This window comes from Scyliorhinus canicula, chromosome 19 (genome assembly GCF_902713615.1).
Source record: "Scyliorhinus canicula chromosome 19, sScyCan1.1, whole genome shotgun sequence".
NCBI lineage: Eukaryota > Metazoa > Chordata > Chondrichthyes > Carcharhiniformes > Scyliorhinidae > Scyliorhinus > Scyliorhinus canicula.
The window spans coordinates 68,306,459-68,431,066 of NC_052164.1; the positions used below are offsets into that span (position 1 = coordinate 68,306,459).

The following is a 124,608-nucleotide window of genomic DNA, read 5'->3' on the forward strand; positions in this document are numbered from 1 at the left end:
TTTAAAAATCGATGGCGTCATCACAGGGGCTGATTTAGCTCACTGGGCTAAATCGCTGGCTTTTAAAGCAGACCAAGCAGGCCAGCAGCATGGTTCAATTCCCGTATCAGGCTCCCCGGACAGGCGCCGGAATGTGGGGACTAAGGGCTTTTCACAGTAACTTCATTGAAGCCTACTCGTGACAATAAGCGATTTTCATTTCATTTCATTTCATTTTCTTCTCTCCAGAAGCATCGGCAGACAGAAGGTCACGCGCCCCACATGTCACGTTCTCTGGGCACGAGAGAGATTCCTCCATTTTGTATCTGCCAACAGTGCTGGTGTAAGCTCCAGGTTCTCTGTGAACAACTCGTTAAGAAGAAGCTGACATCAGGAACAAAGAGGTATAATGGTGATTTCTTGTGATATGGGTTTATTAATTGTGTCAATGCAAATCAGGATGCAAAGCTCATGTGTGTTATATGCAGGGAAGTACTGGCAAAATTTCAAAGATATTTGAAGACTAAGCATGGCGAGGTCGAAGACAAACCTCTTGTTTTTTGTCATTGGATGATAATCTTTATTGTCACAAGTAGGCTTACATTAGGCAATGAAGTTACTGTGAAAATGCAGTGAGAACTTAAATCATCAGTTGAAGTCCTTAGCAGAACTGTAACATTGAATGACAAAGCAAGTGAGGCCATGAGAAGTTCGGGCAGCATGACGTTCGGGCGGCATGGATCACGTGTTTGGGCAGCGGGGGTCACGACGTTCGGCGGCATGAGTTGCGAAGGTCGGCCGGCGTGGGTCGCGAAGGTCGGCTGATATGGGCCCTGAAGGATGGCTGATTGGTAAAAATAGGTCCCAGGCAAAAAGGTTTGAAAAGCACTGCTCTGTGGACTGTTCCCAGCGAACCCCACACCGAGACAAATGTCAACTTTGCTGGAGGATCATCAACTTGTGAAAGACGTTCTTTGGTCTACCCAAAGCTTGTTGGTCTTCCAGTGCAATGATTTACCCCCGACCAAGTGTTGCAGACTGGCATATTCCAAAGCCCCGGATTACTGTGCTGAGGGATGCACTAAAGCTTTGGGCAACCGCTTCGGAGGCACAAAGGGGAATGTCGCAGCCTAAGACCTTTGAGCCACAGTGAACTGTTAAGCATCCCCTTGTGCTTTATGACACACATTGAATGTATACAGTGAATATTACCTGTATCACAATTATATTGAAGCATCTCAGAATGCAACATGATCTGGGTAGACAACTTAAATATCTTTGCATAATTGGTATTGACCATTTTGTAATATTTCTTTGACTGTACTGAAGTACCTCAGAGTGCAACATGGTGTATGTAGAGACTCTGAACATGACTGACCTTTGTGTGATGGCCATTTTGAAATATTTGTAATGTTCTTTCAGATATTTTGCGAATAAAGTATATTTTTACAAAAAACAAATCTCCACTTGCAATCTCACTGCATTGTTCAATCGAGGATAAAGGACTAGACACAATTTGACAACTGAGTTCCTTGTATCGAAGCAAGATATCTACTTGTTGTGTGACTGCAGTTCCCATATATCCAGCATGCTCAGGGTTACTTACAGGTGATTGCACAGGAATTGTTTATTCAGCACTGTGTGACTGTAGAAATTTATTGAACCGGACAAGGATTGATTATTGTGTCGCTGTACATGGTCCCTGTATATTAAGGAGAGAAAGGGTTATTTGAGGTGAAATAACATGGTATTTCTATTTTCCTGCTGCCCATTATGTTGATAATCAAAGGACAGCATGAGATTGTGTTGTGCTGCATTGCACACTCTATTATACAGTAGGTAACGTATTTGTCTCTTTCCAAATATGAATGTCCTGATTGCTAATCCCAATAGGTTCATATAGCAGCTGACTAATTAATAACTCCTGCAGCCGGACTTCCGGTGGCGGCCATGGAGGAGTAGGTCGCACATTTGATAGCTCCTGCCTGTAACGGACTTCTGGACCTTGTTCCCCCGTTTTTTTTTCTCGGATTTTATGGGATAAATCAGTGAAGAGTGAGACAGTAAGGAGAAATCCCCCTCCGGTGTATGGAGAATTGGACCAGAAGTGACTGTGTGAGATGACAAAGTCCTATAAGGAAGACGCAAGCAGAGCTGGTACTGCGAGACAGCATGGCGGAGAGCAAGGGCCGTGGGGAGACGGCACAGTGGTCGACGGAGCAGCTGGTGAAGTTTTTCAAGGATTGCTTCGCAAAACTGAAGAAGGACACACTGGACCCGATAAAGGTTTCGATTGATCAAGTGGTTCAGAATCAGGAAACCCACGGGAGAGCGATACAGGAGGTCGAACAAAAGTTGGCCGAGCACGAGGAGTATATAACCGTGGTGGAGACCAAGGTGGGGATGATGAATGACCGGCAGAAAAGAATGCAGGAGAAGCTGGAGGACCTGGCGAATAGGTCCAGGAGGCAGAATCTTAGCATTATCGGCCTCCCTGAAGGCAGTGAGGGATCGGATGCTAGGGCCTATGTGACGGACATGTTGGAGAAGTTGATAGGGGCTGGGGCGTTCCCTCGGCCCCTGGAATTGGACAGAGCGCACAGAGCCCTCGCGAGGAAGCCCAGAGCGAACGAGCCGCCGAGGTCCATGGTGGGACGTTTTCACCGGTTCACGGACAAGGAACACGTTTTGCGTTGGTTCAAGAAAAAACGGAGCAGCAGGTGGGAGAACTGTGAGTTGCGCATTTATCAGGACCTGGGAGCGGATTTGGCCAAGAGGCGAGCTGGGTTAAATCGGGCAAAAACGACCCTCTTTAAGAAGGGGTGAAGTTCGGGATGCTGTACCCAGCCCATCTGTGGGTCACACATGAGGAACGCCAGACAAAGTATGGACCTTTATTAAAGAAATGAAGCTGGAGGCATATTAAAAGACTTAAGCCTTGGAGAAGTATTGTGGCAGCGATTTGTGGTGCTGGATTGTATAAATTTAAGCAGCTCTATGTGAAATAATGGTCTGTGTGGCTGGTTAAAGGTTGATCTGTCTTGCAGAGACCTTGGGCGGGATTCTCCGAAAACCGGCGCAATGACCGTGACCCGGTGCCAAAAACGGCACGGATCACTCCGCCGTCGGGCCCCTTCAAAGGTCGCGAAGTATCCGGGCCCAATTCGGCTAGCAGCGGCGTGACGCCATTCGCGACGGCGTCATCCGCCGTGGACGCGGCGCGTCACTTGACTCCGCGCAGCGTAATTAATGCCGCTCGGCGTCACAGCACAAAAGACGACCCCCCCCCCGGAAGACCCGCAAAGATGGCTGGCCGCCGCGCAGCCCTGAGGTTCCAGGAGCGCGACATCGAGGCGCTCCTGGTCGCAGCACAAGAGAGGAGGGAGGCCCTGTACCCTGGACATGGCCGCAGGGTCGCCCCACGCCTCAGCCGGCGCCTGTGGAGGGAGGTGGCAGAGGCCGTCAGCGCTGTGGCTGTGACACTGAGGACAGGCACCCAGTGCCACAAGGTCAACGACCTCGTCAGGGCAGCCAGGGTGAGTCACCCCCCCCCCCCCCCCCCACCACCCCTGATGTGCTGCACACCCCCACATGCAACCAACCCTAACCCTCAGCCTCATCCTAATGTGCTGTGACCTCTGCCAATATACGTGCAACCACTGTCTTGCAGTCATATACCTGTCTAACACTTTACCCCTGCCCCCCACCCGCCCGCCCCCCCACAGGAGAAGCACGCACACAACAACAGGGAGCGTCAGAGGACCAGAGGGGGCCCAGCTGATGAGAAGCCATTCACCGTCCATGAGGAAAGGGCCCTGGAACTGGCAGGTGGACCTGAGGACGGGAGGTGGCTGATGCAGAGGTCGGGGGCCTGCCAGCAAGTGAGCCACCCACGGCCCTTCCCCCTCCCCCATATCCCCCGATCACCGCCCACGTGTCCGCATGCTGTATTGTGTATTGCAGGACCAAACGTCGAGGCACCCGTCCCCGCGGATGCCGACCGCCCGCAGGACGCCCCAGGGTGGCCACGCGAGTGGGAGAGACCCGGCCCCTCCGTCTCGTGCAGGTGCGGCGACGCAGGCGTGTGACACCCATTGACGAGGGGAACAGCCAGAGGCCCCCATCGCAGCCGAGCCGGGCAGCCCTACCCAGGACAGCCCTACCCAGGACACCCCTGCCCAGGACAGCCCTACCCAGGACAGCCCTGCCCAGGACAGCCCTGCCCAGGACAGCCCTGCCCAGGACAGCCCTACCCAGGACAGCCCTACCCAGGACAGCCCTACCCAGGACACCACTGCCCAGGACAGCCCTACCCAGGACAGCCCTACCCAGGACAGCCCTGCCCAGGACAGCCCTACCCAGGACAGCCCTGCCCAGGACAGCCCTACCCAGGACAGCCCTGCCCAGGACAGCCGTACCCAGGACACCCCTACCCAGGACAGCCCTACGCAGGCAGCCCTACCCAGGACAGCCCTACCCAGGACAGCCCTGCCCAGGACAGCCCTGCCCAGGACAGCCCTGCCCAGGACACCACTGCCCAGGACAGCCCTACCCAGGACAGCCCTGCCCAGGACACCCCTACCCAGGACACCCCTACCCAGGACAGCCCTACCCAGGACAGCCCTACCCAAGACACCCCTACCCAGGACAGCCCTGCCCAGGACAGCCCTGCCCAGGATAGCCCTACCCAGGACAGCCCTACCCAGGACAGCCCTACCCAGGACAGCCCTACCCAGGACAGCCCTACCCAGGACAGCCCTACCCAGGACAGCCCTACCCAGGACAGCCCTACCCAGGACACCCCTACCCAGGACACCCCTACCCAGGACAGTCCTACCCAGGACACACCTACCCAGGACAGTCCTACCCAGGACACCCCTACCCAGGACAGCCCTACCCAGGACAGCCCTACCCAGGACAGTCCTGCCCAGGACAGTCCTGCCCAGGACAGCCCTACCCAGGACAGCCCTGCCCAGGACACCCCTACCCAGGACACCCCTACCCAGGACACCCCTACCCAGGACACCCCTACCCAGGGCAGCCCTGCCCAGGACACCCCTGCCCAGGACAGCCCTGCCCAGGACAGCCCTGCCCAGGATAGCCCTACCCAGGATAGCCCTACCCAGGATAGCCCTACCCAGGACAGCCCTACCCAGGACAGCCCTACCCAGGACAGCCCTACCCAGGACAGCCCTACCCAGGACACCCCTACCCAGGACACCCCTACCCAGGACAATGCCACACATGAGACTGGAAGACAGGACAGTGACACACAGCGGACGGGTGGAGATGAGGCGCCACCCCAGGGGACCATGGACTCAGAGTCTGACGATGCACACGCCACAAAGCCACTGCTTTCTCCAACACTCTCCACCATCGCAGAGACACCTCGGTTGGGCACTTTAACGATGAGGCATCTGGTACACTCACTGGTGCGCACAACACAGCCGTACTGGTACAGCAGGTGGAGGTAGGAGTAGTAGAGGGGCCAGGAGGTCAGAGGGCATCCAGGTGCAAGCGAACATCTGCCACCCAGATGGGTCCCGGATTCCTGGATTTACCACACCCACTCATAGACCCGATGCAGCCACCAAACCTGGGACGAAGGAAGAGGATGATGGCTGGCTTGCGGAGGCTGCAGGCGCAGGTGGAGGAGTCCACCCGAGTCCAGGAGCTGGGAGTGGTGTCGGTCATGCATGCCATCCAGGCCGAAACCGCACGGGTGGCGTCCGCGGTGGAGGCAATGGGTGTGACGGTGTCAGACATGGGTAGCAGGATGCGAGGACTGGGGTGTTCTGTGAGGGCAGCGTGTGTGGCCCAGGACATGGCTTCCCTCTCACAGGAAGCCATGAGCCAGAGCCAATGGCAGAGGCACTCAAAGCCGTGGCCCAGTCTCAGCAGGCAATTCCCAGTCTCAGCAGGCCATGGCGCATTCCCAGCAGGCAATGGCCCAGTCCCAGCAGGCAATGGCCCAGTCCCAGCAGGCCATGGCCCAGTCTCTGCAGGCCATCGCTGAGGGCATCGGCACCATTGCCCAGGTGCTGGCCAGCGTCGCCCAGACAGACAGGGATGGCCAACTCCCTCAGCTCAATGGCTGCAAATCTGCAGACCCTTGTCGATCCAGCACGGGCCTCCAGGACTGGCAGCGCCAGGTGTCGGGGGGGGCGTGGGATGGCCAGTCCGCTCGCACCCCTGATCCATGGGAACCCTGAAGGAGGAGGAGGTGCTGGGGCCAGTCCCGGGTCACCCTGTAGGGGAGGTCCCGGAACACCGCGGCACCTCGGACTCCCCGCTCCCCCCTTCCGTCCCAGGTGCACCTGGTGGGCAGCGGGCAGGACAGTCTGGCAGCTCGCCATCCCAGTCGCCTGAGCCGCAGCCTGGCCCATCTAGGCTGGGCCGCCCCAGGAAACGGCCGGCATAGGGATCCCGAGGCAGAGGGCAGGAATCGCAGGAGTCCACCTCCAGTTCTGCTGTTCTGTCTGGGGAACCACCTAGGTGTAGTTAAAGGGCCTGTAAGGCCCTTTAAGTTGGCACGGGTGAAGGGCACAGACGAGTTTTAGGGGCTGGAACCGGAGGCCAGAGCGATTTTTTGCTTATCCGGGTAGACAGGGAGAGCGCAGCGTCTTACCGTGGCGGGGTGGACGAAACTCTCTGTGCTCCCGGAGTCCAGCAGGCAGCTTGTCTCGTGGCCGTTGAGCAGAATCTTTGTGGTCGCTGTGGAGAGGGTACGAGGCCCCGCGTGTTTTTCGGGGCGCCCTGCTGTGCTGGCCTGGGGGGGGGTCCGAGTCCATGGGGATGAGAGAGGTCGAGTTCCACGCTGCCCAGGGGGCTGCCACGCGGTCGGGGGCGTACGCGCGAGCGTTACGATTCGCAACGTCTAGGGAGGAGGCGAGGGCCCGTGCCTCCGTGAGGCTTAAAGTTTCTCTCTCCAACAGTTTTGGCGGATCTGCGAGGACTGCATGCCTGCAACGAAGGCGTCTCGGATCAGGAGTTCGGTATGCTCAGCAGCAGACACCTGTGGGCAGCCGCAGTTCCTCCCCAGCACGAGGAGGGCACGGTAAAATTCATCCAGGGACTCACCAGGTATCTGCTGCCTCGTGGCTAGTAAGTGCCGAGCGTAGACTTGGTTCACCGGCCGTATGAAATGTCCTTTGAGTAAGTCCATAGCCACGTCGTAATCTGTCGTGTCCTCTATGAGTGTGTACACGGCGGTGCCGACGCACGAGTGGAGGATGTGCAATTTCTGTTCCTTCGTCGGGATGTTTTCCGCTGTGCTCAGGTAACTATTGAAACAAGCCAGCCAGTGCTTAAATGCGGCTGTTGCATTCGCTGCGTGAGAGCTGAGTCGAAGACACTCCGGCTTGATGCGGAGCTCCATCCTTTAAAATCTTGCTAATTAAATTGATGCACAATCAATGGGCATGAAACGTAGGTGAAGTCCGAAACAAAAGGCTTTAATTAGCAAGAAGTGAGCTCGGCAGCAGACGTACAGGAAAATGGCGAGCTGACGGGGAACACGGGTTCTTATACCCGCCTCGTAGGCGGATCTACCTTCCTCTTAGCCAATAGGGATAAGAGGCACATGATACCTGGGCCAATAGGCAGCGAGTCCTCTGCACAAATGGCAGCTCACCCCTACTACTACCACGGGGGGGGGGGGGGGGGGGGGAACGACAACATGTCAGCATTGTCCGTACCCCCCCCCCCCAACCCGGGCAGCCAGGTGCCATGGGCTGCATGGGCGCGACTGTGGGAGGATGGCACCTGGCCAGGCAGACGACCTCCCTTTCCCCCATCCCCGGCACTCTTCCCCCCCCCCCCCCCCTCGCTGGAACTCTCCCCTCCCCCTCTCCGGAACTCACACTCCAGGGAGATAGGGAAAGTAAAGAGTAGAGACGGTAATATTGTCCTGGACCCAGTGGGGGGCAACAAGGTGTTTAAGGACTTTTACAGTAAATTATATGAGTCGGAACCCCCGAGGGTGGAGGAGGACCTGGTGGAGGGGCTGAGAGCCCCAATTGAGATTGAGGAAATAATCAAGGGGCTGGAGGGCATGCAGTCGGGCAAGGCCCCAGGGCCTGACGGCTACCCGGTGGAATTCTATAAGAAGTTTTCAGAGATGAAAATGAAAATCACTTATTGTCACGAGTAGGCTTCAATGAAGTTACTGTGAAAAGCCCCTAGTCGCCACATTCCGGCGCCTGTTCGGGGAGGCTGTTACAGGAATCGAACCGTGCTGCTGGCCTGCCTTGGTCTGCTTTCAAAGCCAGCGATTTAGCCCAGTGTGCTAAACAGCCCCTATGTTGAGCCCACTGCTAGTGAGGACATTTAATGAAGCAAGAGAGAAGGGAGACCTCCCCCCAACAATGTCGCAGGCCTCAATTTCATTGATTCTGACATGGGAGAAGGATCCGGAGCAATGCGGGTCATGCAGGCCGATTTCTCTACTGAATGTGGATGCCAAACTGCTGGCTAAGATACTGGCCAGAAGGATAGAGGACTGTGTCCCAGGGGTGATATGGGAAGACCAGATGGGATTTGTTAAGGGCAGGCACCTCGAGGCCAATGTTCGAAGGCTTCTAGATGTTATTATGATGCCCTCAGAAGGAGAGGATATTTTGAACTACACCGTGGGGTGAGGCAAGGGTGTCCCCTCTCCCTGTTACTGTTTGCTCTGGCCATAGCGTTAAGAGCCTCTAGGAACTGGAAAGGGCTGGTTCGGGGAGGTGGGTGGAGCACCAGGTCTCGCTCTACGCAGATGACCTGCTCTTGTACATTTCGGACCCGTTAGAGGGAATGGGGAAGTAATGCAAATCTTGGGGGAATTTGGCAATTTTTTGGGGTATAAATTGAACATGGGGAAAAGCGAGAAGTCTGCGGTCCAGGCAAGAGGACAGGACAAGAGACTGGGATAGCTGCCGCTTCGAATGGTAGGGAAGAGCTTTTGATATCTGGAAATGGGAGGTACTACACAAGTTAAAGCTATCCCGGTTGGTAGAACAAATGGAAGGGGACTGTAAGAGAAGGGGCATGCTCCCGTTGTCACTGTCAGGGAGGGTACAGACCGTGAAAATGACGGTCCTCCCTAGATTTCTATTTGTCTTTCAGTGCATCCCCATCTTCATCCCCAAATCCTTTTTTAAGCGGGTACATAAGATTATTTCAGGCTTTGTGTGGGTGAGTAAAACCCCGTGAGTGAAGAAAGTGTTGCTGGAGCGCAGTCGGGGGGAGGGTGGGTTGGCGCTGCCGAACTTCTGCAATTACTACTGGGCGGCTAATATAGCCATGATTAGGAAGTGGGTAATGGGGGAGGGGTCGACATGGGAGCGGATGGAGGCGGCGTCATGTAAAGACACCAGTCAGGGAGCATTGGTAACGGCACCTCTGCCGTTCTCGCCGGCCCGATACCCCACAAGTCCAGATCTGAGGATCTGGGGGCAATGGAGGAGGTATAAGAGAGTGGACGGAGCATCGATTTGGACCCCGATTTATAATAACCACAGGTTAGTACCGGGTAGGCTATTTGGCGGGTTCTGGAGTTGGCAGAGGGCCGGAATTGGGAGGATGGGGGATCTATTTATAGACGGGTGCTTTCCCAGCTTGAAAGCTTTGGATGATAAATTTAAATTGCCAGCAGGGGATGGTTTTAGGTATTTGCAGGTGCGAGACTTCCTGAGAAAAGAGGTGCCGGCCTTTCCGCTGCTGCCACCACGGGGGATATAGGATAGAGTAGTTTCCAGTACCTGGGTGGGAGAGGGGAAGGTATCGGATATTTACCAGGAGCTTTCGGAGGCAGAGGAAACTCCGGTGGAGGAACTTAAGGGCAAGTGGGAGGATGAGCTAGGAGGAGAGATAAAGGCGGGTCTATGGGCGGATGCCTGAAGCAGGGTTAATATCTCCTCATCGTGCACCAGGCTTAGCCTAATACAATTTAAGGTAGCCCACCGAGCACACATGACAGCGGCTAGAATGAGTAAGTTTTTTGGGGTTGAGGACAGGTGTGTGAGGTGCGCGGGAAGCCCAGCAAATCTTGTTCACATGTTTTGGGCATACCCGAAAATTAGAGGGTTTTGCTAAGGCAATGTCCACAGTACTAAAAACACGTGTGGTGCCGAGTTTTTCTGCGACGATTCTCCGGGGACCACCGGATTTCGGCATGAACGCCCATTCTCTGCCCCCCACGCCGATCTCGATTCCAGCACGGAGGTGGCCTCTGGACTAGGGGCCACCTTCACCCCCTGCATCTCGGACATTATGTCCGCGAACCCCAGAATCCCGTCAGCTTTGAACATGCCCAAAACATGTGGACGTGATTCGCAGGCCCCCTGCGCACCGCCCACACCCATCTTCTACCACCTCAAAAAACCTACTCATCCGTGCTACCATCATATGTGCCCAATGGACTACTTTGATCTGACTGAGACTTAACCTCACACACGACGAGGACGCATTCACCCTCCGCAGGGCCTCAGGTCACATCCCAGCCTCCACCTCCCCTCCCAGCTCCGGCAAACACTTACACTTTATATCCCCCACCAGGGCCCCCTCCCAGTCTATCGGCTCCTTGTAGACCTCGGACACCTTCCCCTCCCCTACCTCATCCTTCGACCGTTCCTAATCCTACAACCCTGGGAGGCGGCAGCCCTGGAAAGGACAGCACCTCTTTCTTTACAAAATCCCAGACCTACAGGTACCTGACACCATTCCCCCTGGGCAGTTCATACTCTTCCTCCAGGTCTTCCAACTTCGCAAATTTACCCCCTATGAGCAGATCAGCAAATTGCTCAGTCCCCGTCAGCCGTTATCTTCCCATTCAACACACCCCATCACCCCCTCTCCGGAGCAAACCTATGGTTGTCACAGATCGGTGCCCACACTGAGGCACCCTCCAGTCCCAAATGCCGCCTCCACTGTCTCCATACCCTTAAGGCTGACACCTCCACCAGGCTCAAGGTGTGCCTGGCTGCCAGAAATGGCAGAGGAGCTGACAACAAAGCCGTTAAACTCATTCCCCTACACGATCCATCCGACTCCACGACCCATTTCCGAACCATGGTGATGTTCGTCGCCTAGTAGTAGTTGATCATGTTCGGCAACTCCAGCCCCCTTGCCCACCCTCCAGCCCTCTCGCCCACCCTCCAGCCCTCCTGACCCATAGTGTCTTTCTCACCCACACAAACCCAGAGATCAGTGCACTAAACGTTTTGAAGAACAACTTTGGGGCGAAGATTGGGAGGTTCTGAAACACGAACAGAAAGCTTGGCAGCACCGTCATTTCTACTGTCGCCATCCGCCCTGTCAGCAACAGAGGCAGCACATCCCACCTCTTAAAGTCCCCCTTCATCTGCTCCAGTTAAGTTCAGCTTGTGCAGCTGCACCCAGTCCCATGTCACCTGAATGCCCAAGTATCTAAAACTCACCCCCATTACCTTGAAGAGTAATCTCTCCTAATCTTCTCTCCTCTCAATGGGGGGAATCTACGTGTTGAGCCAGAGGAAATGGGCGAGGTACTAACTGAGTACTTTGCATCAGTGTTAAGGAAAGAAAGGGACTTTGTAGATGATTCTTGGGTAGGGTGTGTGGAGAGTCTGGATCATGTTAACATTGAAAAGGAAGAGGTATTGGATCTTTTAAAAGATATTAAGGTAGATAAGTCTCCTGGGCCAGATGGGATTTATTCCAGAATACTGAGGGAAGCAAGGGAGGAAATTACTGGGGCCTTGACTGATATCTTAATATCCTCATTGGCTACAGGTGAGATCCCAGTGGACTGGAGAATAGCTAATGGGGTACCACTGTTTAAGAAAGGTAGGGATAATCCAGGAAACTATAGGCCGATGAACCTCACATCGGTAGTAGGTAAATTATTGGAGAGAATTCTCAGGGACAGTATTTATACCCATTTGGAAAGAAATGGACTCATAAGTGAAGGGGAGGTCTTGCCTCACTAACCTGATTGAGTTTTGAGGAGGTAATAAAGATGATTGATGAGGGGAGGGCGGTGGATATTGTTTACATGGACTTCTGTAAAGCCTTTCACAAGGTGCCTAATGGCAGACTGGTTCAAAAGGTGAAGTCACACAGGATCAGAGGTGAGGTGGTGAGATGGATACAGAACTGGCTCGGTCACAGAAGGCAAAGGGGAGCGGTAGAAGGATTGTTTTCTGAATGGAAGGTTGTGAATAATGGTGTTCCACAGGGAGCTGTGCTTGGGCCTCTGTTGTTTGTGATGTACATTAACGATTTGGAGGAAAATGTAGCTGGTCTGATTAGTAAATTCGCAGATGACACCAAGGTTGGTGGAGTGGCAGATAATGTTGAGGATTGTCAGAAGATACATAGAACATAGAACTTTACAGTGCAGTACAGGCCCTTTGGCCCTCGATGTTGTGCCGACCTCTGAAACCAATCAAGCCCATCTGCACTATTCCCTTATCATCAATATGTCTATCCAATGACCATTTGAATGCGTTTAGTGTTGGCGAGTCCACTACTGTTACAGGCAGGGCATTTCACGCCCTTACTACTGTCTGAGTAAAGAACCTACCTCTGACATCTGTCTTATATCTATCTCCCCTCAATAAATATTCTTTATTAATTGTTCACACAATGCAATGCAAACAAGTCAGGGGATCGGAGGGAAATACACAGGTACAACCTTGCCAGAAGTACTCCCAGGCAGCACCAAAGGCTCTCCTAGTATGTTCTAATACCGGGAGGCGATGCGCACAACACAGGAATGGCACAGAGGGAGTGGCTGAGATTGGGGGACTCCAAAACCAGGGCCCCCAACAATAATACCTTTACACCTGCTGTTTTGTTCCCCTCCAGGACTTGTACATAAGTATCACATGGGGCGGGATTCTCCAATCCCGTGGCAGAGTGTCCACGCCGTTGTAAATGGCGCCATGTTTTAAGACGGCATGAACGGGCCACTGCCAGGGTGAATTCTGGCTCCTACAGGGGGCCAGCATGGCGCTAGAGCGGTTCGCGATGCTCCAGCTGCCGATCCCACCACGAACTGGGCACCGCGGGATGCACGCATGCGCAGTGGCTTCCTTCAATGCGCCAGCCCCGACGCAACAAGGCGCAGGACTACAGGGGCCGCGCGTAGGAAAGGAGGCCCCCAGCCAGAGAGGCCGGCCAGCCGATCGGTGGGTCCCGATCGCAGGCCAGGCCACATCGGAGGCCCCCTCCTGGGGTTGCGCCCCCCTCACCCCCCACAGGCCGCCTCCCCGACCCTTCCATGCCGAGTTGCCGCCGGCTGAGACCAGGTTAGAACGGCGGCGGCGGGACTCGGGGTTTTTTTCATGGCCGCTGGCTGGGCCGAGAATTGGCGGACCAGCCGCGTAGAGCGGCCCGCAGCCTGCGCCGCACCAACCACGCCGGCACCAAGTGGAGAATTGTGGGCCGGCATCGGGGGCGGTGTGGCCCAGTCACAGGGATTCTCCGCCCGGCCCAGGGCTGGGAGAATCCTGGCCCACATTCTCTTCCTGTGTATATATATATATATATATACACAGTTTGTAAAGACTTCTGTGTTACTGATTTAATGCCCACTACAATGTCACCAGAAAATACAACCCAATAAAAATAGTTGAAATTTTAAAAGAGTTTGAGAGAGACAAAATATGCAGGAAAATGTGAAATAAATGGTTGAACTTGCAGGAAACTTTTTTCACACGACTGGACTGTTCCTCATTGGGTTGTACATCGTTCCTCATATTATACCAGAAAAATCACATACACCACTATCAACTGGCACAGCGGTACAGTGGTTAGCACTGCTGCCTCACAGCACCAGGGACCCGGGTTCAATTCCAGCCTTGGGTGATCGTGTGAAAATTGCACTTTCTGCCCATGTCTGAGTGGGTTTCCTCCCGGTACTCCGATTTACTCTCACAGTCCAAATATGTGCAGGTTAGGCAGATTGGCCATGCTAAATTGCCCCTTAGTGTCTAGGGATGTGTATGGGTTTGGTTAAAGGACTATTGGGATAGGGTAGGAGAGTGTGCTTGGTATTGCTCTTTCAGAGGGTCAGTGCAGACTTGATAGGGCGAACGGCCTCCTTCTGCACTGTAGGAATTCTATGAACCGGTGTTCCAAGTTATCCATCTTTAACCCAAGTTATTCATCTTTCATTCCCTTACCCCATAGTATAAATATATCCCACTTTCTATGTCTTTTAGCTTTGACAAAGGGTCATTTGGACTCGAAACGTGAGCCCTTTTCTGTCCCTACAGATGCTGCCAGATCTGCTGAGATTTTCTAGCATTTTCTCTTTTGGTTTCAGATTTCAGCATCCGCAGTAATTTGCTTTTTTCCAAGTTACACATCTGGTTACCCATCCTCGCATTTAACATCAGCATGGTTTGGAACGATAGCAATCCATTGAGAAATGCAATTTATATTGTGGCTCTGAGGCACAGATCAGGAATTCTGGGTTGTAATGAGGATGCTAACTTCAACTGAAACTCAGGACATGACAACGCTCCACCTCTGGCTTTCTGCAAAACAAATATGGCATTTGATGCACTTTATCAAATGAAATAATGCAATTTAATTGTTGTTGCTCAGAACACAAAAGTACAGTCTTTCTGTCCCTTTTTACTTTTATTATCTCATTGTCTGGCTCTTCTTTAATCTGTCTATATTTCACTTGTTCTTCATCATGTTCTATCTTGTTCTCTCACTTATACAAGATTCCATAGGTACACAACACAGGAACAAGCCATCAAGTCTAACAAGTCTATGTTGGAGTTTATGCTCCATTTGAGCCTCCTTCTATCTTTCTGCATCAAAATCTACCATCACAACCATCTGTTCTCTTCTCCCTCAATGCTTGTCTAGTTTCCCCTTCAATGCATCAATACTATTTTCTTCAATCATTCCCTGTGGTAGTGAGTTCCACATTCTTACCACTCTTTGGAAAATAGATTTCTTATTTATATCTTTTTTCTCTTTATGCCTCTCACTTTTGCCTGGCACCTCCCCCCGATGTACTTCACTCCCTCAGTGCACTTCTTGCTGTTTACCCTTCTCCAATTTATCACTTAGTCTGTTTGTGACTCTTCCTTTCTGACACTGTCCAGCTGTTAGTCTATGTTTGTATTTAGGCATTGGATTTTTAGTCCCTGCTGAGCTGGCAACAGTGCAGGGGGGGGGGGGGGGGGGGGGGGGTTGGCGAGTGCAGAATTTCACCCCGTAAGCGGCAGGCAGCCAATCGCATTGCTTGTCTGGAACCTGGCAGGGTTGTTCTAGTTAATGCCCAGGTTCCCAAGTTGGCAGAGAGACAGGGAAACTGCCTCGAGGTGGTCTCCAAGCAGTACACCAAGAAACCAGTGCTCAAGGCAGGTTTAGAAGCTCCCCCGCCACCATGTGTTCAGCAGCACCTGCAGGCCACCTGGTGGAGGGCTCCCCACTCCTGGTCCAAGTTGCGAATACTTTTGTTAAATTTCAACTTTGAAAAGCTAGAGAGAGGGTGTCTCCATTTCTGCCTCCCTCAACTGCCATGGCATCCTGCTGCTTGACCCTCCAAATTTTGTGAGTGCTCCCGCCATCCTTATTTGGACAGTGAGCCAAGGCTATTTATTGACCAATGCAAAACATCACAGCTGAGTGACTGAGCCCCCCTCCCACACACAGTATGAGCTTCTGACCTCCCTGTGCCTGGTGGCCAGGTCCTCAAGCACACAGGAAACCACAGTCCTATATCTCTGCGTCTACATCTGTCCTGTGTCCCTGTCCTTCTGTGCAAGTCTCGTTGTCTCCTGTTTCTGTAACCGTGTTGACAAGAATCAAGTTACCGTTATGACCTGACCCTCCTGCAAATGTCATCCATATTTACCTGCAAATTAAATGTTAATTAGATCAATAAAACAGGAAGCTCTTGAGTCTGCAATCAAAACCAGAACAGAAATTCCCATGAGGTAAAAGGGCATTTAGTTTGGGAAATGTCCTTGGTTCAAGTCCAGACAAGTTAACAGGATGAAAATCTCTTCTGCCTCTCAGGTCCAATGTGTGAAATGAGTTTAAGAAGAATATGACTCAATGGTACAGACCTGTGCTTAGTTAAGCACAAACTGACAATCTCATTAAAGGTGCCGAGGGCAGATTGGATTGGGAAATAGCTTTACATTGCTGCAGATGGGCGTGCCCCAGCTACTACAGCTAGGATATGTTGTTAGCAAGGAGACTGATGGTTTGCTGTGTGCCTTGGATTACTCAGTATCTTAAAATTTCCCATTGTCATAACCCCCACGAGGACCATGGGTAAACCATCATTGATCTCCCCTTGGGACTCATGGAGTGCGAGCTTGCCAGGCAGGGGGCAGAGGTCAACCACCTGGGGCTCGTTATGAGCCAACATAAAAGCAGGCCCAAAACAGGGCCTGGTGTGATTAGTCCTCTCAGCTAGGAGTATAAATACGTCTAGGTTTGTTTACCGCCAACCTCCTCTTTAATAATAACTTTTTTAAATAATCTTTATTATTATCTCAAGTAGGCTTATATTACCACTGCAATGAAGTTACTGTGAAAAGCCCCTAGTCGCCACATTCCAGCGCCTGTTCAGGTACACTGGGGCAGCATGGTAGCACAAGTGGATAGCACTGTGGCTTCACAGTGCCCAAGGGTCCCAGGTTTGATTTCCCCGCTGGGTCAGTGTGCGGAATCTGCACGTTCTCCCCGTGCCTGCGTGGGTTTCCTCCGGGTGCTCCGGTTTCCTCCCACAGTCCAAAGACGTGCAGGTTAGGTGAATTGGCCATGATAAATTGCCCTTAGTGACCAAAAAGGTTAGGCAGGGTTATTGGGTTACGGGGATAGGGTGGAAGTGAGGGCTTAAGTGGGTTGGTGCAGACTCGATGGGCCGAATGGCCTCCTTCTGCACTGTATGTTCTATGTTCTACGTTCACAGAGGGAGAATTCAGAATGTCCAATTCACCTCTTTTGGGACTTGTGGGAGGAATCCGGAGCACCCGGAGGAAGCCCACAAAGACACAGGGAGAACGTGCAGACTCCGCACAGACAGTGACCCAAGCTGGGAACCGAACCCGAGACCCTGCCGCTGTGAAGCAACAGTGCTAACCATTGTGCTACCGTGCCGCCTCTGAGACATTAAACCCGGAAAGAAAATTAAGCACCATGATTAATTATAGAATTAAACAGAGCTGAAGGAGGCCATTCAACCCATCACTGCCTGAGCTGGCTCCTTGAAAGAACTATCCAATTGGTCAGATTGCTTGGCTCTTTCCCCACAGTTCTGCAATTGTTTGTTCCTTTTCCTGTTCTGGTTTTGATTACAGACTCAAGAGCTTCCCGTTTTATTGATCTAATCAACATTTAGTTTACAGGTAATTATGCAATTTATTTCTGGATGTTATTACTGAATCAGCTTCCCTCGCTCTTTCAGACTGTGCGTTCCAGGTCATTAAAACTTGCTGGGAAAAACAGATTCTCCTCATATCCCTATTGGCTCTCCTGGCAGCGATTTTAATTGTGTCCTTTTGTTCCCAACTCCCCTGTCAGTGAAAACAGTGGGTGGGATTTTCCATCCTTTCCCGCCAGCGAGATTTTGTGGTCCCGCCGTGACTGACCCCCCCCCCCCCCCCCCCCACCCCGGCAGGTTCCCGGCTCTGGTGTCTGTAGATCTGACAAGCTCCAGTACAAGGTTGAGAGCTATGTAAAACCACAGTGCAATTAATTGGCTGTGATTGAAAGGCCTCCCAAAACAGAATTAAAAAGTATGTTGATGTAATAACCCTCATGGGACAACCTGATTCATCTCCCCATGGGGTCCATGGAATACAAGCTCCTCCGTTGAGGGGCAGAGGCCTATCAGCTGGGGCTTGTGAAACCAACACTTAAAAGCTGATCTGTATTGGGACAGGCATGCTTGGTGGTCCCAGTTGGGACCTATGTGCTTTATGCCACGTTTCAGCCTTTTCCATTGAATCGAAAACAAAGCCATGTTTGGATCACCTTCTCAGATATCCTGAAGATTTTACACTGTGTAGCCATCCAAGGTGGACACTGGTAACACAAAATGGAAGACTGCAAAGAATGCAGGGAAAAACGGACATAGTAAAGAGCAAACAGCTTGCAGAAGCTTTCAGCATCGAGACACTTGCAAAAACCGGTTTCCCGACAGCTGCAGAGTTCAGGCAGCGCTGTAAATGGGAAAACACTTTACATATTAATGAGGTGATACCGGGACCGTCCCAGATACAACGGATACACTTAGGTATCAATCGATACTTTCAATAGCGAAGCAGACACGATGGAGCCAGCGAAGCCAGGACAATGAGTCCTAAGAACCGCCCCAGCCATCAAGGAACGGCCCTAGGATAGGGGGGTTCAAATCATATCGATTGGGAAAAGGCCCAATCGATCCCCAGCAGGTGAGGAAGCCCGCCCCAAAGGGCACGGACCTCCTGGGACCTATAAAAGAGAGGTTCCGCACATGGTTAAGTCTCCTGTCTCCGGCCTCCGACTCCAGCCTCCTGTCTTTTACACCAGCCGTCGAGCAGCAGCCATCGATAAGTAAGTGCCAAACGACGATCGCTACCTTGACCCAGGCATTACTTATACCCGTGCCGACCAGTAGTAACAAGAAGTTGCAGACGGTAAGACTGCGTGGTTTCATATTAACCAGTTAAAGGCTTATGGAACACAGTCTAACCACACACACCATGTCCTACTGGAAGCAGCAGAACATCTCGCTCCGCCCACAAGAGACACATTTCCACCCTCCCCCTCACAGACCAGTTCCTCATCGGACTCGCCCTCGACTCTGCCCACTGACTCCAGACCACGCCCTGGAACGCCCACAAGCTGCCACAGCAGAGACAGCTACACTGACTGTGACAATGAGGACAGCCACAGCACCCCACCCTACAGCCCCCACTTCTGCGACTACGACCCCGACTCCAGTGACCCCATGGAGGTCACGTACATTAAATATCCACACCCAGACCCACCACCCGACCCCGACGATACCGACTATGCCACTTCAAATTTAGACACCACATTTTGGCACAGGGACAATTCATGGTGACTTGTCCGCAATGACGAGAGTGACCCCCGGTCACATAATGCACAGATTGCATGCCTGATCCATACGAGTATGGGATCCGGGAGAAGAGGAAGACGTGATGTCTGACTCCCGACACGGCAACCCCTTTGTGACCTGTTCACAGAGAAAGAGGAGAAGTGAGGTGTCCAGATGATGTAACAGAGGAACCGCTTGAGGGAAGCGATATCCTTTCTGATGGAACCTGCACGTTTGTTTGTTTCGTTTATATGTTAAGGGTTTGATTGGAGATCAGATCACTGTCTTTTCAGCTGAAAAGCTTGTGACCGCCTCACATACACGATAGCTTGTCCGCAGATATCTCTGAGAACTTCAGTTAGATCTCCTCTGGTGAACCGACAAAGTTCACGACTTGTCTTATGTTTTCAGATGTTGGAGCATGTTGGCTCCTCCCTCGTTTTTTCAGGTGCCCCTCTATTCTGTGAATAGAGACTGCAATTCCACGACGAATACATTCATGCCCGTTCATTTCAGGTCGTTCAGGCAGTGGAGAAACGGCATTGAGGACCCGCCCTGTCTGGTCAGCCAAGCTCGGGTACGGCACAGCACGCCTTACCCGGGGATCCCATACAAATCTTACCCGTAGCGGCCCGTAAGCAACTCATTCGACCTTTTCGTTCAAAATTTGGTTTCATTTTTCTTTAGGTAGCCCTTCGGCAGCCATCCCACATGCTATTTACATCCAGGAACATTCGGATAGTAAATCGCAAAGCCTGCGAGACGGCTCGCAGTGGAAAAGTTGTTAGGTGTATGTCTGCTCCTAAATTCGCATTTGAAAAAAAAAAATGAGGGGAGTGACTTGGCCATTCATTTAAGGGACAATTGGAATGAGAGGACAGATACACTAGCATAACAGATATTAAACTATGTATTGACAGATACTGTGCTTTATCCCATAGCTTTCGAACAGTCGAAGGAGGGTTCACAGCAAGATCAGCCATACAAAAGGAAGAGAAGGAAGAGAAGAAAGAAGACCACGATGGAAGCCTACATATTTTTACTGATTATTGTTGTATTTTTGCACGTAGACGCAAATGTTTCCCCCATGACCCCCGCCGTTAATGTTTCCTACATACCGACTTCTCCATGCTCAGCGATGATCAGCGAGGTTCAGACCTGGTGCACCAAATTCATGACCTGGTACTCGATGTCATACATAATTGAATCACTTTTGGTGATTGCAATTCTCTGCATCATAGTGCAGACCCTCAGGTTGAGGAAATGGAAAAGGAGAGCCTCCCGCTCCTGCCCCTCAAACCATTTACGGAATTCAATCCCCTATTTTCGGTTTTCACCAATCCCCCCAACCCCTTGATGCATAAGAAATTTATTTATAGCGATCTTTAAATAAAAATGATACGGAGGTATTATATGGTTCTGTACTCGACTGCCGAGTCAGAAAGCAAGATGTACTGTGGTATGAATGAGTAAGATTTTAGGATGTAATAGGATGTTTTAAAAGTAAGACAGAGTAGTTATTGTGATAGGTAGAGGTTCCCGTGTATTGGTAGTGCATGTCCCCTTTGACATAGCATCAATTAGAGAAATGTTATCTAAAATTTTTTGCCATAGTTAAGGACAGAGTAGACGCCCTGGAACTCGCTAAGGTCAGGGAACCCAAAGGAACACACAAGAACACAAAGGAACCGTACATAGGTGATCCTTCACAATTTCTCGTGAGGATCACAAGGAGGGAGTGTAGCCATCTAAGATGGACACTGGTAACACAAAATGGAAGACTGCAAAGAATGCAGGGAAAAACGGACATAGTAAAGAGCAAACAGCTTGCAGAAGCTTTCAGCATCGAGACACTTGCAAAAACCGGTTTCCCGACAGCTGCAGAGTTCAGGCAGCACTGTAAATGGGAAAACACTTTACATATTAATGAGGTGATACCGGGACAGTCCCGGGCACAATAGATACACACTCAAGTATCAATCGATACTTTCAATAGCGAAGCAGACACGATGGAGCCAGCGAAGCCAGGACAATGAGTCCTAAGAACCGCCCTAGCTATCAAGGAACGGCCCTAGGATAGGGGGGTTCATATCATATCGATTGGGAAAAGGCGCAATCGATCCCCAGCAGGTGAGGAAGCCCGCCCCAAGGGGCACGGACCTCCTGGGACCTATAAAAGAGAGGTTCCGCACATGGTTAAGTCTCCTGTCTCCGGCCTCCGACTCCAGCCTCCTGTCTTTTACACCAGCCGTCGAGCAGCAGCCATCGATAAGTAAGTGCCAAACGACGATCGCTACCTTGACCCAGGCATTACTTATACCCGTGCTGACCAGTAGTAACAAGAAGTTGCAGACCAGAGCGGAACGAAGGCCTTGTTCCCTGACCTTGCCTGTTCCTTCTTAGATAAGTATTAGTCGTTTAATGGTAGAAGTAAGTTAGTCTTTAGCGTGTGCATGAGTATTTATTATAATTGTTATAATAAACTCTAACTGTTTGGACTTACTAATTGGTGTATAGCTTTATTGTTTTGAACTTGACCTTGATACTTGTGACGGTGTCTCTTACGGCACCTGGCGACTCCAGAGCATAGAAACGAGAAACAGAGCCAAGCGAGTGTTAAGCACACTTCCTCTGCTGGAGGAGTGTTAAACACACTTACTCAGAACGAGCAACAACTGGCGACGAGGAAAACTACATTACGATTCTGGACTTCTGGACTGCATTTCGATTCTTCAGCATGAGTGCCAGTTTGGAGAGATTTAAAAATGACACTTTTTGAAAGGCTTGAGGCCTTCGGTGAAGGTGTGGAAGATTGGGCCTAGTGTACCGAATGAATGTGGTATTTTTTTCCAGGCGAATGCTATTGTAGGAGATGACCAACACAAGATTGTACTCCTGAGCACATGTGGGCTCCCCAACATTCAGTGTTATCAAAAGCCTTACAGACCCGGCCTCCCCAGATTCAAAGACCTATAATGAGCTTGTACCGCATGTTGCAGACCATTGCAACCCCAAATCATCAATGATCGTGCAGAGGCACCGGTTTAACACAGCCAAGTGAACTCTAGAGGATTTGGTCATGGAATTTCTGATGTGCCTTCGCAAGCTTTATGACTATGGACCATCCCTCCCAGAGATGTTGCGAGACCACCTAGTGTGTGGCATTAATAACATGGCGACCTCGTGTAAATTGTTGGCAGAATCTTCCCTGGACCTAGAAAGAACTATCCCTCTCTCATAAAAGCACAGAAAAGGAATTCCAGAAACTCCAGGGCTCCATGGACATGTATGTATATAGCGCTGGCCGCCCCCCCCATTCCACCCCCAAGAGCAGGACCTATGGGACACAGTTGCCACTTGAGAAATGTTGTGGTCAGACCCACTGGCCATGAACCTCCGCAGCCTGACAAGGCTTCTCTCCCGAGGGCTAGGACGAATACCCACAACAATGCGGCACTTGTGGTTGCAGGAATCATGGGGGCTCGGAATGCCTGAAACGACAGCGAATGCCTCGCTCTCGGGTGACAAGGCTGCCCAGAGTCAGGGCAATACACTTAGCCCAGCTCGATGAGGATTATTGCATGCAATTAAATTGCATTACAGCACCAAAACAGCCCCCATCAAGCTAACTATAGAACCATAGAATTACTACAGTGCAGACGGAGGGCATTCGGCACCATTGAGTCTGCACCAACCCTCTGAAAGAGCACCCTACCTCGGCCCACTCCACTGACCTCCATAACCCTTCCTAACCTGCACGTCTTTAGACCGAAGGGGCAACTTAGCGTAGCCAATCCACCCAACCTGCACAGCTTTGTCATCCAAAGCCAGAATTGAACCCGGATCCCCAGCATTGTGAGGTAGCAGTGCTAACTACCGTGCCACTGTTTGCCATCCAGGTGAACGGTCACCGTTGGATATGGAAATGTCTCGGTCATTGGACAAACATACCGGAACATTTGTACAGGGGATCCAGCACCTGGGCCTAAGGGACACTAAGGCATGGCTGGTGAAGAACTACTAACCATTATTGGGACAACCACCACTCTGTTTACCTATGGGCAACAATCAGTTTGACTGCCACTGATAGTAGTTCGGGGCACGGGCCCAGTCTTCTAGGCTGCGACTGGTCACAGAGACTCCGCCTTGATTGGCAACAGAACTTTAGACTGGGTACAGGTGGATTGTATGAGATCTTGGGAAAATACCCAGAAGATTTCCATGATGGTTTCGGGGAAGATAGAGGGCCATTGCCTAAATTTACATGAACCCAGAGGCCCACCCAGTTCCAGACGCTCTGGTGTTGAAGGTGGATGATGAGCTGAGCCAGCTGGAGAATTTGGGGATTCTACCCAGTCCGGTTCGCGGAATGGGCAGCACCATTGGTCCCGATGTTGAAGCCAGAAAGATCGTTCGCTTGGGTGGTGACAAAAAATAATGGTCAACGAGGCCTCCTATTTGGACGGATCCCAATGCCACATGTGGAGGATCTAGGTGCGAAGTTGGCTGGGGGGGTCAATCTTTCTCCAAGTTGGACATGAGCTGTGCATACCTCCAGCTTGAGATGGATGTGGAGTCCAGGAAATATGTGACCACCAATACCCACAGGCTCCCATTTGGAGTATCCACCTGTGCAATTTTCCAACAGGTTATGGAGAGCAACCTTCAAGGGCACCCCAGGTGATCTACTTGGACAACGTATTTATTACAGGAGCCTCCGAGAAGGAACACCTAAATAGCCTAGAGGAAGATCTCTGCTGTTTCTCAGAGACAGGTGTCTGCCTGAAAAGGGGCAAGGGCCTCATCCAAGTGAGAGAGGTCATATACCTGGGGTATTGGGTTGACAAGGACAGTTTGCACCCGTAGGAGAGAAAGTCCGAGCTATTAAACGGGCCCCGGCGCCAGAGAATGCAGAGAGCTAGGACTCATTAACTATTAGTTCATTCCAAATCTGGCAACCATCTGGTGCTGTTACATGTGCTCTTAAAGAAGCACCAGAAATGGACATGGAGGGTGCCACAAGAGGAGGACTTTGACAATGTAAAGCACCAACTGGGGCAGCACGGTAGCATGGTGGTTAGCATAAATGCTTCACAGCTCCAGGGTCCCAGGTTCAATTCCGGCTTGGGTCACTGTCTGTGCGGAGTCTGCACGTCCTCCCCGTGTGTGCGTGGGTTTCCTCCGGGTGCTCCGGTTTCCTCCCACAGTCCAAAGATGTGCGGGTTAGGTAGATTGGCCATGCTAAATTGCCCGTAGTGTCCTAAAAAAAAAGTAAGGTTAAGGGCGGGGGGTTGTTGGGTTACGGGTATAGGGTGGATACATGGGTTTGAGTAGGGTGATCATTGTCCGGCACAACATCGAGGGCCGAAGGGCCTGTTCTGTGCTGTACTGTTCTAACTATTATCCTCTAGGCTACTGAGGCACTATGACCCATCTAAACTCCTCATAATCACATTTGGCTCTGAGGTGGTGTTGTCCATCGCTGGGACAATGGGACAGAAAGGCTGGTAGCCTATGCTTCAACAACCTTGGCTGATGTAGAGTGCCTGTACGCTCAGATTGAAAAGGGAGGACCAGCCATGACCTTCACAGTTAAAAAGTTTCATCCATAGACATCACTTTGCAATTAGCACGGATCATAAGCCCTTACTCGGCATCTTCAATGAAGACAAAGTGATATCACTGATAGCGTCCGCCAGGATCCAACGATAGGCATTGCAATTGGCAGCATGAATATACTTTCAGATATCGACTGGGTGCGCAGATTGCACATGCAGATGCCCTTCGCCGGCTCCCACTACATAAATGCCGCGTCCCTGCCAGTAGCAGACAAAGTTGTTTTGCCGCTAACTTTTATGGACACTTTGCCCATCATGGCCTCGCAAATTTGTGCCTGGATGCAAAAGGACTCTATGTTGTCAAAATTGCACCACATCATTCTACATGGGAGTTTTTAGGGGAAACTTTCCAAAGAACTGCGAGCATTCACAACCAAGCAACAGGAACTTATGTTGAAGATGACATTCTCCTGTGGGAAGCCTTTGTGATAGTCCTGAGTCAAGGCCAAAAAGCTATTTTACAGGACCTGCACAGAGGACACCCTTGGGTGTTCAAAATGAAGATGCTCGCCAGGAGACTAGTGGTGGCCAGGGCTCGATGGTAATACTGAGAGGATGGTGTAGCAGTGTGCAGCGTGCCAAGAGAATCACAAGCTCCTACCATCCGCCTTACTCCATCCCTGGCAATGGCCAGGCGACCTTGGGTGTAGTTACACACTGACTTTGTCGGGCCCTTCCTGGGGTCAATGCTTCTGCTACGAATCAAATTTATCCAGCAGTTTGAGAGGAAGAGTTACGAGGAGAATGGGGATGAGAAAAATATCAGCCATGATTGAATGGCGGAGCAGACTCGATGGGCAGAGTGGCCTAATTCTGCTCCTATGTCTTATGGTAATGAGAAATTCTGCACGTTTAACCTAAAATAGCCCGCTAAACCTGGGAAAAAAACCCTCCATCCTCCTCCAATACCGCCATAATGAACAAAACATGCCAAGCAACAACAACTCGAAGTGCCGAAGTGACGGCAGAGGCAGTAAAACCCGAGAGAGAAAGATTGAGGCAATGGCAAACACACGGAGCGACGAGGTCCCGTCCACACTTGAACGGAATGGACCACCAGAACATATGCCGGGTTACCTCCCGATGAATGAATGGAGGGAATTTCTAACAGACAAACTCCTAGAGCTCAAGGATGCCATCAAACTTCAAATGATGGTGACAGTGAAAGTGGCGGATGCGCAGACGCTGGTCACCCTGCAAACAGTGCCAGAAAAGATGGAGCGGCATCTAGAAACGCGTGGGAAGGTCGAGGACCAAGAAAATCGATTGCGCCATCAAAACCTCTGCATCGTGGGCCTACCGGAGATCACTGAAGACAGCTACCCTACAGAGTATGTGGCCCAAATGTTGGGCAAATTGGTTGGAGGGAAAAGTTTTCCCAAACGCCAGGAGTGGACTCAGCCCACAGATCACTCTGGTCAAAGCCAAAGGCCGGGGAACAGCCATGGGCCACCATTGCGAAACTGCACTGGTACCAAAACTGGGAAAAGCTCCTGGACTGGGCAAGGCATACATGGTTCTGTAAATGGGAAAGACACTCGATCTGGGTGCACCAGGACATTGGGGCAGACCTAGCCAAGCGGCAGGTGGAATTAAAGGGGAAAGCCGAGGGATGGGGGTAGAGGAGTAATAGACTAGCAATGGTGGATCGCACATGGTAGCAAGGAAAACAAAGGCACTGCAAACAACTACTTTGGATGGCCCCCAAACAAAGGGAAACCCCGGAGTATACGGGCACATCCACAAGGTAAGTTTGGTTCATCCCGTAGGAGTAGCAGGGGGGTGGGGGGGGGGACGAAATCCTCCATCAGAATAGTCACCTGGAACATCAGGGAACTTAATGGACCAGTAAAAAGATCTAGAGTCTTTGCCCACCTTAAAAGTCTGAGAGTCAACATAGTCTTCATTATAGGAAGGATGTGGATGCTTTGGAGAGGGTGCAGAGGAGATTTACCAGGATGCTGCCTGGACTGGTGGGCATGTCTTATGAAGAAAGGTTGAGGGAGCTAGGGCTTTTGTCACTGGAGCGAAGAAGGCAGAGAGGTGACTTGAGAGAGGTGTACAAGGTGATGAGAGACATGGATAGAGTGGATAGCCAGAGACTTTTCCCAAGGGCGGAACTGGCTGTCATGAGGGGGACATCATTTTAAGGTGATTGGAGAAGGTATAGGGAAGATGTCAGAGGTCGGTTCTTTACACAGAGAGTGGTGGGTGCATGGAATGCACTGCCAGCGGAGGTGGTGGAGTCAGAGTCATTAGGGACATTTAAGCGACTCTTCGACAGGCACATGGACAGCAGTAAATTGAAGGGGTGTAGGTTAGGTTGATCTTGGGTGAGGATAAATGGCCGGCACAACATCGTGGGCCGAAGGGCCTGTACTATGCTGTACTGTTCTATGTTCTATCTCCAGGAAACCCACCTGGAGATAAGCCGGGCAATGTCCAGGGTTGTGGAGCGAGGATGGAGCCATGCCCGAAGACATGGCTTCATGTCAGAGACACAAACAGGTCAGGATCTCACAACTGAATCTGCTGGAGAGAGCTTCACAGGAGAGTCCACGGCAGGACAAAGCTGTGCTGGTATGAGCTCCTGGACCTCTGATGAACCACCCATACGAAAATGTAACATTGAATAACAAAGGAAGTGAGATTGTGAGGACCAAGCAGGCTCACCTGTCGCATTAAAGAAAATAAATAATGGTGGGTCACAAAGATGAAGTGGTGTGGGTTGGTAAAAATTGTCCCCTGGAAAACATGTTTGAAAAGCACTGCCGTAAAGTGAAACATACAACATGTGAAAACCCAATAAAAACACTTTTTTTTAAAAAGGAAAGGGTATCAAGGGATAACGAGCAAAGGTGAGTAAATAGAGTTAAAATAAACTTCAGCCATGATTTAATTGGTGGAGCAGGCTCCAGGGCTGAAAGGCCCCCTCATGCTTGTAATGTTCAGAATGTAAAAATGTTTTATGATGAAGCAAAATCTTTCACTGATTAAATTCAAACGATGATGAAGGCCTGCACAGCTTGGATGATCAAGGTTAATGTTACTGCCTAATAATCTCCAGGCCGTAATCTCAGGAACATGTAGCCTCTCCATTGGGAATGCACAATAGAACATAGAAAAATACAGCACAGAACAGGCCCTTCGGCCCACGATGTTGTGCCGAACCTTTGTCCTAGATTAATCATAGATTATCATAGAATTTACAGAGCAGAAGGAGGCCATTCAGCTCACTGAGTCTGCACCGGCTCTTGGAAATAGCACCCTACCCAAGGTCAACACCCCCACCCTATCCCCATAACCCAGTAACCCCACCCAACACTAAGGGCAATTTTGGACATTATGGGCAATTTATCATGGCCAATCCACCTAACGTGCACACCTTTGGACTGTGGGAGGAAACCGGAGCACCCGGAGGAAACCCACGCATACACGGGGAGGATGTGCAGAAACTGCACAGTGACCCAAGCCGGAATCTAACCTGGGACCCAAGACCTGTGAAGCAATTGTGCTATCCACAATGCTACTGTGCTGCCCTTAAGAACAAATTAATCTACACTCCCTTATTCTACCATAATCCATGTACCTATCCAATAGACGCTTGAAGGTCCCTAATGTTTCCGACTCAACTACTTCCACAGGCAGTGCATTCCATGACCCCACTACTCTCTGGGTAAAGAACCTCTGTCATCCCACCTATATCTTCCACCATGTCTAACCTTTCCCTGCTGCCCTCTCTTCTAGGTCACCCACTGATGATAATAATGTCCTTTCTCTAAGAGAGGGGTCTAAAACAGCAAACAACACTTTTTATCATTTCCTTGTATGAATCAATCATTCCCTGTTTGGTCTTGCACTGTATTTATAAAACGAAAAAGCTGTATCAATAAGGACTTGGGGAATTCCCACTGAGTAAAAATAAAAATAAAGTTTGATTCACAAACAAGATATGTACACTTCCCATAAACCCCTACCGGATTCCTCTCTGGTTGGTGCGTTACGAACCAACCTTTTAGATAAGGAGTAATTGGGATACCTCTCCCCTAGCGAGGGAGCTCATACTCCACAAGGAACACGGGGTAGACAAGCATTCCCACCCTGTAGCTCCCATGTGGGGTATTACAACTGTGGACCAACTTGTATAGTTTTATTTGTTTGCTCTGCAGTGTGAAGGAATGTTTGAATTGCTACACCTCTCCGCTCTTCCAGCCCCAAACTTTCCATTGAACTTTACATTCAGGGCACCTGGATGTGGTTCTTCAAGTCTGATTTTGAATCCCAGCTTCATCACAATGCTCATGTTGAGCATTTGAAGGGTTGATGAGCGGAGTGGGGGAAGGGAAAGGGGCTGGGTGGGCTGGGTATATGTTTCTGAGTCCATCCAAATTATTATCAGTCGTCACTCATTAAAGCACACCCATCTTCCAGAACCCATCTTCAGGGCAGCATGGTAGCACAGTGGGTAGTACTGTTGCTTCACAGCTCCAGGGTCCCCGGTTCGATTCCCGGCTTGGGTCACTGTCTGTGCAGTGTCTGCACGTTCTCCCCGTGTATGTGTGGGTTTCCTCCGGGTGCTCCGGTTTCCTCCCACAAATCCCAAAAGACGTGCCGTTAGGTAATTTGGACATTCTGAATTCTCCCTCTGTGTACCCAAACAGGCGCCGGAGTGTGCAGACTGGGGGGTTTTCACAGTAACTTCATTGCAATGTTAGTGTAAGCCTACTTGTGACATTATTAATTATTAAATTATTAATTAATTCTCTCAAGCTCACCCTTTTCTTCCAAAAACTTCCTCGAGCCTCTGGCCTCGGAGCCTTTGACTTCCCAGCCCACCCAGCCCCTTTCCCTCAGCTCAAGGTCCACGGTAACCAAAGTCTTCCAACAAATAAGGCGCCTGATTATTAAATGTGGGCTGCTGACATTGATTGTAGCAGAGTGTCAACAGAAAACTGGGGAATTTGACCTGGTTTCAGTCTCCCAATGAGACAGTCGGCCTGTGACCTGGCGGAGAACTGCAACTTACCACGGCTGGAAAACCTGAATCTCCCCATTCCACAACTTCTTGTTCAATCAGCCGTAAACAATAATGTAATGTAGATTTTAATCTTTATTATTGCCACTGGCAGGCTTATATTAACACTGCAATGAAGCTACTGTGAAAATCCCCTAGTCGCCACATTCCGTTTGGGTACACGGAGGGAGAATTCAGAATGTCCAATTCCCCGAACAGGCACGTCTTTTGGGACTTGTGGGAGGAAACCGGAGCACCCGGAGGAAACCCACGCAGTCACGGGGAGAACGTGCCGGGAATCGAACCTGGGACCCAGGAGCTGTGAAGCCTTGGTGCTAACCATTGTGCTACCGGGCTGCCTTAATAAGGAACAAAGCACATTACAGAAATACTGCAAAAGTGGTGGAACTGGATTCAGATGAGCGTTTCAAAGGTTCAGTGCAATTCACGTGTTAATGTGCCAGCTCGGACAGGGTCATTCATCTCAATGACATGGATACCAGCTCCAAAAGTAAACACATGCGAGGGTTGCACAAATTGACTTGAGTGCTGTTTACCTTTAGCTGAATGCTGGGTGGTTGAATCGGTTGAGTGGTTGGCTGGAGTGAGCAAGAGGGTTTTTGCAGAATTGTAAATTCATGGAAATTTCCAGTAGAGGAAGAGGCTGTTTGTTTCATCGTGCCCGTGTTGGTTGAAACAGACCAATCCCTCTTTCCAGCTCTAAGTCTAAAGCTTTCTAGGTTACAACATTTCAAGTGCATATCAAGTACTTCTTAAATGCAACAAGGGATTCCGTCTCCACCCCCCCCCCCCCCCCCCACCCCCCCACACTCTAGCAGTGAATTCCACACCACCATCACCCTCTGGGTGTGTCCAAGAGATTTGTCTTTAATTTCTGGGCCGTCTGGAGCACAGCCGCTGCGCAGTGAGGAGTCACACCCAGGAATAGAGGGTTTGATTTTTTTTTTCCTATCTGCAAATTTTATTTATTCGTACAATCTGTAAAGGCGCATTACAAAACAGTTCAAATTTGGCATTACACACATCACAATAGCGATCAGTTTCTTTCAATACACTTACTATTTTTAAACTCATGGGATATTGGCTTCGCTGGCAAGGCCAGCATTTATTGCCCATCCCTAATTGCCCTTCAGAAGGTGGTGGCGAGCTGCGTTCCATCTGGTGGAGGGACGCCCACAATCCAATTAGGAAGGGAATTCCAGGATTTTGACCCAGCGACAGTTAAGGAACGTTGTCAGGGTGGTGAGTGGCTTGGAGAGGAACCTGAAGGTGGTGGTGCTCCCCTGTATCTGCTGCCCTTGTCCTTCTAGGTGGTGGGGGACAATGGTTTTGAAGGTGCTGTTGAGGTAGCCTTGGTGAGCTGCAGCAATGGATCTTACATATGGCGCACACTGAAGCATCAGAGGTGGAGGGCCTGAATATGGATGAGGTGCAGATCAAACGATTGCTTTGTCCTGGAAGGTGTTGAGCTTCTTGATGAAGGTCACTGTTGAAGCTGGACTTGCAATGTTGTCCCAGGACTGAGACTATTGGTGTATTGGTGTATTCCTTTGTGCTCGGTATGACTTCTACCAATGGGGAGTGTTCACCCGATTCTCATTGACTTCAATTTTGCTAGTCCTCCTTGGTATTATACTCGGTCAAATGCTGCCTTGATGTCAAGAGCACTCACTTTCATTTCACCTCTGGAATCCAGTTCTTTTGTTCATGCTTAGACCAAGGCTGTAATAAGGTCAGGAACTGAATGGTCCTGGTGGAACCCAAACTTTTTTTTTTATAAATTTAGATTACCCAATTATTTTTTCCAATTAAGGGGCAATTTAGCGTGGCCAATCCACCTACTCTGCACATTTTTGGGTTTTGGGGTGAAACCCACGCAGACACGGCGAGAATGTGCAAACTCCACACGGACAGTGACCCAGAGCTGGGATCGAACCTGGGACCTCAGCTCCGTGAGGCAGCTGTGCTAACCACTAGGCCACCGTGCTGCCCTGTGGAACCCAAACTGATGGTCAATGAGAAGGTTATTGCTGACTAAGTGTCGCTTGATGGCACTGTTTTTTTTTAATAAACATTTTATTGAGGTAATTTTGGTATTGTAACAACAACAAAATAAACAATGTATATGAAACTATAAATATAGCGCAAAAGCCGTCTCCCTTCCTTACAGGTCCCACCTTTATTAACCCCCTACTCTAAGCTAAACTAACACCCCTCCCCCTTCTGCTGATGATTAATTTTCCGTGAACAAGTCGACGAACAGTTGCCACCACCGGGTGAACCCGAACAGTGGCCCTCTCAAAGCGAACTTGATTTTCTCTGAACAGAGAAAGTTAGCCATGTCCGATAGCCAGGTCTCCAATTCGGGGGCCTTGAGTCCCTCCAAGCTAATAGTATCCATCTCCGGGCTACCAGGGAAGCAAAGAATGTCTATCTCTTTCTCCTCCTGGATTCCCGGGTCTACCGACACCCCGAAAATCGCCACGTCTGGACTCAGCGCCACCCTTGTTTTTAACACCGTGGACATGACATCTGCAAACCGCTGCCAAAATCCCCTAAGCTTTGGACATGTCCAGAACATGTGGACATGGTTCGCTGGTCCCCCACACATTTTCGCACCTGTCTTCCACCCCCAAAGAATCTGCTCATCCGGGCCACTGTCATATATGTTCAAATTCTCTGGGAATGGCCTGGAGAGCAGAGTCCTGTGTTATGCAGCTCATAATGAACGCAATTAAAAACCACTGCATCTCTCACCAGGCCTGCCTTGCAAAGGCATATTCCAGAAGGATGTGGTGATAGTCTCTTCCCCACCACAGATATCTCCAGGGTAACGTATGGAGCGGGTGAGAGTCTGGCGATGCAGGAACAATCTGACAGGGAGGGTCCTTCATCACCACCAGCCAATCTACATTTAGGTGCTTGTTTGAAGGTTCTGATGATGAGGCAGTCTTCAAAATGTTTTTGGCAGGTTGCTCAAGGAATTATCCCACAGGATCCAGTATCTCCCACTCTCGCAGGGTTTTGAGAATGTTACATGTGTCCCACTGCCTGACGGTCAAAGGTGTTTTCCTGTACAAACACGGGCGAGAGAGGTAATCCGGTACAGTCCAACAGGATGGTTACATGGCCAGACCCATCCTTCAAAACACTGAGAAGGACAGAACCTCAGTATGTAGTGACACTTGGTATTGGAATACTAAGGGTCAGCACAAAGTTTGATGGAGCTGCACGTAAAGGTGGCAATCAGGATGAGGCCGATGTTGGGTATGTCTTTCCCCCACTCCCCCCTCTTTTTCTGAAGATTTGTATTTTGTGTCCATGTTCCATCTCCAGATAGAGTGGAAGATGGCTCACGTGGCCACCAATGGAGGGTTAGATGTTGAGCAGTCAGCTCAACTAATATTTGACAGTGTGGAGGTTGGATCAATTACAGGGAGGAACACCTCGGCCTTTCCCATGTTCAACTTGTACCAGAGAACCGGCCAAAGTCTTCCAAAATCCCCATAATGCCCCCAATACTACCCATTGGGTCCGAAATGCATAATAAGATTGTCTGCGTGCACCAAAACCCTGTGCTTTACGCCGCCCCGCACAATCCCTTTCCAATCCCTCGATGCTCTAAACGCCATTGCCAGTGGTTCTATTGCCAAGGCAAAGAGCAACAGGGCGAGCGGGCATCCCTGCCTCGTCCCCCGATGCAACCCAAAATATGCCAAACTCACCAGTTCGTCCGCACACTGATGACCGGTGCCTTGTACAGAAACTGGACATAGTCCACAAACTTCTGCCCGAATCCAAAGCTCCCAGCACCTCCCACAGATATTCCCACTCCACCTGGTCGAAAGCCTTCTCCGCAGCCATCGCCACTATCGCCTCCATGCCCTGCTCCCTGGAGGGATCATAATTACACCGAGAAGCCTCCTCACATTTTCCGACAGCTGTCCACCTTTCACAAACCCCGTTTGGTCCTTGCCCATCACCTCTGGGATGTAGCCCTCAACTCGTGAAGCCAACATCTTCGCCAGCAATTCATTCAATAGCGGTATTGGGCAGTACAACTGCTCTGGATCCTTGTCCTTTTTCAATTGCAAAGAGATGAAGGCCTGTGATAGTGTGGGCGGGGGGGGGGGGGGGGGGGGCTCTCCCTTGCCTTGTTGTATGCCCTCACCAACAGTGGCCCCAGGTCCCCCACAAACATTTTATTAAACTGTACCGGGAATCCAACTGGGTCCGGGGCCTTCTCTGCCTGCATCTCCCCATACTCTCCATCACCTCCCTCAACCCAATAGGGGGCTTCCAAACCCTGCACCAACTCTTCGCCCACCCTGGGACACTCTGGCCCATCCAAGAATCGCCGTATTCCCCCCGCCCCGTCCCCCTTTCCTCAACTTTGTCTGATCCCCTATCTTTAAGTGCGTCTCCCGAAAAAAAGCCACATCTGCCTTCAGACTCCTCAGGTCCACGAACACATGTGACCGTTTCATTCAGCCCATTCAGCCCCCTCATGTCCCACGTGACCAGCCTAGTGGGGGGGGCTCCCCGACCCCCTCCACAGCCGATCAACCATATCCCTTTTTGGGCCAACCCCCAACCCATGTCACGCGACCCTCCAGGCCCACTCTCGGATGTTCACCGTTATTACCCTCTTTCCTCTTGTGCCACATCAACCGCACCCTTATCAGCAACTCTCTCCCAAACAAAACAACAGCCCCCCCCCTCCCCCCCCGAGTCTATTTCCCGACAACCCCCCACTGCCCTCCCATTAACTAGCCCGCCCAGCCAGCATGATGGTCTCCTGTGTGCTCAGTCGACCTCCAGGGGCTGGTCAAAGGCCCCCTCCCCCATCAGCTGCTCCAACATTTTGGTCACATACGTGCCAGCCTCTGCTACTTCGATGCCTTCCGGCATCCCCAAAATCTGCAAATTTTGCCTTCTGGAGCGGTTCTCCAGATCCTCCAATTTCTACTCCAGCCTCTTTTGGGTCTCCCACATCACCCCCACCTCAGCCACTAACGAGGCGGACAGAGCAACCCCTTTGCCCTCCACCATCTTAACCTGTGGCGCACCACGAACACTCTCCTGTTCTAACAGCTCCTTTCTTCTCGTCCCACTCCTAGTTCATGGATGCATCCACCAGCCATACCAGAGGGGTTACACCTTCTCCACGTACTCCGACACCTATATCCATCAAAAAGCTTTGCCCTTCAGGTGGGGAAAGGACCAAAAAATACCACCTTGAGCAGGAACCACCAAATGTGTGACCGCTCACTCCATGGCCGCCACCAGAAGACCTAATCGTTGTTAACATGTACTAGATACTGTGGTATGAAGAGGCAAGAGTTCAGCTCCTTTTTCACCAACACACCTTTAATGGTTCAAACTCACTCTGCACAGAACTCTACAGATCATCACAAGCTCCAGAGTCCACCTGAAGCCCCTTTACATATCAGTGTCAATCATTGAACACTTAACATAAATGAGACAATCATTGAACACTCAACATAAATGAGACAACTAATTGCAATGTCTCTTAACCCATTACTTAACAATCGTAACCACCTTTACTAAATATTATTGTTTTACAATGATCATCTTCATGGGGCCAAATAATTGGTTCCATTGTTTTAGTCATTGCTTTCCTGTTATGACCCTATTAGGAATAATGGCTGGCTGAGCTATGCCTGCAAATGACAGGTAGCTAACTGAGTTCAATAAAGTCCTAAAAGAGTCTATTGTTAGAGGGTGACTCGAATTTCCTGGTCAGTCTCGTAGACCCCAGAGGCACTGGGGAAGTACGTACCTGGAAGCCACCCGCCTGGTAGCTGTGCTTCAGCCAGCCTCCCTGTCTGCCTGGCTTCTGTTGAAGCCCCTGACCACCTTTTGGAGAGGTAATAGTGGCCTGACTCATAGAACATAGAACAGTACAGCACAGAACAGGCCCTTCGGCCCTCGATGTTGTGCCGAGCAATGATCACCCTACTTAAACCCACGTAACCCGTATACCAACAATCCCCCCATTAACCTTACACTACGGGCAATTTAGAACGGCCAATCCACCTAACCCGCACATCTTTGGACTGTGGGAGGAAACCGGAGCACCCGGAGGAAACCCACGCACACACAGGGAGGACGTGCAGACTCCACACAGACAGTGACCCAGCCGGGAATCGAACCTGGGACCCTGGAGCTGTGAAGCATTGATGCTAACCACCATGCTACCGTGAGGCCTCAAGGGATTTCTTTCTCCTAGTTTATAGTTAGGAGAAGCGCCCCCTCCTACCTGCCTGAAAACACCACCTTGTGCTTCTTCAGCACTGGAGGTCCTCCTATTGGCCCTCTCCTTTCAGAAATCATTTGCCACCCTCAATTGAATGACAAGTCTGTCATCTGGCCAATAATCAGCCAATTCCAGGAAAATAATAGGTGACTGTTCCCCACATGATTTGATGCTGATGGCAATGTCCTGAGCCTGTGAGCAATCCTGCCCTTGCTTGACATATTCATACTCAGAACCTTCATGTTGCTCTGGACTGGAGCATTAATAGGTATAAAGTTCATGATCAAAGACGATAAAATAATAGATCAAATTCCTTAGCCCAATGAAGTTATCAGCATAAAACAATATTATTTTAGATTCAACCGATTAAACAAATGAAGGGACAAGTCAAAGCAGCAGCCCCTTACAGGAATAATGAATCAACAAAGGAAACTTAAAACATCAAACCAAAATGTGATTAATGGGCCAATGAAGCAATCCAGCCCCCGTAGTATCCAGCAAACATGAAAGGCCTCCGTGGTGCTCCCTCGCTCCAGGGACATCCAACTGCAAATATAGCTACAGTAGCGGGGCGGGCAGTCGGTCAGGGAGAAAGATTGTAAGGGAGGGGTGAACCAACCATGGCTAACCAAGGAGGTTAAGGAGGGTATTAAGTTGAAAGAAAGAGCATATAAGGAGGCAAAAGTCAGTGACAGCTCTGAAGACTGGGATAAATTCAGAATCCAGCAAAGGAGGACTAAAAAGATAATAAAGAGAGAGAAAATAAACTTCGAGGGCAAACTAGTGATGAATATAAAAACTGGCAATAAGAGCTTCTTTAAATATATAAAATGGAAGAGAGAGGTCAAAGTGGACATAGGCCACCATAACTATCTGGGAGATAGTTATGGTGAACAAGGAAATGGCAGAGGAGTTAAACAGATATTTTGAATCAGTCTTTACGGTGGAAGATACATAGAACATACAGTGCAGAAGGAGGCCACTCGGCCCATCAAGTCTGCACCAACACACTCAAGCCCTCACTTCCACCCTATCCCCGCAACCCAATAACCCCTCCTAACCTTTTTTGATCACGAAGGGCAATCTATCATGGCCAATCCATCTAACCTGCACGTCTTTGGACTGTGGGAGGCAATCAGAGCACGCAGAGGAAACCCACGCAGACACAGGGAGAATGTGCAGACTTTGCACAGAGTTTGCAGCACAAGCAGGCTGCAACAAGCCACTGTGTATTCTGTCTGCTAAGAGAGCAGACAGCACCGAAACGAACATTCCGCATACTAATGAAGCAATCTCCGGGACAGTTAGCATAGTAATGGAACGATCCCAGGGACAAAGGACACAAATAGGGAAGTGATTGCAACATTGTATGGGAAGCCAGACACCCCGGCACCAGCGGGGTTCGAAGACAAAGCACCTGAAGGCCCGCCCAGTAGTCGAGGGACAGCCTCAGTATTGGGGGGATTCAAACAAATCGATTGGGAAGAGACCCAATCGATCCCCAGCAGATTGAGGGTCCGCCCAAAAGGGCGCGAAGCCCTGGGACCTATAAAAGACAGGTCCCAAACTCAGTTTGTTCTTCTTGACCAGCCCTCCTCTCTTGACCAGCCCTCTCGACCAGCCTTTACCGAAGAAGACCTTGACCGAGAGAGAGGAGAGGTTCGGACAGCAGCCACCAACAAGTAAGTGTCTCACAACGATCGCTACCAGAGATAGACACTCCTGAGCCCTTTTAACCCGTACCAACCTGAAGTCAGGTGCAGACCCAGTGCAGAGCAAGAGGCCATTGTACCCATTGTAGTCATTCCAAGCATCTCAAATCTCGCACGAGGTATCTCACGAGATTTAATGCTTTGTTGCGTCACTACGTTGGGTGCGACGAGGCCGTTTGATCGCGCCCATTATTTCATTGGAGGCGGTTCACAGAATATTCACTCGGATGATCCCCGGTGTGGAGGGGTTATTTAATGAGCAAAGGTTAAACAGGTTGGGATGCTGTTCATTTGAATTTAGGAGAGGTGATCTCATTGAAACATACAGGATTGTTAAGGGGCTTGACAGGGTAAATGCTGAGAAGATGTTTCCCCTCAAGGGAGGCTCTCGGAACAGAGGGCATAGTCTCAGAATAAAAGTGTACCCATTTAAGACTGAGACGAGTAGGAATTTCTTCTCTCAGAGGGTTGAGAGTTTTTGGAACTCCTTGCTGCAGAGAGCTGAGGGGCAGAGACCCTGAGAGCAATTCTGTGGCCGCGTTGTGCTCGAGCGAGAGGCCTCCCGCGGGCCTCCTGGCAGCCTCCACGTCTCGCGGGATTCACCCAAGTCCTGTGAGGCATTGGAATCGGACCTCTGCCCAAAAGAGCCGGGACCAACGGTGCTTGCTGAAGTAGGTCTTAAACCTACAAAGGCCTACCTATCCCTGATACACAGGCCCCCTTCAATTCACTGGCCTCACCTGCGAGGACGAGGTCACAAGAACGAGGTCCAGGCAGAACGGCACCCAGGAGGTCTCCGGGCCATCCCATGTCCCTGGGTGATCAGGGATAGTGCAGGGTGGTCCCCGACCCTCCCCCTTCAATGTAGGCACCTTGGCACTGCCTAGGGGGCATTGCCAAGTTGGCAGGAGAATTTCCAGGGTGCCAGTGCAAGGATGCCATGCCCATGAAATGTGGGTGGAAAGGTGGTTGAAGGGTGGGGGTGTGCAGGGAAGGTAATTAGGGACCTCCGAGGGGTTGGGGGGAGGTGGGGTGAGGGGTGACGGAAAGGGGAAGGATGCGATAAGAGGGCTTGGGGGGGCCAGAAGAGGGGGCCCCCAGGGACTCCATAACATGGTTTCCTCACTTGGGGTGGGGGGGGGGGGTATGGGGTAGTGGCCATGTGTGTGTGGGGGTGGGGGTGACATTTCCCATGGGCGGGGGATGGGAGACCCATGAGCTCACTTTAGAGATCAGGGCTCCCTTTCAAAATGGTGGACTGATCTCGGCGTTCAGCTCCCTAGTGCTGAAAAAAAAAAACAAAGTGTGGGCTGAACGGGTGAGAAACTCCCTCGGGCACAAATCTCCGGCCACACCAACCCATTGACCAGAAATTCCCATTCAAGGTCACTCGATGTTTACATGGTCCGCGTCCCGCCTGTGGCAATGATGCGGCGGGCGGGACGGAAGAATCCAGCCCTAAGTGTCATTGGATAGCGGTGGGGAGTGGCATTGGATAGCGGTGGGGAGTGGCATTGCCACCGGGAAACTCGCTGAAAAACTCACCACAATTAGAAATCCTCCTGTTGAATTGCACCTCTTGTGTATATTTAAGGCTGAGATAGACAGATTCTTGATCAGTCAGGAAATCAAGGGTTACGAGGAAAGGGGATGTGAGGAATGTTGGATCAGCCATGATCCTATCAAATGGTGTAGCAGGCTAAAGGGGCCTATTCCTATTCCAGAACCTATTTCTTATGGTTTTATGGACCCCTCAGTTGGTCGCTGCCTGGACGTGTTTATGGCAAATTTGACCTTCCCTGCCCATCTCGGCACCAGGTGCTCAAAACAATAATATTAGGCCCATATCCTAACTTGCAACCAAATCCTGTTCATTCATCAGCCCTGTGCTGGTTGACCTATAACCTCCAGCATCACTTCAATTTTAAATTCTCCCGTTTAAATCCCTTTTATGTATCCTTCAGCGCATAGTTCTGAGCTTTGGAATGTGTCAGTCTGCAACACCCGGTGAGGGACAACTCTGCGCTGGAAGACCAACAGGTTTCAGGCAGATCAAAGAGCGTCTTTCGCCGAGTTGATGACTCTCCAGCAACAGCTGATGTTTGTCTTGGTGTGCGTCCCTGGGAATGGTCCATAGAGCAGTGTTCTTCAAAGTCGGGGGTGCGACTCGCAGGTGGGTCGCGGGCGGGTGTAGGGAGGGTCGCGGAGCCGTTGTCCGCGGCGCTCCCGATCGCGCAAATTCCCGCGCAGCAGCCGGCTTTTTGTAACGCCGGGTGCGAACATGTTAAAAAAAAAATTTGCCCGCATTTCGCATGCGCGGACGATGATCGGCGCGCATGCGCAGTGCAGCCTTTATTTTTTTAAGCAGTTGCAGCTTTTTGTTTTACAAGTTCTGTAGTGGTTTTTATTCATTTTATTTTTTTTACAAGTTCAGGGGTGTTTTATTCATTTATTTTACACATTTTATTTTTTCTTTTTTTTAACAAGTTTGGGGGGGAGGGGGGGTTTATTTGATAAAATTTTACAGGAAAAAAATTCAGAACTTTGGACAGATGGAGACTCTATGCTTTCCGACACCGGAAGGCTTCACCTTCAACCAACAGGTTCCATTGGAGGAGTGTGTACGAGGGCCAAAGGGATCCAAAACCATTTCCTCCATTTTTGTCAGCAGCAAACAAGGTAAGGGAAAATGGTGGGTCGCACAGGTCGGCCGGGTTGGGTCCCAAAGGTTGGCCGGTTGGTAAAAATGGTTCCCCGGAAAAAAAGTTGAAGAACACTGCCATAGAGCAAAGACGTGAGTGAGGAATGAGCCATCCTGCGCCACACACAGCAACACGGAGTGCCTCGCACCTGACGACCAGGTTCTTACCTGCCATGGAGAGTGAGCATCGCTCCCACAGGCCCAGTTTTTTGTTCATCACACCTACACACTTCTTCCAGTTTCTACTGCCTTGGTCCCTCCAAATATTATCCCCAGCACCTTCAGGACATCTGACCTGTGAAGGGGACGAGGGATCAGTCGGCCCAATTCCCAAAAGAACATGGCCTCATTTACTTGCCACGATCTACCTTGGCACGCGAGGCCTGTTCAATATGGTCGCAGATGTTAACCACCTCCTTTTCTTGAGTCTTGGCTTACTGTGCAAGTCCCCTCCCTATAAACGTCTCCACCTCTCCTTTAAGTTAGTCTGTAAAACACGCCTCTTTGGCCAAGTTTTCTGTCTTAATCTGTGTCACGGTTTGTCTGATTACTTCGCTGTGCCTCACCATGACACCTGAAGGGCGCTATACAAATTAAAGTTGTTCGTTCAGAAGTGCATCGGGAAATTTACATTTTTTTGGGGCGTCCTTCGTGGACCTGGAATGGGGGAAGTTTGTGGCTGGCTCGCTGACGGCTCTGGAGCGTCAGTCAGGCGGATGAGGAAGTAAGGAACTGGGCTGGCTCTTGCCTCGTCTATGAGTGAGTGAGTGTGTGCGTATCCGGCTCCTGCCCGGGGAGAAAGCGGATGGGGTGATTGGGAATTAACCCCCCCTCCCTCACGGCCATGGGAACCAGCAACACTGGGCAAAGCCCCCGGGCGGGGGACCTCCGTCCCTCCGTAGAGGCGTGGAGTTGCGGCTACTGCGGGAAGGATTCCTTCTGCGCTAAGGGTGAGATGATTTTATTTTGGAGGGAGGGGGGCAAATGAAAGATCGGGTGAACAGGAGAGATTAATGAGACAATGTAGGAGTTACAGGCATTAGTTGATGAGAAATTGTTACATGAATTGTATCTGATACATTGTAACATAGTAAGTATCAAGTTATCTGAACACTATCTCAGTAACTGAAAGTGAAAGATTATTTAACCTGCCCTCATTTGCTGGCGTTGATATCCCCTTGTAAAGTTTTTCTGTCAATATCATGCTAGCGTGTCAGTTACCAGACCTGTTGATTTCAGCTGCACATCTCTCCTGCTGCTGTTGTGAAATCCGTTCCATTACATTACAGGGGTGGTTTGGTCTTGCCAAGTTGCCACTGCCTCAACTCGCTCCTCTTGGCCTCCTTTTCGGGGTATGAGCGGCTTTCTCCCGCCGTTCCGAGTTTTTTGGGGGGGTTTAGAAATACCTCCCATGTTTTCTTTCGTTTTTAAAACATTTTTGCTCAGGTTTCTATGTGAACACTCTTGTGTCGCGAGAGTAAAACATCCAGCACAGTCCCTTCAGTCTCTGCAATATATTGGTGTAGATTGATGGAGATTCAACCACTGGTTAAAATGACAATGTTATTTTAAAGCGGTGCCTTTGTATCTTGGACGGATTCCTCTAGTGTTCTTACTTCTTCCATCACTCCACAAGGTTAAGAGCTGCAGCTTTTCCGAGAGCCACTTGGAGTGGGAGCTAAAATACTGCGGATTCTGGAAATCTGAAATGAAAACAGAAAGTGCTGTAAACATTCAGCGGGTCTGGCAGTGTCTGTGGAGAGAGAGAGAGAGAGAGTGGGGTGGGGAACAGAGTTAATGGGCACGATCTAACGGAAAAGGTTCTAAATGTAGTCAGCGAGTGGGAATTGCTTCCTGACGGTGGAGCCGGTGAGACCTTACCCGTATCTGACGCCAATTCGGGCTTCACATCGGGATGATTCTCGCCCATTGATTCACCTGGACCGCGTCTGGCAGCTCCTCGCTAACGCGAGGGAGCCACACTTAAAACCAATCCTGCAGAGCAAACCCCAGAGAGCAAGCTGCCATACGACCAGGAGACCTGCATCACGATTCAGAGGCGCCGTAGAGTCTAGACGGGATACCGTGTTCCCCTGAGGGGGTCGGAGCGTCAACCACAGGGTAACCAGTGCTACCTGGGAGGCAGTGGCAGCAGCCATCAGGGTGGGGATTGTCACAAGGAGGACTGCCACCCAGTGCTGCAAGAAGCTCAATGACCTCCAGTGGGCCGCATGGATGAATTGGCATGGCCCCCTGGTCAGAAAGTCCCACACCTGTAAATATCTGAAGTCGTTCCCTCTTGCCAACCCAAACTCTCCTCCAGTGCCCTCAAGCAAGGGAACCTCCCTTCCAGGAACAGGTCCCCAATCCTCTGAATTTCTGCCCTTTGCCAGACTCGAAACCCCCCCCCCCCCCCCCCCCCATCCAAGCTCCCTGGCAAACCGCTCGTTGTGGAGGCTTTTCTTTTGATAAATATTTTTACTCAATATTTTAACATTTTACACCAACAGGGCACGACGCCCCCCCACCACCCTTGCAGGAACCAGGTCTCCAAAACGTAAAATGGACAACCTCCATCTCTGGTGGAACCCCTCGTCTGCCCCTCTCAGTGCAAATTTCACCTTTCCTAAGAACAGACACTCCAACAGGTCCCCCAGCCACGCCGAGGGATTGGAGGGAGAAGTTGACCTCTACTCCAATAGAACCCACCTCCGAGCGACCAACAAGGTGAAGGCTAAAACATCTGGCCCCGCTCCCATCTGCAACTCTGGCAGATTTGACATCCCGAATATGGTCTCTAGGGGACTCTGCTCCAATTCCATATGCAGAACCTCGGACGTGGTGCTGAAAAACACCCCCAATATCTCTCTAACTTAGCGCAGGACCAGAACATATGGACATGGTTGTTATTCACAACCCAATTATCTAGCTTAACCACCTCCCACACTGCATGCAACTCTCCTCCACCCCCTCAACCAGTTCACTTTAGGTGTCTTGAATAACAAGGAGAACAAACCACAAACACAAATTCAAATTCAACAATATTTATTTAACACACAATTTGCCCGTATACTACCCACAAATATAATCCTGAGATACCCAAGATTGGTTTATACTACCCGAAAGGATGGCTTGGTAGGTCATGGATCTGACCTGTGAGCCCCTCTGGTTCGTAGTCACGAAGGTGGTTCTCGCTGGTAGTCTCTTCCATCTTTGGTCTGGCCTGTTTGGTCAAGGTCACCTCCCACTTCAAGTTTTAAGTCCTGAGGTGTCCTGAGTGCCTATTTTTGTCCCCCTGGGCTTCGCGCCCTTTTGCTTCTTCCATTGGCTCTCTGTTAGGGGTTTCGGTGTCTAATGATCCGATTGACAGGGACTCTGGGTCCGCCCCAGGTGTCCATCTCTCGTGGTGTTGTCCGCAGGTACCCCTTACCAAATAAGGTGATGCCGGGAATTCTAGGCGCCCGAAAGTTTAGCTTGCTCTGGGCATTTAACAATAGATCAGTAGATATCAATCGGGTCGATTATCTCTTGATGGCCTATTGACAGGACAGATCTGGACATGTCTTGGTAGCCTGTCTGGTGTTACTGTATTCAAACTTGGCCAGTTTGAATTCCCATAGTGCTGCGTACAGGAGAGTCTGTGGCTTGATTTAAAATGCCCAATTCTTTAATTTAAAATATTCCGTTTTAAATCGGGCCCAAGAACAAGGCCTTGCAAGGTTACCACATTACTGAACAATATTATGGATTGGGAGGTAACCATAGAGTTTGATTCTTCATTCTAGGAGTAATAATTAAAACCTGTAGCATAGGAATATTGCTACCTGGTGTAGGTGGATTCAGAGTGGTGATATAGGAGAGAGCACCTTGTTCCAATTGATGTGCAATGACCATGTTTTCTGTAAAAAAAATTAAATAAAGTTCTTCTGTACAAACCAGTTTGTTCTAAGCAGGGTACCTTCCAATCTTTTTCTGCAGCAGTATTGAACATGGAACATACCTGCACAGTTCCTTCCAGGCTGCTGTGATGCTGCACATACATACAGATTAGCAGGAATATTGTTCATGACTGCTACCATTCTTAGGTGAGGTTGTGAGATTCCTTTGTCACGAAGGTACACCATCCCAAGGTGCTTCATAGGCACGTCATGAGACAAAAATATTTGTTGCATTTGCTGCAGGGCTCAAGATTCCTGTGCTACTCAGAGGCCAGTACATATATTTTGGCATAGTTCCTGGTCTACTTTAGACTCCCGCTCCAGAGGAAGCCCCATAGACCTTGGGGTCTGCAGAATGCCTCAGTGCTAATGCAAACTCACTTGATGCATGAAGGTGGATCTACTATGGGCCGCAATGAAGAGGAAATGGAATTGAACACTCTTTCTTTAAGGTTGCTTCTCCATGCCCCCTGTGATTTGTATCAGAGGAAGGTGGGTAGATTGGTATGGTTAGGCGTGTGAGTGTGTGTACGCGTGTGTGTACTCCCATCCGCTGGGTTAAGCAATGCGAGGTGTTGGCCAGATAGTCGTGAGCATTCCACAGAACAGGCTCTGTAGGGGGATTTCAAGTAGAAAGTGTTGCTTCATTCCAATTCAAATTAGATGGATTTTATTCAGAAAACAACATTTATATGCATGTGTTGGAGTAATTTGAGACATGAAATGTGATAAGTCTGTTATTATCATTGTGGGTCTTAGATGTGGTAGTCATTGGCCTGGACCTGCAGACAATGCTGGAGGCAAGACTGGTGGTAAACTCAACCTTTTTATGAAACAGTACACTAACTATGTATAATACAGACTCAGCATGAGGCTTTTTCTCCATGGTATGTTAGAAGCATAATTATGGTGCAGAAAGAAACCATTCAGCCCATCGTGCCCACGCCAGCAAAACACAAGATAACTGGCTGCTTTTTTAAATTCCACTTTCCAGCACCTGGTCTGTAGCCTTGCAGATTAAAGCACTTTAGATAAAGATCCAGGTATTGTTTTAAATGAATTGAGTGTTTCAGCTTTGACAACAACTTAGGCAGTGAATTCCCTCTGGGTGAAAAAGACTTCCCTCATGTCCCCTCTAATCCTTCTACCAATCGCCTTGAATCTATGTCCCCCTGGTAATTGACCCCTCAGCTAGGGAAAACTAGTCTTTCCTGTCTACCCTCTCTAGGTAGCTGATAACTTTATACACCTCAATTAGGTCACCCCTGTGCCTCCTCTTTCGAAGGAAAACAACCCCAGCCGATCCAATCCTCTGGGACCTCTCCTGTATCTAGGGAGGATTGCAAAATAATCCCCAGAGTGTCTGCTATTTGCTCCCTGGTTTCCATCCAACAACCTGGGATTATACATAGTTGGTATGCTGTTTAATAAAAAGAATTTGGGTCCTCGGGCATCGATCCATCAATAACTCGGCTGGAGCAACCTTGCTGATAACACGTGGGGTCGTGTTGTATGATGCTTTAAGGGTTTGGACTGCTCTTTCAGCCAACCATTGGAAGTGGGTGGTAGGGGGCCATCCGTATGTGCTGGATCCCCTTTGATTTGATAAAGAGTTGGAACTCTTCCACAGTGTAAGTGGTGCTATTATCCTTCCACTGGAGCAAGATCCTCCGCCAGGCTACTAGGGACGCAAAGGCCAGAACACTGGCCTCTATCGCCTCCTGCACTCCCGGCTCCACTGCAACCCCAAAAATTGCGAGTCCCCAGCCTGGCTCGACCCTGGATCCCACCACCCTCGACACCGTCCTTGCTACCCCCTTCCAAAGCTCCCACAACGCTGGGCACACCCAAAGCATATGGGCGTGGTTCGCTGGGCTCCCCGAACACCTAGTACACCTGTCCTCGCCCCCGAAAAACCTACTCATCCTCGACCCAGTCATGTGGGCCCTATGCAGCACCTTGAACTGTATGAGGCTAAGCCTCGCACAGGAAGAGGAGGAATTCACTCTCTCCAGGGCATCCGCCCACGTTCCCTCCTCAATCTCCTCACCCAGCTCCTCTTCCCATTTGCCCTTCTGTTCCTCCACCGAGGCCTCGTCTACCTCCTGCATCACCCGGTATATGTCCGAAATCCTCCCTCCTCCAACCCACACCCCCGAGAGCACCCTGTCCCGTACCCCACGTGGGGGCAACAAGGGGAACCCTCCATCTGCCGCCTGGCAAACGCCCTAACCTGCATGTACCGAAACATGTTCCCCGGGGGGAGCCCAAACTTCCCCTCTAACTCCCCCAAGCTCGCGAACCTCCCCTCCACAAACAGGTCCCTCAACCTCCTAACCCCTGCCCTGTGCCAGCCCAGAAATCCGCCATCAATGCTCCCTGGGACAAACCGGTGGTTCCCCCATATCGGGGCCTCCATCGAGCCCCCCATTTCTCCCCTGTGCCGTCTCCATTGCCGCCACCACCGGGCTCGTGGTATACCTCGTTGGAGGGAGCGGCAACGACGCCATCACTAGCGCCTCCAAGCTCGTGCCCACACAAGACGCCGCCCCCATCCTCTTCCATGCTGCCCCCTCCTCGTCCATTACCCACTTACGCACCATCGCTGCGTTGGCAGCCCAATAGTACCCACAGAGGTTGGGCAACGCCAGCCCCCCCCCCCCCCCCCCCCCCCCCCCCTATCCCTGCCTCGTTCCAGGAACACTCTTCTAACCCTCGGAGTCCCATGCGCCCACACAAATCCCGTGATACTCCTGTTGACCCTCCTAAAAATGGTCTTCGGGATAAGGATGGGAAGGCACTGGAACAGGAACAAAAACCTCGGGAGCACCGTCATCTTAACGGACTGCACCCTCCCCGTCAGTGACAGTGGTAACATATCCCACCTCTTAAACTCCTCCTCCATCTGCTCCACCAACCTTGTGAGGTTGAGCTTGTGCAGGGCCCCCCAGCTCCCTGCCACCTGGACCCCTAGGTACCTGAAGCTCTTCCCTGCCTGCTTCAATGGGAGCCTACCAATCCCCTCCTCTTGATCCCCCGGATGTACCACAAACACCTCACTCTTGCCCAAGTTCAACTTATACCCCGAGAAACCCCCAAATTCACTGAGAATCCTCATCACCTCCGGCATCCCCCCCACTGGGTCTGCCACATACAGCAACAGGTCATCCGTGTACAGCGACACTCAATGCTCCTCCCCACCCCGCACCAGGCCCCTCCAGTTCCCTGACTCCCTCAATGCCATGGCCAGTGGCTCAATTGCCAACGCGAAGAGCAAGGGGGACAGGGGGCACCCCGTCTCGTCCCCCGGTACATCCGAAGTACTCCGACCTCCTCCTATTTGTGGCCACACTCGCCATCGGGACCTCGTAAAGCAGCCTCACCCACCGGATAAACCCCTCCCCAAACCCAAACCTCTCCAACACCTCCCACAAATACTCCCACTCAACCCTATCAAAGGCCTTCTCCGCATCTAATGCCACCACTATCTCCGCCTCCCCTTCCACAGCCGGCATCATAATAACGTTGAGGAGCCTTCGTACGTTTGCGTTCAGCTGCCTTCCCTTCACAAACCCCATCTGGTCCTCATGAATGACCCCGGGCACGCAATCCTCTATTCTAGTGGCCAGGATCTTTGCCAGCAGCTTAGCATCGGCGTTCAGCAGCGAAATCGGCCTATATGATCCACACTGCAGAGGGTACTTGTCCCGCTTCAGGATCAAGGAAATCAGCGCCTGTGACATAGTTGGGGGCAAAGCCCCCCTCTCCCTTGCCTCGTTAAAGGTCCGGACCAACAGGGGGCCCAACAGGTCCAAATACCTTTTATAAAATTCCGCCGGAAACCCGTCCGGCCCCGGCGCCTTCCCCGACTGCATGCTCCCTATCCCTTTGACCACCTCCTCCAGCTCGATCGGCGCCCCCAGTCCCTCCACTTGCTCCTCCTCCACCCTCGGGAATCGCAGCTTGTCCAAGAAGCGCCCCATTCCACCCCCCTCCACCAGGGGCTCCGACCGGTACAGTTCCCCATAGAAGTCTCTGAAGACCCCATTAACATCTACTCCCCTCCGCACCACCTTCCCAGCTTTATCCGTCACTCCCCCAATCACCCTGGCCGCGTCCCGCTTTCGGAGCTGGTGTGCCAGCATCCTGCTCGCCTTCTCCCCGTATTCATACACCGCCCCCTGTGCTTTCCTCCACTGAGCTTCCACCTTTCTGGTAGTCAATAGGTAAAATCTGGCCTGAAGGCTACGCCTCTCCCCCAGCAATCCCTCCTCTGGGGCCTCTGCATATCTCCTATCCACCAGCACCATCTCCCCTATCAGTTTCTCCCTCTCCCTCTGCTCCCCCCTCTCCCTATGGGTTCGGATGGAGATCAATTACCCCCCCTTCACCGCCTTCAATGCCTCTCAGACCGTCCCCACTCGAACCTCCCCGTTATCATTGGCCTCAAGGTACCTCTCGATACACCCCCGAACCCTCTCGGCCACCTCCTCATCTGCCAACAGCCCCACCTCCATGCGCCAGAGCGGACGTTGGTCCCTCTCTTCCCCAGCCCGAGGTCCATTCAGTGCGGGCCATGATCTGAAATGGCAATGGCGGAGTATTCCACATCCTCCACCCTCGACACCAACCCCCTGCTCAGGACAAAAAAATCAATCCTCGAGTAGGCCTTATAGTACGTGGGAGAAAAACGAGTATTCCCTGGCCCTTGGCCTCGCAAACCTCCAGGGTCCCCCCCCCCCCCCCCCCCCCCCCCCCCCAATCTGGTCCATGAATCCCCTCAGCACCTTAGCCGCCGCCGGCCTCCTACCCATCCGGGACTTGGATCGATCCAATGGGGGATCCAGTACTGTGTTGAAGTACCCCCCCCCCCCCCCCCCCCCCCCATGATCAGGCCCCCACCTCCAGGTCCGGAATGCGGCCCAACATACGCCGCATAAACCCCGCATCGTCCCAATTTGGGGCATAAACATTCACCAACACCACCCGCTCCCCCTGCAGCTTGCCACTCACCATCACGTACCTCCCGCCACTGTCAGCCACCACATTTAACGCCTCAAACGACACCTTCTTCCCCACCAGGATCGCCACCCCCTTACTCTTCTCATCCAGCCCTGAGTGGAATACTTGGCCCACCCATCCCTTCCTCAGCCGAACCTGGTCCACCGCTCTCAGGTGTGTCTCCTGGAGCATGGCCACATCCGCCTTCAGCCCCTTCAAGTGCGCAGACACCTGGGCCCGTTTGACCGGCCCATTCAGTCCCCTCACATTCCAGAATATCAGCCGGATCCGAGGGCTCCCTGCCCCCCTCCCCTGCCGATTAGCCATACCCCATCCCTTGCCCACACCCAGCCAGCGTCCCCCGCTCTGCCAGTTTCCCACAGCGGCAACTCCCCCCCCCCACCCCCCCCCCCCCCGGCACCCCTGCGTCCTCCAGCTCCTTCCTGACCGTTTCAGCAGCAACCCGGTACCCCCCCCCCCTCCCCAGGCTAGGACCCCTTCTAGCCGCGCCCCTCCCTCCACAGCACTCCTGTGAGCCAGCTAACTTCTGCTGATCCCGGCGACTCCCGCCCTACCTTCGGCTCCTCCCCACGTGGGACTGCCCCTCCTCCATTGTGCCCATCAACGGGTCCACCTTCCCCCTGCTCTTGCGCGGGAAAAGAAAACAGCCAGCAACGACCCGTGCTTCTCAGCCCCGGCCCCGCCCCCACCACCTCACAGCGCGGGAAACCCGCAGAAAGCCCACGCTTTCGCCCTGCCGGGCCCCGCCTCCTCCAGGGCCACTCCCATTGTCAGTCCCCCCCACCAGCTCCCCGAACTCCCCGTTTACCCCTCTGCCCGAACCCGTCCACCAGACCCCTGCTTAAAAACCCATATCGAAAAAACAGTACGACATCACCCCACCCACCCTAAGGCCAACCCACTTCTTACACTAAACCAAGCAAATACAAATACAGTATTATACAACATCCCCCATCCTAGACCTCAGTTTGAGTCCAATTTCTCGGCTTGCACAAAGGCCCACGCCTCCTCCGGGGACTCAAAATAATGGTGCCGATCCTTTTAGGTGACCCACAGATGCGCCGGCTGCAACATGCCGAACTTCACACTCCGTCTGTGGAGCACCGCCTTCGTCCGGTTAAACCCGGCCCTCCGCCTCGCCACCTCCGCACTCCAGTCCTGGAAGATCCGCACCTCCATGTTCTCCCACTTGCTGCTCCGCTCCTTCTTGGCCCACCGGAGCACACACTCACGATCCACGAACCGATGAAACCTCACCAACACCGCCCGCGGCGGCTGGTTCGGCTTGGACCCCCTAGCCAGAATTCTGAGGGCCCCCTCTAACTCCAGGGGCCCCTGGAAGGACCCAGCCCCCATCAGTGAGTTTAACATAATCACCACATAGGCCGCTAGGTCCGACCCCTCCAGCCCCTCCGTGAGGCCCAGGATCCGCAAATTCTTCCTCCTCGACCGGTTGTCCAGCTCTTCGAACCGCTCCTGCCATCTTTTATGGAGCGCCTCGTGCATCTCCACCTTCCCCGCCACGGCCACGACCTCGTCCTCCCTTTCGAAGGCCTGCTGCTGCAGCTCCCGGATCGCAGCCCCCTGGGCTGTCTGGGTCTCCATCAGTTCCCTGTTGGTTACCTTGATGGACTCCAGCAGCTCCAACCTCAGCTCCTGGAAGCAGCGCAGCAGAATCGCCTGCTGCTCCTGGGCCCACTTCCTCAGCTCCTCGAGGCCTCCGCCGGCTGCCGTTTTATCTTCCTGCCCCCGTTTTTTCAGAAGTGCTTTCTCTGGTTTTTTCTCTGCCCCACTCCTGGTCCGGACCATGGGACCGTTGGGGTCGACCCCTGTCCTCTTCCCCCGTTGGGATTTTCCGCTACAGCTCCGTTGGGGGCCCTGAAAAAAGCCCCAAAGTCCATTCTCCGCGGGAGCCGCCGAATGTGCGGCTTAACTGCTCATTGCCACCACCGGAAGTCCCATCCAGGGTAACAGTTAACAGTAATGAGGAATGGCTTCCCCTTTAACTCAAAGAGGTCTATTCTGAGATGCCCCCAGGGTTTGAATGGGAATGAGGATGCCATCAGTAGTTCTTTTTTGCCCTTTGTGATGGATTGCACAGATGATCCAGCTCAAAATCATGTCCTGCAGTGATTTTTGCAAATCCTGGCCAGCAAACTGAATTTCACCGCTTCCACATCACCTTTGTAATGCTTGGGAATCTCTAATGCATTCTTAGAAATCATATTTTATCAGATTAATAAGGCGCCCACAATACGGAGATGTCTGCATTGCTCCAAGTATTGTTTGAGATAGTTTGCAACATATTTATGCCATTTTTCTTTTTTGCAGTATTCTCGAATTATTTTCTGTGCTTGTTGTATTTTGTTTAGCCTCGTGTGTTACTGGTAGAATTTAACAGCCAATGAATTGTACAAATAAGAAAAGTGATCTCTGGATTTCAATTATTTGTTAGGGGTTGACATTCTCACCCACGTTATGTTCTGGTCTTCCAACAGGAATGGCATGACAGTGCACGTGTTGTTTGCTATTTTGCCTTGTACATGTTCATCTGGACCCTTCACCTGCTGGTCCAGGGAAATCTTCTGCCTGGTTTCCACAAGATTTTCCAAAGCACCTCCTTCAAAGAGGAGTTGCAAACCTTTGTTGTAAATGGTTTGGTTTGTGGATCGCATTAAAAGGATTCTATGATTCCTCTTCCTTTGTGCTGGAGTTTAGCAGTTAACTGTCCCTTGATTTTCAGTGAATGACCCCTGAGCCGTGCAGCCTTTTGGTCAATGGCTGGAGGGAGTATGGGTTTTCACCACTTGTATCTGAATTCAAACTCCTGCTCCAGTGTCTAATTTTATGCTTACTTATGTCCTTTGACCGGAATATCTGTACTCCAGCAGTTCGCATTTAATGCTGTAATTTCTCCGAATATTGGTACTTCTGTTTCTTTCTCTTCAACTTTTGAATGTTTTCAATTTCCTGAATGGACCTTGTCTGTATCTCCTTTCACTGTTTGGGTAAAAGCTATTTGCTGATTTAATATGATCTCCCTTGCAGGAATGGCACTCTGCATTTTTGCAAGATATTCTTTGCACCAATGCAGCTTTTTCCTGCAATTGCAGAGCACTGAATGACAGTGACTACTGCACCCTGTTCTCTTGTTCTCTGTTTGGTATTGGGTGCACTACAATTTCTTTGTGCTATGAACCGGACTGGATCAGCTAGTTTTTTTTCTTCCACAAGATTTCCTTTTTGCCTTGAATAAAAATGTTGTTTTGCTTTCTCTTCTGCCTGCCTCGTTACAGCTTTAGTTAAGATCAAGTTTTTACTCCACTGAAAAATAATCTGATAGTGTCCCCCCCCCCCCCCCCAACAACAATAGTCCTAAATGAATTAGTCTTTCAGGGCTCAATATGCGCAATTTTTAATTAATCAATGTAACTGGTATATAAAGGAATATATGTTCTATCCTGGTCTTTGGGTGCGTCTATTAAACTGTTTTTCTGAAAAGTAAATTCAAGCTTAGATAGGTTTTGACAACCTCTTCATTGCTGTGTCTTCATTTTTGCCCTGTCATCTGCACTGCCGCCCATGGTGTAGATTAATGTACTGACCTGCTGCTTGCGCCAATCTGCTCTGCTGGTCCCAGGACTGTTCTGTATCTGGAAAACCTGTGATGCCAGCTCTGTCACTTCTTGGTTTGATCCTGGCTTTCCACGTGATCAAAGCACTGGTAAAAGTAGGATTTTTCTTTTGCCATGTTTTCTTTTTATTGTTGCCTTTTCTGGAGTTTGGTTGAAAATTTTCTCTTACTGTCCTTCTCCTGCAGTCTTTTCTCTTGCTGCTTCTATCAATCGTGATTGAGGCTTTTCAATCATCCCTCCTTTCATTGTACTTTTTTGCTGCCACCATGTGTTCTTGTTGCTGTAGTGGTGGGTCATAGATGTGGTAGCTGTAGGTCTGGGGTTACGGACAATGCAGGAGGCAAGACTGTTGGTAAACTGTACTTTTTATTGATCATTGTGCTAGCTAGGTGCAATACAGACTTGAAATGAGGCTCTACATAGAACTCTTTCTCTCTTTCTCTTGCTCATTTTCATGTGATCTTATGCCACTGGTGACGCTGTGTATTTACATATTCCGTGTTTAACTATTTATACTACAATAAGTGTAAAATGATTTGGAGGAACCCAATGCTGTCAACAGTAAGAGTTTTCCTCGCTTCCTCTCTGGGACTCCTGTGAGATTGATTGCTATGTTTAGTCAACGGCTCCATTGTCATTGTATCATGTGGCTGCCTGGTAGGAGAAGGTGAATCTATCTGTAAATTGTGGGTGGAGAGGCCTGATTCAATAGGACGCCACACCTTTTCCTCTCCATTTCAATGGTAGATACAAAAGAGGCAACAAAAAAAGAAAGATGAACTCTGGATTTCAATTATTTGTTTGGGGTTGACATTCTCACCCACATTATGGCCTAGCCCCACTGAGTGCGAATAGATTTTCATTATCCTGGTAGTTTTCTTCCCTCCACTTCATGCAAAAGGGAGTGGGGGGCACGCTCAGGGGGCTGATTAAAGATGCCCTGTGGGGTCGGGAGGTTGGGGCAATCGTGACATTAGGGAGGAGGCCGGGAAGGGGGGGGGGGTAGACCTCCCAGCTCCTGAAGAGGACCAAATCTGAAGGGGCTTTCAGATTGAGGCCCCTCCTCTAGTACAGGCGCCGGTGATGGAGAATAGTTGGAAAACGGATTGCCCGCCTGACCATTCAGCCCATGCGACAACATAAAAAATGCACAGGCAGTCTAATACACTGGGCAACAGGGCAGATAATCCCCTCAATTGGCTCATTAACTGTCGGCGGGGGCACTGCCACCGCGATATCGGGTGAGTGCGAGATGACCTCTGGCTGGGTGGCTGACGTCATCACATGCTATTTTATCCTGCCCGAGACATATAGAATTCTGCCCTTAGTTTGTGTTCTGCCAGAGTCACTCGTCTCAATATAACCTTGGTCCAAATATAGACAAAAGAGCTGAATTGCAGAGGGTAGTGCGAATGCTCTTGACCTCAAGGGATTCATTCAGCAAAGTCCAGCACCAAAGAGTCTCATGAAATTGAAGCCCACGGAAATCGGTAGTGAAGGGGGATGGGGAATGCTCCATGGGGTTGGAGTCATATCCAGGACAAAGGAAGATGTTTGTGCTTGTTGCCAGCCAATCAGCCCCAGGGTATCCGTGCAGAAGTTCCCTCGGGTAGTGTCCTAGGTCCAACCATCTTCAAATGCTTCATCAATGACCTCTCCTCCATCATAAGATCGCATATGTGGATGTTTGCCGACGATTGCACAATGTTCAGTTCCATTTGTGACTCCTCAGATACTGAAGCAGTTTGTATTCACAGGCAACAAGGCCTGGGCAATATTCGGGACAATTAACAGAACAAAATAATCTCTAATAAAAGTGAGCTTAACCTGTGATGCTCAACGGCACTTTGTCAAACCCTGCATCATAGATATCGTGAGGGTCACCACTGACCAGGAATATTACTGAATTTGCCAAACCTATATCATGGCTCCAACAAGTCCAGAGTGTAGGTATTCTGTGTGAGTGAGTCACCTCCTGACTCTTGAAAGCCTTTTCCAACATTTACAAGATAGGTCGGGAGTGTGATGGAATATTTTTTATTTGCCTAAGAAGCTGAACACACCCAGAGCAAAAACAGCCTGCTGGATGAGCAACCCTCCACACCAGCACACTGTGGAATCAGTGCAAACTAACTTGGAGATGCAATGCAGCAACTTGAGATTTCCTCAATGGCACCCTCCAAACTCACTACCTCTGCCATTTAGAAGGGCAGGGGAAGCAGGTGCATGGGAACATCAAACCCCTGTCCAAATCATGCACCATCCTGACTTGGAAGTATATCACTTTTGATCAATCACAATCCTGAAACTCCCTCTAATAACATTTTGGGAGTACCATTACCATCACCACATGGACTGCCACAGTTCCAGCGGGCAGCTCACCATCGCCTATTTGAGGGTAGTTAAGGATGGCCAATAAATATAGGCTTTTCAAATGATGGCCCCATCCCATGAATGAATAAATAAAAACCTGGGGCGGGATTCTCTGATCCTGAGGCTAAGTGTTGACGCCATCGTAAACGGCGTCGCTTTTCACGTCGACATCAAGAGGTCCCCAGGAGCAGCGATTCCGAGCTCCTCAGGAGGCCAGCACGGCACTGGAGTGACCCACGCCGCTCCAGCTGCCTATACCGGCGTCAAATGGGCGCCATGGGTCTGCGCATGCACGCATGCGACTGGGGCGAATGCACACATGCGAGGTGACTTCCTTCTCCATGCCGGCCCCTGCAGCCCTACACCCTGTTGCTTCGGGGCCAGCGCGGAGCAAAAGAGGCCCCCAGCCCGATAGGCCAGCCCACCCAATCGGTAGGCGCCAATCGTGGGCCAGGCCACAGCGGAGCCCCCCCCCCCCCCCGCACCAAGCCGCCCCCGGAAGGATGCGCGCCGAGGTCCCGCCGGTTAAGAGCACACGTGGACGGCGCGGGCGGGACTCGGATTTTTTATTCGGCCCATCCCGGGCGGAGAATCGCTGGGGGGGGGGGGGGGGGGGGGGTGTTGGGGCCATGCAGAGTTGGCGCCGGTTCTCCGCTCTCCTGATTCTCCCGCCTGGCGTGGGCTGAGAGAATCCCACCCCTGATGCTTTCCATCCGTCGAACAAGGCACAGATACATATTTGCGTCCACACATGCACTTGCCGTTGAAGGTCATGGTTGAATGGTTCAAACGCCCAGCTCCAAGCTCTCAGCCTCTGGCCATCAGAGAAGCCCCCATTTTAAATCTGGGCACATTTCGGGCAGTCAGAAATTTCCCCAGGGCGAATTGAGATTGAGGCCCACTTCATTTAACACTGAGGCAGGTCACTGCGTCCTGCCAGGTTTTGTTGGTGGGCTTGGCGATGCAATCTCAAGCCATACTGTGGCTCTGATCACGTCATTGGATGTCCTGTCTGCCTGGGATAGGTGGCCCACCTATGCCGGAAATGTCACTGGTTAAAATGTGTAGCTGCCAGCACATGGTAATGTTTATCTTCCGGGATGTTCCAATATCGTATTTAATACCTTCCTCTGATTCTTCAATACCTCAACCATTGTATTCAATAATGATAACTATGAGCGGAAGAGCATTGTCTTCTGTGCCCACCCCATTATACCACCAATGGGCCCGATTTTAACCCTGAAGGTAAGCGGGAACTGAATGAGTTAAAACCTCACCTAATGTACAAAGGCTTGATTGTTCAAGACCCACTTGCACAAAAATTGAGGCTGACATTTTGAGTACCATACTGAGAGAGTGCTGCACTGTCAGATGTGTCGACAAAGAAGAGCAGCCTGGTCCCCTCACCAATATTTTTCATCAATGAACATAGCAAAAGCAGGTGAACAGGTCACATTCCTGTTGTGGGAGCTTGATGTGCACAAATTGGCTGCTGCATTTCCTGCCTCACGGTAGCACGGTGGTTAGCATCAATGCTTCACAGCTCCAGGGTCCCAGGTTCGATTCCCGGCTGGGTCACTGTCTGTGTGGAGTCTGTACGTCCTCCCCGTGTGTGCGTGGGTTTCCTCCGGGTGCTCCGGTTTCCTCCCACAGTCCAAAGATGTGCGGGTTAGGTGGATTGGCCATGCTAAATTGCCCGTAGTGTAAGGTTAATGGGGGATTATTGGGTTACGGGTTACGTGGGTTTAAGTAGGGTGATCATTGCTCGGCACAACATCGAGGGCCGAAGGGCCTGTTCTGTGCTGTACTGTTCTATGTTCTATGTTCTAATGATTGTTGCGTCATTGGCTGCAAAGCCCTTTGGGCATCCTGTGGTTCCGAAAACCGCTGTTTGGAAGCAAGCCTTTTGTTCTCGGACCATGGGAGCATCCTGCCCCACCCTCGATTGCAGCTGGGAGGGATGGTTTAATGGGTATTTGCCTACAAGGAGGAGGGAAAGTTACTCTAGCAGATTCCTCTGTGGTTCCTAGTTTCTAATTAGAAGTGTGAATGCAAATACACACACACACACACACACAACTAGTTTGTCTTGTTAATTGGTCTTTTGAGATGCTTGTTGAAGGAGGTGAGTTTGTGCAGATACAGAGAAAGAATTGCATCTGCTAGGGGAATCCAGAAGGAAGAGAGACAATTCTTAAAAATTCTTTAAAAATAAAACCAGGTCATTCAGAAATAAAATCAAAAGGCACTCTTGTGTGCTCTCAGCAGTGAAAATCTAGGACACACTCTGCAAAAGACTGTATGTTGGATCAATTGAAAAATTTAAGACTGAAATTATAGCTTGTTTTTAAAAAATATATTTAGAGTGTCCAATTATTTTGTTCCCAATTAAGGGGCAATTTAGCAAGATATAAAAAGATATGGCCAATGTGTGGTGGAGGATTTGGGCCCAGAGGGCGACTGTCCGAAGGCTGTCACTCGCCCAGTGTCAGGAGCAGAGGGTGCACATGAGGCTCTCTGCAGTGGGGTGCAGGGCTCACTCATGCCTGACACTGACTCGTGCCTCACCCCCTCTGGAGGACTCCCGGAATCTGGCACGTTAGAATTGAAGGATCTTTTGTTTTTCCACCTCTGTAGAAGAATAGTTCAGGCAGTGCCCTATTGCCACCCCCCTTCCCCCATCCACTTACACCCTGACTCCCTCCCTCCCCACCACCCTCCTTTCCCCTCTCTCCCCACCTCCCTTACTCTCCCTTCTGTTGGTACAGAGGCCAGGGTTGGTAAAGAGGCCAGGGTATCTGGTCTCTCCAGTGCAATGTTTAGTGCTTGTACCGTCTGTTTTTTTTAGTACAACTGTGTAGTGAACTGTTTTAATAATCAGAGTATTCAGCCCCCCACTCCCCATATGTTGGTACTGAGGGGAGGGTACCCTGTTTCTCCAACACAAAATTAGTGTTTGTACCGATTGGCCTTTCTCTATTTTTTTTTACTGTTTTAATAAATAGATATGGCCAATCCACCTACCCTGCACATCTTTGGGATGTATGGGTGTGATCCATGCAGACACTGGGAGAATGTGCAAACTCCACATAGACAGTAACCCGGGGCTGGGATCGAACCTGGGTTCTTCGCGCTGTGAAGCAGCAGTGCTAACCACTGTGCCGCTGTGCCGCCCTGATAGCTCGTTGTTTGGTAAGAGTGTCAAGAAATGGGGAGAAAATGGAATTAAGGTAGAGTTCAGCCATGATCTAACTGATTGGTAGGACAGACTTGAGAAGGCTGAGTGACTTAGAATCCCTACAGTGCAGAAGGAGGCCATTTGGCCCATTGAGTCTGCACCAACCATCAGAAAGACCACCCCACCTCGGCCCACTCCCGGCAAACCCATAACCCCGCCTAACCTTTGGATACTAAGGGACAATTTAACATGGCCCATCCACCTAACCTGCACATGTGGGGGGAAACTGGAGCACCCAGAGGAAACCCACACAGACACTGGGAGAACGTGCAACCTCCACACAGGCAGTCCCCCAAGGTTGGAATTGAACCTAGGTCCCTGGTGCTGTGAGGCAGTGGTGCCGCCCTTATTCCAACGTTCCTTTTCACCCATGTAGGCATAATGACGAATGCATTCGGGAGGGCTCTTTGCTCCTCTTCAAATAGTGCTTTGGGATCTTTATCAGGACATTGGCAAAGATGTGGAAAGCACCTTGCGGCCACCTTTTGTCCACACTTGCTTGGAATTTATTACAGGAACAAAATTGGACGTGCTATACTTTTTTGTAGGTCAATTAAATGCTCTCATTGCGCAATATTAGATCTAAAATAGCTTTACCCCTATTTAATTCCACATTAAGTGTCTAGAAAATGTACATTTGATTTGTGAAGGTTTTGGCTTTGATGACTATTACAAGGGTTGGTCCATGAGATGTACCTGTAGATGGTGGTGGGGTGACCATGGCTCTTCATGGCTGCCATGTTGATTTGCAGCATACTATATTAGACATTCCCCGCATTCTGAATCATACACTGCAGACATGTCCATAAATGTCTCAGCTACATTGAATGTATGCAGATAACCAACTTCGATGTGGATTATATTTGCCTGGCCCCAGCTGCTTCAGTCAGGTCTAAACTCACTAACCAGCACAAGTTTTTAGAATAACATCCTTTCCAGGAACTTGTATGTATCACACAGCATTAATATTGGCCGATGGTTTGTTCATTGGCAGCTTTCCCCGATTTCAGGGTGGCAATTGCATGTTGTCATAACTTGGGACATTTGATCAGAGGTTTGAGTACTGGTACAGAAGCATGGCAGCCAGTTTCAGGCATTTTGACCAGGTTCTTCAAGAATACTGGGAAGATGTCGTCTAAACATGCAGATTTGCTACATTTGGCAAATGCCAGAGCCGTGACTGAGTTTGGTCCATTTCTCTGGTGAATGGCCTCAATACAATGTATGTCTGCAGTCAGAAAAGGAGCAAAGCAGTTTCTCTTAATACTTTCCTTGAATGCTGATCTGTGTGGGATCTTGGAATTCAGAAATAATAGGATGACAATGCAGTAATTGCTGGATATATTCTCGTGGTGACACAGCACACTGGGATTATAATAATTGGATGGAAATTGAAATCTTGAATTGTACAGAATAAAGATGTTAACCAGACTGAACATTGAATGTCTTATTGGCATCTATAGATGAGCACCCCTAATCTAGAACATGGGGTACAGTCTCAGAATATGGGTTCAATAATTTAGGACAAGGAGGAGGAGAAATTCCTTCACTCAAAAGGGCTGTGAATCTCGGGAATCCTCTTACCACAGCGGGTTGTGGATGATCCAATGTTGAGTACATTTGAGGATGAGATGGAAAAATTCTGTGAAAATCGAGGGATATGGGGAGCAAACGGGAGAGTGGAGTTGAAGCCAAGCCTCAGCCACATTGAATGGCAGAGCAGGCTCGGCGGGCAGTATGACCTACTCCTGCTCCTGTTTCTTAAGTTCTTACTTGAGGACTGTGCTGTGGAAACTCAAATATTGCGAGCGTTTGAGCCATGGGTCTGCGGTACAGAACACTGTTATCGGGACTTCCCAAAATGCCTTGAGGTGGTTTTAGATGGCAGTTTCACATTCCGCCAACATCTGACAAAAAACTGCAGCCTCACTGAGGACCAGGATCAACTTAATTCCCAAATTAGTTGGGAACAGCTGGGAAGCAGATGCTCACACCCTGTGGATGATATTTGTCCTTGGGTTTTCACAGATATGTATTGTTACAACTGGTCCCCGGATGAGATCCCTCAATTTGTTCAATTCTGCGTTCCCCAAAATTGTTATGCCCTTGTGTGAGGAGGGATGAACTGGCTTATCTCCTTTATTCAACCCCCGCGGTGGGTTGCAATAAGGTTGCATGTACATTCACACAGATTAGAAATGAGAATTGAGTTCAAAAAAGATATACGAATCAGTCCTTCACTTGTCTGTAAATAGAAGATGGTGGAATGTTTTAGTCGTTGAGGTTCGTGATTCCAGTAGTGCTGACTTCAGCAGTGGAATAGTTGGCCTCGAGATCTCAGCATCCTGCAGTTTTTAGCTAGAATGTTGTCCAGCTTCTTTTCAGCTGTAGCTTTGCTGACTTGGTTTGCTTCGTCAATCGGAGAGAGAAAGCGAGGCTTGTATTTCATCTGGCATCAGAGCCTCTCGAGGTCTGTGGCAAGACAGGTACGTTTGGAGAAATTCTGCAGAACTGCTTGTCAAACGTCTGATTGGACGAGAATGAACAGCAGAATGATGGGAAGAGAAAGCCTCAGAACGGAACTCCGAGCAGGCACCGGAGCATCGGTGGAAAGGGCTAGTAGGTGGAGGTGGGGCTAGAGGTCACTGGGGGTCCAATGCAGGCCTAAGAGCAGGGGACTGCCCAGTGGAGGCCACAGGCAACGGGATGTCCCAAAGTGCTTCACAGCTAATGAAGTACTTCACAGCTCCAGGGTCCCAGATTCGATTCCAGCTTGGGTCACTGTCTGTGCGGAATCTACACGTTTTCCCCGTGTCTGCGCGGGTTTCCTCCGGATGCTCCGGTTTTCTCTCAGCAGTCCTGAAAAACGTGCTTGCGAGGTGAATTGGACATTCTGAATTATTTCTCTGTGTACCCGAACAGGCGCCGGAATGTGGCGACTAGGGGATTTTCACAGTAACGTCATTGCAGTGTTAATGCAAGCCTACTTGTGACAATAATAAAAATTATTATTATTATTAGTCACTGTTGCCACATCGGAAATGTTGCAGCCAATTTACTCCACGCTCCCACAAACAGCAACAACATGATGATCAGAAATTCTGTTCTTATGATGTTCGTTAAGGGATAAATATTGATCAGGATACCAGCGATAACTTCCCAAATCTTCTTTGAAATATGTGATGTGTAAGCTTATGTCCACCTGATGGGGCAGGTTAGGGCCTTGTTTGAACGGGTAATCAAAAGATGGCACCTCCGCCCGTGCAACACTCCTTCGGTAAGACGCTGGTATGTCAGCCTTGACTTTTGTGTTCCAGTCCTCGAGCTGCCACCTGAACCCACCACCTTCTGATTCAAAGAGGTGAGAAATGTTTGACACATTTGGAAAGTGAAGTGCTGTGGGTGAATCTGAGAACCACTGGTTGCTAAGATCATTCTCTGGGGGAATAGCTGCCATTCGCTCTGTGTCACCTCTGGGAGAGTGTATGTCCAGTTTGAATATCAACATTTAATCCTGTTTCTCAGGATTTCATGTGAAAGACTATTAATGATGACATGTATTTAATGCATTAATGTTCTAATGAATACCAATGAGCTATGTCATTAGAAGGATTAACATCCCTTAAATACTGACTCTAAATAGGACATTACAGCATCAGACTATTCACCCCATCAAATCTGTACCAGAAGTTTAATAGTGGAATCCACTAGTAATTGCCGCTATCCCATCTATAGAATCACTACAGTGCAGAAGGAGGCCATTCATAGAATTCTAGAATCGCTACCGTGCAGAAGGAGGCCATTCAGCCCATTGAGTCTGCACCGACCATCCAAAAGAACACCCTACCTAGGTCCATTCACCCGCCCAGAACTCTCCAAACCCCACCTAACCTTTGGGCATAAGGGGCAATGTATCATGGCCAATCCACCTAACCTGCACATTTTTGGACAGTGGGAAGAAACCGGAGCACCCAGTCACAGGGAGAAAGTGCAAACTCTACAGTCACCCAAGGTTGGAATCGAACCTGGGTCCCTGGTGCGATGAGGCAGCAGTGCTAACAACTGCACCACCATGCTGCCAAATCCTTGCCCCGTTGCTCTTTGTATCTTGTCTCCCTTTCAAATGTTTGTTGATTATTCCTTTAAAATATGCTGCTTTAGCTAATCCTTGTAACAAACTATTTTATACAATTATATTCTGGTAGTTCATTCTCCTTCTTATGTCCATTTAATATTGAGGACCTCTCGCCACTGACTTTCTAACTAGGGGAACTCTTTGTCCAACTAGAGGAACTATTTCCAACTAGAGGAACTATTTTTGCCTATCACCAATCAAAAGTCTTTATCCTTTTATAAGCCTCTTATTAAATCTCCTCCTCTTTGTCTTGCATAAAAGTAAAATACCGCGGATGTGGGGAATCTGAAATAAAAGCAGAAAATGCTGGAAGAACTTAATAGGACTGGCAGCACCTGTGGAGAGAGAGCGACCGAGTTAATATTTCACCTTGAACGTGACTCTTTGGAAGTGAAGGGAGGTGGAAATGTGATGGCTTATATTGGGGGAAGGTCTGTGATAGGGTAAAGGACAGGGGAGTTCAAATGACAATGTCGTGGAACAAAAGGCAATGGTTGCAGTAAAGAAACAATGCATTGGCCGAGAGTATGTGTTAATAGCAGAATTAACTTTGCGTTCATTACTTTTGGCGATATATTTCCAAAACAGGATGGTGGGTGACTTGGAGGGGAACTTCCAGGTGGTGGTGTTCCCTTGTATCTGCTGCCCTTGTCCTTCCAGATGGGTTAGAAGGGTGCTGCCCAAGGAGCCTTGGTGAGCTCCTGCAGTTCATCTTGTACACGGCTGCCATCCACCCCTCCCTACCCGAGGCCTGGTCACTTGATCGGACACAGAATATTTGACAACGTGGGGCCCCTTTGGTAGGCTGCTGGTCAACCTGACAGTTTCCTGGGTGACCTTTCAAGGGTGTGAGAAAGCTTGTGTGGTTCCTGTTAAATCCCTGAGGCTGTCATGACCTCAAGGATAACAAATGTCAATTTGCTTATTAATTAGCTTAATTGTCATCTCGCTGCCCAGGGGCCAGGAATCCTACATCAACCCTTCCTGCCCTCCGGCATAATCTGGGGAGGTTCACCCATCACCAGGCGACTGATACGGGGCCTCCCTTATGTGTTGAGTGGACCTACATTAAATCCAGCTTGTAATGTGGGTGGGCTTAGGTGCCAGGTGAGAATATAAATGGATTAAATCGCTACCAGTCCAAAAATCACAGCGGCATCTTAAAAGTGCCTTTGAAGTAGCTTGGTTTATGACAGTTGTGTGCACCGGTGGTGTAGGGATTGAATGTTTATGAAAGTAATTGAAGCCAATGAATGTCAAGTTATCTCTTCTAATTGTAGCATTCCATTCCCTGTATCATTTGTGTGAATTTATGCTGTCCATTCTCTATAGGTTTTTTAAAATATTTTTTTATTCTCCTTTTTCACATTTTCTCCCAAATTTACACCTAACAATAAACAATAATCAGTAATGTCAATCCCCATATCAATAACAACGATTCCATCCTCCCACTAAACCCCAGACATTAACCTGCATGTGAACACAAACAAAGGACAATAACGAATCAGGAATCACCCATAGTCACCATTAACACATACAGTCCCTCTTCCCCCCCCCCCCCCCCCCCCGCCCCCAACACTCCTAGCACCCCCTTCTCCAATGTTCGATGTGATCCAATTCTCGAAAGTGCATAATGAATAATGCCCATGAATTGTAGAACCCCTCCATCCTTCCCCTCAGTTCAAATTTGACCTTTTCAAGCGTCAGTAATTCCAGCAGGTCCCCCCGCCACGCCAGGGCACAGGGTGGAGAGGTTGATCTCCACCCTAACAGGATCCGCCTTCGGGCGATCAACGAGGCGAAGGCTATAACATCTGCCCCCGCACCCGTTTCCAACCCCGGCTGGTCCAACACCTCGAATATGGCCTCCCGTGGACCCAGGTCCATTTTCACGTGCACCACTTTAGAGATTACCCTAAAAACCTCCTTCCAGTAATCCTCCAGCTTTCGACAGGACCATAACATGTGAATGTGATTTGCGGGCCCCCCCCACAATGTTCACACACATCTTCTACCCCCTCAAAGAATCGACTCATCCTCGCCCTCGTGAGGTGTGCTCTGTGTACCACCTTCAGCTGTATCAGCCCCAACCTCGCGCATGAGGTGGAGGCGTTCACCCTCCGGAGCACCTCACACCAGAACCCGTCCTCCATATTCTCTCCCAACTCTTCCTCCCACTGTGCCTTGATCCCTTCTAGCGGCACCTTCTCCTCCTCCAAAATAGCCCCGTAAACCGCTGATACTGCCCCCTTCTCCAGTTCCCTTGTCGTCTGCACCTCCTCCAGCAACGTGGAAGCCAGCTCGACTGGGAAGCTCTGTATCTCCTTTCTGGCAAAGTCTCGAACCTGTATCTAAATATTTCCCCCTGCTCCAGCCCATACTTCGCTCCCAGCTTCTTCGATCCCGCAAAACGACCCCAAGAAACAAATGTTTTAGTGTCCTAATTCCTTTCTCCTCCCTTCTCCGAAAATTTCCATCCCACTTCCCTGGCTTAAATCTATGGTTCCCCCGAATCGGCGTTTCCCTTGACCCTGCCCCCAACCCGAAATGTTGTTGAAACTGCCTCCAAATTCTCAATAAAGCTATTACTACCGGACTCCGAGTATCTCTCCGGGGCCGTCGGGATATTCTCTGTGGTTTTTGTTCTTTCTCTAATGGGGCATTCAGCTCTGTATACAATGCTCCGATTGTGGCCAAATTATTGTCTTGCACAAATGAATCATTATCGCTTTGTGAAATAATCTGTGGTCATATTTACCAAACCCAAATGATTGTTCTGTGGTATTTGATTTCTTTCATTCACACCTTAAGGACATTGAAATGAAATGAAATGAAAATCGCTTATTGTCACGAGTAGGCTTCAATGAAGTTACTGTGAAAAGCCCCTAGTCGCCACATTCCGGCGCCTGTTCGGGGAGGCTGGTACGGGAATTGAACCGTGCTGCTTGGCCTGCCTTGGTCTGCTTTAAAAGCCAGTGCCTTAGCCCAGTGTGCTAAACCAGCCTCTGCTCGAGCAGCCTCTGCTCAAACCACTGTCTGCTCGAATCTCTTGGACTCAGCTACCCCTCACTTTTCAGTACCTTTCCGTTGAAGCATCTGTGTATGTGCAAGAAACAAGTTCCATTTATCGAGCAGCTTTCACAATTTCACAAAGCAGTTTACAGCCAATAAAGTATTTGTGAAATGTAACTTGTAAAATAGAAAATGTGCCAATCAAACTGCATAAACCAAAGTTCTAAAAGCAGGAATGTGATTAATGCTCAATAAACTGTTGGTTGATAGGAACATTGGTAGAACTCTCTTGCTCTTCTTCAAAGAGTGCCATGGGATGTTTTATGAGAGCTCAAATGGGGCCTCACTTTATTTACCATCATATCTGAAGATGGTTCATTACTCTGCACTATCAGCCAAGATTGTGGTCAAGGCCTGAAGCAGGCCTCGAACACACAACCTGCTGACTCAAAGGGGAGGGCAAGCAATTACTCAACAGAATGTAAACATGAGAGAGCTGCAGCAGGAGAAATTGGAAGTGAGGGAAAGGGTGGCAATTAGGAATAAAGGGCTGGATTTTGTGGGCAGACAGAGGTCTTGCCCGTCGGTCAGACAACCGATGGGAGAATTAAAAAAAAAATTAATTTACGGGATGTGGGCGTTGCAGGTTCGGCCAGCATTTATTGCCCACCCCTGGTTGCCCTTCAGAAGCTGGTGGTGAGATGCCGCCTTGAACCGCTGCAGTCCTTGAGTAGTGCTGTTGGGGAGGGAGTTCCAGGATTTTGCCCAAGTGACGGTGAAGGAATGCCGATATATGTCAAAGTCAGGGTAGTGTGTGATTTGGAGGGGAACCTCCAGGTGGAGGGGATCCCAGGTACCTGCTGCTCTTGTTCTTCGAGATTGTAGTGGTCGTGGGTTTGGAAGATGCTGTCTAAGGAACCTTGGTGAGTTCCTGCAGTGCACCTTGTAGATGGTACACACGGTTGCCACTGTTCGGCAGTGGGGGAGGGTTTGAATGTTTGTGGGAGGAGGAGCAATCAAGGGGGCTGTTTTGTCCTGGATGGTGTCGAGCTTCTTGAGTGTTGTTGGAGCTGCACTCATCCAGGCAAGTGGAGAATATTCCATTACACTCCTGACTTGTAGATGGGGACAGGCTTTGTGGGGTCAGGAGGTGAGTTACTCACAGTTGAATTCCTAATTTTTGACCTGCCCTTTCGCCACAGTATTAATATGGCTAGTCCAGTTCTGTTTCGGATCAATGGTAAACCCCAAGATGTTGATTGTGGGGATTCAGTGATGGTAATGCATTTGAATGTTAAGAGACGATAGTTAGAGCTCCTCTTACAGGAGATGGTCATCTCCTGGCACTTGTGTGGCATGAATGTAAGTTGCCACTTCAACCCAAGCATGGATATTGGCCAGGTCTTGCTGCATATAGACATGGACTGCTTCAGTGTCTGAGGAGTCGCAAATGGTGCAGTCAAATGGCAAACACCCCCACTCTGACCTAATGATGGAAGTTCAGGCCTCCCCCACAATTGAAGTTCCCGGTGACGGAAACTTTACCTGCTGAGGGCCTGCTCAACGGGCAGATAATCATCGCCACCAGTGGGGGTAGTCAATGCTGCCAGGAATGCACCCACCAGAGTCCGCGCAACGCTGTGAGAGCCTAGATCAAATTTAAGAGAGAGGGCAGGGGTTTGAGTAATGTAATGGGGTTGTGGGTGCAAGGGATGTTGGAGGCGAGGGCAGGGGGTGGTTTTGAGTGACCCCTTCACTGCCCGAGGCCAGGTCAATTGATTGGGCACAGGGTACCCAACAAAAAATAACCCCTCTGGTAGGCTGCTAGTCACCCTGAATGGTTTCCTAGGTGGCCTTTCAAGGGTGCCGGAAAGCTTGTGTGTTTCCGGGTAAACCCTGCCCCCTCCCCGCCGACTTAACCTGGGAAATTCTCTCATCACCAGGTGACTGACACGGGGTGGTTAAGTGGGCTGCATTAAATCCAACTCATAACGTGGGTGATGTTACTCGGTGAGAATATAAATGAATTAAATTAGTCCAAAATCACAGCAGCATGATGAAAGTGCCTTTGAGGTAGTTTGGTTTATGACAGTTGTGTGCGGAGTCTGCGCGTTTATACTGTTTTATAGCTAACAACACAAGAAGTTATTTTGGTTCAAGGTACAAACGGCAATGGAGAGAAGGAGGGTCGGTGTGTGGGGCGGGAGAAGAGGGGGTGTCTGGACAGAGAGCAGGTCTAGGGGTGTCCAAGGCTGTTGTGTGAATCAACATTAATAAGCGATCACTTTGATAAAATCGGTACTACTTACAACTGCTGATTAAAAAAACATGATGACTGTTGGCTCGTGAGCCAATCTCTCGTGCTCATTAATACTCCTAACACGTGTCCATTGTCAAATGTGTATTGGAGGGTGTGACAGGGAAAGACTTCACCTGTAGAGGACTTTTCATGACATCTCCATATGCCTTACGGCCAATGAGGTACTTTTAGAAGCATAATCATTATTGTAATATGTGGAAGTCCTATCAACGGCACTCAGATGTGCTGTGTTGTTAAATCATGCTAAAATTATAAACTTTTTTGAAAGTAAATGACTAAATGATGATAGATATTTTTTCAGTAAATATACCTGTGAAGTATCTTCACTTGTATTACTTGTAAGGTTTTTTTTACTAAAATGAATGCATTAATGTTGCCATCACCTTTGTTAGTGTACAATTTTTTCTGGACCAAGCAAGATGCCTTTGTAGATGGTCCTTGGCATGACTGAAAGTGCCAGCTCTGCCTGATGTACCTAATAACTGGTGACATCAGTGTCTGTGGTAAGGATAGCATTGGGTGTGAACTTCAATCCAGACTAGATGCTTAACTCCCGGATGCTTACAAGGATCGTGCATCAAAAAGTTTGGGAACGATTCCGCCTTATTCCTAGGGCTGTGCGTATGCGGCATAAACCAAATTCCTCCGTTATTGTCCAAGTAATAAATGGGAAACTCATCGATAAACTTGATAATTAACAGTAACAAGAAAATATTTTATCCAAATTATTATGTATTTGCTAGTATAATTGAAAGGAAAACTAAAATACAGTTTGATATTTGTTGAAGCTGTATAAAGAGATTGTTGGTTAGACAGCTAGTTCATGCTGCAGGGCGATGGCGTGGCAGCGCGGGTTCAATTCCCGTACCGGCTGAGCTTATTCATGAAGGCCCCACCTTCTCAACCTTGCCCCTCGCCTGAGGTGTGCTGACCCTCGGGATAATCACCACCAGTCAGCTCTCCCCCTCTGGGGAAAGCAGCCTATGGCCAACTGGGACTATGGCGACATTGCTTACTTATAAAGAAATTCAGTCTAACTTTCTGTTTACAAAGGCTGTGGTAATAGTGAATCAGGAAAAGCAAATATAACCATTACAATGTAATTATTCTGCTGAGACAGCGAGACTGTGCAGTTCATGTGTGTAGAAGTGTGTGTGCATATGTGGGTGTGGATATTAAGGGCTGTTTAATCTACAAATACAGTTTTAGATGCCTGACATGTCACGGGATCAGTCACCAATGCAGGCAACAAATCCACAAAAGAGGTGACTTGTCCCTTCACGCTTTTAAAGTGGAACTTTGTCATCTCTTATTTGAATGAGTGTTATCATCTCTCCTGCTGAAACCGCTATCATTTATTCCCAGCTATAGCGTGCAAGTATCATGTCCTGGTGAAGTTCTGGCAGGTTTTTTTTTGTTTCTCAAACATGGTCAAATGATAAGAATCTCCACAATAGTGCTTTTACACTCGTTTCTTCCTTTTATTCCAGGTTTTTGGCCATGTTGAGGCTCTTGTTGAGTACGGGATGACAGTTACAATGCACTTGCTCATTGTCCCTCTTATCTGAAACCATTTCTCCGTCCAAATGTCCCTTAACCTCTCAAATCTTTCATCCTTTCTCATGGCTCTAACTATCAATAGAATAGAATCCCTATAGTACAGAAGGAGGCCATTTGATCCATCGAGTCAACACCGACCCTGCGAAAGACCACCCTAACTAACCCAATCCCCCATAACCCCACCTAATCTTATAGACACTTAAAAGACAATTTAGCTTGGCCATTCCACCTAACCTGCACATCTTTGGACTGTGGGAGGAAACCGGAACATCCGGAGGAAACCCACGCAGACATGGGAAGAATGTGCAAACTCCACACAGACAGTTGTCCGAAGTCGGAACCAAACCCGGGTCCCTGGTGCTGTGAGGCCATTGCTAACCACTGCGCCACCGTGTTGCCCCAAAGTAATGATAGTCCCAGATGACCATGGGCTGCTTTCCTCTTGAGCTGATGATGGCAATTTAATCTTGAGGATCGCCACACCTCAGACAAGGGGCTGGGTTGAGAAAGCTCTGCCTTCATGAATAACCTCAGCCGGGAATTGAACCAGGAATTGTTAGCTTTGCCTCTAAATTACAAACCAGCTGTCCAGCCAACTGAGCTAAACTAGCCCCCAGTTAGGGGCTGGACTTTACAGCTTTCAGCAGAGTGAGGGAGGTGGAAGGCGAGTAGTCCGCTCACTCCCGCCTCTGCTAGTTCAGCGAATCTAGCGTTGGATATCAATTAGTGGCTGCCTGATGGGAAGACGGCCAATTAACCGTGCAAAATGGGACCTCTGCGCCCAATTGGGAGTCTAAGCCGGGATGTCATGTGGCAGGGCGGTGATGCTATGAACAGGAAATCAATAACTGTTACAAATTTAAAGGCCTTCTCTCTGAATCTGACTTTATTTCGTATGGAAAGCTCAAAAAGGTCAATAAATGAATTTGACTAAGGAATAAATATTTGCCAGGACATTGAGGCGAACTTCCCTGAGCTTCTTCAAAATAGTATCACTGGAGCTTTTACATTTAACCAAGAGGATAGATGGGTCTTCAGTCATATTGTTAGTGTAGCATTTGCCCCAGTATTGCACTGGAGCGTCGATCTGAATCCTAGGCCCACGTCCCTGATGTGGGGCATGAACCAAATACTTCTGACCTGGAGGAGAATGTTGGTATCTTGAATAAAGGCTCACTTCACGACAATAGTCTTTGTTGTTGATCAAGGGAGGAATATCTCATGAATCCTAACGTTAGTGGTGCTAAACATTGGGAGCAAAGCAGGGGACCACACAATTCAGGCTGCTCCACAGTGAAAGTAGTGTTGTAAGACCATGAGACCAGAAGATACAGGGGCAGAATTGGGCCCTTTGGCCCATTGAGTCTGCTCTGTCATTTGATCTTGGCTATCTCATCCCCATTATCCTGCCTTCTCCCCATAATCCCTGATCTCCATTACTAAGTGTTTATTCTTTGATCTGCAGGTCTCATGGCTCACAAGTTGACAGTCCACGATTACCAGCTCCTGTTGAACGAAGGCTGGGTCAGGTGAGTGAATGATTGTTGGTGGCACTGATTATAAAACAAGCGCATTTACAGACTACCGATCTTGTAGAGAATCTGATGCACAGCAAGCTCAATTCACTTGAGTCTTGACGTCTTGAGAAATTCGTATGGATCTCAGCTTGCTTTAGACACCTTCAGTCCTCGTTCCTTCAAATAAGATCACATACTGCCTGGGTGCCTCAGTAGGAGATGGACTGCCCTGTGCAGCACTGACAAATAGAGACAATGGAAGACCCCTATTTAATATTCAGTCAACAATGGGTGAGCTGATATTAGTTGGGATGCTGCAGTTAACATCTGTGATCTTTGGGGAGGGTCCTGAAGACGGGCAGCTTCCACATTTGATTGTAAGCTGTGACACCTCATGATCCAATACTCTGCCAACATGTAGTCAGATTTTCTTTTTTTTTTAACTTAGCGTACCCAATTATTTTTTTTTCCAATTAAGGGGCAATTTAGCATGGCCAATCCACCTAACCTACACATCTTTGGGTTGTGAGGGTGAAATCAATGCAGACATGGGGAGAATGGGCAAACTCCACACGCACAGTGACCCAGGGCCGGGATTCGAAACCAGGTCCTCAGCGCTGCAGTCCCAGTGCTATCCACTGCGCCACATGCCGCCCTATAGTCAGATTTTCTGGTGATTGTGAATGGTTGGAGCAAGAATAGATCATGGCTCAATGGCCCATTTATCTTATTTGGTTCCACATCCCCTGATACCCTTCCCTAAAAAGTCTTTGGGGCGGCACATTGGCACAGAGGTTAGTATTGCTGCCTCACAGCGCCGAGGACCCGGGTTCAATTCCAGTCTTGGATGGATGGCTGTGGAGTTTGTACGTTCTCCCCATATCTGCGTGGGTTTCCTCCGGGTGCTCCAGTTTCCTCCCACAGTCCAAAGGCGTACAGGTTAGGTGGACTGGCCAGGCTAAATTGCCCCTTAGTGTCCAAAAGGTTAGGTGGGGTTACTGGGATGGGGTGGGGGCAGGGCAAGATAGGGTGCTCTCTCGGATGATCGGTGCAGACTCAATGGGTCGAATGGCCTCCTTCTGCACTATTTGCCCGGAGCCACGACAGCTGTTTACGGGAGGGAGTTCCAGATTCCACAGCCTTGGTTTTAAAAAAATGTTTCCTGCATTCCCACTGAAAGACTATACTCTAATTTTAAACTTCTGCCCTGAGGTAAAAAAGACTCGAGTTCCAGCACAAAGTGCCAATGACTGACGCCTTTCGAAAACGCGATAACACTCGGAAAACCACGAATCCTGACAAATGGATTAAATTACGGGGACACAAACTTTCCCTTGAGAATAGAAATTTGAAGGACTGATTTAACTGAGGTGATTAAAGAACTTGATCGCAAGACAGAAACCATCACACCTGGTGGGGAAATCCAGAAAAAGAAAACGGAGGCAGTGCCTTAAAATTAGAGCTGTGTCATTCAGTGGTGACATATGGAACATTTTTTTTTCACACAAAGTGTGTGGAATCTGGAACTCCCTCCTGTCAGCAGCTGCGGTGGCTTCTGTGTCAATAGAAAATGTCAAAGCCGAGACTTTTATTCGGGAAGGGTATCCAGGGATGTGGATATCCAAATGAACCGTGATCTATTTGAATAGGAAAACAGGCTTGACGGTCGGAATGGTCTCCCCTCCCCTGTTCCCATGTTTCTGATTTCAGAACCAGTTATCCACTTTCCGGCCGTGTTGATCAGGAAGAAAGTGGGATGAATTGTTGGGGGCCAATCAAAATAGTGCAATGGAAGAAGTCACCCCTTCAAATATTACACAGTTGCCAGAGGATCTTTGAAGTGGAGTGACTGACCACAGACACTCCCAAGTGGTTAACTTAAAAATATTTTTAGGAGTCAAATGGCTATAGGCAAAAAAACCTCAGTCAATTAACTGGTGTCCTATGTGGGATAGAATCATGTGTTCTTCCTGTCCAAGATTCCCAGAATCTTTGATGTCAGAAAACTAAACTATGTAATTTGTGGTGTACCGATCCCACAGCTCTGGGATCTTCTCAGACTATAACAGTAAAATAGAAGAATCAGACCACAGTTATTCACCACCGGTAACATTGTGCAAGCTTTGGCAGCCATCCGGTTTGCCTGCTGCTTTCGATACTGCAGATCCTTTTGGGCATAGTTTCCATGGGTGATGTTGTCAATGCGCCAACCATTGGCTGGCAATAGCCCAGAAATGGGGATTAACTTCCAGAGAATTCCCCGGCCCTGGGAAGCACGTGGTTTTCGCAGACTGGGTTCCAGGCTGTTCTGTCGCAATTCACATTGCATGGGATCTGGGTTTGAGACGGGGGTCCCCTGCTGCCTCAGAGATCTGGTTAGTGGCAAATGCAAGTGCTGGCACATCTCCATGCTTTCCATTCCTGCCTGAGGTCACTAGGTTGAGTCAATGGCAGTAACTTCCATTCAGGCAGAGACTCCGCTCCCTCTTCAAACTGCGAAAGGCCGCAAAGCCTTAAAGCCAAGCCGTACAGGGGGCAAAAAATCATTGGGAGGGACATGATGCTCTCGGTTATGCTAAGGGGCATGCCTACCATGCTCAGCAGTGCTGACCTCACCATTGTTTATGGGAGATGGAGAAAGCACCATGTTGCACGGAACAGGCTGGTACATGTACCACTGCGGACACATCTGGGATACCCATCATTGTGGTGGAGAGAAGATCCAAGTTTCTTCCCAACCCCCATTATCCCATTCATATCCTGTAGAAAGGAGCTAAGCTGGTTTCAATTTCGAAAGAGTCATTAATGCTCTCTCTTGAGGGCTACTGCCATGTGACCAATTGGACCCACATTTGCCCTTCTGTAGGCTGGCATACCTCAACTCATTCCGTTTACAGGGCTCCACTTATTAATTAGCTCATGACAGGGCCTATGGCGAGGAAACTCGCCATAGGCAGCACGGTAGCATGGTGGTTAGCATAAATGCTTCACAGCTCCAGGGTCCCAGGTTCGATCCCCGGCTGGGTCACTGTCTGTGCGGAGTCTGCACGTCCTCCCCGTGTGTGCGTGGGTTTCCTCCGGGTGCTCCGGTTTCCTCCCACAGTCCAAAGATGTGCGGGTTAGGTGGAGTGGCCAGGCTAAATTGCCCTTAGTGTCCTAAAAAGTAAGGTTAAGGGGGGGGTTGTTAGGTTACAGGTATAGGGTGGATACGTGGGTTTGAGCAGGGTGATCATTGCTCGGCACAACATCGAGGGCCGAAGGGCCTGTTCTGTGCTGTACTGTTCTATGTACTCTATGAAACTCCCAGCACTGGGAATCACTGGCCCCACGCAAACCGCCATGATATGTGCTTCCTCAGCAGTGAACTGACTTTCTTCCCCATTGCAAATTGGAAGCTGCTGGACCCGAGATAAACTGGCGCCTGGAGAAGAGTCCTATTGGACTCGACACATTAACTCTGTTTCTCTCTCCACAGATGCTGTCAGACCTGCTGAGTTTTTCCAGCGTGTTTGGTATTTATTTCAGGTCTCCAGCACCCGCAGTACTTTGCATTTATTTATTATCTCAGATTACCCGGTCTCTGCGCTGACAGGGGTTTCTGCTGTTCTCTGGTCAGAGCTACAGTTTGAGGAATTCAGCTGAACAGCTTCCTCGATGAGTCTAGCCAGTTAATCCAGTTAGTAGTTGGGTCGCACACAGTTGGCCCACCCCATAATGCATTGGCTGATTGGAGCAGGGAATCGGTGGACCTGATACACTTGGCCTTAGGTTAGGACACAGAGGAAATTCAGCCGTCCAGCAAGCTTCGCTTGTCTTGTGTGTAAGATAGAGAGAATGTGGGAAAGGTGTGTATGAGGCTGGGGGTATGTGGTATTGTGAGGGTGCAACCTTCTGCAGTTTGACAGACTTTAGTATTCACCTTGCTTGAGATTAAATTTGCACTCAATATTTTGGGAGTTGGGATTCATTCTGCCCTCCACACCCAAGGTAATGACATCACACTTGATTCAGCACAGGTACCAGAGACTCAGGCGTTCTGATAACTTTTAAAGCACAGACCCTTGCTCACACAGTAGAAACTCTGCAGTATCCAGGTTAAAGGAAGAATGGCTCTCAGCTCCCAACTGAAAGCTGCAAAGATTTCATCAGGACAGATTCCGATTCCTACATTTCATCTCTCACACACCATTTCAGTTCCAGAGCCTCAAACTAAGGTGCTCTGAGCTCTTGCAGAATGCTTTGTTTTCCCATTGGCTTTGAGACTCCTATCCTGGGACCAAGGAAGGGTCCCAAACCGACACTTCCTGAGGACCAGAGTGGGGGAGCTATTTTTCCGGAGGTGACCTCCAATTAACATGCTGGGCTGCCTCCCCCCACCCCCGGTACTGCCAGTCCCTGCCCAATCAGAGAGAAAGGTGGACACTGTTGAGGCAGGAGTGGGATCGAGAGGAGAGAGTGTTTCAACATGGAACCTCGGAAGAGGTAAACATGCAGTGCAACCAAGCAGGTAGGCCTGTCTAATCAAAGGAGAAATTCCTCCAGATGGCTTGCTGGAGCCCAAGTAGGGGCGGGTGTGGGAATCGATCTTTCTGGTCCGCAGCCCACTCTTCGGAGTATGGAAGCTCAGGCTCTGGTGCATCCCTCCCAGATTATTACAAGGAGGCTACCTCCATGAAGCTGGAGGCCCCCACACATGGAGTGGGCGGGGGGCACTCTGCAGTTGGAAAAATGCTGACAATTGTCCCATTCCATTGCTACACTATGGATTGTTCAAAGACAGTAACAGTTGTGGCATTGCATTGTTTCAGTGTGTTCAGGGAGCACTCAGACTCACGGGACTGAGTTACAGACTAGAATATGTTGCAAGGGTTCAGGTGCTTTTGTTTTATGTACTTGGGAGTGAGCTCAAGTTAGATAGTGTTGTAGTTTTATGTTAATAGAAAAATAGTTCAGAGAATAATTGTTCAAATTCCAGCATGGCAGTTTGACAATTGGAATTGAAAAATAAAAAATAAACGTGTTTGGTAAATGTGGCTATTAAGCTGCAGCTGTTTAAAAACTCAACTCTTTATGAATGTAATTCTGCAGTTTTGACCTGATCTCGATCAGCATTGTCACTCAGCTGTCATAAACCCAGTCAACTCTAACATTCTCTGAGCAACTAGTGATGGACAATAAATATCAGCAATGTCGACATCACTAGAACAAATATTAAAAAAATAAGATTCATGTTATAACCAGTTCAGACAATTTATACATAGATGCCTAGGAATAGTTAGCTAATCTGTCCATACCTGGTGTATGATGTTAACTGCAATTGTTTTTACATTGTCTAGGAGTGGGAAATATCTGTATAAAGCTACTATGCCTATTACATGTTGCCCCACCTACCCAATGAGGTAAGCATGGCTTTAGGTATCTGTTCTGAAATTCAGCTCGCGATTCTTAAAGTATTAAATAGTTTACTAAGTTTAGCAATTGATTTTTTTTCGATAGTTGTGAAATTTGCAGTTCATCAAACAGTAAGCATGTCAGTGCTAAGGTTTCACTTAGTGGCTCGATCAAAACTCCCAGGTCAGGGAAAGTGCAACATCTACAGTCAAAGACTGTAAAGCTCCCTCTGCAGTGTCCCATCAATATCCCTGGGTGGCTACAACATATATTAGATACAGAGTAAAACTCCCTCTGCAGTGTCCCATCAATATCCCTGGGTGGGTACAACATAGATTAGATACAGAGTAAAGCTCCCTCTGCAGTGTCCCATTAATATCCCTGGGTGGGTACAACATAGATTAGATACAGAGTAAAACTCCCTCTGCAGTGTCCCATTAATATCCCTGGGTGGGTACAACATAGATTAGATACAGAGTAAAGCTCCCTCTGCAGTGTCCCATTAATATCCCTGGGTGGCTACAACATAGATTAGATACAGAGTAAAGCTCCCTCTGCAGTGTCCCATCAATATCCCTGGGTGGCTACAACATATATTAGATACAGAGTAAAGCTCCCTCTGCAGTGTCCCATTAATATCCCTGGGTGGGTACAACATAGATTAGATACAGAGTAAAGCTCTCTCTGCAGTGTCCCATTAATATCCCTGGGTGGGTACAACATAGATTAGATACAGAGTAAAGTTCCCTCTGCAATATCCCTGGGTGGGTACAACATAGATTAGATACAGAGTAAAGCTCCCTCTGCAGTGTCCCATTAAAATTCATGGGTGGGTACAACATAGATTAGATACAGAGTAAAGTTCCCTCTGCAATATCCCTGGGTGGGTACAACATAGATTAGATACAGAGAAAAACTCCCTCTGCAGTGTCCCATCAATATCCCTGGATGGATGCAACATAGATTAGATACAGAGTAAAGCTCCCTCTGCAATGTCCCATTAATATCCCTGGGTGGGTACAGCATAGATTAGATGCAGAGTAAAGATCCCTCTGCACTGTCCCTTCAACATCCCTGGGTGGGTACAACATAGATTAGATGCAGAGTAGAGGTCCATCCAATCTATCCCATCAAACACTCCTAGGACCAATATGTGTTAGATATTGAATAAAGCTCTTGAACTCTGTCTCATCAAATGCTCCCTGAACAAGCACAGTGTATAGCTCCTCTGACCATAATTTTAAAGTTGTATTGAGATAAACACTTGCCCTATCACTTCCTTTGATCTCTGCTTTTCTCATTTTAACTTATGCAATTAAAGTTTTTCTGCCCGTTATCAACTAATAGCTTATCATTAAAAGAGGTTTCAATAGATTTCTTTCAATAATTAAATAGATTTCTCTCTTTAAATCCATTAACGGCAAAAGAGATGATTCTTTCCCTGCCCTTGTGTTTAATTCTCTATTTACCATGGGCTAGGATATTATCCCTTGATGCTGCAAGTGTTGGAGCTTGTTCTTAATGATTCCATCCTGCAACATAAAGAGAGCAGATACAGCAGCGAGGGTTCTGGCTTTTCCATTATATAAGTGACAGGAAAATATAACAGATACTTGAATAGTGGACTCTGACCCATCCAGCACTCGCTCCATCCAACTACCTAAGGGCATTATCCTTCATGTAGATCTGCCATCATGATCTCTCCTCATCATTTTTGTCTGCAATCTGTTTGCAGGCACTGGCTTCCTCAGAGGCATAGCTGGGGGATAGGGGGAGGTGGGAGAACTGTTGCTGAAGTGAGTGTAACCGTAACTACAGATTAGTAATTCAGATTTGAGATTTGGAGGACAGGATTCAGCAGATTCCTAGGCAAGTTGCGATCAGCAGCAGGTCAGGAGTGGAGTATAGGGCTGCAAACTGAGGTTCATGAATATTCAATGGGGGCAGTGCTCTATGCCAGTAACACAGCAATATACTAACCTCAGGAGAGCACCCTCGTTACTCAGTTTTTTGATGCCTCTCTCAACAGGAAACTATTTACATAGTCTGTCTGAATCCATTGGTCAGATTGAGATTCTGTGGGCAGTCAATAACAGACCCCCATTCATATGTTAACATCAAGAAGCTGTGTGTCCAGTCCACCTTACACTACAGTTTAGTTGATTCAACTGTTTGGTTAGTCTCTATTTTATAGGAGTGAAAGTTAAAATTGTATCTGCAAACAATCTACATGTAGGGGTGCAATCTACAGGGTGCCATTATTTCTGTTTGCTTATCCATTTAATGGTTAATAAAGCTGTTTGTTAGTTAATAGCCTAAGCCATTCTCCAATGAAATATTGGGTGGGTGGGGGGGGGGGGGGGGCTAGACTGCTGGAGTGTGATGCAGAATGATGCTAATAACACTGGTTCCATCCCCATACCAGCTTGCCCTCTCACCTTGGCCCTATCTTACAGAGTTATATTGACCTTGATAATCAATTGTCACCTTGGCCCTACCTTGTGGAGTTGTATTGCGTTTTATAATCAATTGTCTCTCTCTAATGGAGAGTGATGTCTATGGGCCTTTGTGGACTATGAGAGTGCCTATTCTCCTGGCTTCCCTATTGAGGAATATCAGTCAAGGGCGTGTGATATGATCATTAGCCAAAATACGCCACTTTCGTAGATATTGGGCAAGTAAATGGACTTGATTCCGAGCTGGGCTGAAATGGAGTTAATACATGGACCAGTTCTGCTGAATGGCTGGATTCCATATTGATGCAATTAATTCTATGCACCTCCAGGAGCCCCAAGTGAAGCCTCAGTTCCTCTTGCCATGAGCCATTTTGCTGTTGTTTCAGATGCCACGTCTTGGACTTCCGGATATCAAGGTCACAGCGCCGAGTTCTGAAGAAAATGCGGAAGCATTTAACACGTACGGACACAATAATAAAGGAAACTTCCGGTAATATGACAGCACTGTGGTGGTGGTGGTACTGGGTAGTGGTCTTCCCACAGGGCAGTCCCATGCTGCCAGTGGGGCAGTCTACAGCAATCATGGCCAACCTGTAGCCCGGGGGCCACATGCGACCCATCAGGGTTCTGAATGCGGCCCAGGAGACGTTTTGTTGACTGTTGCCCATGTGAAGGGTTGCCCCATTTTGTTGGTTTCCATCTGCATTGTGTTTTCCTGACTGAGGTTATAGGTACATAAAGCAAGTGAAATGAAGTGAGGTACATGCTGGTTGCTCACAACATTGACTGTGAGAGCCGTGCGCTCCCTCTGTGTCCAAAATGTAAATATTTCTTATGTTTTGATGGTATTTCTATTAATATATAATGATTGAGCATTTTCTATAACTAGTTATGAAATATTTGGCATGTATTAAATGTATTGAATCTTATTTATGGGATCACGGTTAGTGATCAAGCCTGATTTCAATCTTGCGGCCCACTGAGATGAAGGTTGGCACGAGGCCACAGGCATACCTGGTGACCCGCCCATGTGCTGTTGGTAGAATACCAGTGACAGTGCCGTGCGGCCTTTAAGTGGCTCTTAATTGACTGCTCAAGGGATTCAATTGGCCCAAGGGCATGAAGGCATGCCCCTAACATCCCCGCTCCTGCCTTAATCCGGGTGCGGGGGGTGAATGTGGGGAAATTACATGCCCATACCTGCGTTTCTCACCCGTTTAAGCAGCCCCCATTTTGCCTTCCGGGGTTGTTGAGGGGGAGCATTAAATGCCATCCAGGATCTTTTCTGACACACTGCCATATGGATGCTGCAAACTGTCTCAGTCTTGTCTCAGTGGTAGCACTTTCCATTCTCAATCAGAAAATCATTGATCTCAAGCACCACTTGACTTTAATACAGGATCTAGGCACACACTTCAGCACAGCAACGGATGTTGCATTGTCAGACATGCTGGCTTCCAGATGAGATGCAAAACTGAAACCACATCTGCCTTTTCAAGTGAAATTTAAACCTTGCCACTATTCAGTTCTCCTGGTGCCCCCAGTCTCAACTGACAGCGCTAATCATCTATCATTTACTGTCAGTAGAACCTTTCCTGTTCACAATGTGGCTGCTACAGCTATTTAGAATATTAGGATTGTTTGTTAATGCTCAGAACATGTAGAAAACAAAGGCAGACGTGCATTTAGACAGCGTCATTCGCACCCTTGGGATGTTCTGGAACACTCTAGAACCAATGAAAAACTTTTAAAGTGTAGTTGCTGTTGTAATGAACGAAACATGGCAACCAATTTGCACACAGCAAGCTCCCAATCAGCAACATGATAACAACTGGATGATTTTTCTTAAAGGATAAAAATATCCACCAGGAAACTGGGGAGATATCTTTCTTTAAATAGTGCTGTGGGAGTGCTTATCCACATCTAAAATCGCAAATGGGCCCTCAGTTTAACATCCCTTCTAAACGGTGGCACCAAGGTTCCCTCAGCACTGAACTGGAGTGTCGGCCTAGAATTTGTACTTCAGAACTAGAGAGTGGAGCTTGAACAGACAGCCTCCTGACTCAAAGACGAAAATGCAAAGCTGACACCTAATTTGTCTCGTAGCTACAGATTCGCAGGATTCCATTTAATCTCGTCCCAATATATAGAACAGGACCTGTTCCTGCTTCCCACATGTGTGACGCAATTTGTACTTTGTACAATGATGTAATGTGGATGACATGGATTTGTTATTGTGGGTCCCTCTTGAGATTCTTTGGCTTCCTATTCCAGAAGAGATCTTGCTGGAGTCAATGGACGTTTGTTCGAAGCCATTTATTTACATACTATTTACAAGACAACGACCTAACTGAGGCTGCTCTACAAGATCCTTATCAGTCATCTCCTCTCCACGAGTGTAACATAGCTCCTTGTGCAGTTGCTCAGCAGCTATTATCTTTAGAGTTAATCCTTTACGGACTTCCGATGGCGGCTATGAAGGAGTAAGTCGCACATTTGGTGGCTCCCGCTCGGGTCAGACTTTTGGACCATTTTCCACGATTTTCTACCGGACTTGAACTGTAAAACTGGAGACAGAGGCAATTGTGTACTGAATTCCCACATCGTGCATGGAGCGAAGGACTAGAAGTGCTCGTAAAGGCAGAAACAGAAAGACAGAGAAGGCTTGTGCTGAAGCTGCAGCGGGAGACAGCATGGCGGAGGACCGGACCTCTAGTTTGTCGACCCAGTGGTCAACGGGGCAGCTGATGCAAATTATTCAGGAAGGCTTTGCTAAGCAGAAACGGGACTGCTTGGACCCAATCAAAGAGTCGATTGAGCGGCTGTAGCTTAGATTGGATGCCCAAGCTCGGGCGATCCAGAAAGTGGAGAAGGCGCTGGCTGAGCAGGAGGAACATCAAACAGCGGTGGAGTTGGAGGTGGGGATGCTGAGAGACCAGCAGAAGAAGCTCCTGGAGAAGGTGGAGGACCTAGAGAATAAGTCCCACTGGCAGAACTTGAGAATTGTTGGGCTCCTGGAGGGGTCCGAAGAAGCGGACGCTGGGGCATACATCGCAGATATGTTTGAGAAGCTGTTGGGGGATGGGGCATTCTCACGACCCTTGGAGGTGGACAGGGCTCACAGAGCACTCACGAGGAAGCCGCGAATGGTGAAGTTTGGACTGTTGTATCCGGCCTGTCTCTGCGTCCCGTACGAGGAACAGCACTTTTATTTCAAGTCGCCTGAGGACAAGCTGGACATCGTGAAAAGGAAAGGACTGGTGGTGGACTGAGAACTTTTGAACTTTGCTGCAGTGTTCATGTTTTTTTTTCTTTTTGTTTCTCTGTTCTTTTTTTTTAAAGTTGCTCGTTTTTTGTTTTGTGGAAGCTGTTTGTAATGCCTTCTGTATTGATTTGGGACCAGTTACAGAGCTGAGTGAGGTAAGGTTTTCATTTGCACTGTTGGGGGATGGAGGTGTGCTTGTTTAGATTTTGGTGTTTTTCTGTCGGGCAATTGTGTGGGGATGGGGGGTGTGGGGTGGGGGGTGGGGGGGGGGGGGGGGGGTGGAGGATCCATGGAGATTTGGGCAGCCGAGGGTGAAGGAGTTCTCCTTCTACTCACACGTGCATAAAGTGTACTCCCGGGTTGATTTCTTCATTTTGAGCAGGGCCTTACTGACAATGGTGGTGGACACGGGGTACTCGGCGATCACAATCTCAGACCATGCTCAGCACAGGGCTGACCTGCAGGTTAGTAAAGACAGTAACCAGCGCCCACACTGGAGATTAGATGTGGGACTTTTGGCTGACGAAGGGGTGTGCAAGCGGCTGAGGAAATGTATTCAGAACTACCTGCAGGTCAACGACACGGGGGAAATTTCAGCAGCGGTGGTCTGGGAAGCACTGAAGGCAGTGGTCAGAGGGGAGCTGATGTCGATACGGGCTCATAGGGAGAAGATGGACAGGGCAGAGATGGACTGACTGGATAAGGAGATATTACAGATCGATTGGAGGTATGCGGAGACCCCAGAGGCAGGGCTTTTAAGGGAACGGCGGAGGCCACAGGGAGTTTGGCTTGTTAAAGAGGGGGGGGGGGGGGGGGGGGGGGGGGGGCTGAATTTCCCAAAGGTGGATAGGGAGCTGGTAGAAGGGCTGGGGGCCCCGATTGGGTTGGAAGAGATAGTGGAGGGTCTGAAGGCCATGCAGTCGGGTAAAGCCCCGGGGCCGGACGGGTACCCAATGGGGTTTTATAAAAAGTTTCCTGGGATATTGGGACCGGTGTTGATGAGGATGTTCAATGAGGCAAGGGAAAGAGGGGTGCTGCCCCCGACGATGTCACAGGACACGATTTTGCTGATTCTGAAGCGGGACAAGAACCCGGAGCTGAATGGGTCCTACAGGCTGATATCCCTGTTGAATGTAGATGCCAAATTGCTGGCCAAAATGTTGTCCTCCAGGATTGAGGATTGTGTTCCGGATGTTATTGAGGAGGACCAGACGGGGTTTGTTAAGGGCAGGCAGCTGGTGGCCAATGTAAGAAGGCTGTTAAATGTGATCATGATGCCCCCGGAAGCTAGGGAGGTGGAGGTAGTGATCGTAATGGATGCAGGAAAAGCTTTTGATCGGGTAGAATGGGATTATCTATGGGAGGTACTGGGATGGTTCGGACTCGGGCGGGGCTTTATTGACTGGGTCAGGTTTCTGTATCAGGCTCCTGTGGCAAGTGTACGGATGAATAGGACAAAATCGGACTATTTTAGACTGCACCGGGGGATGAGACAGGAATGCCACCTCTCCAAACTGTTGTTTTTTCAAAGTATTTTTGTTGGAATTTTAACACAGTATCAAAATTTACATAAATTTAAAAAACAGAACAAGAACAACAAGCATATCAACAACATATATATCACAGGTTGTCCCTGCATCCGTGACCATAGTTTACATAATCACGTTTCCTTATTTACAATGGTGTACATAGTTACAAAGGAAACCTTCTATTACATTCAAAGGTTACGAATACAGGACTTCCTACCACCAAATTCTTTTCCTTTTTTTTATAAATCTTTTTATTGGCATTTCCCATATTTATAAACAGTTGTGTGTATATATACACATCACATTTTTCTCGCCCGCGCTAATTTCCTTTATTAGACGGAGAGGTTTAGTCTGTCCTTTGTTTAACTGACCCTACATGCATTTCATTGCCCTCTGGATCGGTCTATGGGACCTCCCCCTTCCCCGTTGCCGCCTCCTCCACCCCCGGCTTCGGCTCTGATTTTCTTTCACTTTCCGGACAGAGTGGAGAAAAAAAAAAAGAAAAAAGGGGGAGTAGCCCCCCCTCGGCTCTCGTGGTTTCCCCACCTTCCTTCTGTCTTCCCCCGGGTTATTTCTCGTTGCCCCTCAACCTTCTCTTTGCTTCTCTTCTGTTCTGCGCTCTCCCCCCGACTCCTCTCCCTCCCCCATAGTCCCTGTCCCTCTGTCCCCCCCCCCCCCCCATGTTCTTCTCCCTCCTTCTGCCCTGTCCCCCCCCTCTTTGTGCCAGGCGTCCCTCTCCCCTGAGAGGCGCGCCACGGCCCTCCTTTCTTCCTGCCCTCCCGTGTTGGCCCTCCTCACTAGTACGGTTCCCCCCCTCTCAGTACTTGCCCTGCTCTGGTCCTGTTTTACCTTCCTTTTGCTAGCCCTTGTCTCGCAATCATGCCTGCCTTTCTCACCCTCGTTCACCTTGCTCCGCTCCCCCCCATTGCATTGTGAGATGGAACGAGCCTGGGAACGAGTCAGCACAGTCCCGCGCAGTGCACCAAACACGCGTGTACAGTTTGTGATCTTATTGTCTCTGTTTGCAGTCTGTCCTCCGCTCTTTGTTCCGATTCTTCCCTTCTTTTCCATACCCGTCGCTTTCATGATGGCCATTGCAGCTATCGTGTCTCTCCCCCCCAGTTTGTTCACTCTAATGAACTCCTCCGCTGCCGATGGAGTGTTAAAAAACAGCTCCTTCCCCTCGAATGTTACCCAGAGTTTGGCCGGGAATAACACCCTAAATTTCACATTACTTTTGTAGAGTGCTGATCTGGCCCTGTTGAATTCAGCCCTTCTTTTGGCCAAGGTCCGCCCCAATGTCCTGTTATACCCTTCTGATCTTCCCTTCCCCCGTGCTCGATTTCGCCTGCCGGGCCCACTTTAGGATCTTTTCCCTGTCTTGGAACCTGTGCAGCTTCACAATAATCCCTCTGAGCTCCTCCCCGGCTTTGGGCCTGGGTCGGAGCGACCTGTGCACCCTGGGAGGTTTGGAAATTTCTCCCTTCCCACGAGCTTGCCCAGCATTTGGGTGACGTAGCCTATATTGGGTCTCTGCCTTCCATCCCCTCTGGCAGGCCCATTATTTTAACATTCTGCCGTCTGGACCTATTTTCCTGATCCTCCACTATCCCCCTTAGGCTCCCTGGGTCGTTACCAGCCTCGGTTTCCTGAGTCACCATCCTGTCGCTCTGGTCTGAGGCGGCCCTCTCCAACGCCTGAATTGTTTTCTCCTGCACCTCCACCTTCCTTTCCAGGCCATCGATGGGTCGCTACATTTTGTCCGTTGTCTCACAAGGGCAGCACGGTAGCATGGTGGTTAGCATAAATGCTTCACAGCTCCAGGGTCCCAGGTTCGATTCCCGGCTGGGTCACTGTCTGTGCGGAGTCTGCACGTCCTCCCCGTGTGTGCGTGGGTTTCCTCCGGGTGCTCCGGTTTCCTCCCACAGTCCAAAGATGTGCAGGTTAGGTGGATTGGCCATGCTAAATTGCCCGTAGTGTCCTAAAAAGTAAGGTTAAGGGTTGGGTTACGGGTATAGGGTGAATACGTGGGTTTGAGTAGGGTGATCATTGCTCGGCACAACATCGAGGGCCAAAGGGCCTGTTCTGTGCTGTACTGTTCTAAATGTCTCCGCCAGCATCTCCTTCATCATTGTGTGGAGCTCTGTCCTGAGAGCCTCCCTCATGGCGTTTGTCTCCGTTTTTATCTCCTCCTTTACGGCATTTCTCTCTGTTTTCAGCACGCTTCTCCATTCCTCTCTGTGTGTGTGTGTGTGTGTGTGTGTGTGTGTGTGTGTGTGGGGGGGGGGGGGGGGGGGGATGGTCGCCACGTCCTGCTCTGCTGCTCGGCTCGCCAGCTTTTCCGCTTCCTGCCTGAACCTCCGCCTCGCTCCGTGGGGTCGCCTGCCTGCGCGGCCGCAGCTCCTGCTTTTTTTTCCTTCGCCTTCGCTACTGCTCCTTCTTACATCTCGCCCCCCCCCCTCCCGATTTATTATTATTTGTAGGCATATTCCTGTTATGTGCCTTTCTCTTTGTTTTTTCCCTGGGTTTTGGGGCGAAAAAGAGATTCTTCCCCCCCCCCCCCCCCCCCCCCCCACCAAAGAAACAAACCCCTAAGGGTTTTTTCTCCTTTTTAAAAATGATTTTTTTTATAAAAAATAATTTTTTTTTAAAAGTTTTTTTTGAAAATCTTTTTTACATTTTCAGGAGTAGGGAAAAAACAGTTGAATAAAAAAAATTATTATTTTGTTTTTGTCTTATCCGCTCCGTGGTCCGACTTTCAAGCAGTTTCTTGTTGCGATCCCCACTCCTCCTCCACGTGCAGCTGCTCCGCTGACCAGGACCAGTCTCTCCTGTAGTTTTTCTCTTCCGCTCCGTGGAACGGAGGCTTTGGCGCCTGAGCAGGGCGAGGGAGGCAAGGCCGATTTTGCGGGGCTTTAATTCTTTTTGAGAACCCGCCGGGAAAACCCCCGAAAAAAGCCGCGATTTTGTGGATCTGCGGCAGCCTCTTTGCTGCGGCCGCTCCATTCGCGAACGCCACCGGAAGTCTCCCCTCTCCCCACTGTTGTTCGCGCTAGCTATAGCCGTTGGCAATTGCTCTGAAAGCCTCAAGGGGCTGGAAGGGGCTGGTCCGGGGGATGTGGGGTGTGCAGCTCAATGCAGATGACCCGCTTCTGTATGTATCGGACCCATTAGAGGGGATGGAAGAAATCGTGAAGGTTCTAGGGGAATTTGGCCGGTTTTCAGGGTATAAGCTAAATATGAGGTAAATGAGATGTTTGCGATCCTGGCAAGGGGACAGGAGAGGTTATTGGGGGAGCTGCCATTTAGATTAGTCGGGGGAAGCTTTAGGTACCGAGGCATTCAAGTGGCGAGGAATGGGACCGGCTGCATAAATTAAAACTGACGCGGCTAGTAGACCAAATGAAGGACAATTTTCGGAGATGGGACGCGCTCCCATTGTCATTAGCTGGGAGGTTGCAGACGGTGAAGATGAATTCCTGTTCATGTTTGAATGTCTCCCCATCTTTATTCCACGGCCCTTTTTTAAATGGGTCAACAAAGTGATCTTTGGCTTTGCTTGCCTGCCCAAGGAAGGTAAGGAAGGTAATGCTTGAGCAGAGTCGGGGAGAGAGCGGGCTGGCGCTGCCAAATTTTAGTACCTATTACTGGGCGGAGAATATAATCATGATCAGGAAGTGGGTGGTGGGGGAGGGGTCTGCATGGGAGCGTATTGAGGCGGCGTCATGCAAGGGCACCACTTTGGCGGCGTTGGTAACTGTGCGTCTGCCATTCCCGCTGGCACAGTACTCCACCAGCCCCCTGGTGGTGGCGGCCCTGAGAGTCTGGGGGCAATGGAGGAGACATGTGGGAGCAGAGGGAGCATCGGTCTGGTCCCCAATCTGTAATAATCATCGGTTTGCCCTGGGCAGTATGGATGGGGGATTCCAGATATGGCAGAGAGCAGGGATTGAGAGGATGGGGGATATGTTTATAGAGGGGAGCTTTCCGAGTATGAGGGCACTGGAGGAGAATTTTGGGTTGACGAGGGATATAAATTCAGGTATCTGCAGGTGCGGGACTTCCTACGTAAACAGTTGTCAACCTTCCCGCTCTAATGCTAAGGGGGATTCAGGACAGGGTAGTTTCCAGAGGGTGGGTAGGAGAAGGGAGTGTCTCTGAAATTTACAAGGAACTTATGGGATCAGAGGAGACGCAGACCGAGGAGCTGAAGCGCAAGTGGGAGGAGGAGCTGGGAGGAGAGATAGAGGATGGTCTATGGGCAGATGTGTTCAGTAGAGTCAACGCATCCGCCACATGTGCCAGGCTCGGCCTGATTCAATTCAAGGTCGTTCATCGGGCTCACATGACAGTGGCCCGGATGAGCAGATTCTTTGTGGTGGAAGACAGATGTGCAAAATGTGCGGGAGGACCAGAGAACCATGTCCACATGTTCTGGACATGTCCGAAGCTTAGGGGATTTTGGCAGGGGTTTGCAGATGTCATGTCCACGGTGTTAAAAACAAGGGTGGCATTGAGCCCAGAGGTGGCGATTTTCGGAGTGTCGGAAGAACCGGGAATCCAGGAGGAGAAAGAGGCAGACGTTCTGGCCTTTGCTTCCCTAGTTGTCCAGAGATGGATATTATTAGCTTGGATGGAATCAAAGTCCCCAAAGTCGGAGACCTGGCTATCGGACATGGCTAGCTTTTTCAGTTTGGAGAAAATCAAGTTCGCCTTGAGAGGGCCACTGTTAGGGTTCGCCCGGAGGTGGCAACCGTTCGTCGACTTCTTCGCGGAAAATTAGTCGTCAGTTTAGAGTAGGGGGTTAATAAAGGTGGACCTATAAGCGAGGGAGATGGCTTTTGCACTATGTTTATAGTTTCAAGTACATTGTTTATTGTGTTGTTATAATACCAAAAAATACCTCAATAAAATGTTTATTTATAAAAAAAAGAGTTAATCCTTTACTCTTAAGGCAGCTGTTTTATGTACCTCTCCCAATTTTCCATTTTAAAATACGCTGCTGATTTGCTGTCATCTTGTTCCAATATCGCAAAAAGTGATTGCCATAGTCTTCAGGAGAATTTGATCACACATCACAGCTGAATGGGCACAAAGGAGATTTGCATCTCAAAATAATTGATAAAAGTGGTTGGCGTTGTTTGGGAGTATTCTACCATTTTGATATATTCTCGGAAATAATTGATAGTTCCAGCGAATCGCCTGAGGTGGATTTGACTGAATGGTGGAGAGTCGGTTATGAAATCAATGGCAAGATTTTTTAGTGTTATGTTTTCCCCATATTTCCTTCCCTCTCCTGAAGGAGTTAACCCGTGCTGTGTCTGCGTGGGTTTTCTCTGGGTGCTCCGGTTTCCTCCCACAGTCCAAAGACATGCAGGTTAGGTGGATTGGCCATGCTAAATTGCCCGGCTATAGGGTAGAAGTGAGGGCCTAAATCAGTCAGTGCAGACTCGATGGGCCGAATGGCCTCCTTCTCCACTGTACGTTCTATGTAATCCCAAGGCTGCTCCCATGTTCACACCAGTGACCGTTCCTCCTATCTGATCCTCGACGGTGAAATGGCCATTTTCACCTTCACCACTTGGGCAGCAATCTGTACAAGCAGGTTGCCTGCTTGTTGCAGAACCCACCCTGTGGTTCACCCCTTTCAAAGTTACCTGAAGTGCGCAGGGACCATTCAACAATCGGAGGCATGACCATCGAGACCAACCCTCTTCCATCAAGGGTCCGTGCATGACAATTAGGGAGATGGTGCCCAGGCTAATTTCTTCCCTCCCTAACCCAAGGATTATGGGATGGCAACAGCACCCGGTCTACCTCATCACCAGCCAGCATTCCAACGTAAACCTTCACCGTCTGCCTGGCTCAGTCTCGACCCCACCCCTCCACCGATAGTTGAATTTAGCCCTCAATCTGTTTAAGATCCACATAGATTAACAGCGATTTAGAGCAGCCTTTTTGATTTTGTTTTTAAATCACAAAATTATTACTTTTTGCTTTAAGAAGACATTTTAAATTTGAAATGTCAAAGTGGTTGTCCAATTTTTTCACAAACGCTGTTGAAGTAAGGCACAGAGGAAATAATAACTTTCCTGTAGTCTAGTTATAGAACATAGAACATAGAACAGTACAGCACAGAACAGGCCCTTCGGCCCTCGATGTTGTGCCGAGCAATGATCACCCTACTCAAACCCACGTAGCCACCCTATACCCGTAACCCAACAACCCCCCCTTACACCTTACTTTTTTTTAGGACACTACGGGCAATTTAGCATGGCCAATCCACCTAACCCGCACATCTTTGGACTGTGGGAGGAAACCGGAGCACCCGGAGGAAACCCACGCACACACGGGGAGGACGTGCAGACTCCGCACAGACAGTGACCCAGCCGGGAACCGAACCTGGGACCCTGGAGCTGTGAAGCATTTATGCTAACCACCATGCTACCGTGCTGCCCACTGCTACCAATATGAATCTGGAAGTCAAAGGGACTATCATTGCTGTGATATTTAAAACTGGCTGCTGACTCACTATCGCCTGATTCTCACGATTGCCTGAGACACTATAGCACAAAGTCACAACGACCACATTAAGTTTTCATTACAGAAATCATTGTAATTTCTAATCATTTTGCTCTAGGAAGATTTATCTAAATGTTGGGAGAGAATAATGATGAGGGAGAATTTGAAAGAAATGTTTATACATTATATATAATAGTAGAACTACATTGACCGAGATTTTGAAATTTGATTGTGTATTTGCCACGAATACAATTTTGCGTTTTTTTGTTCATTTCTTTGCTGTTATCACTGTAATCTGAGGGGTCATTTCTTTGTGAAGGGGTTAGCCCAGAGGAGGGCACCAAGTGCCTTAACGGGGAACAAGTCCCTGGAGCTGGACAGGGGAAGTTGACTGCTGGGCAGACAACGTGGACACGCCCCGAGAATTCCGAGGAAAACTGGTCAGAAGGAAACCGAGCATCGGACCAGCGGACTGTGAACAACAGCCAGACCTGGCCTGGTGAGCTTCTTTCAATCTATGGGGGGAAAAATGAGCCACACAGAGGTTGGGGGGGGGGGGGGGGGGGGGGTGGCAGGGAAGGGAATAGGACATTCACTTCCATTTAATAGACAAAGTTATGTTAGGCGGGTTAAATTGTGTAGATGGATGCGGAATGTTGCAAAGAGACGTTGATAGATTCAGCGAGCAAGAGAACACGAGTTCAGTGTGAAAAAGTGCAAATTCATCCACTTTGAAGATGCAAATGATGGATCAGAGTTTTGTAGTGCAGTGAAGTTAGCAACTGGAGATTAACAGAGAGATTACATAGAACATAGAACATTACAGCGCAGTACAGACCCTTTGGCCCTCGATGTTACGCCGACCTGTGAAACCACTCTAAAGCCCATCTACACTATTCCCTTATCATCTGTATGTTTGTCCGATGACTATTTAAATGCCCTTAATGTCGGCAAGTCCACTACTGTTGCAGGCAAGGCATTCCACACCCTTACTACTCTGAGTAAAGAACCTATCTCTGACATCTGTCCTATATCTATCTCCCCTCAATTTAAAGCTATGTCCCCACGTGCTAACCATCACCATCTGAGGAAAAAGGCTCTCACTGTCCACCCTATCTAATCCTCTGATCATTTTGTATGCCTCAATTAAGTCACCTCTTAATCTTCTTCTCTCTAACAAAAACAGCCTTAAGTCCCTCAACCTTTCCTCATAAGATCTTCCCTCCATACCAAGCAACATCCTGGTAAATCTCCTCTGCACCCTTTCCAATGCTTCCACATCCTTCCTATAATGCGACGACCAGAACTGCATGCATTACTCCAAATGCGGCCGCACCAGAGTTTTGTACAACTGCAACATGACCTCATGGCTCCGAAACTCAATCCCTCTACCAATAAAAGCTAACACACCGTACGCCTTCTTAACAACCCTATCAACCTGGGTGGCAACTTTCAGGGATCTATGTACGTGGACACCGAGATTTCTCTGCTCATCCACACTACCAAGAATCTTACCATTAGCCCAGTACTCTGTCTTCCTGTTGCTCCTTCCAAAATGAATCACCTCACACTTTTCTGCATTAAACTCCATTTGCCACCTCTCAGCCCAGTTCTGCAGCTTATCTATGTCCCTCTGTAACCTGCAACATCCTTCCGCACTGTCCACAACTCCACCGACTTTAGTGTCATCCGCAAATTTACTCACCCATCCTTCTACGCCCTCCTCCAGGTAATTTATAAAAATGACAAACAGCAGTGGCCCCAAAACAGATCCTTGTGGTACACCACTATTAACTGAACTCCAGGCTCAATGTTTCCCATCGGCCACCACCCTCTGTCTTCTTACAGCGAGCCAATTTCTGATCCAAACTGCTAAATCACCCTGAATCCCATGCCTCCGTATTTTCTGCAATAACCTACCGTGGGGAACCTTATCAAATGCTTTACTGAAATCCATATACACCACATCAACTGCTTTACCCTCGTCCACCTGTTTGGTCACCTTCTCAACGATCTCAATAAGGTTTGTGAGGCACGACCTATCCTTCACAAAACCGCGTTGACTATCCCTAATCAAATTATTCCTTTCTAGATGATTATAAATCTTATCTCTTATAAACCTTTCCAAGACTTTGCCCACAACAGAAGTAAGGCGCACTGGTCTATAGTTACCGGGGTTGTCCCTACTCCCCTTCTTGAACAAGGGGACAACATTTGCTATCCTCCAGTCTTCTGGCACTATTCCTGTAGACAATGACGACATAAAGATCAAAGCCAAAGGCTCAACAATCTCCTCCCTAGCTTCCCAGAGAATCCTAGGATAAATCCCATCCGGCCCAGGGGACTTATCTATTTTCACACTTTCCAGAATTGATAACACCTCCTCCTTATGAATGACAAGCCCTTCTAGTCTAGTAGCCTGTAACTCTGTATTCTCCTCGACAACATTGTCTTTTTCCTGCATGAATATTGATGAAAAATATTGATTTAGCACTTCTCCTATGTCCTCAGACTCCACGCACAACTTCCCACTACTGTACTTGACTGGCCCTACTCTTACCCTAGTCATTCTTTTATTCCTGACATACCTATAGAAAGCTTTAGGGTTATCCTTGATCCTACCTGCCAAAGACTTCTCATGTCCCCTCCTGGCTCTTCTTATCTCTCTCTTTAGGTCCTTCCTAGCTAACCTGTAACTCTCGAGCGCTCTAACTGAACCTTCACATCTCATCTTTACATAAGCCTCCTTCTTCCTCTTGACAAGTGATTCAACTACTTTAGTAAACCACAGTTCCTTCGCTCGACCACTTCCTCCCTGCCTAACAGGTACATACTTATCAAGGACATGCAGTAGCTGTTCCTTGAACGATCTCCACATTTCAATTGTGCCCATCGCCTGCAGTTTCCTGCCCCAACCTATGCATCCTAAGTCTTGCCTGATCGCATCATAATTGCCTTTCTCCCAGCTATAACTCTTCCCCTGCGGTATATACCTATCCCTTTCCATCGCTAAAGTAAACGTAACTGAATTGTGGTCACTATCACCAAAGTGCTCAGCTGCCTCCAAATCTAGCACCTGCCCTGGTTCATTACCCAGTACCAAATCCAATGTGGCCTCGCCTCTTGTTGGCCGATCAACATACTGTGTCAGGAAACCCTCCTGCACACATTGGACAAAAAACGGACCCATCTAAAGTACTCGGTCTGTAGCGTTTCCAGCCAATATTTGGAAAGTTAAAGTCCCCCATAACAACTACTCCTAACCAGAATCATCTTTGCAATCCTTTCTTCTATATCTCTGGAACTTTGCGGAGGCCAATAGAAAACTCCCAACAAGGTGACCTCTCCTTTCCTGTTTCTAACCTCAGCCCATACTACCTCAGTAGACGAGTCCTCATCAAACGTCCTATCTGCCACCGTAATACTGTCCTTGACTAACAATGCCATCCCTCCCCCTCTTTTACCACCTTCCCTGAGCTTGCTGAAATATCTAAACCCCGGAACCTGCAACAACCATTCCTGTCTCGAGCCATGTCTCCGAAATGGCCACAACATCGAAGTCCCGGGTACAAACCCATGCTGCAAGTTCACCCACCTTATTCCGGATGCTCCTGGCGTTGAAGTAGACACACTTTAAACCACCTTCCTGCCTGCCGGTACACTCCTGCAACCTTGAGACCTTACTCATGACCTCACTACTCTCAACCTCCTGTATACTGGAGCTACAATTCAGGTTCCCAAACCCCTGCTGAATTAGTTTAAACCCTCCCGAAGAGCATTAGCAAATTTCCCCCCCAGGATATTGGTACCCCTCTGGTCCAGGTGTAGACCATCCCGTTTGTAGAGGTCCCACCTACTCCAGAATGAGCCCCAATTATCCAGGTATCTGAAACCATCCCTCCTGCACCATCCCTGTAGCCATGTGTTCAACTGCTCTCTCTCCCTATTCCTCGTCTCGCTAGCACGTGGCATGGGTACCAACCCAGAGATAATAACTCTGTTTGTTCTAGCTCTAAGTTTCCACCCTAGCTCCCTGAATTCCTGCCTTACATCCCTATCCCTTTTCCTACCTATGTCGTTGGTGGCTATGTGGATCATGACTTGGGGCTGCTCCCCTTCCCCCTTAAAGATCCCGAAAACAGGATCCGAGACATCACGGACCCTGGCACCTGGGAGGCATCAACCGCGAGTCTCTCTCGTTCCCACAGAATCTCCTGTCTTTCCCCCTAACTATGGAGTCTCCAATGAGAAATGCTCTACTCCTCTCCCTCCTTCCCTTCTGAGCAACAGGGACAGACTCTGTGCCAGAGACCTGTACCCCATGGCTTACCCCTGGTAAGTCTCTCCCCCCCCCCCCCCCCCCAACTCCACCAGTATCCAAAGCGGTATACTTGTTACTAAGGGGAAGGGCCACAGGGGATCCCTGTACTGACTGCTTCCTCCCAGCCCCTCTTACCGACAACCATCTATCTTCATTCTTCGGAGTAAATACATCCCTGAAGCTTCTATCTATGACCACCTCTGCCTCCCGAATGATCCGAAGTTCATCCAACTCCAGCTCCAGTTCCCTAACGTGGTTTCTGAGGAGCTGGAGATGGGTGCACTTCCCACCGGTGAAATCAGCTGGGACACTGACGCCGTCCCTCACCTCAAACATTCTGCAGGAGGAGCATTGCACTGCCTTCCCTGACATCACCTCTAGATAAAACAAGAAAAAGAAAGGAAGAGCTTACTGCCCAACTTATATACAGGTACTACAAACCTTCATATAAATTCCCATGGACGCCATCCGGTTTCCTGCTGCTCTGAACAAAAAAAAAACAACTCCGAAACAAAAAAGTTAGTTAAAGCAGGGAAACTTACCTTTCCGACAGCCCCCTGGTTACTGCTCTTGCTGCTACCACTGAACAACTGAAGGCCCCTTCTCCTGTAAGGTAAGGTAAGGTAAAAGGTAAATTTAGATTTTGCGATCAGAGTACAGGTGGCACAGTGGTGAGCACTGCTGCCTCACAGGGACCCGGGTTCAATTCCAACCTTGGGTGACTGTCCATGTGGAGTTTGCACTTTCTCGTTCTGTGTTTTCTCTGTGGGGTTCCTCCGGGTGCTCCAGTTTCCTCCCACAGTCCAAAGATGTGCCGGATAAATTGCCCCTTAGTGTCCAGGATGTGCAGGTTACATTACGGGGTTACGGGGATAGGGTGGGGTGGACGGGGGGAGTGAACCTGGATAGCTTGCTCTTTTGGAGACTCAATGGGCTGAATGGCCTCCTCCTGCACTGTGGAGATTCTATGACACAGAAATCAGTCATAGCTTGTGGATAGGTAAAAGTCAAGCTTGGTGGAATAGAAATAATTGGAATTGTTACAGCTACACAGAGCTCTGGTGAGATCTCTATCTGGAGTACTGTTTCCAATTCTGGTCAGCACACCTCCAAAAGAATATATTGTTTTGGGAATGGTTACAGTGCAAATTCACGAGAATGATACAAGGCTAAAAGGGTTGAATTATGAGGACTGGTTGCATAGATTAGACTTGTACCTTCTTGAGTGTCATAATATGCACCCATGCACATCATGAGGTAAAACAGGCAGTGACAGACACCCAGGTGAGCCAATCACCAGACAGAACACCAGAGGGGGGCTTCCAACTATAAAACACACGAGGCATCAGCACTCCGCCTCTTTCCACTGGTGACAACTGCAGGGACAGTCAGGGTGTATATATCAGTTAGCACCTTCTACACGTGGATCAGAGCTAGCCTGGTCTAGTAAGTTAGAGTAGCACACTTAGAGTAGTAGAGTGACAACCCACAGCCAGCTGTTACAGAAGGTCAATAAATTGTATTGAACCGACACCTACGTTTGGTGTATGCTTTACCGTTCATCTGCATCCTGTTGCAGTCCGTGTTACCCCAGGGTGAATAACACGACATTGGGTAGATGAAATTAAGGGATGATCAAATTGAGCTGTTTAGTTGATCAATAGAGATAAGGTTGATGGAAAAAAAAACCTCCTCTGGTGGAAAATTCAGAATGGCGGGGAGGCATAACTTCAAATTGGAGCTAGCTCATCCAGGGGTGCTGTCAGGAAACATCAAGAAGCATCAAAAGATAATGGAATCTACAAAGAAAGGTTTTGAGGTTGGGGTTTGGCCGAAAATTCCTGAGATTGATAAATTTCCATTTTGAAAAGAGTAGTAAGAGGACTATGGAAGCAAGGTGGGTGTAAATAGTTACACAAACTCCCATTCTTCACACCGTTTGACCCCTCAATGATGCAATTGATGTGCCTGTAATGTAGGAATGATTTACTGGTTTGCAGTGTAAGTGGAATTTTAATTTTTACTTTTCTTTTGATATCCTGTCCACCTGTTAGCTTTTGAATTTGTTTGTCTATTTTTGTTTTGACGCGAGTGTTACTTGTTTGCATTTCTAAGCCTGTATATGAACTTTTCAGTACAAGTTGTTCAGCAATTCCGAATTCGAGGCTGCAAATATGTTTCTGGAATAACATACTATTAAAAAAAAACGGAGTTAAAATGCATATCAGCCGGGATCTAACTGAATGCTGGAACACGTTCGAAGGGCTGAATAACCCCCTCCTTGTTCCTCTGTTAATACCTCGAGGGGAGGAAGACAGGAGCTTGAAATAGGTTCGCGATTTTAAACCTTTGATCATCCTTCATTTTGGGAAGGAGCCCCAAAGTTCCTTGGTGGGTAAGCTCAGTGAGGTGCTGAACCACGCAGCCCAGACTCGACCCTTTGTCTTACCTGAGCTGTGATGTGGAGATGCCGGCGTTGGACTGGGGTGAGCACAGTAAGAAGTCTTACAACACCAGGTTAAAGTCCAACAGGTTTGTTTCAAACACTAGCTTTCGGAGCGCAGCTCCTTCCTCAGGTGAATGGCGAGGTATGTTCCAGAAACATTTATATAGACAAAGTCAGAGATGCCGGACAATGCTTGGAATGCGAGCATTTGCAAGTAATCAAATCATTACAGATCCAGGGAGAGGGATAATCACAGGTTAAAGAGGTGTGAATTGTCTCAAGCCAGAACAGTTGGTAGGATTTTGCAAGTCCAGGCCAGATGGTGGGGGGTGGATGTAATGCGACATGAATCCAAGATCCCTGTTGAGGCCGCACTCATGCGTGCGGAACTTACCTGAGCTGAGGAGATTTCAATCAGAGTAGCAAGGTCCAGTGGGCCTTGTGTTCAGTGAAGAGGAACATCATTCACGGTTCCTGCACCTGCATGTTCCAGCATGAGGGGCAGCACGGTAGCATTGTGGATAGCACAATTGCTGCACAGCTCCAGGGTCCCAGGTTCGATTCCCGGCTTGGGTCACTGTCTGTGCGGAGTCTGCACATTCTCCCCGTGTGTGCGTGGGTTTCCTCCGGGTGCTCCGGTTTCTTCCCACAGTCCAAAGATGTGCGGGTTAGGTGGATTGGCCATGCTAAATAGGGGCTCGTTTAGCTCACCAGGCTAAACCGCTGGCTTTTAAAGCAGACCAAGCAGGCCAGCAGCACGGTTCGATTCCCGTACCAGCCTCCCTGGACAGGCGCCAGAATGTGGCGACTAGGGGCTTTTCACAGTAACTTCATTGAAGCCTACTCGTGACAATAAGCGATTTTCATTCATTTCATTTCAAATTTGACATTGCATAAAGTTTTAGGGCAGCAGGGTAGCATGGTGGTTAGCATAAATGCTTCACAGCTCCAGGGTCCCAGGTTCGATTCCCGGCTGGGTCACTGTCTGTGTGGAGTCTGCACGTCCTCCCCCTGTGTGCGTGGGTTTCCTCCGGGTGCTCCGGTTTCCTCCCACAGTCCAAAGATGTGCGGGTTAGGTGGATTGGCCATGCTAAATTGCCCGTAGTGTCCTAATAAAAATGTAAGGTTAAGGGGGGGATTGTTGGGTTACGGGTATAGGGTGGATATGTGGGTTTGAGTAGGGTGATCATGGCTCGGCACAACATTGAGGGCCGAAGGGCCTGTTCTGTGCTGTACTGTTCTATGTTCTATGTTCTAAATTGCCCATAGTGTCCAGAATTGCCCTTAGTGTTGGGTGGGGTTACTGGCTTATGGGGATAGGGTGGAGGTGTGGACCTTTGGTAGGGTGCTCTTTCCAAGAGCCGGTGCAGACTCGATGGGCCAAATGGCCTCCTTCTGCACTGTAAATTCTAATTCTATGAAACTTTCTTTGCTATTCAGTGACCTATGTTGAGAAGCAAATAGTGGATTCTGAGTGAGGGCAGGAGTGGGCTCAATTGGGGCTCCTCCCAAAGTCAAATAGCCGACTTGGACATAAGGCATAGTTGACTTGGGGAAGTACTGGAGGAGCCCCCAGCGACTGCGGAACTGGGTCCCAGAATGAGGGGTTGCCTTCAGGAGAAAAGGGGAGAACAAGCGCAAAGGACATGTGTCAACATCTTTGCTTTTGTCCAATTATCTCCTGGATTAGCAATGGTTAAAGGAATGTTGTCCTGGAAGGAGAGAGTGTTCAGGATGGTTCATTCATTGAAGAATCTAGACAAACACTTGAAAAAAGATCCCACTGTCACAGATGTGGTGTCTGCTGCACTGCGACCTTGCCTGTCCAGTTTTCTTGAAGACATTCTTACTCATTATTATTGGCACGAATGTAATTGGCACAGCATGCATGTTGTCACATGACTGACACCACAGAAAGAGATGATGGAATTCACGCTTAATGGGAAAACAGACCACAACAATGTGGCATTGTGTCATACTGCGGCAGAACATCAAGGGTTCAATCCCCAGTTTGTGCCAAGTTACTTGATCTCGGCCAAGGCAGCAATTGGTCTTGGTGCCTTTAGTTGTGGAAGAGAACATCAACCGGGGTTATCAGCTCTGATCAATACCTAGTGACACACTGGAGGCCGCTTATTTGTTGAGGACTGTGCTGGATTTGCTTTTGATGCTACAATAAGGCGAATAGCCCTCTAACACAGTTTTGATTTAGGAATGTAAAGAATTCCCTCTCGCTGAGATGGTGGAGTATTACTCGTGTATAAGGCACTGTTCCTCAGCAAGAGTCAAATGTGCAAGGAAAGAGGGGATGGAACTTGAAACCGACAGGAAAGTGTCTTTTTGCTGTGTTTTAATGTGTAACGTGACTGCATTAACATGTCTTCTACAACCATTTAAACAAGCAGGTTTCTTTTTTCCTTCCCAGTTGAAGATGCAGACTCCCAAATCCACGCCTGCCGGAAAACCAAAGAGAGCCGGAGGGAACTACTGGCGAGTCCTGAGAGGGGGCAGCAGGCGGAGCTGGAATCCGCCGAATTGGAACTGGTGGTACTGACGGAGCAAAAGGCCCCAGGTCAGGAAGCTGCTCCTTTGCCAGGTCCCCAGCCATCCTTGTCACAAACCTCCATGAGCACTGTGCACCCATCTCCCATCCCACCTCCACTTCATTCCAAGCGTGAGCCTAGCCCTAGATCATTAGAGGAGCTCATAGCGGAGAACACGCCTGTCACATCATTGCACCAGCTGGAGGTAAGAACCTGTACACCAGCTTCCATTCGTCAGGGGAACGGACCTGCGTGTTTGAGATTAGCTCAGGGGACAACTTCTCACTCGGTGTTATTTGCGATTCAGTGCATCAGGGAAGTGTTGACTGAGACGGACGCACCTTGGGTTAGATCTCTACTTTGTGTGGCAGTGTCAAATGGGAAGTAGTAAAATCAACAGCTTGTTTAGCACCTCTCTCCCTTTTTATTTCTTTGAAGTTAACGGGGAGATGTCAAACTTGCTGCAGACACGCAGCAACCTGCTTTATACCAAATGCGGTGGTGTCAGACATTGGCTGCTCTGTTTTGCCTGTTTACAAGGTAAAGGATGGACACCAAATACTTTTGAAAGCAGCATTTGAAAGAGAAACAGTGGGAGAAGAACAATATTAAAGAACATGGGGAAAAAGCAGAGAAATGGGAAGAGTGGTTAGCTCTGCCCATCACTTGTAATGGGTCAAATGCCTCCATTTTGTGCTGGAAATTTCTCTGAAATATCCCTTAGTGATTACAGTCTGTATATAGTTTCCCTGGTGTGTACCATAAAAAATTGGTTATTGTAGATGAGACACAATGAGCTGATCAATAATAGATGGGAGCAAAGGACTTAACCAAGTCAATATTCTTCAGGTGTGAGACTGGATAGTGAGTGTCAATGTTGTTTGACCAGCTGAGTCTACTCCAGATCTGACTCTTAGTCCTGTTCATTCCAGTTGGCATGGCAGGATGGCCAAAGGGAGTGGGATTCCAAGACAATGCTCTTTTCCCCCCTCTGACCAGGACCACTGAAGCCAGTCATGGTGCCTGCACTGCAATGCCCCAGCTGAGATCTGATGTCTTAATACATTGCCAGCAACTTAACTCAGGCCTATACCGATCCATGCCACACCTTCTGATCCATATACCTGCTGAGCTATTGAGTCCATTTATTACTTCTGTGTCCTTTTTAATAAGAAAATAAATTCTGAGGTACAAGTGAAGAATTTCGAGCGGGATTCTGCCGTAATCGGCGGGGCGGGCAACTCCGGCAGGACGGAGTGGCATGAACTACTCTGGCGTCGGGCCGCCCCAAAGGTGCGGATTCCTCCGGACCTTCAGGGGCTAGCCCCGCCCCGGAGTTGTTTGCGCCCTGCCAACTGGCGGGAAAGGGGCTTGGCGCCACGCCAACCGGCGGCGAAGGGCCTCTGCTGGCCGGCGTGAGTTCGTGCATGTGCGGGAGTCATCCCCGTACATGCGCAGAGGGCATAGTTTCCACACCGGCAATGGCAGACTGTTACAGCCGCCGGTGCGGAACAATAGAGTGCCCCCACGGCACAGGCCCGCTGGCGGATTGGTGGGCTCCGATCGCGGGCTAGGCCACCGTGGGGGCACCTCCCGGGGCCAGATCCCCCAGCGGGCCCCCCATGAACCCCAGAGGCTGCCCACGCCGCCAGGTCCCGCCGGTAAGGGACCTACTCCAATTTACACCGGCGGGATTGGCAAAAAACAGGCAGGACTCCGGCCCATCGCGGGCCGGAGAATTCGGGCGGCCCTGGGGCCCATTGAGTCGCGCCGGTCTCTGCCATTCTCTGAGGCGGGCGGTGCGATTCACACTGGCCGATTTTTGGGGGGCCGGAGAATTTGGAGGACAGCGGGGGCAAGATTCACGCCAATGCCCGGCGATTCTCCGACCCGGCAGGGGGTCGGAGAATCAAGCCCCTCAACTCTAATGGTAGCACAGTTGCTTCATTGCTAGAGGGATGGAGTTTAAGACTAGGGAGGTTATGTTGCAATTGTATAAGGTGTTAGTGCGGCCACACCTGGAGTATTGTGTTCAGTTTTGGTCTCCTTACTTGAGAAAGGACGTACTGGCGCTGGAGGGTGTGCAGAGGAGATTCACTAGGTTAATCCCAGAGCTGAAGGGGTTGGATTATGAGGAGAGGTTGAGTAGACTGGGACTGTACTCGTTGGAATTTAGAAGGATGAGGGGGGATCTTATAGAAACATTTAAAATTATGAAGGGAATAGATAGGATAGATGCGGGCAGGTTGTTTCCACTGGCGGGTGACAGCAGAACTAGGGGGCATAGCCTCAAAATAAGGGGAAGTAGATTTAGAACTGAGTTTAGGAGGAACTTCTTCACCCAAAGGGTTGTGAATCTATGGAATTCCTTGCCCAGTGAAGCAGTTGAGGCTCCTTCATTACATGTTTTTAAGGTAAAGATAGATAGTTTTTTGAAGAATAAAGGGATTAAGGGTTATGGTGTTCGGGCCGGAAAGTGGAGCTGAGTCCACAAAAGATCAGCCATGATCTCATTGAATGGCGGAGCAGGCTCGAGGGGCCAGATGGCCTACTCCTGCTCCTAGTTCTTATGTTCTTATGTTCACAGCTTCAGGGTCCCAGGTTTGATTCCTGGCTTGGGTCACTATCCGTGTGGAGTCTGCACGTTCTCCCCGTGTCTGTGTGGGTTTCCTCCGGGTGCTCCGGTTTCCTCCCACAGTCCAAAGATGTGCAAGTTAGGTGGATTGGCCATGCTAAATTGCCCTTGGGTTAGGTGGGGTTACTGGTTTATGGGGATAGGATGGAGGTATGGGCTTAACTGGGGTGCTCTTTCCAAGAGCCGGTGCAGACATGATGAGCCGGGTAGCCTCCTTCTGCACTGTAAATTCTATGGTATCTATGAAAACATCCCCTGGGTATAATCTGTTAGCTGGCGTTTTGGAGCATATCTTGACAGTGTGCAGTGAACCTTCATTACATTTCATACATTGATCACTACCATCAACTGGTAAAATAGGACAAATCAAACTAACCAATTACCACCCCATCAGCAAAGTGATGAAAGGTGTAGTCAGTTGTGCAATCATTAACCTGCTGATTGTTGGCCAGTTTGGGTTCCACCAGGGTCACTCTGCTCTCATTAGAGCCTTGATCCAAACATGGGCACGAGCGAAATACAGTAGATGAGATGAGAGTGACTGTCCTCAAGGGAGCATTTGACTTGCATATGGCATCAAGGAGCCTGAGAAAAACTGATTTCAGTGGCGATCAGGGGAAAACGTCCAGGCTAATTTCTTCCCTCCCCAACCCAAAGATTATAGGATGCCAGCCGCCACCGAGTCTATCTTATGAGCCTTGGAGTCAAACTCCAAAGAGGAGATGATGGCTGGTCTTGTTGGAGGCTAATTATCTCAGTTATAGGTTATTGCTGCAGGATTTTCTCAGTACAACTATCTTCAGGTACTTCATCACTGACTTCCTCCACCATAATGTTTGGTGATGTTTTCAGTACTCGGTTCCACTCGCATTTGCTGAGGTAACAGAGTAGTCCATTCCTGCGTACAGAAATACCTAGTCAACATCCAACTTTTAGACTGTCAGGTGGCAGGTAACATTCAACAGAGATTCCAGATGACATTCTCCCAATCGGAGAGAACCTCACTACCTCCAATTGACATTCAATGGCATTACCATCACTGTGTTCCCTACCAACAACACTCTGGGTGGGGTGGGGTGTAGCGGGGGCGGGGCTAGTGAGGGAAGGAGTCACCATTAATCAGGAGTTCAAATAGTCCACCCACAAAAATTCTATGGCTACCAGAGCTGGGAATTGTGTGGTGAGTGTCTCACCTATTGACATCCGAAGCACCTCAAGGAGAGGTTAAGATGCTTCTTTTACCTCAACAAATATAATCTAAGTCTTACATATATTTCCCGAATCCTGATGAACAACAGTTCCTCATGTTTTGTGAACAAAGCAGTAGGTTTCTGGTTAAGTGGAAAGAGATATAGCAGTAGAATTTCACTTATTTAATGTTTTAGTGGGCAACATGTACTGGTGAAAGGTGTTGTTTTATGTGTGTGTTCTATTCCAGGTTGTATTATGTTATTGAGGACTTCCCTGCGTGAGTTGCTGCTGCCTAGAATATGCAAAGTGACATTAATGATTCATTAGGATCGACATAAGGAAACAAGGCCATCCAGTGGAAAATTTCAGAACAAGGGAACTGGATGAAGTAATTCTTCACGCAGAGGAGAGAGGAAATCTAGAATGCTATTCCTCAAAACACTCTGGGTGCCGAGAGACAATTTACAGTTTCAAGACTGAGATTGTAAATTGTTTTTCAGATGAGAACATTTTTCTTCATTCAAGGGATGTGGGTGTTGCTAACAAGGCCGGTGTTCATTGCTCGTCACTAATTGCCCTCGAGAAGGTGGTAGTGAGGTGCTTTCTTGGACCGCTGAAGTCTGTGGGACCACTGAAGTCTGTGGGTGTAGGTACACCCACAGCGCCGTTAGAGAGGGAGTTCCAGGATTTTAACAAGCGACATTCAAGGAACGGCCAATATATATCCAAATCTGGATGACATGGGATTTCTTTAAGGCATGCGGAGGTCCACCACATAGATCAGGGTAGTTCGGGAAGATGGCTCATCATCACCTGCTCGAGAGCAATTAGGGATATTGGATGGAGATGAGGGCTGATTTAGCACACTGGGCTAAATCGCTGGCTTTTAAAGCAGGCCAGCAGCACGGTTCGATTCCCATACCAGCCTCCCCGGACAGGCGCCGGAATGTGGCGACTAGGGGCTTTTCACAGTAACTTAATTGAAGCCTACTCGTGACAATAAGCGATTTTCATTTTTTCATTTTCATACAGATTAGCCATTGCTGTGATATCACTTTAAGGGGATATGCAAATGAGAAGGCAGCCAGGATGACAAGCAGCATGTGAACCAAAACAAACCAAACCCCCTACATCTAGTTTATCAGTCCCATGTGAGGTTGGTAAGTTTCTGTAAAGCAAACAGAAATGTAACATAGCGGTAGAAGTGGGATTTGAAGTTGTCGCATAATATAGCTCAGCAGACATCTACTTTATGGATTCAGCAACTTTTACTCAAAAGGACAGCACAGCTACAATTCTCCCATCTACATCACACACTGCTGGTCACATGCTGCTCTACATCCTGACAACTTTATTATTGGCATATTCCCTTAAAGTGATATCGCAACAGCTATGATCCAATGAAGTGTCAGAACACACCAGAAGGAATGAATGGCCTACTTATGCATTTAAGTCCATGGGTAACTGGTTATTTTCCTAGATTGGGGGGGGGGGGGGGGGGGGGGGAGAGTGATCTGAACATCAGGCTCATCTTGTTTGTTCTCTTGTAATAGTTGCAGTCTGAAGAGTCTTTCTTTCCCTCTTCCACTCTCAGGTGAAGCTGCTGAGACTCTCTCCACCCAGCCCGGAGCTACAGGCTACGTTTGGTGAATCATACAAGGTCTACAGGCGCTACCAGATGCACGTACACAAAGACACTGAGGTGATGGCCTCAGAGGCAGAGGTACCACCTGTACTGATACGTTAAGTCTGTGTAGAGACTATGGTTAGAGGTTGGATTTTTAGTAGATATACCCTGGGCCTGTGCATGCGTTGGCATTGGGAGAGCCTCCTAGCAGATAACAGTGGGCTGTTCTTTTAACAAGCGAGATTCCTTTCATGTATGGTAAAAATTACCCCAAAGGCTCAGAGAAGGATGCTGACATTTCAAATGTAGCTTGTAACAGGTTGCAAGACAATCTCCTGAGAGTTAGCATTTACAGAGTCTTTAAATCTTTGCACGGTGTTTGAATGTGAGATGATATTCAAGTGTAAATTCTTCACTTAAGACAGAAAAAAATGGCGATAAGCTTGGACTGATGGTTTGGAATTCAATCCAATCGTTACTTAATCACTGTAAACTGCTTTGCAAATTCATCTCAACTCAGTACATTTAACCAACACCAAGATTCAGTTGGGTGTAAACATTGCCAGAAGCACTTTGCGAGATAATACATATGAATCACTTTCACATAAGGAATATGAGCTTTTGAGATAAATCTATGAGATTAAATAATAATCCCATGTACGGTGCAGTTTGTCTGATTTTTGCATTTTGTTTACAAGTAGTTCCTGAAAGAAATGATGTGTTAACGTCCTGTAGATGTATTTTGTCACCCAGAATGAGATTGATTCTCAATATTGACAAAAATTGACCTGCGCATAATGTCTCCCAGAAGTAATTAATGTTGACATTGGATGCCCAAAATAGAAATTGTTCTTTTGCCCAGTGCTGCCATCTTGGTTTTGCTGAGCCGGAAGTTCACAGAACAGCCAAGAACCTGGTGCTTCTTGGAACATGCGGGTAACTTTGTGTGAGGACTGGGCCTTGAGGGAAGCCTGGTTTGTCAGACATGTGAAATTCAGAACCCGGTACAAAGGTCAGCGCCCTCAGATTCGGGCGCAGTGACCTCCAACGGCTGGTTGTCTGTTTGGTGATTCTGTTTTTGGAAGGTTCTGGAAAAGTCCATACAGTACTAGGCATACTAAATATTGCAGATGTAATGCAGGACAGTGCTGTGTCTCCCAATAGTGAACAGCTTTATCTGACTCACTGTGTCGTGTTGTGTCTTGCAGTACAGACGCTTTTTCTGCAGTACTCCTCTCGTGGTGAGTAGATCCCAGTATCTGTGGATTTCACCAGTGTTTCCTCCTTTATTTGATAGCTGCTGTGTGTTATGTTCCTTATTTTGTTCTCCAAGATAGCCAAAGGTGTAGAGTTGACAAAGAACATAAAACTACATGTTTAAATAAAAAAAAATTAATTTTACACTACTTAACTTGATTTGGTTTGCACACACAACTGACTAACAGTTAACAAATAATAGTACTGAATCTGTGATACAGTAATTAACAATCTTTCTAATATATAAACTACACTCTAACTCAACCTCACATTATCCTTCGTCCATCGACTTCTCCAGGCATGCCTAGAGACGCAGGGCGCAATTCTCCGCACTCACGACGGTGCGGAGAATAGCGGGGTTCGTAAATTTTTACGGCCACGCTAGTCTGACGCCCTCCCGCTATTCTCCCCCCCCCCCCCCCCACGCCCGACTCCCGACACGAATCGCCGCCGCCGTTTTTTTACGGCCAGCAGCAATTCTCAGCTGGCCGATGGGCCGAAGTCCAAGCCCTTTACGGCTGTTTTTACGAACGGCAAACACACCTGGTCTGGCCGTTCGTAAAAACGGCCGTAAAGTCCCGATTTTGAAAACCATGGCACCGATTGGCATGGCAGTACCACGGCCGTTGGCATGGGCCCACGATCGGTGGGCACCGATCGCGGGCAGCGGGTCCGATTCCCGCGCACTCTTTGTCCTTCCGCCGCCCCGCTGTATCACTTTGCGGGGCGGCTGAGGGGCATCCCGGCCCGCGCATGCGCGGCTGACGTCATGTGACGCGTCAGCCGGCGCAAACTCTGGCAAGCGGGCTTAACGAAATTCGTTAAGCCCGCGATGCCGGAGTTCACGGCCGCGGCATACTAGCCCCGACCGGGGACCAGAATCGGTTCCCGGTCAGGGAGGGGGAGGCTGGCGTCAAACCCGCCCGGTTTTGACGCCAGCCTTACGATTTCTCCCTGTCTGGGAGAATCGCGCCCGCAGTCTTTTATGAGACTACTCAGTGATGCCATCTCGTGTTTATGCACAAGAACAGCATCTTGTTAACCCTTTACTCTCCTTAGACTATACATATCATTACACTGTGGATAGCCAACCCTCAAGAGAACCCCTGGGGTTAGTTGGCTCCTGTCATTAATTAATTTTGCCTTTGCACACGTGGACAGACCAATTGTGGGTTATGGGAAAAAGTGGAAGCCTCCAATGACTAATCAGAAACCAATAAAACAAAAAAATGAAGACTTGCATTAACATAGCACTCTCCACAGCATCAGACTTGCCAAAGTCATCTCTAGTCAATCAAATAATTGTGAAATGTAGTTGCAGTACTAATATTGAAAACATGGCAGCCAATATTCCCACCGTTTCCACAAACAATATTGACTAAATCATGTTCTTTTTTGTTTAATGATGTTGGCTGAGGTATTAATATTGGCCAGGATACAGGGAAACCTCCTCTACCCATCCTCAAATAGCGCCATGGGACTTCCTGTACCCTCCTGACTGGGTAGAGACAGTAGATATTGACAGAAGGGCAGCATTTCTAACCATGCAGCGCTCTCTCTGCGTACTCACTGAAAATGCCAGCCTGGATATGCGGTCAGGTCCCTGAGTGGCTCTTGAACCCACAACCTGCTGATACAGGTTGCTCCTGTTGCCCCTGAGTGTCAATCGCCAAGCCACAGTTGACTAACTCAGGAGAATGGATGGCCATTTATCCCATATCCTAAGACCATAAGATATAGCAGCAGAATTATGCCATTCAGCCCATAGAATGCTCCACCATTCGATCATGGCCGATATGTTCCTCTTCCCCATTCTCCTTCCGTCTCCCCTTTTTACTCGAACACCAGATTTGTGCTTCAGGTGCTTTTATCTCCAGGGCTACAGACCAAGAGCTGGAAGGTGGAATTAGACAGAACTGGGGCTGGATTCTCTGCATCCCGATGCCTAAATCGCGGTCGGCGGCGGGGTGGAGAATCAATTTCGGTGCACGAAATTGGGACCGGCCGCGATTCCCGTTTCTCCGGGTCCCGAAAACTGCCATATTCAGAGAGTACGCTGTGCCACATATCATCTACCTTGGTCATTGCTGGACGCCCGCTCTGCCATTCTCCCCCCTCGACCAGCCGAAGTCCCGACAGCGTGGATCTAACATGGTCCTGCCAATCGGGATACTAGCGTGGCGGCTGCGGACTCGATCCTCGGCCGCCCTGGTCTGCGGCTGGACAATGTTTGGGTGGTCAGGGTCAGGCACGCATTGGATCGGGGGGGGGGGGGGGGTCTATTTTTAATGTCCAGCTCCACGGTGCGAGTCTGCAATGGAGCACGGCGTGGCCGCTGGAGGCCACCGCCGTGTGCATGCGCAGCCTCCGACCTGGAAGTGTGGGGGCCCGTATCTGCAGCAAAAGCTGTTAGTTTTACGCTGGGTCCCTGCTAGCCCCATGCTGGGCTAGGAATATGTGGCCTTTTTACGCTAGATTTTCTGTGTGAAAGTCCACAGTTTTTATGACGGCGTGGGGGCATATTCCCCAAAAAAAAGAGAAATCCAGCCCCCGTTCTTTTTTAGAACATATAGAACTAGGAGCAGGAGGAAGCAATTAGCCTCTCGGCCTGCTCCACCGTTCAATCCGATCATGGCTGATCACGTGATGGCCTCAACTCCACTGTCCTGCTTGTTCTCCCTTTCAACACATTTCTCATTAAAAAATCTGTCCAACGCCCCCTTAAATTTGCTCACTGTCCCAGCAACCACAGCACTCTGGGGTACCGAATTCCACAGATACGAAGCAATGTTCACTGGGCATTTTGTAGGCATGTAGCTGATGATTATTTGATAAAGTTAATGAAGAAACTACGTACTGGATAAAGCAATGTCCTGATGATGCAGTCCCAATGGTAAAATCTTCAGGCCGCACTCTATAATTGGAAAATTAGTCTGTTAATGTAACCCATACATTGGCTGATTTGGGAGTATTTACTATGGAGAGATGAATCTAACCTTTACCACAGCAGAGTAAAGGGGAAAAAAACCTTCTGCTTCAGTCACCGATGGCCTCCAACATGAAAAGCAAAAAGATCTATATTTTGGGAAATGAAAGCGTGCAACCTGCCAAATCTGTGGATGTAAGGGGAAAAATGTTCTATGAAATAAGTTGTTTATATTTTACAATACAATTTATACTGCAGACAGATGAGTGGTTAACAGTGCACAGAGAAGCAAGAGATTTTTATTCAGTGTGGAATTATAACAGAGTTTACATCACTGAAACAGGCCATTCAGCCCAACAAGTCTAGCCAATTACTATCCTCCATGTCAGCCCCTTTCTCTGCCTTGAACCAGGAAAATTTTGTAGCGTTGCAGTGGACAGGGGTTCAGGAATGATGTGGTTTGTGTCCTGTTGCCGAATTTGTTTCCTTTATCTCACGGACAGGGGGAGGACCCAGCAGATGGCCCAGACACCGGCTATGGCTCCTTCATTGAACAGTTCCTACTAGACGGCAAAATTATAGCTCTTGGCCTGTTGGATATACTACCGGAAGGAATTAACTCCCAGTACCTGTGCTATGATCCGGATTACTCCTTCCTCTCGTTGGGAGTCTATTCTGCACTCAGGTACAAAGAACAAAGAAAAGTACAGCACAGAAACAGGCCCTTCGGCCCTCCAAGCCTGCGCCGACCATGCTGCCCATCTAAACTATAATCGTCTTACACTTCCGGGGTCCGTATCCCTCTATTCCAATCTTATTCATGTATTTAATCAGAAGAACAGAAAATGAATTTAGAGAGGAGATAAATGCACAATAGTAAATTTCACAATTTAGTCGGCGGGATTATCCGGCCCTTCCCACCAGAGGGATCACCGAGTCCCGCTGAAGGTGTCGTATCCCCCCAGCCCTGCCCTTCAACTCTTTGTGTGCCTGAGCAGGGAGTGCTTGAAGAGGGCTTGGGGAGGGGTGTTGTTCTGCAGTTGATCGAACCTGCATCTGTGTGGTGGGGGGGGGGGGGGTTCAAGATGCATTCTACATGTGATACTGCACTTCCTATCTTTTAGGGAAATAGCGCTAACTCAAAGGCTGAACGAGAAGGTTCCGAGAATGAAGTATTATTACCTGGGTCCTTATGTGCACTCCTGCGTTAAAGTCAAATATAAGGTAAGCAGAGACAGATTCAGGAATCCTTACCTATGTTTGATTCTGACATGGCATAGCTCAGGCAAGAATTCCATTGTAAATAAGGAATTAATCATTTCAATCTTGCATACTCCAGACAATGATGGACAGGTAAAGTCCCTGTGGACAATCCAGGCTGTCCCGCCTGATGTGTTTGGTAAGCTGGGTCTGCGAGGACTGCGTTGACTGCAGTGGCGAGAGAGACAGGCTTCCAACACTTGAAGAAATGCAACTCGATTTTATTGAACACTTAACTATAATACATGCTTTAACTGTGGGTTGACACTATGCTGACTTGACTGGAGACCTGAAGCTAACCTGATCAGACTATCTTACGACCACATGGTGTATGTTCTAGTTGCTGCTCACGAGCTCTGACTGTCTCAGGGGCTGGATCCCGAGAGCGTGGGAGAGCCCTCTGGCTTTATAGTCGTCGTGTCCTGTCTGGTGATTGGCTGCTGTGTTCTGTGTGTTCACTGGTCATCCTGTGTGTCAATCACTGCCTGTCTGTGCACCATCATATACCTGGATGTATATTATGACACTGCCCAATTGTGATCCCTTTTCAGTTACACTATATAGACTCCCCACCACATTCAAATCATGTGACCTCCTGGGAGAAAAGGAAAATAGAAGATGAAAAAAACAGGCCAATTTGTGAAAAAGATTTCTGGGAAATTCCTCTCCTATCCCACCACTATCCCAGGAGACCATCTTGACGCTGCCGATTCTCTGCGATAACTACCTCTTTATGAGTGGATTTCCGTCCCAGTGGCAATCTTGTCTGACTACCGCTTGAAGAAGTTTGAGGGTTTTTTAAATTTTAGAGTACAAAATTATTTTTCCAATTCGGGGGCAATTTTCATGTGGTCAATCCACCTAACCTGCACATCTTTGGGTTGTGGGGGTGAGACTCAGGCAGACATGGGGCGAATGTGCAAACTCCACATGGGACGGTGACCCGGGGCTGGGATCGAATCCGGGTCCTCCGCGCTGTAGGCATCAGTGCTAACCACTGTGCCACCATACTGTGCCCTGAAGGAATTTGAGTTGATGTCCATTGCCTGAGATGGTGCCTGTTCCAGAGGTTCTCTATTCTCTGTGGGAATTTCTCCAATGAACAATGACTCATGGACAGAAACATGCATTCATCATATTGCTGGAAATTGACACATGGCATCAGATCAGAATGTTTGACACAGATCAATCTGACATCCAACCTATATCTGGCCTCGCTCAACTTCACATTGGGACACTTGGTTCTCCCTGGACGTTTCAGCAGAAACAAACTGTTAGCTTGAACATCCCTCCATCATCTTCGCAGCCTCAACGCCCAGTGACATTTTTGGCTTGCTTTGATAGATGTGCTAACATACCTTTCCTTCGAGCACAGGGCATGAGTTCACGTTTCAAATTCCCACACTATGGATTTAGTTTGTATAGTTCGGAGGATTACCAAGTAATCTACTCCATTTGATTGGCTTAAACTGCGGAGTCAACAAAGCCCTGGGGACAACTTGACATGCATGACCAGGCTAATCTTTGACCATATTTCCTTGACTCAGATGGATAGCTACTACTCAAGTTGTATATCATAGAATCATAGAATTTACAGTGCAGAAGGAGGCCATTCGGCCCATCGAGTCTGCACTGACTCTTGGAAAGAGAACCCTACCCAAGGTCAACACCTCCACCCTATCCCCATAACCCAATAACCCCACCCAACACTAAGGGTAATTTTGGACACTAAGGGCAATTTATCATAGCCAATCCACCTAACCTGCACATCTTTGGACTGTGGGAGGAAACCGGAGCACCCGGAGGAAACCCACGCACACATGGGGAGGATGTGCAGACTCCACACAGACAGTGACCCAAGCCAGAATCGAATGGGGACCCTGGAGCTGTGAAACAATTGTGCTATTCACAATGCTACCGTGCTGAGGAGCTCCACTCGCCAGTTCACAAAGAGATCGGAGTGCGATTTTTAAATGGTACCCCGACCTCTTGACCTTCTGACACAGTCCCCCGGATCCCCCCAACGCACCTGTTGGAAGAGTCCATGAGACCCCCCTCACCCCACCTGATACGGACAGGGCATCCTTGTGTCCGATCCCCAGCATGGACAAAGTGCCAACTGGGCACCTTGGCATTGCCAAGCTGGCACTCTGGCACTGCCAGGGTGCCAGACTGGCAGTTCCATGGTGCCCGGGTGGTATCAGCAGTGCCGGGGTGCCAGCCTGTCCAGAGGCCAACCATATGGGGGCTTCCAATCGCCTTGGAAACCAACTCCCCACCCACCCCCGTGCCATTCTGCCTCGTTCCCATTTTCGGGGACCAGTACTAAATGGCACCTGACTGGGGTCTCCTCAGCAAGGCCAATAGATCCTGGGGGCTGGTTAGATCTGGCGCAGGCGTAGTTAAGTGAGCAGTTAAGTGGGCAGCAGGGTAGCATGGTGGTTAGCATAAATGCTTCACAGCTCCAGGGTCCCAGGTTCGATTCCCGGCTGGGTCACTGTCTGTGTGGAGTCTGCACGTCCTCCCCCTGTGTGCGTGGGTTTCCTCCGGGTGCTCCGGTTTCCTCCCACAGTCCAAAGATGTGCGGGTTAGGTGGATTGGCCATGCTAAATTGCCCGTAGTGTCCTAATAATAGTAAGGTTAAGGGGGGGGGGTTGTTGGGTTACGGGTATAGGGTGGATACGTGGGTTTGAGTAGGGTGATCATGGCTCGGCACAACATTGAGGGCCGAAGGGCCTGTTCTGTGCTGTACTGTTCTATGTTCTATGTTCAGTTAAACTCACTTAACTATGCAAGTCTGGATCCCGCCCACAAAACACGACGTCTCGCGAAATCTTGTTCGATCTCATAGGGCGTAAAGGGCCATTGGGAATCCGGGAACGGGTCTCTCGCAGGATTTATCAGCCACGTCCTGTCCTGATTCCGACGGAACACTGCCGGTAAATCGCGCCCGTTTCTTCGTTCTGTTCCATTTGTCTGTTTTAAGTTTGCCTCCAGTTGTGGTTGTAAAGCGAGCAAGAAAGGACTGGGCTGGTTAAACACTTGACTCCCATTTAGAACGTTTCATATTACCTGACATTTCTGTAAAATAAATTTTCCTTTATTGACGCCAATGGATGTTAGAATACTACAAGGTCTCTTTGCTCTATAATTAACTATGCTTTAGTACCAATGCAGCCCATCTCCCTATTGTGTCACTGCTATTTATACAGTTTTTACTGACCAATTTGGCATTGAATTGTCCTCTCTAGCCCTCAGGTGGTAGAGTTTGGCAGATACAAGTGTTTATTGTGAAATTAGACACGTTTGTGATGTTTTGCCTGATTTCTTTTTAACTGGAAAGGGCTTTGTCCTCTTTGACAGGACAGTAAGAAGTCTTACAACACCAGGTTAAAGTCCCAACAGGTTTGTTTCAAACACTAGCTTTCGGAGCACTGCTCCTTCTTCAGATAAGGAAGGAGTAGTGCTCCGAAAGCTAGTGATTTGAAACAAACCTGTTGGACTTTAACCTGATGTTGTAAGACTTCTTACTGTCCTGTCAAAGAGGACAAGGCCCAGTCCTGTGCTCACCCCAGTCCAACGCCGGCATCTTCACATCTTTGACAGTAATCTTCTTTGTTCAGTTAAATGATTTTAAATGATGCACACTTGGAACAGTCAGTCTCTGCTGCTCTCTTTATGCCTTTAGATTTTCCTTTATAACCAACAGCCTGTTTGGTAACCTAGGTGGCATTGTGGGGTCCCAGGTTTTGTACTTGCATCCAGTACTGTGATCAGTTATCTCTTTACCCTATGTTTGTGCTGCAAGCCCACTTTTGTTCTGGGTTTAAGCAGTAATGTTTTGCATCTGGCTGAGGTAAATGGAATATCATCTGGCTCAACTGGACTTTTGGTTAGTTCTTACTGCACAGAAAATGTTTGGAAGGCTTTGCCCTGGATCCATTGAGTTGACCCTATGTTTTCCATCATAGCTTCTGTACCAGCCAACGGAGCTGCTGTGTCCTGTGACTGGGCACTGGGTACCTGTGGAACAATGTTTGGCCAAGCTGGAGATAAGCAAATACTCCAAGCTTTATGACGGCGAAGAAACAGGTTGGTATCAACTGCTAATCCATATATTACTTTAAAACCTTGTGTAAGGCTCATACTTCCTGACCATAAGCCTTACGCTGGTGCAAATGGTTTAAAATGGTGCTGGGCATATACAGGTGCAGCAACAATCATTGGATAGTTACCTGTGCACATATAACAAGACACCTTGCTTTCGCGGCCGGGTGGTCTTGGAGTGGGTGTTCACTGGCATGCTTCAGGCCTTCCATGACCGGTGGGTGCCGTGGGGAATGGGGTGCATCATCACCCCTCCGGAATGACACTTTGATTTAATTTATTAAGTTTCCTTTGGATGTTTTATTTTCTTTGCAGTGCCCCACCAGAGATCGTCACTCCTGTCACTTTTATTGAATTTATTTATTATTCGTTTATTAAAAAGAGCATAAAGAGACACCTTTCCATGACTGGTGGGCGCCGTAAGGGCTGGAGTGCTTCATCTGGCCCGGAAGCAATTTTTAAATTTAATTATGTAACTTCCCTTTAAGGGCAGCACGGTGGCCTAGTGGTTAGCACAACCGCCTCACGGCGCTGAGGTCCCAGGTTTGATCCCGGCTCTGGGTCACTGTCCGTGTGGTGTTTGCACGTTCTCCCCGTGTCTGCGTGGGTTTCACCCCCACAACCCAAAAATGTGCAGAGTAGGTGGATTGGCCACGCTAAATTGCCCCTTAATTGGAAAAAATAATTGGCTAATCTAAAATTTAAAAAAAAAAAAATGTAACTTCCCTTTAAAGTTTTGTCTTTTTGTTACAGTGCCTCTTTAAGGGGCCATCAGTGTTTTTTTAGTTTAGCTAATTTGTCTATTTAATTTTATTGGTAGACACCCTTCCATGGCCGGTGGGTTCAGCAGCGTCTGGAGTGCATCATCAGCCCTGGAGACATTAAAGAAAACTTCCATTAACATAATCTGTTTTTTTTGTTACAGTGACCTTTAAAGGGATGTTAATTAGTTCATTTGCCAATTAATTCATTTGTTCATTTTACTGTTATATTCAAAAGAGTGTAAAAAGGACACTCGGACCCCAAGTAGCTCACTTAGTAGCGCACTGTTCTGTGGGCAGGGAAGCTTTAGGTTCAAACCTGCTCTGTGGCTGGGATGGCATGGGAGTAGCATTGACGTGGATTGAATTTTAGCTGTGGTTCAGTTAGTAGCACCCTCACCTCTTAGCTTTCGGTTCAAGTCCCACCCCAGAACCTGAGCATGCAACTCAAATGTCACTCCAGTGCAACACTGATGGAGCACTGCACTCTCCGAGATGTTGGCTCAAGGCTTCCCTTAGCACAGCCGGTAGTGCAGGGGATCGTAGAGGTTTGCAATGCCAACATCCTTGGGTTGCTGGTTCAATTCCAAAGGAGCCTGTTGTTACTTTGAGGCTGGTGCGCATCATTAGCCCTAGCAACGACGTTTTAATTCGATATTTCTGTTACAGGCAATGTATACTGTTTCCTATAAAAGGAGCTGATTGTTTGCTCAACTGATTTGATTCTCAAAAGAGTGTAAAGAGGCAGAACACATAAATGATACTGTACAGGATATGTTACTCAGCTAGTAGTTTATAGAACTGGACTGATGCTGTTGGGATATGGGATCGAATCCCAACATGGCAGCTGGGGAATTTAAATTAGCTGATTAAAGAAATCTTTTTAAAAGAGCTCTCTCCCATCAGGAGTGACTAGAGTCTGAGAGTTGCTGCTCCAAAACTCAGACCTTCAATGGGTTCATGTAGCTGGCTGAAGAGAGGGCTCTGAGTGACCTGGTGACCAGAGTTTGGGATGGAGAGGATGACGGAGAAGCAGGCTGGATATCGCCAGAAGAACTTATAGAACATAGAACAGTACAGCACAGAACAGGCCCTTCGGCCCTCATATGTTGTGCCGAGCCATGATCACCCTACTCAAACCCACGTATCCACCCTATACCCGTAACCCAACAACCCCCCCCCCCCCCCTTAACCTTACTTTTATTAGGACACTACGGGCAATTTAGCATGGCCAATCCACCTAACCCGCACATCTTTGGACTGTGGGAGGAAACCGGAGCACCCGGAGGAAACCCACGCACACAGCGGGAGGACAGGGGGAGAATGTGCAACATTCATCCGAAGATAACACCCAGCTCACGGCCCAAGCCATGGAGAGCTGGAAAAATGTGTTGCTAGGCCCAGAGTGCATTGTCAGAGTTGAATCAGATCGAGTGCCTGGAGCACTCCCATCCAATTTCTAATCAACTCCAGGTTCCAAAACCTCCCTTGGGAACCTCCACTTCATCATTCTTATTGACTGTCCTGACATGCCATTGGCATTCGGGCATGCTGTCTGGGGTACTCCAGTGGAGGACTCTGTATACATAACCCTAATCCTTTGCCCATCAGGGATTTGGTGTAATGGACATTGCACATAGCAATCCCGTGCAATATAATATTAAGTTGAATCATGAATTCCCGGGCCTTCTGGACGTTGAGTTTCTGTTCCATAGTTATGCAGAGTGTGTGAGATTGCAGCCCCTTTACATTGTCTGAAGAGGCTGCCCCTCAATTTCCAGTTGCACATCCAGCCCCACCCTCCTGATCTTTGGCCATTTGGGGCAGATGGCAGCGGGCAGAGCAGCGGACCTCTTCACAGGGCTGCCCCTGGGCCTGGCCAAGGTTGCCATTAACAGCTCCAGGCAGCGGGCAGTCGAGGGGGGTCATTCAGCCCGACTGCCTGCATCTCTTCCATGGTTACGTATGTGCCGGGCAACCACAGAGAGGGAGCATGTGACATCAGCTGATATGCTTGAGGCCTTCCATGACTAATGGGCTTCGGAGGGCTGGAATCCAGCATCGATGTCGGGAATGAGGTTTTAATTCGATAAGATTCCTTTTAGAGTTTTATTTTGTTACAGTAGAAAGTGTAGTTTTTAAATGGGGCATTTAATTGGTGTTAGATGCGCAAAACAGGTTTGAAGAGATATTTATTGGCGCAGATGGCAGAGTTAGGAGCTATAGGTTCATGATGTCTCCTCCTTCGCCACCTGGCTGTAGGAAGTTTACCACTGTGCCTCAGACACTGGAATTCATGCCTAATATCTAACAAAATAACCCAGTGGTGTAACAGTAAGGGACTAGTAATCCAGAGGCCCAGGCTAATGATCTGGGAACAAACGCTCAAATCCCATGACAGCAGATGGTGAATTTATAGTCAGTGAATTAATATAAATCTGGAAGGGATAGCTAATCTCAGTCATGCAAGCTACTCGGTTCAAGAACAATTTAAAGTCGGTGTTAATGCTGGCTGTGCCAGTCCTGCCCTCGTCTCTCAATAGGTTGAATGGCCGCCTCCTGCACTGTAACAATTTTGTGATTCTGAATGATCACCTGTTGGATCTGAACTTGATTTTGCTCATACTCCCCATGTGGTAGCTCTCCAATCTTTCTCAATGTAGGGCATGTGAAACATGATAATAAGCCAGATGCAGATCAGTAACTGCTTTATTTTAGAGCACATGAGCATAAAGGGCAACTGTTACAGAGTCACTCAGTCATAAGGATGAAAAGATATTTGCATTATAATGCAACAAATTGAATATGCCACGTTGCTTCATAACAGTGGGTCATTTCACACAAGTAACTTTTTAACTGTCTTCCTACATGCTAACTTTTCAAACCTGGTAAATGTTTGAATTTGTACCAAAGCCCTGATCAGGTTCACACACAACCTATGTGGGACACACACTGTGGGTGCATTTGGCATCCCAAAGCCTCTCCTAATACTTCCAAGGCCAGTGTCAGGAGTGCACTTGGCACTTGCCTAGGCAGTCACAATAGTGAAAAGCTCCTAACTAAACCTGATGGGAATGAATTTCCTTGGGCATTCGGAACATAGAAGCAGGAGTAGGCCATTCAGCCCGTCGAATCTCATTCAATACGATCATGGCTGATCATCCACTTCAATATCTCTTCGCCCACACTATCCCCATATCCCTTTACATCACTGCTATTTATAAATCTATCAATCTCTGCATGAAACATACTGAATGACTGAGCTTCCACAGTCTTCTGACATAGAGAGTACCAAAGATTGGCAACTCTGAGTAAACAGAATCTCATCTCAGTCCTAAGTGGCTCACCTCTTATTTTGGAATTGTGCTCATTAATTCTAGACTCCCCAACCAGGAGAAACATCTGACCTGTAACTACAGAGAGGTGGTGGTATTATCACTGGATCAGTAATCCAGAGATTTAGGGGTCCCGGGATCGAATTCCACCATGGCAAATGGTGGAATATGAATTCATGGAAAGAAAAATCTGGAATTAAGTCTAGAAATGACCATGAGACCATTGCTGATTGTCTTAAAACCCATCTGGTTCACTAATGTCCTTCAGGGAAGGAAATCTGCTGTTCTTACCCAGTCTGGCCTATATGTGACTCCAGATCCACACCGCAATGTGGTTGACTCTTACATGCCCCCCACTGAAATGGTCCAGCATCGCCCACATCCCAAGAATGAGTTAAAAAAAAAAAAAATCCTGATGTACTGCCCTACCTTGGGTGGAAAGCCTGCAAAAAGGTTCAGGAATGGCAATCTTTTCTCTTTGTTCCTTTTGGTGGTGAGGGTAATAAGGAACTTTTAGAATCAAGGCAGATAGATGGAGCTAAGATAGAGATGAGGCATGATCGAACTGAATAGTGGAACGAACTTGAGGACTAAATGATGTCCTCCTATTCCTATGTCCCGAGGACTCAGTCAAAGATGACTATTTGGAAATTCTATGACCGCGTTAGCCATGGAAAAATCTTCTATTCAGCATTACCATCCGACAAACTGCACAGAGAAATATAATTCAATTCATTCTTATTTCAGCTGCCGATCCTGGCTTGTCCACTGAAGGCCTTTGGTTCCTGCGGAATTTCCGGGAGGCCCTGAGCCCCTCTTCCTCCACCTCCGTTCAGACAGAAGATGCCATGCTGGTGGTGTCACACGAGGATCTCGTCTCGACCCACTCTGCCTCTGCCTGGTGGCGCCACTGCCCCTGCCTTGTCCGTCTGTTGAGCTGCTGCTGCTGTACCAGTTGTTGCCAACGCGAGGCAGAGAGCTGACCACTGGCACTCGCAATGTTACATTTGGAAGGTCGGGTGTGCTTTTAAAAAAATATCCAGGGCTCTTGAGCTGAAAAGTTGGGAGAAAGGGAGATGGGGACTTTTCTGTTACAGGTCAGGGAATGTGAGGAGAGAGCAACAGGGACTGGAAAAGGAGGATGTGGCCTTCCAGCAGACACTTCAACCTACCATGAAACCACTTTGAACATGGGAAAATGTCCTCAAAGCACAACATTTGCACAAAACCCGATGTTTACTTCGCTCTTCACAGTCCCTTCACCTCTCTTCCTTCAGTGCAATATCTCTCCAAAGCAGATAGAATGTTCAAAACCGGGGTTATAACAATTTGAGTTTACAGATTATGGGCTTGAGCCATGAATGGACCCTCTGAGGAGCGCACTTGTTCATTGTTGAAGTAACCTGAAAAAGATGTGCTCCAATTAGCGCGAAATCAGACTCTGGAGGCGGCACGAAGCGGACCACAGTGGGAATGAAAATCAGGTGTTTCTAGATTATTCTAAGGACTGTCTCCATGTAATGGCAGTTTTAAACGTCTCAGGCATTCTAATGATAAATGTAATTTTATGACCAAATCCTCCAGTGAATCCGGGTAACGACAACCCTAGTTCGCAAGCCATTTTACGACATTGGTGAAATGCATTTATTTGACAATCCTAGCAGAGCAAAATCAACCAGTTTTGTGTGCTGCAGAAGGAATTCAGCTGGTCAAGTGTTCTGCCCTCAAGTTGAAAGTGATAGCATCTAAATGGTATTTTGTGCAAAGCATTCAAAATCTGATTACGTTTGGGTGGGGATTTTCTGATTAGGCTCAAGGAATTCCACATAAAGGGAGTGAACGAAAAATGATTTGGTCCATGGGGGGGAACTAGAAGGAGTTTTGTGCTTTGGGCTTTTGTACAATGGCAGTGAAATGGGAATGGTTGTGGCCTAATTGGGATCAAGTCCGCGAATCCGGAACCAAGGCTGGATCCCGACAGCATTGTTGAAATGATCACTTTTATACAAATCCCTGAAAAATGAAATGTGTGCCTTCCAAAAACTGATGGCACTATTGAAGTGTGATAGTCCGCAACGTCATATGTGCAGCTCACACTGACTTTGTTATAATATCAGTCACACTTCTCGAAAGGTGTCACTATAAATACGCTCTCAGGTGCTCAGCTGCACTATTAGGAAGCCAAAGATGTGCCTGACAGAGAATGTATTCATAAACAAGACCACATCGTGGCCACTAGATGTCACAATTGCACATTTTATTTGTAGTCACACCTAGTGGCAGAAAATCAATAATGACAGCTGAATGTTTGTTTATTTTTTAAAGTTTCAATCAAAATACCCTGAGAATTGGACCTGCCCTGTCAGACAGACCACCTCGCCTCTTGTTTAGTCAGAGATGTACTTGGCCCACACACATCCATCTAGCCAGGCTGCATGTTGACATTTGATTTATAGGCCCAACTGGAGTTGTCAACCCTCCCAAGACTGCCCTGGAGTGTCCAGGATTTAAAGATGGATCTCGTCTTTGAACACTTCCATATATTAGTTACAAAAATATATAATATAACTGTTTGGCAGCCAAGAATCACCCAATCGGGTGAGGGAGAGTCTAGCTGCTCTCTGACTGGTGTAGGAAGGTGGTGCCACAAGGATGGTATGTTGGGTGACCAAGGGTGGGATTGTAGGGGGGGGGGGGGGGCAACTAGAAGTCCGGGATCATGTGATGACCTCCAGGAACACATCCTATCAGAGTTGGCAACCCTGGTGCCAATGGGGTTGCCATGACCTCTTTCGATATTGGTAGGGTTAATGGGTAACTCCACCTGTAGGGCGATTATTTCCACTACTGGGTGGCCAAGACATGTTATTTATTTCCTTCACAAAAAGCTAGGCAAAGGGTGAAGGGTCATGGTGTCGGATATCGTCAAGGCTGCAAAGGGCAGGAGGTAAGGTGATTCCGAGACATCCAGCGTGGGTTTGAAACGCCAGTATAGTGTAGGAGAGGGCCACATTTTATGAAGGGATGGAAAAGGTTGAGTTAGAGACAGTGCAATGAGCCAGGATTTCAAGACAGGTGGAATCAGGAAGGCAAAGTGCTAAATTTATGCGCAACTTCATGGAAAAGGGGCAAGTATTCCAAATGGTCTCATCAGGTGTTCAAAGAGAGTTCTAACCCCAAATTTTGTTTCATTCATTCAAGGGATGTGGGTATCACTGGCAAGGTCAACATTTGTTGCCCATTCCTAATTGCCCTTGAGAAATTGGTAGAGAGCCGCTGCCTTGAACTGCTGCAGTCCATCCGGTGTAGATACAATCACAGTATCGGTTTGACACTACTGAGGTGCTGGTTAGATCAGTTTGGAGGGCAATTAAGGGTCAAACACATTGCTGTGGGTTCGGAACCAGCCGTGGGTAAGGACAGCCGATTCCCTCTTCCCCCTCACCCACCAAAGAATATTAATGAACCAGATGGCTTTATAGGATAATCCAATAGATTTAAGGTCAATATTACTGCAACTAGCTTATCCAGATTTAATTAAATTATTACGATTTAAATTCCACCGGCTGCAGTAATGGGATTTGAACCCATGCCGCTGGAAGATTAGTCCAGGCCTCTGGAATATGAGTCAGGGGAGACGATGGCATTGTGGTGATGCCGCAGGATGAGTCATCCAGAGGCTCGAGGACATGACTTCAAATCCAACCATGGCAGATAATAAAATCTCAAACTGAAAGTTGGCATCGGTAATGTTGATTCTGAAACTGTCAGATTGTCCTAAAAACCCATGTGGTTAGTTTTTAGGGAAAGAAATCTGCCGTCCTTACCTGGTCTGGCCCACATTTGACTCCAGACCCACAGCAATGTAGTTCAGTCCTAGCTGCCTTCTCTAATGGCCTAGCAAATCATTCAGTTCGAGGGCAATTCGGGATGGACAACAAATGCCAGCGAGGCCCACATCCCATGAAGAGCAAACAAAAGTCCAGTAACAACACCACTCTGCTGTGGATTTAAATGAGAATCCCAATGCTAAAGAGGAAAAGGTTGATGTTAAACAGCGGATACTGTGGAAATTAAATGATAAAGTGAGCAAAAGGTTTGTAGAAATGTTAAGCTATTTTCCAGCAACTGTTTGTGGGCTGTTTCTAATGTTTCCTGTCAACCCGTTCATGACTGTCACCCAAGACTGGCCTGATGGACTGTCCAACCCTTGACAATTGCTCTTTCTGACTTTTGACCGACTGGCTTAAAAAAAAGTTCCGTAAAGCAAATTACAGCAATGAGGTAGTCCGTTATTGTTTGCGTTACTGATGAACATCATCACCTACTCTAGCTGAGTGGGTGTGTCCTTAAATAGTGCCAAACTCCCCCATCAGCCTTTTAACAGAATCGGCTTCTATAGTAAGATGGGTTACTATGGTTACTGGAACAAAAAATTTGTAAGACTTAAAATTCCTTCAGGCTGTGGGTGGGCCCGATCACAATTTCTCTGCTGAGTTACTGTACTACAGCATTCCAAGCCTGCTTTTAACCCTTTCAGTCCCTGACATTGCTCCCGGTGGCTTTTTGCACTCCTGGTAGAGTGGTAGCAATCAGTTTGTAAAGGGTGCTGTACTTGCTCAAGAGCTTGGGAAGGTGGAGGAAGATCACTCCAGGTTCCAACTTCCGATTGCTATCAAATGACCTCCGATTAGGAGATGTACTTGAGTAGATTAGGTGAAGATGGATTTGCCCAGTTGAGAATCTTACCCTGTAATTACTGATTGAGACCCAAGCATGCTATAATGAGAGTCTCTGTATGGAATTTAATTATTTTTTTTCTTTATTCTTTCAAGGGAGGTGGGCATTGGTGAAGGCCAGCATTGTTGCCCATCCTTAATTGCCCTTGAACTTGAGTGGTTTACTAGCCATTTCAGTGGCAGTTAAGAGTCACCCACAGCCACAAATAGTTAAGTATTTCCTTCAAATATTGGATAAGAGAATGTCAAATAAAGAAGACAAAAACTTGCATTTATATAGCACCTTTAATGTAGTACTAAGGGGACCAAAGCCATGGGAGTTTAACGGATCACTTTATCAGAAGTGAGAGAGGTTGAGGCATTACCATTACTTTACTTTAAGCAATAATATTGTAATTCCAGGGTGCAGTCCCCAGATCCAAATTTTGGAAATCAGTTCCTCTGTCCACAAACCCCTTTATAGCCAAGATTCCCCAATCCACCGACCCGAACATCACCACTCACTTTTGTGCGGTTTTGACCAAAAACAGCAGCTTCTTAAAGGAGCATCTTCTGTGTCATAAAAATTACACAAATAAATAACTCTTAATCTGTAGTGAACCGCTCCGCTCATAAGTCTCCAGGACAATGTTCGAACGTTGGTGTGTGAGGGTGAATCATTCTTTAAAATTAAACTTGATGCGAAATACCCCTTAAAGGGGCAAGCACAAATTTCATGCATTGCTTATTCCAAATGAAGCTTCAGATGCGATGTAGACTGGATAAAGTGCCTTTGGTATTGTGTATGCAATGTTTTATTGTATAATGATTCAGACATTTGTAATACATTCTTTTCTAAACAATACTATTTTAGCCTTGTGTAAAATAAATGTATAAAATTGAAAGTGCTTATATTTTACATTGACTAAGGGGGTCCTTTTTATGTTTATCGATCTCATCATCCAAGAAGGGAAGTTGCAGCCTTCAGAAGTCTGGAGCACTCGGTCCAGTAGTCTTTAAAAATAAATTTAGAGTACCCTATTCTTTTTTCCAAATAAGGGGCAATGAAATGTGGGCCAATTCACTTACCCTGCACATCTTTTTGGGTTGTGGAGATGAGGCCCACGCAGACACAGGGAGAATGTGCAAACTCCAAGCAGACTGTGTCCTCGGCACCGTGAGGCAGCAGTGCTCA

At 48.7% G+C, this 124,608-nt stretch overlaps 1 protein-coding gene across 3 annotated transcripts; it reads left to right on the forward strand.

Moving 5' to 3' along the window:
• Positions 1–41,033: 41,033 nt before the first annotated feature.
• Positions 41,034–121,356, forward strand: LOC119953863 (arginyl-tRNA--protein transferase 1-like). 3 transcript variants are annotated; one of them, XM_038778458.1, is made up of 12 exons: positions 41,034–41,323; positions 71,072–71,135; positions 76,460–76,522; positions 79,357–79,460; positions 90,606–90,785; positions 99,479–99,801; positions 105,017–105,145; positions 106,258–106,290; positions 109,736–109,917; positions 110,357–110,456; positions 114,464–114,584; positions 119,443–121,356. In XM_038778458.1, the coding sequence occupies exons 1-12, from the start codon at positions 41,218–41,220 to the stop codon at positions 119,676–119,678; spliced, it is 1,641 nt and encodes a 546-aa protein (XP_038634386.1). In that variant the 5' UTR covers positions 41,034–41,217; the 3' UTR covers positions 119,679–121,356. The 3 variants fall into 3 exon arrangements, with proteins under 3 accessions (XP_038634386.1, XP_038634387.1, XP_038634388.1); XM_038778460.1 differs by having other exon boundaries at positions 41,058–41,097; XM_038778459.1 differs by lacking the exon at positions 76,460–76,522.
• Positions 121,357–124,608: the final 3,252 nt, after the last annotated feature.

What these genes read in the sequence shown, in the direction of transcription:
- LOC119953863 (XM_038778458.1), top strand. Translation starts at nt 41,218, where the DNA reads ATGGGAACCAGCAACACTGGGCAAAGCCCCCGGGCGGGGGACCTCCGT. An exon ending in TTGAACGAAGGCTGGGTCAG is followed by an intron (nt 71,136 to 76,459) that starts GTGAGTGAATGA and finishes TACATTGTCTAG; the next exon opens with GAGTGGGAAATATCTGTATA. An exon ending in GCGTTAAAGTCAAATATAAG is followed by an intron (nt 110,457 to 114,463) that starts GTAAGCAGAGAC and finishes TTTCCATCATAG; the next exon opens with CTTCTGTACCAGCCAACGGA.